Source organism: Manacus vitellinus, unplaced genomic scaffold (genome assembly GCF_001715985.3).
Source record: "Manacus vitellinus isolate BGI_N305 unplaced genomic scaffold, ASM171598v3 scaffold_9_pilon, whole genome shotgun sequence".
In the NCBI taxonomy this organism is placed as follows: domain Eukaryota; kingdom Metazoa; phylum Chordata; class Aves; order Passeriformes; family Pipridae; genus Manacus; species Manacus vitellinus.
The window spans coordinates 21,503,354-21,639,292 of NW_021940917.1; the positions used below are offsets into that span (position 1 = coordinate 21,503,354).

A 135,939-nucleotide genomic window follows, 5' to 3' on the forward strand; every position below is an offset into this window, starting at 1 on the left:
ATTGGTTCTGCTTTCCTCCACGAACATGTTCACCTGTTTTCAGGCTGGACTGATGAAAATCAGCCACGATAAGAGTGAAGGCATGGATGAGCCCCATCACTAGCTGTGTCCTGCAAATGCAGGGCGATAAGCTGAATGTTTCTGTAGGATGCATAGTAAAACTGGCTTCTAGAAGTGCTCGCAAATGTCATGAAGCACGAGTTAGTCAGAGAGATGCGGTGAACATTCACTGATTTCCCTACTCTCTCAGTACAATTGTCCATAAATAATCTAAAATAGACACTTTTCACGGTTATCAGCACCTTTCAATCAGACAGGTTGCAGGGCAACAGGGCTAAGCCCACAAGCTGAAATTTGTGGAGAGAGACAGCAGTGAGCACAGACAGGTTACTGGAAATCCACCCAAACCCCAGGCCCCAGCAACTCACACTGTGTTTCATCACACTGCTTCCATCTCCTGCTCCCAAAAGCACCAAGACTCAAAACTGAGAGGCAGATTCCTACAACTGAGTTTCTCCTGATTCAGCAGTGTTTGCCACCACACGAGCTCTACCGGTTTGCATCCGAAACCGATACAAAAAGCAAAAAAACCCCCACCCCCCAAACTCCAACCCTTAAAAGTAAGGCTCGTTTCTATCCTCCCATTCAACTTCTTTGTTTTTGCACAGCCCTCAACAGGAGGTCTTGTCACCAAGGAGGTGGTTTTCACTTCTACAAATAGGCAACATAAAAGAAAACTGGTCTAATGCCAAACTTGGGGCATACTGTGAGTAAGCACAAAAACTGACAGCAGAATCTTAAGTGCATGATACCAGCATATTTAGCAGCTCCTGGGGGCCTGCTTCCACCTTTGCAAAATCCTGGCTGTGTGTTTTATTTGGAGACCAAAGAACATCCTGTATTTGACAAAGATTTCAACAAATTTTAGGCAAGCTTTGAAATCATAGGAAGGAATATTCTATTGCTTTCACAGAAAAATAAAGGGGTTTCACAGGCTCGTGTTTCTTTGCTGTTAAAGTTGGGGACGGCCAATGCGACACAGAATCTTCTTCCAAAGCAGGGGCAGGATTACAAGAAGGCTGCAATCACTTTATTGTGACAGGTTGCAAACATTTATACTTTTTACGTATTACACATGTCAGCTTTCTATTGGTGTCTCCATATAAACATATATCAGGCTATACACATGTCATCCTGCTATTGGTACACATAGATCAGGTCATACTTGTCAGCTTAATTATTGGTATTTTTATGTACACACACATCAGGCCATATTCATGTCGATCTACTATTGGTGTCTTGATGTATAAATAAATCGGGATTGGCTGAAATATAGTAAACACAGTTTTTGTCCAGTGATCTTGACTTGCAGAAATTACAGGAAGTCCATTTCTGTCTTCCATCTTCTTCCTGTCTGAAAGTTGTCCACACTCCTCTGCATGTTGTGTTCTCCTTTCAGGGGTGTACTGTACTCCGGTTTATGTCCACTGCTTCATCGATAAATGACAGGCTTGCTGTCAACCCTGACACAGGACAATGGCTCTGGAGCCTTTCTGACCTGCTATGTGAGCCCTGGCTTTTGCTGGGAACACTTCAGAGCAGTCTCAGTCCCATGACGCTGTATATCCCTCCTCCCAGCCCAATCAGACACAAATGGCACTATAACAAATGCAGCATAGACTATCTAAATGTCATCTTTCTGCTGGAGAAACATATTTATTTTTGTTCATTATTTCTTTTTCATTGAGTATATGAGTTTGGTTTTTTTCATCAGGTTCAGCTTTGCTTTGGAAAAACAACTTTAAAATGGAAATGTGTTTATTGTGTGTCTCACAGATTGAAGTCAAACGTGCTGTGTAGATCCACTGGCCATGAAAGCACACACTGGTCACAAAGGACAAGGCAGAAGGTCTGTGCTGTGTGTATGTCACTGAACTGACTTGATACACATTGATTCAGAAACACACAGACTAGTAAATTCTGTGTTCTCACAGGCACTCTATAGGAGAGAGCTGCAATTGAAGTCTGTAGTGGTGATGCTGAATACTAATGAGATAACGTAATTTAATCACAGTTGCAAATTGGAGCTGTTATTCATAAGAATCATACATTTTAAATTAGCTAAACCTCAAGTGTGACTGGCAGTGTAACTATCCTATTTTCTTCCTTGTACAATTTCTGGTGAAAAATCAAAGCCAAAGTGTGGTTACTATGAGAACTATAATAATATTCTGGACTGTGATTTATCTTTTTGTGATTTGTTCCATGCATGCAGAGAAGGCTGGAAAGTTAAGTAACTGTGCTTAAATTGTCACAAGCATGCACAAAAGGAATGTCTCTCCTCTTTTCCTCCTGTCCTTGAAATAAGGTTTTACAGAAAAACAAACTAGCACAGAAACTATGCCTGTGAATCCATTTCAGCTTAATTAACACTATGCTAGTTACAAATGCAAACAGGTTCCCAAGCACACAGTTTGGCTGCCCCTCCACTCTGTGAATTCAAGTTTGACTCCTTGCTTTGTTCTAACAGAACAAAGAGAGCAAAGAATAATGTGACCCTGACCCTCCTTTACCCCTTCACACACAAACGATCCCTTTTAATATTCAGACGAGCTGTGACATGAAGAGGTCCCACGAGAACAAACACCTGCCACTTCTGGACAGCACTTTGACCAGACATTGCCTATCTGGTTTTTGAACGACTTTTACATTCCTAGAGCTGTTTTGTAAAGAAGATGGCAACACTTGTGTTCTCAGGACACAGCCCGTGTTTCTGCACAGCAGCACACAGTGCAGGGTCCCTTCCCACTGCACAGCATGAGCACACTCCACCTGCAACCCTTCAGCAATTTTCTTTCCTGGGGGACCACTAGGATAGTCTTGAAGACAGGGATGCTCCAACAGTCCAGCTGCAAAACTTCCTTTGAATGTGTGTGTGTACATGTGCTTGGACTGAGACAGGAACCCCCAGTCTCTCCACAAGCTCTCCCTCTTCCTCAGAACCATCAACTGAGGAGGGTGTTAGGAAGTTGTGGGCACTATCTAGACTGAAGATACATTTTTGTGCCTTAAATGCACAAAATCTGTGTATTAGTGATGGGACAGGGGGCACTGCTCTGGTACTGCAGACACATGTGGGCAGTGCAGAAGGCAGATCCCCGGGTTCTGTGCACAAACTGCAGCAGTCTGGCTTCTGTGTCTGCTCCAGCAGCACTGGGAGCTGGGCTCTGATGATGCTGGAAGGTGGCATGAGGCTAACAGGGTTTGTTTTCTGGTGATTACAGGATATTCATCCTGCCCCAGAGGTCCCCAGGGTTCTTTCCTGCATAGCTATACAGAGTGCTTGGCTTATTCTGAAAAGCTCAGTAACAGGCAGAGAAGTCTGGTAAGACACAAATAACTCACAAAATTATGTTATTCCTGACTGACATTTGACAAACTCATTCTTAGAACCCTTCAGTGCTGGCAATTCCTTCATCCCCTTCCCCCCTGACAGTCCATGCCAGTGCATCACCAACCCCATCATAGCAAAAACTTTCTTAAAATCAGGTACAAACCTCTCTTGTGATGATTTGGACCCACTTGTGTCCTATCTGTCACATGGACACTGACAGAAGATTTATTTAGAAGAAAAATGTCACGCAGGATGGAAACTTTGCCCTGCTAAATGCAGTGGTGCTGAGTCTGCTAAAAAACTGCTGCATCCAGTGATCACCAAGATGTTTTTTTCACCAGTGTGGAGTTCAGAGTAAGAGCTGGTTTTACATTCAGACTTTCTTCCAAGAAAGGAGCTGTGCTGCTATAATTTTTAATGACAGAAGGCATGCAAGACAGGATCAAAGACAAAGGGAAGAAAGGAAAGCCTAAATCAGACAGTGCTGGGCTTTGAGCTTGATGTGGTCTGAACAAGATGGTTTCCCCCACAGTTCTCATCCATCTGATGGACAGCAACACTCCAGGTTGAGCAGAACAAGTCAATAGAGGCGTGTGGACTGCTGTTTGCTCTGCAAAGCAATGGGAACTAGGCTCTGACATATCATTGAGACCTGTCAGGCAGTTTGTGCTTTTGATTTTGACTGAAGTTGCAGGAACACTCCCAGTCCTTTCTGGTAGGCAGCAGCTAAAGAAGCCAAACCAAAGTGTTTAGGTAAAAACAGTCTTTGATGTCTCATATTCTGCCAAAGGCTCAGGCTACAGGAAAGATAGGCCAGCTCTTGAAAAAAAAATCGAGCCTAATTCCCACAGGAAGCAGTCATGCCACTGAAGTCAATGGAAGTTTGGTACCAAGCACTTGGAAGTAGCTGAGCACCACCAGTTAGTATTCTTCCCAGCCACTATCTGTGAGAAAGCTTTCACTTTGTTTGCCTACTGGAAACAATAAATTTTTGACATTTTTCCCATTGCCTTGTTTCCCAGCCAGAAATGTAGACTTTTCCAGGTTGGGTGATGTGACAACCAAACATTTATCACGTTGCATGAGCCAAGCCAGAGCTTTTCTTTTCAAGTAAACAAAAGCATTTTCAGAATATTTAGATGCAGCTCACTGATTGTCCTCACATTCAAAATGAGCTCTTGCCCATGGTCTAACACTGACAGAGATTGCTGCTGTGGCTTAAAGTAACAGCCCCATCGTTTTTCCTTGGCTCAGGAGCAAGTCCCTGGCACCCCACAGACCAGCTGGGGCTGCATTTCATCCTGAGGTGTCCAGCCACACCTGTAAGTGAAGGTGTCAGGGGAGGTTTAGGTTGGATATTAGGAAGAAATTATTTCCAGAGAGGGTGCTCAGCCATTGGAATGGGCTGCCCAGGGAAGTGGTGGATTCTCCGTCCCTGGAGGTGTTTAAGATGAGACTGGATGTGGCATCAGTGCCATGGTCTGGGAACCACAGTGGGGTTGGATCAAGGGTTGGACTTGATGATCTGGGAAGTCCCTTCCAACCCAGTTGATTCTGTGATTCTGTAATTCTATGATTCATCCAAGTGCTAAACTGCAACCTAGTGTGGGCAAGGCTGTTTGCTTGGGGGTGGAGGTGACTGCCCTCACCAACCTCCTTCCATGCAGGCACCTGGAGCCGAATACTTTGTGATATCTGATGTGCACGTTGCATGTGGCATATTGGTACATCCCCTCTGACAAGGGGATTCCCTTTTTTTTTACAAAAAACCCAAAACTGTGTTATCTGTCTATACTTTCTGCTTCAATCAGTTTTTTGCTAACAAACGTGTTCTCCAGAATATTTGCTGCAGGTCATTAAAAACGTGCCACCAGTTGTTTACACATTCAAAATGAGTGTGGTGGCTCTTCTAGTCTTCACTCCATTTCTGTTTGTGCTTATTGTTTTCTGATCCCAGGGAAAGCTGAAAGGACACAGAAGAATGCTTTTGCTTTAACCAAGCTCCCCAAGCTTTGATCAGAGACCTGAGAGGAGGAAAAACGGGTGGCCCTGCTGGTTGTGTCTTTAGGGGTAGAGCTTCTCAGACTGAGGAGATCTCCAGCTACTCAGAGAAGTGCAAAACCACGATGTACAAAAATACAGCTCCCTAGCTGTACCATCAAATGCTTGACCATCAAATGTCACAAAGTGAAGCAGAGTGCAGCTGTGAGAGAGGTTAAGTTAGAATCAAGAGTCCCTGGTTTTCATTCTTCATCATTCAACAAATTTGGATTAAGACTTTTCCAAAGCTTTGAACAGAGTTTGAGACCTGGCAACTGTCCTCTCTTTGGAGAGAGGTGGTGCTCTGAGCAGACATTAAAGGAGCTTGGGAATTAAAAGACACCAAAGACACTCCTGGCCTGTGTTCTTAAATGTACACTAATATATGGCTTAATGACATTTTGTGTTCCTGGGGATAACAGACCCTGAGTGGTGGGAAGAGCAATGTATATATTCCATCAGAAACCTGAAACATGTAAATAGTCAGACAGAAATTGTCAGAGGGATGTGAGAAACTTGTAAATTAACAACAAATGCAGGAAGAGGAACTCCAGAACAAATACACTGATGTTTTTCACAACCATGGAGGAGAGTAATCCACTGGTTTAAGAAACATTTGGTACACTAAACATTAGTGGGGTAACAGGATGAGAGATACTTGGCACTGGCCCATGGAAATATAAACACAAGGCATTTCTTTCATTGTGTTTCTTTTTCTTTAAATATTTACTTTCTGTGTTTTTCCAGGATGTAGTTTTTCATCCCACATGCATAACAAGCTACCTTTCCAAGAGCTGACTTGGGAGGCACTCTGAGGGTCACTGGTTTGATTCCAGTAGCTCTTCGTTGGGATTAAGCCTGTTCCATGAGGGAAAAATAGCCATAGCTAACTTTCCTCCCCAGTTCCCAAGCTCCCCATGCCCCACCACTGTATTTGATAGCCTTTTTGGTGAAGATTGTCAAGGATAAGGACTGGATGAGTTTGGAAAACAGCAGGGGCTTGCTCTTCCTCTTTTTCATGGGCTGCAGCATCTAGAAACCAGGTAGGGTTAAGTTCTGTGGCTGCATGGAGTGGGAAGGTGGGTACATATCCCTTTCTCACTTCATTGTAATACAGTTCCTTAGGCTTTGGAGGCAGCTTGGGTGGGGTTCAGCCCTGTGAAATTTCGTGGTGTGGAATAAAACCCAGAAACCGGGAAAGGTGCCTTTGCCAGTGTGTTCATTTTCAGTGTTGGCACACACTGGAGCTTGTAATCCATGCTCTGTGGGTTTTCAGTGCCTTGCAGGAAGACCAGATTGGTGTCTGCACCTTTGCAAAGGTGTCATTCTTGATTTTGGGTGTGTCAAGAATCATTTTGATGATTTTGATTTGAAGGTCAGGTGAGGGAAGTGTAAGAGGTGGAATTGCCACCTGTAAGATCAGGAATCCGCGCAAGGTTGTCCTTTGTAGTCCTGAGGCTCCACAGCTCCTGAAATGCTCCGTGCTGGGAGAAATGCACCACTGGGTGCTCGAGGACCCCCCCTCCTTCTTCCCTCCCATCCCCTCCAAAAGGGGAGGTTGAGAGGTGTTGTGGACAGGTCGGTTTTTTGTCAAAATTTTTTGTCAAATCTGGTGCAAGAGTGGGTGTTGAGAGCGGTGAAAGGGGTACATTCATTCTGATTGTAAAGTGATTCCCTACATATTGACAAATCTTTGATGAGAGCATTGTTCCACAGGGCTAGTTGATATTTTTCACAGCAAAAATGTTCTTTGTATATACACATTTTTTATATTTTGTATATGTATATTTTTATATTTTTGTATTTTTATATTTTGTATATAATTTTTTTTCACTTTTAGGGAGATTCAAACCTGACTTAACAAATGTAGATACTACTGATTTAGTTGACCAATAAAACACTGTTTGTGCTAAGACTGGAAAATAAGTGAAAGACAAATAAACACATGAGAAGTACATTAATTAATACTAATTCCAGCATTCTTTATCCATCTCATATCTCATAGAGGGCAAAAAGGTGGATAAAAGAAAGGACTGTAAATGTATTTTAACTCTGCAGGGGGATTTCTTCTTTTCTGTTTTCCATTTCATATGCATCCCATAAAAGTTGCAAGATAATCAAGTCCTTTCTTCTTCTAGGTTTATGGACAATTCCAAAAGGAATAGCAGCAGTGGTTTAGCTGATTGAAAGCTGAACACTGTGGTGTTCAGAGCAGGTGAAAATGTGCCCTGGGAACAACCATGAACATTCATTTACCAGCACTCAGTAACTCTAATTTCTGACTCATCCCCCTTTTGGATCCTTTCTTTACTTGCAAAGCATGTCTTCCTTCATAAAAATGTCTGTGGCAGGAGGAACAGAATGATTTTGGATTTAAAATTGCATTTGAGATAATAAAATATTCCGAAATTATTTAAAACACTTTTAGCACAAACAATGGAAAAGGAAAAGCAAGTACGTCTTTATTATTTATATGTAGCTATTATCTTGCTTCTCACCAGGATATCTACTGAGTTATAAATTTGAGGCATGACTTCAGAATACTCCTGTTCTGTGCCAGCCCTTGTGCCCCTGTGATTTCTAGCTGGCAGGATCTGCTGCCACCCCAGGTGGACACCCCAATCTACAAAGTGGAAAACACAAAGGAGAAAACTATATTGCTGAAAGAAAAATTACAATATAGGTTAGAACTTGACTGTCACTTGGGAAGGACATAAGGAAATAAACAATTCTAAATTCTGTTTTCTTAAAAAGTGTGAATTCTATTCCCAGCTTATTTTGAGCTACATGCTGAGCACACGTTAGAACATCTCTACAGGACTGATTGAATCATTATTTCATACATCTATGGAAGTTGGAACTCTAAATCCAAACCAAAACTCCATTTTATTTTGTGTGCAAATGATGCAACTTTTAGCGTAAATTGAATGCTATTTTTTGTCTTTGTTGTTGGGCTCTATTCGGACCATATGTAGAGAACCTACAGCATCCTAAATATAAACCCTACAGACACTGACAGGAGGAAGGATTGAAGAATGTGCCAATAAGCACGAGAAGACTAATCACTGTCAGGAGGAGCAGGAAAAGTTTACAGAACCAGATTCCTCGACTTTTTCCCATAATAAATTGAGTCAGTCTCCCAGGCTGCCATCCACTTATCCCCTTTTCCTCCATGGGAAATTGTCTCTGGGAAAAAAGGATCTCTCTTAATGCAAATTATAAAAGCCATCAAGAAAATAATCTCACTCTTAGCCATCATCGACAGGCACTGCTTTTCCGCAGTATTTTTTGATGTTGTTTGCATGCTGGTGTTGCCAAACCATCTGCATTCTGATACAGGCAGCTTGTGAATGTCAAGCTAATTAGCCAAGGCTAATGTCTGGTTTCCTGTAGAGAGCTTTTGTGGAGTAATTACCTTCCTCGAGGTCAAACTGCTGTAATTACAGGTCTTTAATTAATCGAGATAAACAGTCTTTGAATCCTTGCAGTGAGACAACCAATCACTCTAATGGACTTTTATCTTAACCTACAACAATAGAGTATTTTGATAGGTGATAGCAATGCTTTGTATGAGATCTAAAGAGTATGAGCTTTCACTAAAGCCATAAAAATTATTAACGTTCTATTAAAGTCTCTGCCCAGGCTTATGAGCAAAGTCATTGTTACCTGTTTCTCACTGTAGACATTCATATTTAAATAAAGCAGCAAGTAGGTCTTCCAACAGAATTATATGCACATGAGTAAGAGGAGCAAGAAGGAAGTATTCTCACCCTAATTTCTCATTCTCTGTCTGGTTTTATTCCTTTCTTTTTAAAGTAAGATCAAATTGTTCTTTGAAGCCACTTAGAAATAACCTTCCAAAGAGCCAGTTTCTCTTGCTTATGTGTTTTCCTTCCTCTGTGTCCCCTTTGCTCCTCACACCTCTTCCTGAGGCTGATATTTTGGTCTACAATGAGAAATCTGGCAAATGTTTCTTCACCTAACTGCATTATTTCTGAGGCTGATTCTCAGTAGGATTTCCTCCTCAGAAACTGTTATTTGCTTTATCCCCTTTCCTCCTGCACTTTGGTGAATAAAATGTCCAAAATAACATCCCATTTTATGAGAAATAACCACCCTACTTCCAGTATACTGAGGACCTACTCTGATGAATAAAATGAAATGGAGTATGAAAGGAAATTAATGGAGGTTTGACCCCCATTATCATCTTCTTAAGACTTCAGCTTAGCTTTGGAGTGCATAACAAGTTTAGGTAACATATTTCCCTGACTTAAGAAGTAGTATATATTACTAGAATACTAGTAGTATTACATTACTGCTAGTAGTAATATATTACTAGAAACACATGTAAGTTTTGTTTGAGTTTCTGCAACAGATCAAAACCAATATTCGGGAACAACTTTCAGAGCAACAACTTCCCAACACAGAAGAAAAGAATATCCATAGTTCAGCTTTCACTTAATTGATTTTTTTATATCTAAGCAATTGAATTTGCATACTCCTGCTTGCTTGGGGCTTTTGGGGGGAGAGGGTGTGGGGTGATTTTTTCTGTTTTTTGGGAGTTTTTTTGTGTGTGTGTGTTTTGTTTTGATTGGAGTTTTTTGTTTGCTTGGGGTTTTTTGAAGGGTTTTTTGTGACTTGTTTTGTTTTTTGCCTTTTTTTCAAATAAACCAGGACTGTAACAGTTAGAGCTTTAAAGTAAATTAACTACTGCTTAAAACACAGCACGGTGAACTCCAGAAAGGTAACTCATGACCAAACCTTATTCAGCATCAGAAAGAATTATACTTTGCATAAGGAAATAGTTTGGCAGGAATTTGGTAGTCATGTATATAAAGTGACAAGAACAGCTCTTCAGTTTTATTAATTTTACATACATGGCACACACTGTGAATCTACTCTTCTTGCTTTTTATGAGCCCTGACTCCCACCGGGCCCATGTGTTATCATGCAGTGCTAACACTGCACCACGTCACCAAGGTAGTGACACCAGTAAGGACTAATAAGGGTTAAATGAACTCTTATTAACCAAGCGCCAACACATTTATATCCCTTTTTCCAAACTCTGAACAAAAACCTGACTTTTCATCTACATATCTGCACACATACATTTGTGATTGAGAAATATCAAAAACTTCTCTCATTTGATCTCTGCCACTGGAGTATCTGTTCATGAAGACCAGTGGAAAGGCCATGCCCATCTCTAAGACATCAAGCAACACAAATACTATTTGCCATGCTGGCACCAAGGGTTCTCTCTGTGACAAGACTCAGAAAGGTCAGGGTGTACATGAAGCAATGCTGGAAGATGTTCCTGAAGTGCTGAGTTGTTTTGGGTGGTACTGTGTCTGTGACTACAGTCAGGCAAAGTTCATAATGCAGATAACTTCCAACGAGGTAGTCACCCCACTCTTTTTACAGCCAATATGTATCAAGTCCATATTCACTGAGTAGTGGAGAATGAATTAGTCCTTTTTAAAGTAGCTTCTCAAGTAGTATTACCTGCAGAGGGCTCATTTATCTCTGTTGTGAGTAAAAGAACCATAGAGACAACACTGTCAGCATGGATGGAGACAGAGATGGTGGAAGCCCTACCCCTCCTCTACCAGCAACAACAAAGCATCTTCTGTGACTGCTTTTCGTAGCTTCAGCGTTCTGTGGGATACCGGGAACTTTTCTGCATTTACCCTTTGGCAGTGCTTCTCCATTCTAGTGCTCTGGCAGAGTTATGCAGCCTCATGCTGGGGACATATTACATCCACATTACTTTAAAGCTCCCCAAAGTTGCCAGCACAGGCTCTGTGCCTTTCTAAATGTGCATTGTTCTACAGCAGCTGTCCTGTTCCAGCCTTTCACAAGCTTTGTAATGTGGTGACTCTTCTGCACTCCTTCTCCTTCCCACCCTCTAAAAGCTTTCAGTCACTGACAATATATTCAAAACAAAAGTATTCGAGAAATTAAAAACAGAATTATATCCTTGAGACCAGGATCCAGAACCCAGTTGTCAATGAAATATCTAGTTGCCTTTATAGCATTAAAGTGATATAACGGTAAATAAGATTTCTTGTTTAAAGGGTGATTCATGTGCCAGGGCAGACTGGAAGGCACATGCACAGTGACCCGATTTGGGTAGGAAGCAAAGTGCTGAAATGTTTCAGTCTCAGACACATGCAGAAGTTTGGCCCCTGAGACAAGTTACTGGGACTTTTAAAGGGGCAGGGATCTGAGGCAGGTGGCAAAGAGAGGAAACCACACAGCAGCACCCATGATAAGGAGAAATGGGCTTCATTATGAAGACCTGCCAAGATAAGGATATTTTGCACATGACAAATCTGATCTATCCATGGCAGAAAACTTCTCTTGTCCTTCAGTGACAGGGCATGAAGCACTGACCACAGTTAGTGCTATTGCAGAATTAATTCCAGCATTTTCCATTTTAAAGGCAAATTCCCAGAGTATTTCATCCAGAAGCAGCTGCAAAGCTCATACAGTGATGAAATAGAATCTGTAATTTCTATCCATCTGCCTGCTGGCAAAAGCAAGAACCCCACTAATTGTACAGACCCATTAATATTTTACAGTATTTGAGGTTACTTCTTTTAACCCAAATATGCCAATCCAAAGAAAACCTGTGACTCTGTGGCTCTCTAGAAAACCCTGGGAAAACACAGAAAAAGTAGACCCACAAGCTGCCCAGGTAACTCCAATGACTTACTGTTATTAATATGAGAAGGGTTATGTTTAATAGTTACAGCAACAATTTACTGAGGGGTGAACTGGAACTGACTCCTTACACCTGCTCCAGCTTTCCCTGCATCACTGGGACACTAACACATTCTCTCATCCTCACTTTGCACTTACCAATCTCCCAAAGGAAGACTTTTTCCACTTCTGGAAGTTTGGTGGAAGGTGTTCTACATGCAATGTATCACTTTACAAAAGAAAAACGTGGTGATTCACTTTTTGGAAGCAAAGTCCTTTTGTTTGACATTAAAACAGTGTCAGGATAAGGCATTTTTAAGCTGATAGACACTTTTAGTCATAATTCACAGTTGAAGAAAACACTAGAAAAACACATCTTTCTAGTATATGGATGTGAAAACTCAGAGTTCTATTTGAAAGCTGTGCATGCTTCTTTGAGCTTCCCCTTTAGACAGTTCACTTGAAATCATCCAATTGAGTCACATTTGTTTAGCTTTGTATTGTATTAAATACTTGTCCTGTATCAACAATACCTATAAGGACATCAGGATAAGGACATCAACATAAAGATATCAACAATACATATAAGGACATAAGGCTGCCTCCCTTCAAGTCTCAGATTCTTTTAGAGTCATTTGAAGGTAGGGTTTTTTACTTCTCCATGAAAAGATAGCTCTATCACAAGCTTCTTCCTGCTGATAAGCTAGTCCTTGAAGATGCTTTGAATAAACAGGACACTTTCATGGATACCAGATTAATATTTTACTTAAAATATATGGTGAGGGTTGGGAGGGTGGTTTGGGGTTTTTGGTTTTGTTTTTGTTTTTTCAGGGGTGGTGGTGGGTTTGTCTATTTGTTTGTTTAGTTGTTGTTCATTGGGGTTTTTTTAAAAGCCACAGGAAAAAAACCCACACTTTCACAGTTTTGGTTGTGTAACAAATATTTCCTGGCAGAAGTATTAAATTATTAAACTTGATGTTCACTGCCTAGTGAATTGTAATGTTCTCAGTGTTTTTCCTGAATATCCCAAAGTTCTAAGAAAATTTGCTTCGTTCAAAAAAGAAGTGAGTTGTGAAAATTGTTATCTTCCCGAAGTCAGTATTTATTTGGGGAGCTAAAACTTAATTTGTGTTTAGTCACACCTGCCAGAATGACCCTCTGAAGCTCACACCACCCCAGAAGAGTGTGTTTGAAAACCTTCCAGGGTTTGGCCGAGGATTCCATCAATCATGGGAATTACAGCGTGTTTGGATAAGAAAGCTGACAGGCTTGCTTGGCCCTTCTGGTATTCCCTTCCCCTCTCTCATCTTGAAGCAAGGTCTTTAAAAATGCACTAGCTGTTTTTGGGGGAGAGAAACCTGAAAAGCATTTTCAAACTGTTGTTTTGAGAGTGGGTTAGAGGTTGGAAAGGCACTATCACTAACAAAACACATGGAACATGGCCCTGTTTCATAATCAAAAAAGAGGAAAAGAGGCCAGCTATTGAGAATGCTGCAATTAAAAACAAAAGCTGAAACAATAGCTTTGGGCAAATGTGATGTTGTCAGTGAACATCCTGCTTTGCCAGCAATCCACATGGAGTGGGACAGCAATGAAAGGTCCCAAATCAGAAACAACGCTGAGCAAAAGGTGCTGCTCTAGCTGGGATAGTCCTGGTCTGCCTCCAGTGGGCAGGCTGGAGCCAGGAGGTGAGGGAGAAGCCGCGTTGACAGAGACCCTACCAGAGTGTTTTCCCAGTAGCCTGCCATGGGGAAGTGCCAGACAGCTTCCAAGAAACATCTCTCTCTCTGGGCGGGCCACCCCAGCACCACACAGCAGTTTATTGCACAGGGCTGCAAAGTTCAAAGGAATCTCTGGGAAAGGGGAACTGTGGCTAACAGTGCTGAGCCCAATCTGCTCCACCACACATGGCTAAAGTACACACTATCAGTAATCACGGGGAGGACCTCCCTGAAGCACAAATGGCAGCAGGGGTACTACCCTTCTATAAATATCCTGAGAAATAGCAGAGTTTCCCTTTCCAGTTGCCTGAGTGACTCCACCTCCTTTGATAGCTTGCAAATGTTCCCTAGGCTTTGGTAGTTACCACCGTGGAGTGTGCCCGGAGATCAAAAACAAGTGCATGAGAAAAGGCAGCTAAACACAATAAGCATGGGTTGAATTGCACGCAGTAGGAACTGTTTTAGGGTTGTGGTTCTGTCCCTTCCCTTTTTTTCCATCATCCTATTCCCTTTCCTGTTTCAGTTATGTTCTGATTTCCTATACTCAGAGCAACCTAATGCCAGCTACAGCTCTCAGCCCTGAGGAATTAAAACCATACCCACAAACTGGTAAAGGACAGATCCCGCCTGGCCCTTTCTTCCTGCTGCAGACAGCAGTGAAGTAAAATCCAAGAAAAGCCTCCAAGCCAACCCAACACCACCCCAAAACCTCGAGGGCATCCAAGCAATCTTTGTAGGTCTGCATATTCAGTTCTGAGCTCTGGGTTTGGTTGATGATGGTCACAGTCCATATAAGAATTTGCCCTGCTACCTTTCCACTAACCATTGGAAAATCTGGTCTAGACTTCATAAAATTCTGTGAACCCAGACCTCTTCAAAATTATGCAAAGTACAAATAAAGCATGAAAAATACATATAAGGGCCCTTGAGAAGTAGAAACTGCAAGAATTTCCCCTGGAAAATAGGATCTTTGTACCATAATGTAAAGAGAGGTAGGAAAATTCAGTAACTACGTTGCATCTACATTATAAAATTTAAATCAGGCAACTCATGTGTTAAAAATCAGGAGGAAAAAAAAGAAAAATTCCTTCTTCTTGTTCATGTGCCTGGAAATGGTTCAGCTGATGGATAAAACTTACAAATAGGTATAAGAACTGGCCTGCTAAGGATACACCATGAATACTGGCATTCCCTTACCAGTGTGACTGCCTGAAATTTAACATGGAAAAATCACTGCTAGAAGTAGTGTTCAAGTCTTACAGTATCCTAAGAGATGACATTCACCTGAATTAAAAAGCAACCCACTTCCTACTGAAAGTGGCATTAGCCTCCTTAGACAGGGATTTAAACTACTTAAAGGCCCTGTGATGGCCATGAAAAAAGCTTGTATTTGGGGAAATGGATGGCTGCTGCCTCCTGCTCTAGGTCAAGTTTGACTGAATGTACCTCTACAGGTCATGCAGCTCATCATTTTTAATAGTTTGAGGGATGGAATAAATTTGTAGTCACACTGTATTTCTGCAGGGGAAAGGAGGAAAGAGAACACACCTTCATCAAAAGCTCTGGTAAAATGTAACAGAGGCCTTTCTGAATTAACCTTGAGCAATAGGGGATTATGTTCTTCTTACAGAATAGGAAAATTCAGGAGTCTTATGAAAGGATATTATCCCTTTCCATAAAATCATATCACATTACTACAAAACCGAGGTCATGCTCAGCACAACAAATCGTTTCTGTCACGGGGATTAAGTAAAAGGGTTGGGTGATTTTTCAGATCAGAAACTCCTCCAGAGTTTTGGACAACATTTGAAATCTGAAAGTATTCCTTTTTCTGCCTGGGGCAAAAAGGCAAGCAGAATTTCCCGGAGGTACCTTTACTTCTGGAATTCTGGGGACAAGCAGCATACAGTCACCAGGACAACAGTTAACAAGGGAAATCTCCAGTATTAGTGGCAAGAACAGCCCTCTCAAGCCTTTTGCCTGTCATGCCAATGTGAAATCTTTCAAGAGCAGAAAAGGTGATTTCATGCTGACCTTGAACCTATCTCTGAATCCAAGCTCCAGTTTTGCCTAAAATATAGTACTGAACGTACTCCAAGTTTGCCTATCAGACCCCAATGCCTTCCACATGGTATGCAGGTGTGGTAGATCATTAGGGAGAGGCAGTGACAAAAATAGGCTTGCTAAATATCCCTTTCATTTGGTACATCCTACTGAACAATCACAGAGACACACTAAAGTTATCACAGAAGTTATTATATACTTGCACAATAAACATCGCTTACACAAAGTGTAAGTGGAACACATCTTATTATCAGTCTTTGAGCAATCTTTCTAACACAGCCAAACCTTTTTATCATATCCACATATCACATCATATTTAGCAGAAAAAAAAAAAAGGTGGCAGATGCCAGAGGTCACTTCCTGGGAAAACAGTTCTTTTTGGCTCTATTTTTACCCTCAAGCTATATAACTTAGAAGCACATTTAAAACTCTACCCACTACCATACTTTATCTACGCCAGAATTATCTATGCTAATGATGTAATTTAATCATTGTTGCCAAAAAGTAGTTTTTCAAACACGTTCAGAAAACAGCTTTGCTAATATGAACACTGGCTGCCCAAACATCTCCTCTACCTAGTTCACAAAAACTGCAGGCTGACAGGGAAATTCGTTATGAGACCTTTATTCCTCCAGTACAAGACTATGATTCTCCTCCTATTAGAGGATACCTTAAGATGCACATTTCATTCATATGTCCAAGGTATAAATTCTTTATTCTCCATTACAAAAATCAAGAAAATTTTTAGGCAGGCTTCTCAAAGGATGACAAACTTCAATGTATATACACAAAACATGATCTGCTGAACAGAGCTGAAGTAAAGTACATTTAAAGACTCAGCAATGCTTACAATTATGCAGTCTATAAGGCTTAATTAGGCTTGTTGAAGTCTTAAAATCAGATGGTGCATAAATGTTTGTTGGATAAGAAACTTACACTTCATATTTAAAATAAGATGTCTCCAAAGCTTCCCAGGCTTTGGTTGCACTTGTACTTTTTCAAGTAAATTTGACCAGTGTTGTTTTGGTTGTTATTTCTGCTTGACTCATGGTCTTTGAAATAAATACTGTAAAGGAACTGAAATTCTATAATCATTTCCCCCTTCTTTTATATCGCTTCAGTACTTAAAAAAGATAGAGTTGATAAAAACATCGAGGCCTTCTAAGGTTTCCTGCAGACATACTTTACAGGTTTGATCATGATGTATTTTTCAGGTACAGTTACTTTTTCCCTCAGTGACTCTGATGTTATCTTGATTCCTGTTGGGAACTCTTATCTCTGAGGGATGAAATATCAGTTGATCACCTTGCAAGAATTACATGCTCTGTCTTTCCATTAAGTGAACCCAGTTATGACTTCTACCTTGTGAATGACCTTCTAACACAGAAACAGCATATGGGAAGTGAATGGAATTAAAAGCTTTATCTTCAATTAATGCTAGTAAAAGAAAATAAATTAGATGCACCAACAGCTGTAGTTTACCTGCCTTAATTCTAACTTTACCATCTAGCATGCCTTTTTTTGAAGGAGTCATTGCAGTCAGAAAAATCTATTTTATCTTTGAATGAAAGTATACACTTACAGAGAAGATGCTAACTGAGCCAGAAAATCTAGACCAAGGAGAATCAAGCTGTAGAAAACCTGCTAGCTGGGTGTTTGGGTACAGGCATCCTGTTGTGATGGCACTGCTCTGACCTCAGAGTGGATTTCACCAGCATGAGAAAAAAAAATTACCTACAGAGCAAACCTACTGTTTTTAAATTTCTTTTCACTACTGCAATTTATAGCATGTTTAGAAATTCAGTAAAAAATTATCCCATTACATTTTGCCTGTGAATCTTTTCTCTGTTAAAACCAAGTGTCCTTTTCCTCATACTCTGACAAGAGCACTTTGGAGCAGCAGTGAACACCCTGGCCAAAGTGTATTAACATCAGTATTTCATGTGAACAGTACAGAAGAGAGTAAGGGAGGATGTGAGTTTGATTTGTGGCAGAACACAGGAGTCCTATGTGGAGCCCAGATATCCCTGGGACAGATGCAGAGGGACTAGCACAGGTTCATTTTGCCATTTTGGGGCCAGATGACTCCCTTTTGCCCATATGCCATCTCAGGCCGCTCAGTCCTCTTTCAGCTCTTCCCTTATGCTTTCTGTTTATGTTGTTCACTGGGTGAAAGTGCTTTGACACCATTTTGTTTTAGGAAAATGAAGAATAATATTATTAAGGAAAGAGGTGCACGCTCCTTTGCTTCCCGTGGTCAACAAAAGAAATGCCACTTTCTGGAGCAAGTCCCAGCACCAGGCTCAGCAAAGGGAGCAAGTCCTGGGAATTGCCTGGTCTGTGATAACCTGGAGACAGCACATGTCCTATACCAGACTATTCTGACTTTTAAAAAATGTGATTTTTTTTTATTAAAAGATGAATGGTGGCTTTTTATTGCTTTAGTGTGAGTAACAGCCTTTTCTGTCTCCCTGCAGTCCCTCAGGGCCATTAGGAGACCCCCGGATGAGGATTGTTAAATAAGCAGTAATTATTCTTCCTATGATGGCCATACAGCTGCAGCCTCAGCAGCTGTTAATGCCTTCTGTGAAACTCTTACTCAGCAGGCTGCTCATTTAAAATCTTTACTCCTGATGCAGTGTTCTAAATGCATATGGATTTCTCCCTTGGCACATCATCCAAAACTGGGTAAGATGCACAAGATAACTCCAAACTAGTAGTGATTCTTCTGTACTTTTCATGTACATGTTACCAAGTACACAACTTGCCCTAGCAGAGCTTAGTAATCCTGAGTCATCAAAAAGAAATCTCTTTGCAAACTAACAAAACCAGCCTCAAGCACGTTCACATGAACTTGGTTTTACTCGTATCATCAATGCTAGACTGGGTTTTATTATCATTACTGTCATTATTATTATCATTATTATATTTATTTTTATGGTTATTGTTAGTACATTCTGACAATGATGAGGCAGATCTGACAATGATTTCTGTGCCATCTGGGGCATTGTTGCAGCCGTACCCCCCTGGGCTATAATTTCCTGAGACTTGAAAAACAAAGCAGCCCGAGATTGCTCAGCACTTAGTCCTTCATGAAACAATGCTACACAGTTCTGCTTGGGAGCTGATTATTCACTTGGTTCTTTTCTTCCTTTCTACATAACTTCAGGATAATTTCCTGCCAGAGGTCCTGGTTTTCTTTAGGATAAGTCACACGCTGCTAGTTTGACTGCATGCTAAAATTAAATGCCTCTTTGCACTCGGGGCAAGACCTGGGTATGCTCTCTAGGTCAAATTACAGTTTGAAAAATTACATCCTACCTTCTGAAATGCCAGCCGTACATTCAGCTGGATACACTGCTTATCACTTTTCAGCTTAAAATGTAACAGGGTTGGGCGTGTTCAAGCAGCTGCTGCTCTCCACTCTCCCTCCCCTCCAGGTGGCTGCACTTCACTGATGGGTGAAGTGATTTCTGTTTAGAGAAAAAGCAGCTTTTATAGTTTGTAAATGGTTTTAGGGTCCTTTGGGAGGAAAGCCATGGTGCAGGAATGCAAGCTATTCTGATTCTTTTTAAGAGAGGGGGACAAAACCCCACGGGAATTAGACCAAAACTAAACTCCTGTAAAAATCTCCAGGTGTGCAATCTCTCAGAGCAGGAACGCTGGGCCAACAAAATGATCAGCTGTGGTTTTAACTGAAATGTTTGAGGGGGAAAAAAAGAAAAAGGAAAAAAGGAAAAAAATTGTTAGCAGTGTTCACATCACTGGGTGGGAAACGGGGGGAGGTTGGTTGATAAATAAAAGGTCCCTCTCTCAAATGTGTTTACAAAAGCAGGAAACTTCTCTGGAGTGCTGGTGATATGACCAGAAACAATCCCACTTCGCAGTCGGAATCCAGTTTTCTGCAAGCTCACGTGGGCTGAACTACGCCTCGTTTTCTTTGTAGGATCCAGAGCAGACCCATTAAATTGTGATCCACAGGGATTTGTTGTGCTAAAGATGTTAATCGATGTCTGATTAACTATGCATGCAAACGCAGACAGGCCCCACGGCTGCTGGCTTTAAAGCCCAAGCTTTAAACTCAGCCCAGCACTACTGGGGAGCTTTAAATCCTGTCAGCAGCACTCTGAATTCAGAGTCACTCTGAGACAAAGCCAAGCGCGTTGGGAACATTACCATATGGGAACTAGACTCTCCTTTCGGTACAAAATGTTTTCTTCAACTAAAAAACAAACAAACAAAAAACAAACCAAACAAAACAACAACAACAACAACAAATGAAAACCAACCAACCAACCAAAAAAAAAAAAAAAAACACGGAAAAAAAGTGATCTGAAATTTGAATAAACTCGTTAGGTTTTGATCTGTGAGCTTATGTCATTTTTTCCGTGCTTTCCCTCAGAGAAATGGGTTCTAAAATATAAAAAAAAAAAAAAAGTTCCGTTTTTCTGAAGAAATATTAACATTGACAGGACAAGCCAGAATCCCCCCCACATGCCCCTGCTGGTGGAGGATGGGACCAGCACAGTGCGGAGCCCTTTCCCTTTCCTTGCCGCCCCAAGGAATCGCACTTCGCGTGTCTCCAGCAGGGTCACAACGGGGAGATGCTGAGTGGGTCAGGTTTACCAGGGAAACAAACTTGCCGGTGGGTTCTGAAAAGGGTTTAAATTACTGGTGTGCAGGTACCAGGGCGTTTTCAGGACTGAAGGCACACACAGGTTTTCTTCTGAAACATTTGTCTTGGTCTGCTTGAAATGTATTTGCACACTGTCCCTTAAGGGATCAGACTCAAGCTGATGTGGGAACCAACTCCAGTTACTGCTCCGAGTTGCAGGTTTTATTTATTGCTGCCCTTGCAGCCCAGCTGGGTGTGATGATCCAACCTGCGGCTCAGCTGCCATCGTTGGTAGTCATAGAATCATAAATCATAGAATCAGCTGGGTTGGAGGGAACCTCCAAGATCATCAATTCCAACCCTTGATCCAACCCCACTGTGGTTCCCAGCCTATGGCACTGATGCCACATCCAGTCTCACCTTAAAAACCTCCAGGGATGGAGAATCCACCACTTCCCTGGGCAGCCCATTCCAATGGCTGAGCACCCTCTCTGCAAAGAAATTCTTTCAATATCCAACCTAAACCTCCCCTGGCACAGCTGAAGACCCAGCCCTCTTGTCTTGCTGAGAGTTGCCTGGGAAAAGAGACCAACCCCCCCTGGCTCCCCCCTCCTGTCAGGGAGTTGCAGAGAGTGAGGAGGTCTCCCCTGAGCCTCCTCTTCTCCAGGCTGAGCCCCCCCAGCTCCCTCAGCCTCTCCTCACAGCACTTGTGCTCCAGTCCCTTCCCCAGCCTCGTTGCTCTCCTCTGGACCTGCTCCAGCCCCTCCATGTCCTTCCTGAGCTGAGGGCCCAGAACTGGACACAGCACTCCAGGGGTGGCCTCACCAGTGCTGAGTCCAGGGCAAGAATCACTTCCCTGGCCCTGTTGGCCACCCTGTTCCTGAGCCAGGCCAGGATCCATTGGCCTTCTTGTCCCCCTGGGCACACTCTGGCTCCTGTTCAGCTCCCTGTCCATCCCCACTCCCAGCTCCCTTCCTGCCTGGCTGCTCTCCAGCCACTCTGTCCCAGCCCGTGGGGCTGCCGGGGGTTGTTGTGGCCAAAGGGCAGGACCCGGCCCTTGGCCTGCTTGAACCTCATCCCCTTGGAATCAGCCCATGGATCCAGCCTGTCCAGGTCCCTCTGCAGAGCCCTCCTGCCTTCCAGCTGATCCACACTCCCCCCAGCTTGGTGTCATCTGCAAATTTGCTGATGTCCAGGTATTCCTGTTCACTGCAATAAGTTCATTAACTGGGTTGGCAGGAGCACAGTGGGATGTGAGCCACAGTGGTTCCCACAGTGGATCCCTCTGATCCTTCCCAGCAGGAATGGCAGCAGGCAGGTGAGGCACAGGGGTGTCAGCCAAGCCACACCCTGCCACTGCAACAGCAGCATCCACCAGAGCACAGCACGGGCTGGCAGGGCAGAGCTTCCCTCACAGACTGTCGCTGCTCAGTGCAATAATGCTCCTGAGCCACTCAAACCAGAGATGAAATCTTAGAAAAGAGAACTGAGGAGATCAGTGCCACTCTAACGATAGGTTTTCACGTGTGTGACTGGACCTGGCTTCAAGGCAATATTTTGGTAGCTCAATGCCATCCTGGAGTAAGAGAACCTGAAAGCAATCATTGGAAAGCAGTTCAGAGGGCAAGTGCAGCTAGGAAGAAATCTGGAAAGTTTGCAAGGAGATGTGCAATTGCCTGGTTAGAAGAGCAAATGCTGCTTCTCAGGATGCTTAGTAGTATTATTTATTAACTGCACAGGGCCAGGTTAAGCCTGAAAAAAAAGAGCTAATTAGGTGATTCAACCTATCCCTAGCAGAGCTTGCAGCAGCCTGCAGACTTTCTGTTTTGTTCCTGATCCCTGTAGCCTGCTGGGTTCCAATGCTATCCAGGTATTACTGGTGTGGAAATAATATTGACCCAACCCCTAAGGGTCTCTTGTCCCAGGGGATGCATGAAAGAAGGAAGTGAAACTTAATAAGCAACCTTCATGTCTGCAGTGGATTTCCACACTCTCCAGGTTCCTGCGAAATTTCTTGGAAAAGACTGCCACTGTCTGAGCAGTGCAGCAGAATCCTGACCTTGTGCTGGGTGGATGTTTACAGATTCTGGGTTTTCACAAAAGTCCTAATTGTAACAGTGCTGTTCCTTATGTCCTCAATGGAGAGTAGGTCTGATTTGTTTCGAGGAGACAAAGCTAACCAGGATCAGGTTAGCCAGGAACTAAGCCTAGGTGGAATTATTTCAGAGGAGACTTCTTCTTCCTACAGATAGATCAGCTTTGGGTTGACAATTGATTATCCCAAGCTGAATGTGTTAAACAGTGCAACAGTAGAAGATAATATTGAGAAATTTTACACACACACAGAAGCAGTGTTCCTGAAAGCAATTTTTTATTTTTTTTTTTAAGAGGCATTTTATCACAAAATACATCTAGTTTTAAAGGAAGTAAAGATGTTGTGAAAGTACTTGTGCTGCAGTGGTAGCACAGTGCTCCTCTCCATGCCTAGGCATTAAATTACTTTTAATGCCTAGGCATTAAAAGAGCCCAACTCTTTTAATGCTCAGAGCCTCTTGCAGCATCCTGAGTTCCCTCTGGCATGTGGGGCATCACTTGGAGAGGAACCCCTATGCTGTGCTGGGACAGGGACAGAGCAGGTTTGATGGCAAAGGGCTGGGCCATGGAACCTGTCCTGGTGCTTGTGGTCAAACCCCAGCCGGTGCACAGCTTTGCCCCTCCCTGCCCGAAATGCTCCCATGTCAAACTGGGACAGCAAGTGTTTCCCTATCACACAGAAGCCTTGCAGGTGTAAGTAAACAAATTCTTCAGAGGGAGCCATGAGGGTCCTTAGGAAAACACTGCCAGTGCTGTGAAATGTCCCGTGCCCTTGCAGGCAGAGCAGAGCTGCAGGAAGAAGCCAGGAGGCTGCAGCCCTCCCACCAGGCACTGCTTTGTCTGGTTGTGGTAGCCATGTCCTCGCTGTTTATGGCGCTGTATAAACAACGAATAGTAGCACAGGTAGGTTGGTGATAAAGTAAGCGAACTGTATTAAAATTGATTTTGCATCATGAGGAGAAAAGGAAATTACGAGGTGTTACAATTGCAAATGTTTCGGTTTATATGCTATTTCCAAGAAGAAAAATATTATGCTAAATGAAAAAGAGGTGTCAACCAACCGGCTCTCCTGATGTCTGTCCCTTCCTCCAGTGGTAACAGTCCCATCGTGCTGTTTTACAAGGCACTAAGCCAGTCACCAAGTGGAGAAACTGCCAGACTGAAGTTCTGCTGGTTTATGCCAGGGAGGGAACCAAGTTATGGCCTTGTAAAACAGTGTGATAGTGGTATTATTGTGTGGGTGCTGCAGACTGCTTAAAATAGCCTTTCAAATAAGTTTTTCAAAATATCCTCGGGAGCTGCTCATGAGGGAGGGTCTGCGGTGCCGAGTCATGTGAGCAGAGCAGGAGAGCACAGAGTGGGGTGTGTCTGCTCAGGAAAGGTCCTCAGGACCCAGTGCAGTGCTGCATCCACCACTGCAGGCTGCACTAGCATCAGGCTGGAGCTTGCCAACCTTTCTTGTGGGACTTTCAGCCCTTTCTCATCTTCTGGCACAACAGAAAACAAACATTTTGTAAGAATAACTGTTATCTCAATTTTACAAGGATGAACTACAGTATAAAGAGCAAGGACCATTTAACTAACCAGTTTTGAGCACTGATGCAAAATGTCCCACCTTGCCTTTTTTTAGGCTGCCCAGGCCTCCCTACAACACTAATGCTGAGGGCAGACACTTTCCTGAAGCATACTAAGATGTTAATAATGATAACAGCAGATATGAGCTCCCTAGCCCAGAGATAAAAATGGTAGTTTAGCACAAACCTCAAGAGCAGCATCTAAAACTAAAGGTGAGGGAGCAGAGCAGTGATAGTGTAGAGAACTTCTACTCAGAGCCTCCTTGGGGGAAAAATGGAGTCTCAAACAAAAAATGTCTGCTTCCAGCAGCAAATGTTGAATTTCCATTAGAAAGAATGCAAATGTCTGTCTGACAAACCAAACAGGTGGGTCAACAGGAAGTATTTCCATTCTGGAAATGACAAGACAGACTGGATCTGTTCAGTTTTAAGTTAGCAGTGACTTGTTTCTTTCATCTTTGAAAGATTTGGCTCGCAGAGAAACTAAAAAAAAATAAAAAATCTTAGTCCTCATCTGTGGAATGTACACTTGCATTCACTACTTGTGCCCTTGTAGGCAAGCAAAACCAGGCTGGGAGCAGGATGGCACTGAAGCAGAAGAGAAGGCAGATTTAACTCGTCTAATATTTGTAAATACACCAGAGAGGAAATCTCATTTTATTTCATTCTCGTCTGGGTTTGTTTGTTGCTTTAAGTAAATTAAATTTCCAGATAAAATCACCAGTGGGCATAACTGAGACTTTTTAAAATTACATCAGCACATAAGGAATCTGGCAGACCTTAAAATAAAACAAACAATACACAAGGAGACCTATTCATTTTAATAGCATCCACGGATGATGATAGGGAAAGGAAAGCTGTGATGCTTAGAAGCTGAGCAATACTGTTCAAAAAGAAGGCACAAACAAGGACTACTCACATTGTCCAAAAAAACCCATAAGAATAAAATAAAAAGCTAGATTTTGTTCAAGACTTCAGTGTAATTATATTACTTTACATCTCTTTCAACACAACACTTTGTTTAAGCATGGGAATATTCTAGCAGACTTACAACAATATTTCCATACTGTACATTTATTGTAGCTGCTCATTAAGTCAAATTGCTAGCACATGAAGTCATGTGGAAAAAGGGGGATTTAAGACATAACATTTGCAGGATGCAAACGTGAGAAGTGAAGACTTTTTCATCAAACTCTGGTTCACAGTCAAAGCAAAATTCCAACGAGCATGCAGAGGCAAGCTAAAGGGAGGGGGATTGCTATCAATTTGAACATGATTTTACATTCAATTAGCAAATTACAGCTCCTACCAGGCTGGTTGTGGCATATTTACGTGGTGCTACTCACACGAAGACAAATAAAAGCATATTAGGCGGCAAAGCCCTAAAACTTTAAAAAGGAGCAAGCAAAAGAAGCATTACTGCAACCAATCAATAATTAATAAAGTGCTGTTATTCTCACTCTAACAATAATCCACACAGAGATTCCATATTAAAGTTCTCTGCAGAAAATTATAAAATATTTTTTTGCATATTATTTGTTATTCAGTCCAGCAGCAGGGGGAGGCAATAACAGCTGCAGGAGCAATGGCTACTTGTGAAAGTGAAACAGTTTCTGAGTGGCAAGTCCCTGTCTCTGAGTACACTATATTGGCCCAACATGGACAAATGTAGGAATAAAAGACCAGGGGAAAACAGAGGTTAAGTATACAAAGAAGGCCATGTTACCAAGGCAGGAGTTAGAGAGAAACTGGAGACTCCCCATCACTTCCACATTCCTGCTCTGGTGGGACAGCAGCTACTGAGGCCCCTGAGCCACAACATCTGGAAATTTCAAACGAGGCACACAAAAAATAAAGAAGAAATAAAGGACCACCTGCCTTCCTCCAATCCAAGCAGCATCACACAAATTGTCACCTGCCCACTCTGGCCAGCCCAGCAGGGAGTACACTGGCATTGCTCCAGAACCACTGCTGTTGTCAGGTCTTTATTTCAGGAGGTGTACTTGGTGTCCTACCTTCCTCTGTCTCAGTGTGCCCCTTCCTCTTTCCTCCCCAGCCTGTCAAAATTCGCCTACCATTGCAGCAAGAGTTTCACACTAAAAGGTCATGCTTTATGTCCAAAGATCAATCACATTTTCCTTGTAAAGTAAAAAAATGTGTTCTCTTTTCCACTACACAGTCTGTGGATTTACTGGCTGAGAATAGGGGTGCAGATTATATGCTGATGGTCACGACAGGCTCAAAAGGTTTGGGTTTAATCCTGTATTTTTCATTAGCCCAGGACTGTCTGTCTTAGAAAGCCCAGTTAGATGCTCAGGTGTTGCTCCATGGTCATCTCCCCCCCCTCTACCTGTGCAAGAAATCAGACTTGCACACCTAAACCAGCCTGCTGAGTGCACAGGGGGCACACTGCCTTGCTATTCACTCCTGAAAGCAGGTTTGTGCTGGCTAAACTTCACCAGCCACCGCCCTGGACTATGCTGCAAATGCCCCACCTCCATAATGACTTCTTTGTGAACCACCTCAGTGCCTACTGTATCACATCAGGGTATTTGTAACATCACAGATTACTTGTTTTCAGATGGAATGACTCCATGTTAGACAGCTTTTCTTCAGAGCATTGGTGTATTTTTCCGTTTTATCCCTGGAATGTATAAGCACAGCGAATTGCAAATTTGTAAAATCCCAAAGAGTAATTTTATTAGCTGCTGAAATACACTAGTGTTCCTGGACTTCGAACTAGGAATAACAATAATAGCCTTTCCTGAGAGTGGAATTTTTTTCCTGACAGATTTTTTTTTTCTGATGTTAGATTAAATTATCTTTGTACTACTTTAGCTTCAGTGGTACATAAACAGCTCTTTCTTAGTCTGCCTCTATATTTGCAGTCAGCAAACACCAAAGATTCACAGGCATCAAGAATTAAATTCAGTTGGGATCTGATCAAACAGCAACAGAGAAAAATAACTCAGTTAGTTGCACAGATCTAACTCTTACAGAGATTTTTAAAGACCCAAATAGAAATCATTCTGCTTTTCTTCCAATGATTCCAGCAGGTGCTGGAACACACATAAAGACTGGTAAGAACAGAGACTTTAAAAAAAAATAATTATGCAGAGATTGCATAATTGTTATCAAATCAGTTGGATCACTGACACATTTTCAGGTATTTCAAGGCTTGCTTTTATCTTTTCAGAATTGCTTTTCAGAATTGAATAAAATAATTGCACTGTTTTATCCAGATCCTTGGGATATATGGAACCTTTTTCTTAAAGCCTTGAGAAGCTAAATTGCTGAATCAAGCTTTTATGTGGCTGGTGTCTGGACTCCCTAACTAAAACTCTGAAAACTGAGGTGCAGCCATAAGCCTGAAAGAAAGAAACAGAAAAAGAATATGACTTTCATTATCACATATTTTTAAACTGTTGATTTAAGGCAGTTCCACAAATTTTCAAGGTTTGATCCATTATCATATAGGTTTTGGAACTGGTGAAACCCATAATTTGTTTTCTACACTTCTGTTGTCTCAGTAATGCCAGTAACAAGTGTTCCCTAACTGTTCATTCTAAATAACATCATGCTCAGTGTCTTTTTTGGCTAATATTAAGCATTTGTTTCTCTTCACATCCTCTCAAGGTGGCTTTCAAACTGGGTACTAAATGCTAAATCCTGGCTCTGTCATGAGAGCAGTAGAATCTATAGGCATTAAGATGCAGAATTAACCAGTGTTTACCAATGCAGGGAACAGCTGCAAAAGAAAAAATATATGAGGAAATAATAATTTGCAGTAGCTGCCTGACCACAAGCCATTTTATATTGCAGTTCAGTAAAGGAGAAATGTTATCATGAGACTCCACATGCCAACATCTCCCAAGGTCATGCATGGAATGCAAAGGTTAGAAGCAGGGAATAGTGGCAGGTTACAGATGTATTATTTTGAGTTTACTGAACTGCCACAGACAATCCATACAGGACATTCAGAGTACAGTAAAATCCACTGTCAGTTTTCAGAATATGTGCACTGTTTGCACATCAGAAATTGACCAACTCAAATTATATTTTAATTTATCAGTCATGTATCATAGACATTTCAGCATTTCCCAGTAACATCAAGGGCTCTGTTCTTATTTCCCTTATAAAAATTCACCACAGGAGAAGATGTAGAGAGAGAATGTGTCTTTATGGCTCAGCCAGTAATAGATCACATATGGGAAGACAAACTGCTCTTATTTTCATGACTTTCATTAAAATAATGTGATGCTCAAGAGAGGCATTCCTGAAAGGCATTTGATAAACAACAAGTCTTCTAGTCTATTGCCTTGACAGTGGATCCTCATAAGCAGAATAAAATATCCCTTTTCTGGCATTGGCCCCTCAATATTGCCTGAAGAAGGAGAAAGTGGTGACTATGTTCTGCCCACATAATTTCAATATTTATCCATCCTTGAATTAAACATTCAAGTATAACATGTTAAAAATAAAATGTTCGGGATTTTGCTCATAAATACTTTATTTATGGCTTTGAAAATATAAGTTGGAATGTCAAACTGAAATACGACTTGCACTTACAATCATAAATTATACAGCACCATAAATTTACTGGACATTCTACAAATACAGATATTTCCCCTGTCCCAGAGAATTAAAATCTAAATCAGGCATCACAAACAGAAAGTATGGCAGAGGACAGCAGTTCAAGACTGGAATGATGAGGAAAGAGTAAACATTGTCTGAAGGGATGGGTTTAAAGGAAATAGAGAGAGAAGATAAGGTAAAGGTCTCCTTTCAGGTGCAGGAGAGTTTTAACTCCTAAAGGAGGATAAAATGTAGCTCTGGAGGTCTTCATTTACATGCTTACTGATAAATTAATTTGCTGAGTTTTGAAGGTTTGGTTGAAATTTGTTTATGTTTTGATTGGTAATAGATTATTATTCTAAGTATACTTACAGAAGAACACTGAATTTACAGTTTGCAGTGGGATTAAGTATCTTGGTCCTCAAAAAGCTGGGCAGTAAATACTTGGAGCTCAAGTATCTGAACAAACTCTATGTGAAGTCCTTTAAAGTAATTCCTTCCTCAAATATCGGCTAAAAGCACATAAAGGAAACTATCCAACTTATTTTTGTTTGTCTTTTCATCCTTGCAATAATACATCGGTTTTCTCATCTTAATAAATGCTTGGGAGCGGTAAAAAGCCAGAGCTACCCCTCCACACCCAGCAGTGGTGTGATAACTAAGGTACCTCATGGGAGGCATCAACCAACTGCAGCTGCACTGACACACGAGGCTGCTGTGGTTTGAGACACACCAGACACCTGAAACCCTTGTAAAGGGCTGCTGGGAGCTCTGCAGTCACCCAGGACCACAGGTGGTGGTAAGATGTGATTCACCATAGCACCTAAAACGAGTCTAGACACCCACATTGGATCAGCTGAATTTCTTATACAGCATCAAACAAAAGCAAAAGAGCATTAAACTAAAAAAAACACTGTAACACATGGAACTGGAGTGATGCTTCACCTCAGTCGTTGTTTCCCCACTGCAACGAGGCAGTGACTAATCTAGACGGATGCTCAAGCTATAAAATGCCCTGTTTACTGCTGAACCTTTCCAAAAGATCTCTTGTGCCATCACACCCACCTCAGTTTTAGGCCTGTTTTGCTGGTTGTTGGCAATAAGTAAAGGGGTTGGGTGATGAGAGAGATTACAGAGCCACCAATGGATTGGGTGTGCTCCTGGTACAGGGACACTCACCCCTCCTGATGGTAAAGCACAGCCACTGCTGCTGCCTTGATTAAATATCTGAGGTGAAAAATGCATGCAAAGGGCTCTACTCATGCTGATGGGTACAAACAAATGCAAATGGTTTACTTCTACCAGTAGAGAGATGTTGGACAATTTTTTTAGATGCCCAGATTTCACTGATACCTTGTGACTTCCAGTGAATGACCACAGCCATTTTTAGCACATGCCTCTTTTAAAAATGGCATCAAGGATGCAAAACAGCACAAACATGAGCTCCATTTGCAGCTTCAGGCTACCCTTCCTTTCCTTCACCAACGCCTGGTTGATGAAATCACTGTTGCCCTGAGGTACTATCTTATTTCAGTGCAGGGACTATGCTTAAAGCTGTTTTAATGGTTTATCCCCATATCTATCCTTTCTGCTTAGTTCTTATCAAAGATTAGGACAGGTGAATTAATCTCTCACTACTGCCTGCTGGGAATGCAAACCAGCGAATCTGCCAGAAGTCAGGAGGCCAAAGCATCATGGCCCCACAAATATGTGTTTGCACAGAACTATGGTTATCATTTTCTGAGTGCTGGATCCAGCTGCTGGTTTCCAAAGAGATGTACCAAGATGCTCCTGAGCAAATCCAGGAAAAACTGTGCCTTACAGGAAATTCTCATCAGGAATTGTACAACAAGGTTTAAAAATCTACCAGGGACAACTAAATTGCTATTCCATAGATTTTTCAAACATTAAAAGTTACAATGACTTCTTTTTGCCTGTGACAGTGTTGGTGCCTCCCACAACAAGTCTAATACTGGTTGTACCTACAAACACACAGATCAGAGAAGGCGACTGCTCCTTGATGTGATGGAGTGTCTGGTCAGGCAGCAGCACCACAGAAACTGCCCAGAACTCAACACTTGGATTTCACAAACTGAAGTGAAGAAGGAAATTGATACAAAACCTGCTAACGTGTTAAATCCTGATCTATAAACTGGAATATCTGAGCTTAGCACAGTAGTGCTGGATGGGGCTATCAGAACAGCTCTTGATCTCCTACAGATGGTGGTGAAGGAACTGCTTCCACCAGGTGACAACTGTAACACAACAGGTGCTGATGGTCCCACTTACACGAGCTAAAAATATCCTGTTTGTCAGTATGAGAAAGCTTTATGGGAATGGGTTGGCTTTCACAAATTCATCAGGAAGTGTTTGGAAAATGCAACTTTTATTTCTCCAATTTGGTTAACCTTTAGTTGCTCAAACTGTGACAAATAACAAGTTTATATAACACTGTAATCTATATACAGACAATGCTAAATAGTTACATACTATGGACATTATGTATAACATAGGCTATTTTAATTTAATTTTCAAAGTTCCATAGAACTGCAACATTAATATTGAAACAATTTTTTTTTTCTTTTATTACTACAACAGTAATCAAACCCTGTCAGACTTTTGTTAAATGCATATTAGCATTTTTTTCTGTTTTGGAACAAGCTTTGTTTGAAACAATTGGAATTTTCTTTTAGAACAGAAATCCCAGTTCCCAACCATTTTTGTCCCCATTGTTCCTGCATCCCAGATCCGAGCACCCAGAGGCTAAACTCCTTTTCCAGTGCATGTCCTCCTTCCACCTCCCCGTGCCCACAAGTCCTGCTGTGTGGGGACTCACGAGGTCTCCTGTTGAGAAACAGCTTCTGCAGGCAGCACAGGCACAAAGCCCATTCTTTGGAGAGCAATTGTATTGTGTTGGGTTCCTGTGCCTAGGGCTCTTTGCAGAATAATCTCTTGCAGCCCAAACATGAACCATCCAGCGCTGTTTACCCCAAGGAGCCTCCCCTGTGGACTACATTACCCAGAACCCTAGACAGGGGAGTTGAGGGAGCAGTTAATGATCAAAGAATTAATCGTGCTCAGTCCCTGTGTTCTCAAAGGCAGGATCTTTTTCTTGCATAAAAATTACTGGCCAGGTGCACACAATGTGTGACAGTGACAGAATTGAATCTGCAATTTCATTGTGTATTTTTAGTTCTACGTGTGTGCACCACGCATGCAAAATACTGCATCCCTGATAGCTTTTCTTTCCGTGATCCTTATAGTCCTTACCCTAATTCAGGTTTCCTAAAATATTACTTATATTTCTAGGCTTCTCTATCACTAGAAAACTACTAGTGGGTTTTCTACATCATGTCATCTTTTATGTCGAAACCAGAGAAATAAGTTCCCCTTATTTTTATAAAAAATGTAAACCAGAAATAGTTGCACTCAAATTCATCTCAGCAACAAGTGAAAAATTCAGACCTAGCCTTTCTGCTCACACCCACGTCCCCAGCCACAATGTGAAAAAACTTACTTTTGCTCTGTCCTGACAGAAACATCAAAAAATTGCAAACATTGTAAAATTAGGAGACTAAATTATATAAACACAACACCCAGTGAGATTCACCAAAGTTAGTCCGACTAGGACAATGGGAGGCAGTGTTAATGACCCTACAGGTGCTGTAGCAAGGCACTCATGCTGGTTACATTACAGGCACAGCTGGAGGGATGCTGATGTCCTCACTGCAGTTGGAGTAGGTGACAGTACATAGAATCACAGAATCATAGAATCATGGAATCAGTTGGGTTGGAAGGGACCTCTGGGGTCATCAAGTCCAACCCTTGATCCAACCCCACTGTGGTTCCCAGACCATGGCACTGATGCCACATCCAGTCTGTCCTTAAAAACCTCCAGGGATGGAGAATCCACCACTTCCCTGGGCAGCCCATTCCAATGGCTGATCACTCTCCCTGTAAAAAAATTCTTCCTAATATCCAACCTAAACCTTCCCCTAGGCCACAGCTGCACGACCCAGCCCTGCTTGTTCTTGCTGCATGGTTGCCTGGAAAAGAGACCAAACCCCCCCTGGCTCCCCCCTCCTTCAGGGAGTTGCAGAGAGCTGAGGAGTGTCTCCCCTGAGCCTCCTCTTCTCCAGGCTGAGCCCCCCCAGCTCCCTCAGCCTCTCCTCACAGCACTTGTGCTCCAGTCCCTTCCCCAGCCTTGTTGCTCTCCTCTGGACCTGCTCCGCCCCTCCATGTCCTCCTTGAGTGAGGGCCCAGAACTGGACACAGCACTCCAGGGGTGGCCTCACCAGTGCTGAGTCCAGGGCAAGAATCATTCCTTGGACCTGTTGGCCACACTGTTCCTGATCCAGGCCAGGATCCATTGGCCTTCTTGTCCCCCTGGGCACACTCTGGCTCCTGTTCAGCTCCCTGTCCATCCCCACTCCCAGCTCCCTTCCTGCCTGGCTGCTCTCCAGCCACTCTGGCCCAGCCCGTGTGGCTGCCGGGGGTTGTTGTGGCCAAAGGGCAGGACCCGGCCCTTGGCCTGCTTGAACCTCATCCCCTTGGAATCAGCCCATGGATCCAGCCTGTCCAGGTCCCTCTGCAGAGCCCTCCTGCCTTCCAGCTGATCCACACTCCCCCCCAGCTTGGTGTCATCTGCAAATTTGCATCTCTGGCTCTTCCCTAGGTAGCCACAGCACTGACAGACAGCCTGGCATCTGCACCCTCTGCTCCCAGCTCTCAGCTCAAAGTGCTCCTCCTTGCAGTGCAGGCAACAGGCATCCAGCCTCAGAGATGGATCACTGTGCTTTAAAAAAAAGCATCCTTAAAGTTTATGATGGTGGAGATGCAATAGAATAGTTGGCTTTTGATGTGAAGCAGTGGAAATGCTGCAATTGTGTTTACAAGACATGATTGATAACATGCTGTGCATGATCTCCTTCCTTTAAACTTCCCCATAAAATACATTCATCTACCATTTCCCAATATCAGCTACCAAAGGACCCAAGTGAAAAAAAAGAAAAATGAAATAGGTTCAAGCAGGGCAAATAGGCCCCGAAAGACTCTTTAGGAGCAGGAGATGAAAGTTCAGCTCCAAATTTGAGTTTGCTGAATTATTATACTCTTATTTGAAAAGTCTGTGCAAAATCTGGGGGTTGCAGGGGGGGTTTTGTTTGTTTCACTGAAGAAACCAGATTCACATCCCATGTTAAGATTAATGTGAGATCCCAGAGAATGCCAAGAGCAAAAGCCTTCACCTGATCACCAGTTCAATTAATCTTTTTAGCTCTGTGATCTCACTGATGCAGGAAAGGCACTAAACTCTTGTAACTGAAGTGTGATGGGACAACTAAACTAACAGTAAAAATGCAAATTTGTCATAGTGAAGGAAGAACATGGTAAATAAGCCCAGGCGGAATGGAAGACCTTAATATACACATTTGTTTTGCATTAGAATTTCACAGGATTCTGAGATTAAGGCCACCAAGCAGCATATATTAGAAAACTCTATATGCAAATGAAACTAAATAAATTCTTGTGTCATAGAGAAATGCATCATTTTGCTAGAGCATGTTTGAATCTATAGCTAGGAATGTCCAAAATACACTGCAAACCTTTGGGCAAATGGAGATAAGGTTAAAGGTGAAACAAAACCATCCTCCCAAAGTCTGGCACGTGGTAAAGTTGTGCTGTACTCATTTAAGATTATCCTGTGTAGCAGGGAGACACACTGAATAGCAGAAGGACATCCCATCCTGCAGATGTTCAGATAACAAATGTTTTCAAGGCACTTTGAAGATGAAGCACATAAATACAAGGTTTCATTATTAGATATTAGGAAGAGTAATAAAAATAAATACAGTTTATACTAAAGAACATCTGAGGGCTCTTTTATGGAGGAGTCTTTCCAAAGCAGCGATATACTTTTTCATATTACTTCTTTTCATTAGCAGAGTTCAGAAATTAATTGAAAATTTCTGTTTCATTCAATCCAGCAGTGTCAAACATTTTTGCCAAAGAAAGACACAACTACTCAGACAGTGTAAAGGAGCTTGTAAAAAGTTAGTAGACAGAGAAGTTCATACAATGATTTACAGCACTGATTGGATCCAGAGCCACAATAAAAATGGATAGCCAATATATGCCCTTACCTTAAACTATCTCAAATACCACACAAAGGAAAGGGGACAAGGGAGCAAAAGAGCATACTGTAGGGAAAAAAAAAAATGAAAGCCATACATGCAACATCTCAATTTCGAGCAGTTGTGTAAAAACATCTGGAAATTGCAAACCCTGAAAAATCCAACAGTCCCCTGGGCTAATGTTTCACCCAAGGACACCATATTTGGTTTCTATGAACCAGACAGAGAACAGGTACAAAAAGAAGCACAGAACATCAAATGTGGCACATGCACAGCTTTGAGAATTGTTGGATTCATCCCATTTTCTCTGTAATCAGTGAGAATTGTCCCAGTGACTTGGGCTGTGAGAGCAGTACACTGTAAAATTCCTTTGTTACATGGATAGGCATTGGAAGGGGCTCTTACACCCTGGGCTTACATCCATAAGTGTGATCTTTCAGCCATGTCCCTACAGTTGCTGTAAATGTGTTCTGTATCTAGTCAGCCTTCTATTTTTTTCCAGTGATGATTGTCTGTAATGGCAATTTTGACAGATATATCTTCAAGAAGGGAAATTCCAGTCAGGTCATAGTGGTGCCTTTGAAGTCAGGAATATACTGAATGATATCCATTAAAAATTTATGAGGTTTCCTTTACTGGTAGAAGACGAAGCCCTGTGGTATTTGATAGACCTGAAGTGAGACACTCTGCAAATTTAAGTACCACTTACAAGAAAAGATGAGAATACAGCTCATACTGTGTTGGGAAAAGATGTACTGCCTCATGCATAGTGAGAGACAATTTTTGTGCATGCTAATATCAGAAATCTTTTTGTTGAAATACCAGCAACACATTCTCAGAAAGAAAGACAGACAGGGAGCAAGGAGGTAGAAACAAAGCAGATGCCAAACAGTTGTCCACTAGATCATAGAATCAGACAATACGCTGAGTTGGAAGGGACCATCAGGATCATAGAGTCCAACTCTTGGCCCTGGCAGGACACCCCAAGAGTCACACCATGTGCCTGAGAGCGTTTTTCAAAGGCTTCTTGACTCCAGACAGCTTTGGTGCTGTGACCACTTCCCTGGGAAGCCTGTTCCAGTGCTGAAAATGAGACCCCTTGCAAACAGGGAGCAATTACCTACTAAATTCTTGATGCTGTGATGCACACCAAAGGTGTTAAAAGGGAGAATTCAGTTGTCCGTGACAGTATTTCACCACTTGAGCTCTGCCTGATTCATTAAATACCTTCCAGTTTCCTCAGCAATGAGGACTAAAAAAAAAACCCCACACAACAAAGTCTTTCGTTAATGACTCCCATCTCTTGTGCTACTGTTCTCAGTGTGCTGAACTGGCCCACTCAGATGGTTTCCAGAAATTGTCCCACACAAACTGAAAGTAGCAGTTTTCTCCTAATATTCCAATGAGTTTGTTCCCTTTCTTGGAAAAGTTCTAAAATCTCACTGAGATAAAGGCATAATGTAATGAAACACGAACTCAACAGTAGAGTTTCCACTGGAAATGCTATTCAGCAATTTCAAATCCAAGCAAGGCAGTGGGAGGGAGTCTGGAAAACACAAAGCCATCCTGGATCCCTGTATTCCTGTTTTCAAAAAAAAAATTAAAAATTAACCAGTTTACTGGAAATCAGTTTTGTTGGGTTTAACATTATAGGTCAATGGGTAAGAATGGATGATAGGATGCCTCTACACATAATTTGTGTTCTTGATACAGCACAGTAACGTGGAAAAATTGGTTGGTTTTCAGATATGAAGATTTGCTAATTATAATGAACATCTGAAGGCTATTTATACATATATTGCTGTGGCCTATCTTTATACAGAGCATCTATTGCTGTATAACACATAGTAAAAGCTGCTTAACATTCCTGTACTGTAAGTATGCTTAATGACCTAACACAAACCAAATGAAATTCAATGGCTGTGAAAGAATCTAATGGTCCCTTATGGTTTTAAACTCTGGTGAATCTATAAAAAGATACTAAAAAGTTACAGGGGCACTATCTCTTTGTGTATACAAATATCTGGTTACATCTTTCAAAGTCTTCTGATTCAGTGTCTTCCCTTCAAGAACCTGAAGTTGCCTGAAGCCCAGAAGACCCACAGCCTATGGGAAAAAGCACCTGAAAACACAAATTGGCTACTCTAGCTTGTTTTCAATGTGAGATCACATCAGATCAGAATGTGACACAAAATTACCATCTCCAGGTCCTTGTCACTATTGCTGCTTCCTTCTTCCAGCACTCCTAGGGCAAGATTTAGAAATTGGTTATTTGCAATATGAGAAAATAATTTCCCACCCAGCAGCCCTCAGTAGCTGCTGAGCTCCTCTGCCGAGCACTGGGACATTCTGCTGACGTGGAGGGGGACTGAAATGCAAGAAGAGGAAAGAACTTCCTGCATGTGGTATGAATTTACTCCACGTGGGAAAACCTACCATGGGCTTCTTGGACTTCCCAGAAGCTTTGATCCAACACTGACAATACCTGAAACTGAAGCTCCATTTTTATTTAGGCAGGAATTCTTTTTTTTCCCTGTTTCCTCCCAGGCCCTCAGGCTCTTGGGCCATATTCACTGGCACTGCATGCCTGTTCCAGCCTCCAAATTCAAGAGCATAAGGAGTGATTCAAATCAAAGCTTGAGCGAGGGAAAGTGGTGAGATTCAGCACATAATACAGGTTCTGTAGTAAGCCTCCTGGATATTCTGTACTTCTGCAGATCAGATGAACACCCTTTTCCCACTCTCTGCCAAAGAATGCAGCACTCTTGCACTTCACAACACAGAGTTTTAGTGTCAGCTTTTTACAACTACACGAGAACTTTTCTGTTATAACACCCAAGAGAAAGAGATGGATTTCCTCTGTTTTAGTTGCTCATATCACATAGCTTTTCTGCACATTTGTCCCTCTACATCATCTGTGGTAGTCTAGTGTGAAGTCAGAGGAAGCATGAAAGTTATATCAAGTTCTGGTTTACCTCTCATTTAACAACGTGTTGATTACTGTTGTGTCACACAGCAGCTGCAGAACTGCAACCTTTTCAGCCAGTTCTGTGCTGTCACCTGCAACCAGATGAACCCAAAACAACCTGGTATTTTCTTCCTGAAAGGCTTGCACTGACCCACGTATTTCTGAATACGTTTCAATTTCCAGCAGTTGAACTTCAAAGTTTGTTCAAACAAATAAGCTTTTGCATTTAAAGAGGCTGTTTCCCATGACAAAAGGACACAATTTCTGGATGTGGTCTCTGTGCTGTCTCTGACTCTTGTTATTTGCTGCTCAGGTGACTTGTTGCTGTTGCAGTTCCCTGCCATTTGTAGTTACCACTGCCACCAATCCAGTAATTTCTAGTGTACATTTTAGGACCCTGCCAGCCAGTCTAGCTTTTTGATTGCCTCCTGTCACACATCCCACACTAACCAAGGCTTCAAAACAACACTGAAACTCTGCAGCTCTACACAGGCCCATTAACATTCTTACCTGGATCAAGGCACTAAAATGTCCCACATTTTATTTGCTCTCCATTTGCAGACATGATTTTTACTAACAGTGCACATGAACCACGTAGATTCACCACGATCTTTAACAGCTGTACTTAGGAAAAACATACCTTCATGAAGATCAGTTTTATATGGGCTAGCCTGTCTGGCTTCACAGAGCAAGCATCAGCATTCATTCAGATTTTTAAAAGTTCTCACCAAATGTTTACATGTCACTCCAGTACATCACATTTTTTTGACCTGATAGCTTCCTGTATGTGCTGAAGAATACATGCAAATTTTGATAAATAACTCAGTTGGTTGCACTTTGATGACACATCTGCAGAACAACAGCACAGAGAAGGAATGAGAGGAGATCTTTCCACAGAAGACAGGTGTAGAATCTACACACTGCTATAGGATCTTTTGTTTTTTCCACATAAGACCGGAATCCTAGCCTTCCTGAGGCAAAAAATGAGTGTTGTTGTAGATTACAGACACAGATCTTGATTATTACAGCCTTTTTGCTTCCTTCAGTGTTTTATTTTGCTTCCTTCAATGCTTTACTAGAATAAGGTTCAACAGAAGCAAATTCCATGACAGATGTGCATCCTACTACCAAGGCCTAACTTGACATTTTGCTGCACCCAATAATATTTGCCACACATGTTTAAATGGCACAAAGGACTTTGTGGGAGAAACTGGTCCACACCTATATCAACCTAAACATTAAAACAGCATTTGGCAACCAGGTGATCTCTAGACAAGGTTCTTTCCACATTGACACTTCCTGATGGTCACCTCAAAGCAAAAAGGAGAAGTTCATATAAACATATTCTACAATTATCATGTGATTGCACACAGAGGAATTAAAAATGACTTTGGGTAGGGGTCCATCAAGCCAACCTCACTGCCAACACGCTGGAAATAGGAATATCCTGAAGAGACGAGACATTTCAGCTGGGAGAGACTGGTCATAGTGGATGGGGGCAAAGTGCCACAGCAGAGCTGAGGACCTGAAGGATGTTTGCCACTGGATAAAAGGTATAGATGACTTTGGAATAATAACACAGGCCTTCACATACATGTACCAAGATGCCTGCCATGCTCTGAAGTTACAGAGAGGTACACTTGAAGCATTAAGAATATATATACTTAATACTAACACAGCCACAGTATTTCCTGAAAGCAGTTACTGCTTACAGACCATCATCTGCTCTCTGAAGAAAATTTTCACCCTTTCTGTTCAAAGTCTTTCTCTGATTTGATACATGTATCCTGAAAAAATAAAGGTGGAGTCTGGGAATGAAGCTGAGAATACAGCAAATCCTTGCAGTGAGTAGAGAAGAAGAAAACAGGAAAACCCAAGGAAGATGTGCTGCCTATTGCAAATTTCAGAGCCATGATTTTAATTTCCTTTTTCACGATGCAGTTATTATTTTCAGTGAACATGATAGAATTCATGAGAAGAATGCTCAGCATTTAAGAGTTTTTAAATTGTGCATAAATGTTATACTCAAAATGCTGGTTTTTCTTTTCTGCATTTCTGTCTCTCGCTCACCCCTTTGGTACATTTCCCTCAGAGTTTCTGAGTCTGTTGAGAGGTGTTTATTGTCAGGATCTTCTATCCTTCCTTATGCAAACAGAAGAAATATACTCAAGCAGAAGAAATATATCTTACACCTATTGCCTACAGAGAAGGAAAATCATGGAAGCTAAAAAAAAAAAAAAAAAGAAAAAGTGTTTCCAAAGAGCTACAAAGCTTCATTACTTAAAAGCTTTGCAAAAGAGAAAAGGAAGAAAGGAGTACCTGGCAGGAAGATTGAAGAGCAGGTGGTATTGCTTAAAATCCCTTGGTTACTGCTTCAGCCTGAGTATAAATTATCCCTCTAGAGGCCAGCAGAGTATCAAAAAACAATTACCATGAACTAGACCATAATACTACTGTAGACCGAAGTCTTGCCCAAATTATTAACATTTAAAACTTTTTCCAGCTGTTCAAAGGCTGCCTTTTGCATTGAGGCTGAACTGTCCTGCAATTACCAGTAGGAATGTAAAAAGCACGCCCTGGTATTGCCTTCACCATGAATCTAGATTCTTGTGTGAGGTCAGGGATGTTAGAGAGTGCTCACCAAAACAGCCCCACTGCCCTCATTCACACAGGGAAGAGCTGCTCATTTAAACAGTGTGTTTGGGGTTAGTGCACACTTAGGAGAAGCAGTGTTTGTTGTGGTCAGGGATGGGAATGGGACTCCAACACACTCCAGCACTGATCTGCTGCTTCTGAACTTTGTGTCTTGGTTTTACCATCTGCAAAACAGATATTGTAATACTTCCACTGCACAGCTGACCTGGGAGAAACACCTCCTGCCCCACAGAAGGAAGAGATTGAAACATTAATTACTGCAGTCAATTACATGGAAAAGCTCCAATTTCAAGTGCAACGAGAACACAAAAGAGTGAGAGATTTGCCAAATGAAACAGGTATATGCATGCCTTAGCATTTTTTTCTCATGAGTGCATTGATTTAATGCTTTCACTTTGAGTGGGTCTTACTCTTCAGGCTTGTTCCTGCAGCCCTCACACAGTCACATTCCCACAGAAGTTTGTTTGAGGAAAAAACTGAGATTCACTTTTGTGTGTTTTCTCTTGGTGCCAGGAAATATTATCCTTTTAATTAGCAGGTCCATTTCTTTGATAACTGCTTAAGTGGCCTCACTGCAATTTCATCTCTTTACTTGTCATCCAGCACCTGGGAGGTAAGGAAAAAGGAAGCAAGCACTGAATTTTTCCACCACTTCTGCAGAGGGATATTTCTGAGACACTGTACTTTTGTGGGTGGGCGGATGGATGAATAGACAGACGGAAAAGGGAGTTTCCTTTATGGGATTCCAATAATTGGTATGTGGTTTACATTCCATTCATCTGAAGGACTCTTATTTTAATCAGAAACAGGCCTGGGCTACTAAACTACCTCTAGTGTTCAAAACATGTCCATGCTTTCAGCCGGTGACTTTTCTCATATGCATCTTTTCTCTGACACCCACAGGCCCCAAGGAGAAATGTGGTCATTTACCACCAAGAACTCAGAGTCAAGTCCTATAACAGGAGTTGGTCCAGAGCCCTCTTCCAGGCAGGGGTTTTCTGATTGCTGGCTTACAAGCAGAAGCACTTTAAAGTGTGGTATTTGAAGTTGGCATTGATTTCTCTGAGTGGGTTTTGGTGAGGTTTTTTGTTCTTGGGCTCATCCAGCTCTGGGAAAGCCTTGTCTGGACAGTGTTGGGGAGGTCTGGCAACACAGCCTGGCCTCAGTAAGGAGACACTAATGCAGACAACTGCTGAGAAAAGCCCCATATTCAGCAGCTGGACTTGCAGATGTGCTTTAAGCACAAAGGAATTAGAGGCTAACACCTTGTCCAGAACCAGTCAGACTAAATAAACAACAACACAGCTTTGGAGCTGGTGAAAATTCAGAGATCTTCAACATCAACTGCTGTCATCCAGGGGCAGGGAGAACATATAATGACTTCTAGTGTATTGGTATCCTGAACTCTCTGGACCCTTTGTGATAGGTCCCTAGTAAACCTTAAAAATTTCTTCAAATCCCACCTTTCCCACCTTTTCAGCTAAGTTGCTTCACCGTCCGATTTTGTCTACCCTTACCTTTTAGTTATGGATGCCCAACAAATTTATCTTTTCTGTGTTTTCTGTGTGGCCTGACCTGCCCAGACAGTAACTGCACACACCTGAGGGATTTCCATACCACTCATCCTTGACTGCACTAAGTGCTCCCTGTCACAAGCCCCTCCAGTGCAGGTCTGTCCAGCAGAACAGCAGGAGATGTGCTGCAGGCGGATCACTTGTGGCAGGAGCAAACACCTCAATCACACACCATACAACCTAAGAAAGGTGGAACAGTTTCACTGACACAGCTCTGTGTCAGTCTAGGTCCATCACACTTGCATGTGCACTTTCCCTGTGGGGAGAGGGTGACCAGGGACAGATTTGCTGTCAGAGGGAAGGCTAAGCCTGCCCCCTCCTTCCCACACAGATCTGTGGCAGTGGCCTGTGGACACGGACAAGAACTGCACAGTCACCTGTTCTTTCCAGCTCCACACACCTTGAAAAGACAACATGCCACTTGGCTTGGCAATTCATCGGTCTTTGGCCTGCACTAGGCAAGTAAGAATTGCTGACGTTGTGAAGGAAACAAAACAATCAAATGCCTCTTCTTTCTCCCTTGTGATTCAACAGCCTCTTGGCAACGTTCATTTCTCCACTATTTATTCCAAGTGTGAGACCCTTGGGACCTAACTTAACACTGGCACCAGGAGGTGAGAAGTATCTGAAGCTGCATTCTGGATTGTAAAGACCTCAGTAAAACCCCCTGTCTGCAACAGGACGATTTCTTCTCTCATGCCAGAACAAAGCAGGAACCTCACACCTCAGGTAGAGCCTTTAGCCTGCATTCTGCCAGACCTCTGAGAGGTGCAGGCCCACCCTGTGCCACCCAGGGCAAGGAGATCATTGTTCATACCTGTCACAGAATGCCTCCACCAAATTACATTACCCCACTTTGCCCTGCCTGGGCTTCCACAGATCCTGATCCCTCAGGATCCAACATCCCTCTCCAAGATTCACTTTGAAAGAGATTCTTTCATCCTGATTGAGTTCAGAGCTGTAAAGAAGTTAATCTTGTAAATATACCAGTCGTGCACAGAATCACAGAATGTGCTGAGTTGGAAGGACCCCCAAGGTTCACCGAGTCCAACCCTCAGCCCTGCACAGGCCCATCCCCAGAGTCACCCCCTGTGCCCCAGAGGATCATCCAAACCCTCCTGGAGCTCTGGCAGCCTTGGGGCTGTGCCCACTGCCCTGGGGAGCCTGGGAAGTGCCCAACCAGCCTCTGGGGGAAGAACCTTTGCCTGAGATCCAACCTGAGCCTGCCCTGACACAGCTCCAGCCATTCCCTGGCTGCTGTCCCTGGTCCCCCCAGAGCAGAGCTCAGTCCCTGCCCCTCCTCTGCCCCTGCCCAGGAATTGGAACTGCACTGAGCTCTCCCCTCAGTCTCCTCTGCTCCAGCTGAACACACCAAGTGCCCTCAGTGTCCTCACATGGCTTCAGATCAAGGCCCTTCCCCATCCTCCTTCCCTCCTTTGGACGCTCTTAAGCTTAATATCCTCTTCATATTTTGGTGACCAACCTGACACAACATTCAAGGTGAGGCCACACTAGTGCAGGGCAGTTGCAGAGCTGGCTACACTACTAATTTGGAGTAAATCTATCAAGATCAGAGACATTCTGATCACTGAATACTGGACTGAAACCAGGATTTGGAGTACTCAACCCTGTTCTAGCCAAACAATTTCCAGTTAAATGAACAGTAAAGTTTTGTTTGGTTGTTTTGTTTTCTTTCTGCCATGAAATAAACCATTATTTATTTTGAATGCTGAGATTTATCACAGAGCTAGAATTTGCTACAATAATGCTTTGCTGATGACATTCATGGTGTTCCAGGGTAGAGCCATTTACTTATTCTGGATACCAAAACAGCTTGACACAAGGAGTCTTTCGATTAATCTTTTGGGGGTTTACTATAATAATTTTGCACCAGTTTTGATTAAAGGAAGGTGAAATGCTGAATAAACTGTGACCAGCACACCACAGGGGACTCCTGGTAGCACAGTCAGTTCATTTAATCATTCCCCAGTGCCATCCCTGGGCTGCTCAGACAGCACCACCACACACCAGGAGCTATAACACAGCCTTTAATGTTCATTAAAGTATGACTGCTTAAACTTCTGCGTTTGCCCCCCCTCTTCTCTTCCCTTGGCTGGCCACAACTGTTCCAAGTGTTGCTGAAGGTTATTCTGCTGAAGTATTAAAAAATGCTTAGCTAAATAGGTTAGCTTATTTGCTTTAGCTGATAGTAGCAGTCCACCCACGGAGCCCTTTCAAATCTCTTCAGTGTTTTGGAAACTGGATAAGGGACTTATTCAGTGACGTGCAAGTTTGTCTGAGCCAGGAATGAAGCGTGCATTTCATGAAATGAGAAATAACCCCAGACCACACACAGAGTGTAATTTCTGAACTCCGGTTCGGGCGCTCTCTTTCCCTTGTCCTCGCACACACACACACACACACCCCTGCTAAAACAACCAGATGATGACTGACATCCCTAAATCCTTTAAGTATTCTTTTACAGCTAGAGCAGAGGGAGGTTTTCAGAGCTTAGGTGGCTCATTATGAGCAACAAGCTGATGAAAAAATGGATTAGTACAGTATGTGCATACCATGCCAAAGAGAAATAGCAAAAAGCCTATGCCATCTAAACACAGCTTTCAAGAGGAGAAACTGCTGATGCAAACATATTAAAGCTATTTTTACTGCACAGGGAGATGAGGAAAAGTCCTCCCCACAATTTTCCTAAAGACTAATGTTGGTTCTGTCACTCCCTGTTTAGTCAGGCTAAAATCACCGAGTGTTTCAAATATTATTTTCCATTATAATCTAGAGAAGTAAAACTGGCAGGTATGCTTATTGCATATTTAAAAAATCACATAGGAACTATACTGCATGGCTGGTGAGAACAAACTACACACAGAAGAGGCAAAGGGCAAACTTTTCCATAGCTGTTACTCCATTGCTTCAATATACTCTCCCAGGCTTAATTCTGCATGGCCTTACACCAAGTGAGGGCACTGCAACAGTGAGACAGCAGCCAAACCCCTGCCCAGCTCTCCTTAAATATTTCCTTTATGCTGGACCAAAAAAAAGCAGCTTTACTGCATCCAACAGGCAAGGAGCTCTCCTGCATCACAACTGTAGCACCACTGCTAAGCTGCCCCTGAAGAGGTTAAAAGGAACAAGCAAAGGTGCTCACAGGCTGACTCCTGGGAGCACCCCTTTCACTGCCTTGTACCTGGTCAGTGATACCATCACACAACTGTGCCACTGATACTATCTGCTCATGCCTACAAATGCACATCTACACTCCTATTATATGCACTGCAGGTACTTCCACCAATAGTTAAGGTTGCTTAACACTTTCTGTTATAGGACCCTGCATTCAGTTGTTTATAAGTTTGTCAAACTCTCAGTGCTCAAGCTGAAATTCTCCACACTGAGTGTCCGTGGCAGGCTGAGTTTTTCTGCTGAGTTTCAACTGAAGCAGAACAGCTGTCCTGCAAAGGGGGCTAAAGGGGAGAAATCTCCCTTTCCCCCACGTTTTTTCTCATTTCAGTGAGAATCTGTTTTGCTTGCATGTTTTGGGAGAAATACTAGGGGTGGGAAAAGGGGTTACCTTACTGTAAGGAGCCAGACTGTCAGGGTCATGCCCAGTACTAGCCTTCTGAAAACCTGCCAAATTTTGGCCACGTTAAGCTCTAAACACTGTGGTTTACCCATGTTCCATATATATCTCCTAGAGAGAAGCACCATTATTTTCTGAACACTCTACAGAAAGAAAAGACTACCTTGAGCTCACACACCTCCTCCACCACCAGACTATGTGTGCGTCTTCCCACAGATGAACCCAGCGTCCTGGCAATTACAAAAGCATTTATAGAGCAGTTTGGGTCTTTGCATGCAATTTATGGTCCTGGCCCCCAGAAGCTGCTGAGAGTGAAGTTCTGCCCGTTATTCCATCAACATCCATGGATGGTGCCCATGCAGCACCCCTGAGGAAGCTGGTTATCTTGGAAACGAGCCCAAGAGCTTGGGTTCACAAAAAACACAAAAGCAGAGCGGGCTCCAAGGGACAGAAGCAACATAGCCAGGGCACAATGATCCATTGTGTTAAGTACACAAACACTGTCTCCAGACTGCAGAAGAGAACCAAGATTTCACAAATGCCTGCACTCTTGTATTCAACCAGTTTCCGTGACATCTACTAACAACTACGTCCTTTCTTCCCCTGACTGGCTGGTCCACAAAAGAGACTGTGACCTACTGCTATTAGCCACTCCGACTGGTCAAGTAATTCAAATTTTGATTCTAAATGTTCATAATGATCCACGTGGGAATCAATCACTTCTGAGTAAAGGAATTTGTTTTTCTTTATGGTTTTATCCAAAAGTTTTCAAAAAGCACCTTGTCAAAACTGTGCTAGAAATAGTAAAATTATAAAAACACTCAGAGTTTAGAAAATGACAGCATTACAAATGCTCATGCATTCTGGCACAGTCTTCCACTGTATGCTTACCAAGACTAACTTTTCCCAAGGACATCACCTCCTTTCCCTTTTGAAATGTGGTGTCCTCTGCAGAGATCCCTTCATTTCTTTCCCTTTCTCATCTGCAGTTTTTCCCTGTGACTGTCTCAGCACAAGGCCAAGAATGAGGAGGCCCAGGCTGCACCACAGACGAGCTGCAGGCTCTGCTACTGTGAAGCACAACTGCCCAGTGGACTCCCCTTTCAACGCACTCAAACCAAGCTATTGGGCAGCTACAATCTTCTCCCATTAATTCCCAGTTCCCTGCCTAACAAAAACAAAAGGTACAGCCAGACACACATCCCAGACTTCATATCTGTTATGCTGCTGTTATCTGTTATCCTGCAAGGCTGAGAATGGGAGTTCTCTGCTACCAGGAAGAGCAGAATCACTGCAGCTTCCCGGAGGTTCTGAACACCGACTTCTCATCTCTGAAGGAAGGAAACAACAAAAGATAAACCAGTGACATGCTTAAAGTATAGTAACTCAGTTACAGAGGGGTTTATTGCTTGCTCTGAGTCTTTAACATGAAGTCTTCTAAGATGACTCTTGGGATTTCCACAGAGGAAAGTAAAATAAAAGTGTCTTGTTCTATTTTTTAAACTCCCTTAAAATTTCTAAAATTATTTTCTTACCATGAGTGCCTGAATCAAAGGGTAAATGAAAACATTAAAAAAATACCCACCATTTTAAGCAGCTTTCCTCATTATTGAAAAGGATTATTATTATTATTATTAAAGTTTAAATTACTATTACTTTAACTTCTCCATTACATAAGCAATAGCAAGTCCAACTTTCACCTTAAGTGTCTTCCTACTGCTTCTATTTCTTTCAATGAAGTGGAATTTATAAAAAGAATCCCTTAATATGTATCCAGAAGTGTTTCAAGAGAAACACGACAGTTTATTCCAAGCACATTTTCCTATTGAGTTTCTTCTCAAACTAAATAGAGGAGTGCACAGCCTAAGAACAAAATAAGAGACTGCACAGCCTCTTCTGTGCAGCTTACAAAGAATCAGAGAGATGAATCCCACTGAACGTAGGTATTTGCGATGGATGCAAATTACAATTTTTTAGTGGTTTCTCAGCTGCCTATGGTTTCAGAGTTTGAAACAAAGGACCACCAGATGGTAAATTATCCAATTACAACAATTTGATAGAACCACAAAATTCTAAATGACAAAATTATTCTATGTTCCCAAGATTCAAACAACAGTATATCAAGTATGAAGGTAATTGCCACAGGCCTAAAATACATTTTTTTCATGCAATCATAATTTCCCTTACTGTATGTTAGAAGTTGATCATGTTATATAATCTAATCAATAATTCTAATTTATACATACATACATATGTATAATATGTGTCAGACAGTATATATACAATACATATATAAAATATATATTATCTACCTGCAATGATTAGAGCATTCAGTAATGAAAAGTAATAATGCCCCTTACAAGGAACTTAGACTCCGTTAATCCTAAATACTGCAGTGAAGCATCAGAAGCAGAACTGAACCTCAACATTTGACTAATGAGAAGATACTCCTTGATACTGCCCTCAAGTATAAGACTCTTAAATTAGAATTATCACATTGTAGTTACAGAAATATGTATATAACCACAACTATGACACAGTGGGGGGCTGAGAGAGAAGCAAAAGGAGCCCAAAATCCTGTAGCTATGCTATTACAGCATCTGCATTTAGAAGGACCAGGACAAGTTAAATCTCTGAGTTCGCTGTGATGAGACCAAAGCACCAAAGTGAACTTTTAAGATAACAGCTTTCTTAGGGGCACTTAAATTACAGTCCCAATTAGACCCCAGTATGAATTTGTTTTCTTTGTCATAGAATTATGAACCAGAACAACCAGAAACTGTGATGGGACTTCCACCACAGCCTCAACCAAGAGGCAAGTGCTGGCAATAGCTGTGAGCAGTTACCTCAAATATAAAGAGACATCTGGTATTTGTTTTGGAAGTAACTGGCACAGAATGATTTTCAGGGTGATACGGGAGATCATGTTTACATAAGCAGTCACTTGATGGAAACAACTTAATATCAAACTAAAGTGGAATAAAATCCTTCCAGTACAAACAGTTCTGCTGAAGAAAATACAGATTCAGTCTGAGTTGAGCAGGTATTCGTTCAGCACCCCAGGTATCCCCACTGCTTTCCCACTTCAATGGGTGCAGCAATTAGGGATCGAGAATGTTGCTATCAAACACACGTCCAGCCATTGCAACAGGCCAAAACAGACCAATACAAACCACACTGTGTGCATTTTCAGAGAACAGTGCTTTAGTGCAGCGGGCCTGTTTATGCTCCAGTTAGTTGAAGTGATGTGTGCAGTCTCAATTTGGTCGCACTACATGTGGACACAGACACAAGGTCAGGTTCTGACCACTCAGTTCCATCCTCTCAGCTCAAGCAAACTGAGAGAACTGAGACAATCTGTCCTCAAGTATCATGCATACACCTCATGCTTACATTCAATTATGCCTTTTATTTTAGAGCACAATCTTCACTTGGTCTTTGAAAAAGGAAATTCAGCTTTTTGGATGCTGACCAAACCAGAAATAACTCTGAAGCCCTCCAATCATCTTGTTTGGATGTACTTTCTTCCTCTTTCAGAATTAGCTGGCAGAATCATGTATAAGATACAGACTCATTCAGGCAATTAGGACACTGCTATGATATGCATAGGATCTACAGGGTGAGAGGAATACCTCTGAAATGCTTTGAATCACTGCCTACCTCTCTCATCTGGGAACTAGACACCCAATTTCAATAGCAGAAATTGCATTTCCTTAGTTACCTCAAGCCAGTTCCCTAATCTTCAGGTGCCTCTATTATCAGGAAGGCAGACTGGCATGAAGTCTACTTAGGCAGTCATCACTCTTTTTCTATAGAATGCACCAACTCAAGATGTACTGAATTGGGGAACATGCAAGGAGAGAGAGTTTTTGTAATATTACCTCACTTGTTGCATGAACTGGAATGTATGCAGTGAATAAGATATGCAGGGCACTGCATGAACAGGAAAATATGTAGCAGTAAAGGCAGTTAAATGGTTCCTTGGAAGAAAAGAATCCTCTCTTCCTTCCGCAGTTGAGATTCCTAAGGAATTTAACTTAAATCATCTTCTTATGTAGTAACAATAATTATCACCTTCAAAACACCCTGTGATACTTTGATAATGGTATTACCAACTACCCTTTCCTCCTGTTAATGCTGTTTTCACTCACTGGGCTGAAGCCATGGCACAGGCACCACTCTGCCTTCCAGTGCCTGAACTCACCACCTGCTGAAGCTGAGCCAATACATCCTTTCAAACTGCCTTAATGTGTACACAAGATGTTTGCACCCTGACTTTCTGAGACCTAATCATTACCTGAAATGATTCAGTCTCCTGCCCCCAGATCAAATGTGAAATCTGGGTACTACACAGCTACCCCCACAATGCAGTTCTAAGCATAGCCCCAATTTGCAAATCACACTTCAGACTACTCCAAACTACACCGTAAATCAGACTCAAAACACTCCTGTTTTTAACTAGGTCTGGTGACAGTTTTGCAAACTGGTTGCTGAGATAGGTGCATTTGTTAGCACAGGCAGGGCAAGATTTCTTGCTACTTCTCTAGCAACCTATTTTCTTTCCAGTCAAAGAATTTTCATTACAGGCAACAGGAACTATTGGTACCAGCTGCTACATCAGGGACCCAGTGCCAGACCCACACGAACTCCACTGAGTGAAAGAACAAGGGCACTGCAACAGGGAACAGCAAAAACCTTGCATGCCATTTCCACCTGAAAGCAATGACACCCTTCTCCTCCTGAATGATTAATATCCAGATCAGGTGACAACTACCACAAAGCTATTTCCTTGTGCTAGGAGGCTGTTAAGAGTTTTCCTGTAGCCCATACCTCCCTGCAAGAACCTGCACATGGGAGCTGTATGAACTCCACACCACCATAACCCTCAAGACAACATCCCCCAAAGCCTCTTTCGTTTTCAAAGCCAAACAAAATCATAATCACAGATTTCTAAGAAGACAGAATGGATCTCTTCAGTTTTAGTATTTGAAGGATCTGTCTTCAAATGTAGGTAAATTCTTTTTTTAATTTGTTCAGCTTCTTTTTTTTAAATTATACAGACATCTCCACATCAAGAATATTTTACAGACAGATCCCCAGGGCACTAAATTGCAGTATTTATACTTAGGTGGTATCCCCTTGTAAAATACATTACATTACACAGGAAGCTATGGAGTGTCATACATCTTACTTCAAGACATCTTTCCATAGTTCAATTCAACTGTACACAGCAAATAGATTTTCACAAATACATCATCAGTATTTGGCATACACGTGAATAAAACGAGTACACCTATGGAAGTTTTGATTTGTGCATATCATCACCTGAACCTGCAGATCAGCCTTCTACCCATAAAGTTCCACTGCTCTAAGGTTCTTCTAAAATGGGTAAAAAGAACTCGATCAGATTTTGCCCTCACTGGTGTCCACTGATTCAGACCGTGACTGACCAACCTGCTCAGGTAAAGACTCTCCTGAGTGCACTGATATCAGCTGAAATCAAAAAGGTTATTTAGCCCCTTCTGGCCCTCAGATTGAGAAGTCATCGGTCTCTTCTTGTGGCCTAAAAAAAGGACAGTTTTATCTATGCAACTTTTAAGGGTATTCTCTCCTATTTTTGATTATAACCAATACTGGCATTACACAACCTACTAATATTTACCCTTACAGAGTTTCTTTGACAGTCTTTCTCAGACAGTCAACTATCTAACCTCAGTTATCTTTAGTGCAGTTTAAGCCACTTAACTCCTCTTTTTGCTGTAGACACAAACAGACTATTCCCTTCCTTTATGCAGCAGTTTTTTTACGTATTTCATGACCATCTCCTTTATTCCATCAAATCTTCTCTTCCTTACCTAAGCAGAGTTTGCCCCTCTAAGCATAAGAACAATAACCTGTAATGAAAATCAATACTGATGCCACCATCAAAAGGCCTTAATTTATGTCCTATTTATTAACATCAACAAGAAGAGTATACCTATTCCCTGCCTTCAGCTGACTTCCTTCAGCTGTACATAACTCAAATGCACCCGTGCCAAACAGTTTACAGCTTCTTTTGTTTTCTTAGTTCAAACTTTTTTAAAAAGCTACTCCAACTATCCTAAATTTCAGATTTATCTTAAATAAAGTGGCAACAGCATAGATTCAGGGTGAAAAAAAGTTACACATTAATCCTACTTATGCTGGTTACCTGTAAAGACCAAGGCTTTTATTACTTTAACATTTATGTTAAATACTCAGCTCTTTGTTCCAGGTAGTTAAGTCAGATTTCCTAATTAGGATTCTAGATGGCTTCCACCTAAAAAACGTGCACAATGTTTGAAACAGAGACAGAGTGTAGCCTACAACAGCTCCCAGGACCTAAAGCAGAAGCTGCTCCAGATCAAATTTAAGCTTATTTTTCAGTGGACAGTCATCTACGCCACAAAAACTACCACCATTCACAGTGTTGCTGTGCAAGTTCAGTGTCCAAGGTTTTAAAACTGCACAACATTTACCCTTCACATAAAACGCTTTATACAGTATACACAGTGTAAACCTGATACCACATTACATCTGCAACTCACCAAAACAAAGGATTAGAGTTAAGATTTCCAGAGCAACATGAAGCCCTGGCCTCTTTTCATCATGTGTTACAAGGTACTCCTCACATGATCCCACAGCATTGGAAAATGTGACTGACCATTTGGCAAATGAGATACAACACTGTGTATCTTATAATCACTCCTCCAATCTGTGAAGAACGGTTTTCATTGAGAAGCTTTATTATATCCAGCATTCCAGGAGATAATATCTTAGTCCATACATACTGTACTGCATATTCCCAACAACTGACAAAGACATAATTATGCCTATAAAAATAAAAAGGGAGATGAAATCCTACACCTAGCATCACTTAATGAAAAGCACCAAGGAAACAAAAACTGGCGGTTCTTCACATCGACCAAGCTGAGTCGGACAGGACACTGAGGACCTACAAGTTCCACAGCTTCAGAGACAAAGCAAAATCATGGAGGGTGGGAACCCATCAAAAACTACTGGACACAAAGACACCATCCCTGTCTCAGGACGTGCCTCAGTCTCTAGTACCTCAGAAAACATATGAAATATCAATCCTGTTATCCTTGGATTATTGAGATGACTGAGGGTGTCCAAACGTAAGTAAAGGGAAAATAATTACAAAGCACACCTTTCGAGCCCAGAAATAGAATTAAAGAAAGCAAAGTGCACTCAGAAAATTCTAAAAAAAGTTTAATTTAAAATCAATATATCATAGCTAACAATATATAGTCTATATGCATTACTATGCCCATATGTATACACTGATTATGTAATTACATACATATTTGCATGTTGTTACATACATATTCACACCTGTAAAACGTAATTCTCTCTCACTGTAGATATGAATTCATCATTTTGCCTTTAATTTCATGGAGTTACAATGTTTTATTCCATACTGCTGAAGTTCTTCAATGTTCAACTAAAATAATTAAAGTGCAAACTTTCATTTTACAGCATTACAAGATTTAGCACTGGACGGTTCATCTGAATCACCTGCACCATATTTTTTCCATAGAAAATTTTCATTTTTTTTCCAAAGAGAACCTTCACACACTTCTGTCTCTTCTGCCACTGTGGAACGAGGTGCTCTTTCACACAGCTTCTGTATGACTGCTATGTCCGTGAGCTTGCTGAGCTTCTCCTCATTCTGCTCATTCAGCATATCCCAGAAATCTTTTGGTTTCCCCTTTGATTTTTCTACTTGCCCTGAAGAGAATCTCCTCCGTGATCCTGCAGGTCCATTTCCATCACTTCTGAAGAGGTCATTGAGAACAGAGGTATCTCCAAGTAAGTCCGTAAAAGACTTTTTCTTATAAATCTGAGCTTTTCTCTCTCCGTTTTCTGACTGAGACAGGGATCTTTTTTTTGGCAGCTGTGTTCCCTCTGAGTCCTGCTGTCCTTCACAACTTTTGACAGGCAGCACCTCTGATTTACTGTTTAATGAGCCAGATGCCATAAAATCCTTGAATGCCTGACTGTTTCTCCTTTCGATATGTTGAGTAGCAACAGTGGGCGACTGTTTACCTTTTGCATCAACAAACACATCTTGTGAGCAGCAGTCATTGGGAAGCTTCTCTGCTCCTCCCTTACATGTCTCCTGGGCCTGTGTCTCTGTAGTCCTGCTCAGAAGTGCTTCAGTCAATGAAGGCCTAGACTTTGATCTTCCAAAATTAACAATGGATTTTCTTTTTCTAGACTGTGCTGTACCCAGTTCTCCTCCCTCACAGTCACATAAATCTGGTACTGGTATTTCAACTGAGAAGAAAGATTCCACCTCTGGATGCTTGGAAACATAGAATTCCTTCAACATGTTCTGCCTTGTTTCTGAGGTAGCTTTTGCAATATGTTCTGCAAGGTCTTTCACTGATCCCATATTGAAGTGGGATACCATTTCCTCAAACTGTGTCCTGTAATTATCAAAAAGGAAAAATGTGTTATTCTGACACCTTTAACTAGAAACAAAAGCAGCTTTCAAGCGATTAATTCAATTCACTTACTTCACATAACCCAGAAGGTAATCAGCAGAAGTAACTCCCTTATTAGAAGCACTGTTGGTTTTTATTAGCAAAGAGAAGAAAGAATAATAACTTCAGAAAAACTGAAATGACTGTGATTTCCTCAGCTTGCGATTCAAAGACTTACTGACTGTCACTGTAGGTAAGATACCATAAGAAAGGGTCAGATTTCAGAAGGCATTTACCTACTAAAAAAGTGTAGATGGACAGATGGTTGAATGTTGGGGGTTTTTTGTTTGTTTTGTTGTTTGGGTATTTTAGGGAGGGAAGGCAGGGGGAGAAAACAGTTGCTCAGATTTCTTTTGAAGAAGACTTGCTAAACAAGAGTTGGTTAAAAGCTTTCACAGGAGACAAGGACTGTCCCCATCATCCTACCCAGTGAGTTATGGAATATATTTCTGCTAAAAGGCCAAGATCTAATTCAAAGAGATCACCCTAATTGAGTTAGCCCTAGTCTGGGGTCAGGTAACCTTACTGGAAGGCTGGAGAGGTGGCTTTACCCTCCCATGTCAGAGAAAGGATATCAAACATGTTGCCTTTCCTGAATGGGGGCTCCAAAAGGCAGCAAGATGTAACACTGTTTGCCTTAAACAGGTGACTGCAGACAGCTTCCCACTCTGCCCTACAACTAGAAGGGACTGAGACACAATCATCCTCACTCACTGCATGGCATATCCACATGTACACCAAGCCTAACTGCATGCCAGGTGCCAACAGATGACCTGCTTCATGATTAAGAGTGAATGGTTTAAGCTTTTTGCCAGATATGGCTTTAGGATCTTGGCATTAACAGCCTCAGTCACTTCGTTACCTTAGAAAATTTTACCTCAACAAATCATTGAGAACTATGATTACAGTCCTGAATATTTTCAGAATGAAAGGCTCTTCTTTACCTGCCTGGCAAATATTTAGAATTGTCAGTGTCTATTCTGGTAAACAAATCCAGCAACTCTACAGTAACAGTTTGGACAGCTGAGGCCAGAGAGCTGATATGACAGATCCTGAACACTTACAGGCACTACCTACCTGTCAGTTCTCATATAGCAATTTAATTGTCTCAAGACAAAATTGAAAACACATAGGCAAGCCAAAGGAAATACGAAAATTCAATAATGTGTATGAAGAGCATGGAAAAACAGAAGAAAAACCCATATAAAAAAGCAACAGTACCTTTTCCTTTTAGTTTTTCCAAATATCTATTCTATAGGTATTTATTTACATTTTTGTGTAAATATTTGCTTAGTCAGCTCAGCTACAGATTTCCACTTTCTATTTCCACATACCACCTGGCTCTTTTTATTGAACTTCTATCTATGTAACAATGGAATTCAAATTTCATTTTAATAATAACAATTGCTTGGGGGAAAAGGGAAAGTAAGGGAACAGAAAAATTATTATCACTCCAAAAATGAGGGGGGAAACAAAACATTAAAAAAAATACTAAAAAATATTGAGCCTCACATTACAAAAGAAACACGAAGTCCAATTTTTTTTAAAATTAGTCTTTCAAAGAAAGTGATGAGATCTGGGCAAAACCAGTAGGCAGTCAGAAGCTCACACTACAAAATGTCTTGTTTTATACAGTTTAATCACTGTTTTGTAGTTGTGCATGAAGAACATACCCCGAACACTCGTCATGATGACATCTGCACAGTTATGTGTTATATGACCATTGAACCAACCAAAATTTTACCTCAACAAATTATTGAGAACTATGATTACAGTTCTGAATATTTTTAGAATGAAGGGTTCTTCATTCTAATTTGTGTGTTCAATTAATCAGCTGCAGTACTCGTAATGCGGTGGCAGTGGAAGTTTCCCACTAGTTCCACTCTTGTCAGAGAAAACAATCAGTATTCCCTGAGTAGGGCTGAAATAAAGACAAAAGCAACAACCACCCAGAGGGAAGTTTGTTTTAACCTTAGAATTTTACTTCCAACTCACCAAAACAGCCTCACCTGCGTATTCCTTTGGGTGTCTTTCCAATCAAGAAGGTGGTTGAACCTACTCTGCATACTTTTTTCTTTCTCTGGGTCACAGGATGCCTGACATACAGATGATGTTGCTTACTGTTCATCAGCATTTCTTGCCCTCCCTTAATAATGCTCTTCTCTGCAGTGTTGTCCTCTGGGTTTTCATCATTTTCCTAGTAAAATGAGACATTGAAATCATTAAGACAGCTCTGTCTCTGACAGAATGATGAATTCTACTGCACCCAGTTCTCTCACTCCTAGCTAGCATTCAGACTGGGATTCACAGCTGCAAATCAGAGTCCCTGCACAGTCATAAACTTCCAGGGATGTGGAAGGGAAGTCTTGGTTCTCTGATATCTAGAACAAAAATACAATCCTATTTACACCTAAATTATTTTTCGGAAATTCTCACAAATTTTCATCAAAATTTCCCCTTTGCCAAAAAGTAAGCCAAAGGAAATAAGAAAAATCAATAATGTGTATGAAGAGTGTGGAAAAACAGAAGAAAAACCCACATAAAAAAACGATAGTACCTTTTCCATTTAGTTTTTTCAAATAAAATCACAGGAAAGAATAGCTGCTTAGTGATGCCCTCAGTCTCCCTACTAACACTACTTTAGAGATGAAAACACAAACTGTGTTCACACCTTGTCATCTGCAGTTCAAAATTCGCTTTCAGATTTACAGTGTTTCTTCTCAATGTGTTTCTATTTGATCCGTCCATTTCCCTCATTTCCATGGGCCGTTCACAAGGTTTCTGAGCTTTAGGATCTCACATCTGTTCTCAACTTTACTTTGGTGAGAAACCTCAAGCTAGCATACAGAGAGAGATGTTAATATTTGGGACCTACAGACATAAATTTTCACTTTAAGACAAATGCACAACTCCAAAGCTTAAAATTCTACTGTACTATTTTAAGTTACACTATACAAAACTGAAGCCAAGTACCCAGTCGAGATAAAACCCCTATCCTCCCAATAATAGTATAATGCTAGTAACAAAATTAAGATTGAATTAGTAGTCATTACCTACAGCATAAATATTTTACAATTCTCTTGCTGGTTCTGTATACATTTCTTAACATTTTATTTTTTTTTTAACCAATGTATGGATAATACAGAACTTTGAAAGAAGAAAGCAATGATAGTTTTAAAATATATTTATTTTGATGGAAATTTTGCATGAAAAATATAGTATTCAGATCTCACTATGCTAAGACTTGGCATATTTTCACTCTGTCAGTAAATTAGGGCTGTATAGTTTAATTCAAGAAAGAGTAACTCCCATATAATACAAGACTAGCCATGTCAGTGCCTGTCTTAAAGGTATTTTAAAGTCCCATAAATGTGCATCCATCTACCTCTTTTTAAACAAGACCAAAGTATATGAGGCAGTAATACTTTGGTTTACACATCTGTTCAAACACAGAAGATTTTTAGTACCTTTGGGAAAAAAACCAAATGTTGTAAACACACTGAAAGTCATAAAATTGCTGGTCTTTGCAGAGGAACAGAATTAATGTTAGAAGTATTGCTAATTGCAAATAAACGCACAAATGGCATATTTAGTTCAGGAAGGACAAAATTTTAAGTACAGTGACCCACAGTGCCACACCCAAAAAATCAACATCCAAATACCACCATATACACACAAAGAGCTCCTCTTCTACCTAAATAAGCTGCTTAAAGATTTTTTTTTTCCTTAAGGTAGAAAAAGTGACTATAAAAAAGTTAGCACATGAGCTGAAGGAGCTAATGCCAGTGAAAGCCTGTGGTCACTGTGAGATACTCATGAAAAGCTTGTCTCAGTTTTCTGGAGCAAAGGCAATTGGTTAAATGGTACCCAATTGGGCTGAAACACAATGGTTGGCTCTGCTGAATTGGTGAATGTTTCAGAAATTCCACCCCCCAACTCCCAAATCCAATAACTTCTTTTTGAAAAACAATGAACACTTCTTCAGCAAATCCAAATCACTTTTTTCAGTTTTTTTAAAGATGTTTCCATGCTTGTTAAAGGTCAAATTTGAAGTTTGTTACTGTGAGTGACATACGGGTAACAGGTTTTATGCAGAGGTAAGCTCTGCACACTGGGATGAAAATACTCCCTCTACTCTTCTCTTAGAATTATCATGAAAAAAGCAAAAACTTCAGTCATGTTCCAGCATTGTCAACATTTCACACTACTTTGCTTTCTTTTGAATTTGACTGGATGGATTACCCTCCTTAATTTATTGTTCTCATGGCCAATATCTTTCCAATTATCTTTTAATGTTTGCCCTCTAACTCACTGATTTCATGATGAAAACTTCCTTTCAACAGCTTTTTATATTTTCTGTTCCTTGAGCACCTTCCCTAACAAACCAGTGTGTCCCCATTATTTGTTTCTACATGAAATCCCACCATGACTGTACAGCACTGGTCACCTTCACCTGAATTATCATGTATATCACATGTGAAAGACAGTCTCCTAATGTAAGACTGAAATTAAGAGAATTTGACTCAACTAGGAGCATCAGACTCTTGTTCTGACACTACTGATACCAGCACATTTAAACTATTTATATTATTGTCACACCCTTTATGAATCAATAAATGCTAGGACCAAGAGAATGAAATAATAAAGGAAATAAAACCCCTTCACTGTATGCTATAGCATACATATATCACACACTGTCTGCTAAATATTTTAAAAGAATTTTGACAGGGAGAATGACAGCAATCATGAAAGCAGTTAGTCTTCACTAAATATTTAAATACATTAAAGACAGTAAGCTTTTGCAGTGCACTTTAAGAAATTTCAGCTGTTCAAAGGGGAAAAGTTTCACTTTAACTGGAAAACATACTTACTGGTCATCTGATAAATTAAGTGTGCCTATACTGAATTATCTGTAAAACCATTACACATTTCTGTATCCACATTTTCTCCTCTCCGTAAAAACCTTTGGGGGCAGCAGAGGAAGGTGCAGTGAAATAATTACGTTGACATCAAAGATAAAAATCTGTCTCCTGCTGCCTAAGTATGAAGTTTTAAAACTAGTATGCACCTACCGAAACCAATTCTTGTCTATCTTTGACAGTACAAAACTTCAGTATCTGTTCTTCCTATAAACAGGCATAAAGAAGCAGCTCAATATTCTGGAGCAATGAATGCTAATTCATGTATAAGCATCTTTAGACATGACTGAGATGACTGGCCACCTTGAGCCAGCAAATTCACTCCTTTTCTTTACTCCCTTCTACCAAAGCAAATACACCAAGATTAAAAGGTGTGGGAGTTAGATGAGAAGACAAAAAAGAGAAGAGAGAGAAAAGAGAGAGAAAAGAGAGAGAAAAGAGAGAGAAAAGAGAGAGAAAAGAGAGAGAAAAGAGAGAGAAAAGAGAGAGAAAAGAGAGAGAAAAGAGAGAGAAAAGAGAGAGAAAAGAGAGAGAAAAGAGAGAGAAAAGAGAGAGAAAAGAGAGAGAAAAGAGAGAGAAAAGAGAGAGAAAAGAGAGAGAAAAGAGAGAGAAAAGAGAGAGAAAAGAGAGAAAGGAGAGGCTCAGGGATACTTTTTTTTTCAAGCTGCCTCATATCTGTGGCAATTCACTGCGTCACCAGACTTGGAGGATGATGAACGTTCTTCAACAGCCTGAATCTGAAGTTGAAAATATGTTTGTATAATTATTCTTCAGCCATAGCTGCACCGTGTCTGACCATCTTCCTCTCTTTTACTGCCTAACTACCCAAAGTATCCCTGTAGTATCTTGCCAGATACTGACTTCCAGTCAGCAATAACCCCCTGATTTCCCAACTCACAGCTGAAACAATGTTATGAGGTTTTTCTCTTCAGGTATGTGTGAGACCATTGCTGTCAGATACCCAGGACACACACTTACACAGCACAGTTCCACTGTTTGTTTTCATTTCTCAAACAAACAAGAATGGCCTTCTCAAATGGCTTGTTGCCTTGCAGTCCCCCAAAATAATACAAAAGCATGAAACACAATGAATTCAGGGTGACTGAACTCTTAAAACACATCTTACAAGCAAATAAACACTTATGCCATATCCTACTTTGTATTTTCCCACTCTCCTCAAAATGTGAGGCAATACATGACTTCGCATATACATTTGTGATTTGCAGTTGGTTTTGGATGATTATTGATAATTTGATCATTTGATACTGCATTCCAGTCTCATTATCTACCCAAATTACAATTCTATATAGTTTTTCTTTTTTTTTCTTCCTTTTCTTCCCCCTCCCGGGAAGTTTTTGTGACATTATGTGTGAGTTATTATGACCTTTTCATATGCTTTTCTTGAATATATGCTGAATTATGCTTCAAGTTACAATAAGGGTTAAGATTTATTATGGCTCTAAATTACTCCTCCAAAATATTTTGCCAAACCAAGAGACCAGTAAAATTAAAGTTAATAAAACTAAAGAAATTTTAGAGTAATATGTACTAACTTTCCCCTGCTTGTTCCAAACAGCTTTTCTGCACAAATAAACTGAGATGGAGGACATTCCACAAACTGTTCTTTTGCATGGTAGTGGAGAATTGACTACTAAAGTCAACTGTGAACAAACTGCTCTCTCTACTTCACATTTGTTTCCAAGTCTGTTTCTTCTACAATCAGGTAACAGAGCAAGAATTTTTCATTAGGAGTAGTTTTATTTAAGTTGTTGAGCCTTTAGCAAAGATAATTGCTATATGACAGATCACTGTCTTGCAACAAAAACATGATTTTAAATCAACATATTATCAATAAATCAACATTTATTATTGTTGAGAATGAGAGGAGATAGTCAGCCTATCTCAGAATTCAAAGTTTAAACTAACTGCTTACTCCAGCAGAAGTCTGTGGACTTACTCCTATCTTCTTTCACCTTCTCAGCCTTCCATCAAACAGGAGGGAAACCAAAGGCCACGCACATCTGTCATAATGAAAATGCCACGCAACGAATGCCACATATGAACTGACTACATTTAAAAAACACGACCAAAAGCCATACTGGAATGTTTAAACTGAAAAAGTAAATTCGAAAAAGCAGCATTACAGGCCAATCATGTGGGAACAATTCTTTTAAAGCTGAAGAGTTCACCATCCTAGAAGAGCAAAGATAAAGGCATGTTATCTCCCAAAAGCCTACTCTTTGTAAACAACCATCTAAACTTGTTGAATCTGATAGCTGTGCAAACACACTGCAATCAGAGTTCCTACAACTGATAGAAAGTCTTTGTTTAAATAATCTACAAAATGTCAATGTAATACAAATAAGATAAAGAGGAGTTCTTAATGACACAACTTTTGTATTTACAGTATTCTCAACAGTACTTAAATCTGCAGTGGAGATACAAAGGGCACCGTTTTTTCTAGGCTGACAGCATGCTTAGTTTTTTCATTTACACCACATTGCAATAACATAAAGAGGGGTTTACCATTAATCCAGGTTTTACTACAAAGCATCTCGTTATTTCTCTGTCAAACACTGGCAATAGTGCCAAATGTCTGTCATCCAATTTAGAGGATTAAGTCTTCCTTTATAGTGCAATTCTTGTACGAATTTATAAAAATACAGATAAAGTTTCTTAGAGTTGGTCACAGTCTATATTTTGGCCTGAATTCCTGCCGCAAAGGTTGAATATGACAGCTGGCAGGAAGCTGAGGGAAGAATATATCCTCCCCCTTTTCAGTCACCACATTTCTGTTGCCATAGTGATTAATCCTCAATTGAATGGCTGTCTTTGTACATTTCTTTTCAGTAAAACTTAAAGTAAACTTAAGTTGAAAACATGCAGTTGACTAAAAAAGAGACTCTACATATTCAACAGGTACAGTACATGGTCTCCCGACTAACACTTTTCCACATACCAAAAAGTGAAAATTAGCTCTCATGTGGGACATCATCAGTTTTCCAAATTATTTAGTGTGTCCTGTTCCCATTTTCTGTATTTTTTTGTGAAACATCCAAGCCTTCTCCAAAGATTTCCCCAGGCTCACTCAACTCCCCCATCACCCTGGATTCCAACTGAAGAAGTACTACACAAATTCAGCTTTACAGGAATTAGAGAAAGCCTATCCCAGACTTCCATACTGGTGTCAAACATTTCATATAGGCTGTTTTTGCCAATTAACACAGAAATTAATTAGGAAATTCATTAAGGAATGCAGTCATTTAATTGAGAATAGCCTAGAAACACTAGAAAGAAGATATTTAATCTCGCCTCCAGGAAGTTTCTCCTTCTTATGGGAGGTAAGAAAAAGTTTCACAGATAACAGTGCAAGTTATCAAAAAACTGAAGTAAGTAAAAAACTTCTGCACAGAAAATCAGCCAAGTTGTTTTGGAACTTGGAGCTCACCAGAAACAAAAAATAAATCAAAAATATCAATACTTACTAAATGACTAAGATCTTAGTGAAGCTCTTAACACTTTCAATTCCCCCTCCAGCAAATTAGTAAAGTCAGAATAATTTTGAGCAATATATCTCATGAATTCTCAAGACTATTTTTTTATCTCTGGAAGGCTGAAATAACTGTATGTCTCCTCTGAAAATTATGGTCTGGTTTTGTAAGTCCACCATGTCCAGTCTACAGGTTCATTTCACACGTTTGCTTTTAGAAGCTTTTGTTTTCCATATGCTTCTGTGGTTACACAAGATAGTCCTTTTTTTGTTTTCAGCTATGTCCTTAGCAGACAGTGATGTGGTAATAGAGACAGTAATCTTCTATTTTTTTAATGAAACCACAATGAATATTTAATTAAGTCTCTTTGTTCAGAGAAAAGGTAGCTGGGGTATACAAATACTGGGCACAGGTAAAATTAAGGGCAGACTGGGTACTTACTACTGAATAAAAAATAAACTTGACTGAAGCCTGTAATTCAAAAGGTTAAGAGAGACTTGACTGTGAATTACACCAGTGCAACCATGTAGATCTAACACAGACCTTCTAAACTCTAATTAGGGAAAGAAACTATCACCAAGATGAACTTTGGGCTAAGTAAAAGTGTTCAAGTCTTACATTTTTGTACAACTAATTTAAATCCAAGTTCATTAGTTACTCATGTTCTTAAACAAGGTGCTCTACATACCTTCAAATTTCTCTCCTGAAGAATAAGACTTGCTGCCCCACCACCCTTTATACCTTGGCTCTCAAGGATCTTCTTCTCATGCAACCTCTCTCACTTTCAAAGCAGAGTCCTCACAGGTTTTGCAGTCTGCTCCAGCTTTAAGCAGTTTCTACAGCTCAAGCAACTACATTAGTCTCCATGCTTCAGTGGTAAAGAAAGTACTAATAAACCTAATTTATACTCCTTTTAGCTACTACAGGTAGAAAAACAGGAAGCATACATTGTTTTCTACTGCTTTCCAGCAATTTATTTTTAGTTTACTCGCTCACCTACTTTCCATAAATTAGCCATTGAAACTAAAGAACTTAACAGAGGCTATAAAAGTTTACATATATTTAGTGAAGTAAAAATGTGATTCGATGACTTGTCAATAGCAAGAAATCAGCATGTCAATGTTCTCACAGGAGGTTATTGATTATTTTTCCTTATTATAACCACTTACTATCACTGTCATTCCAGATTAATATGGAAACATGAAACAAAAATATTTCACTCAAGTGCTCAACCAAGATTTGGAGGAATTTGTATCTCCCAACTTGCAATTCATCCACTTCAATGGAATAATTCTAGTTTTTAAGAATTCTGGAACCCCTTTCACAGAGATATTAGTGATTACTTGAAAAACGTATTTGAAATACATTAAATCAGAAATGCATTATCACAGACAGCCTGCTGAGTGAAATTGTAAAGCAGGAAGACAGAGTTGGCATAGGCAAAATGAACACCACAAAGGACATTTTACTTTTTGGTCCTAAGCAGACTTATCTATGAAATGAAAGGAAAATAACTTTTCCACTTCTGCTTAGAAATAAGAGAGTTTGATTATGTGTGCTTAGGAAGGGACATAAATATTATCAGGGAAAAAATATTATTCAGGAGCCTTCATGACACTATCAAATAAAGCTTCCATATAAATACACTGTAAAAATAGCTTCTAATTATGATCATTGATACCCAGAGCAATCAAACAGCTACACAAGAGTTTCTGAGAAACTCCATTAGACCAGTGATGCCAGAAAATGACATGTGAGGAATTTTGTCTGATAGAACTCTGCTCTCCTCTCAATAACTATCAGTTTCCAATTAACATTCCAGCATTCAAAACTGTAATTTTATTTACTTAAAATAATGACGGAAATTCAAATGATTCACCTGTATTTTTAGTATTGCATACAATGCTACTTTAGTCTGTCGAAAAAGCTTTTCATTAAACTTTATATAAAAACAGCATTCCTTTGATAATGCAAGTAGTTGCTCTGACAGTGAATGTCCTGACTTAAACTGATGGGAAATAAGTAAAAATGACCAGCAAAGACTGATGGCCAGAAGCACAACAATAGCCATGTTTTTTCCCAAAATGCCTTCTAAAGTAAAACAAAGTAATAAAGAATCTTTTAAAGTTGTCTGTGAAGCTCTGGCAGCTCTTTTTTTAAGCAGAGTAGAAAAAAAAATTCAGAGTGCCACATCTAAGAATAGGCCATCATCTAGGGATTATTTCTGGATTGGTGCCTCTAGAGTAAAAGAAATAACAGGAAGTGAAGGAAGAGGCAGACTTCTCTATAATTTTTGATATTTTTCTTCCTACTTAGTTCTCCAAGAGATACTACTGTTGCTTCTGAGCAACAAATTTATATCTTATAAAAAATGACAAGTTAATCAAAAGAAGTTGATTTCTAATACTTCCACTCACATAAAATAAGCTCTAAGTTCCAGGAACAAAACGAACTTTTTGAACAGAGGTGGATCAACAGACTTTTAGACAATATACTCCCTTTAAAAGTTTTCTTTCATTTATATTTGAGTTTAATAATGTTGTCAGCCAGTGCCAATTAATAAGTACCTTTCTACAGTACTCTTGAGTATTTTTGACCAACTTTTCTGTTAATGAGGGACATTCTAATGCAAATATGTTAGAATTAAAAAGGTCTCACTTTTACTGGTTCTCCTGGTTTGATCTTCCCAGTCTAAAAATTCTTTGGCAACTGTGCTAATGGTTTAATTAAATACAGTACAAGAACAACAACAACAACAACACTGGAAGAAACTCTTCCAGCCACTGTGGATGTTCAACACCCCAGAACAACACAGATGTATGTCTACAATTTCTATAATGATTGCTAACAAGTCTGTGAAGACTAAGCTGCACATTCACCAATTACTTGTTCTGTGCTTGTGGTTTATCTTAAGCATCAGCCTCGGAAGCTACAAATGTTTATTACAAGAGAAACAACAAAGTACCCAGATAATCAGAGTAGATTAAAACCACTAAGTAAAGGGAACAAAAATCTGGAAGCTCTACCTGAATTTATTCCAGATTTGTATGTATTCCCAATGCAATCAAACAACATGCATGACCAACAAAAAGCATTAAATGTATCTGTCCCTGCAAATAAGCACTCCCAGGAAACTAGTGGTATGTTTCAGACATTAGACAACCTGACTCACTACAGCAATTGCACACACTCACCTCCCCAAAAAGCTTGCAAACTGATTTATGTTTGACTTTCTATGCTACAGAGTTTTCCAGAATGTACTGTGGCAACTGGATTTTTTTAAATCGGATCCAGGACAAGCCAAAGAATTTTCAAGGCTCAAATGAGAAAAACATGGCACAGAATTTGATTTCAAACACCCAATCTTTAATCTTACCATTTCTCTCACAGAAAAATCCCACAGAGGGTGCTGTGCTGCTTAAAAGCCACTCCAAAAACCAACAGTCATTTATTAGACTTCCAACTGAGCTTTCTCCTCCTCCCATCCTCAATGGCTTTGATCATTCATGGTGGCCATTAACAGAAAAACAAGTCTTTTGGAGTTTTTTAAGATGAAAAATGAGGGTAAAAAAAAAAAGAGTTAAACCAACATTTCCAAACATTTCTCTTTACCTTGGCACTACAGACAGCAACATTAGCAGGAAGCTGGGAAAACTGCTTCAACTCAAACACGTCTCGCACTGCCCACCGGCTCAGGTGATTTTCAGCCTTGCTGGATCCCACCACGTTCTGATTGGAATGAATATATGCCACCTCTTGAACACCATCTGAGACATCAGGAGAAAGACAGAATCAAAAGTGTTGGTTATTCCAAAACTTCGAAAGTACACGGTTCCACCGAAGGATACTGTAATTAAGAAAAAAAAATTACATCGAAGTCATAAAATTTGTTCTGATTTTACTCAGCACCAATTTTCTCAGCCCTATGAAACTAACAACAATCATTAGACTTACTTGGATTTATCTGGACAGTTTAAAACTACTTCAATTTCCATGTGTGCTTTTTTTAGATGGACAAGGAAGTTTCAAAGCATCTATGGTTTAATGGCTGCAATATTAATGTTTAAAATTAAGTCTTTTACAGAATCAAGTCTTGTACGTGGTATTTCAAACTCCCAGATCGCTTTTTTTTTCCATGTACGTTAAGTTTCTATTTAACAGCTCTGTAAAGACTTTTAAGGTTCTGCAGTTCAAATATTTCATTCGTGAATTCTTAATACATCTTTGATCTTAGCATTGTTCAAGAGACAGTCAGTCTTTAACACAGTACTACAAAGCAGTCTGTCACTCCAGAGGACAGGAAAGTAAGACTAATAGGTAAAAAGAAAGACACAAAAAGATATTACTAACTAATTTAGCAGAGCATTTACCAGCATCCTGTAACAAACAGCATGTATAGCAAGAAGAACTTAGAGCCTGCAGACAATGGTAAATTAAACCTACGTTATTACTTATTTGAAATAAAACCAAAGAAATTAAATTACTAGTTACCTAAATATCTGTCCATTGATTCCATTTTTTGCTCTTGATGCTCAAATTCAGTTTTTCTTGCAGAAGTTCTATGCACAGCATAACTGCCAGACTCTATCTGTGCAACAGAGGTATCTTGAATAGTATGCAGTGTTTTAGACCCAAACTGAACTCTGCCTCTCTGCCTTTTACACTTCTGGCTGTGCTTTCTGGCCTCAGTTTTCTCAGCTGGAAAATCATCTTCAGAGGATGAAAATTCATCTATATTCTGTGAATCACTTTCTTTTTCTTTTCTACTGGGCTTCTTTGCTTGTAGCAGAGATTTGGAGACATTATCTAGTTCATGTTTAAGGGCACATCTTTCCTTGTGTTTTGGAAAGCTGAAAGATTCTAGCTCTCTTGATTTAGAATCCTGGGAAAGTTCAATATCATCAGATTCATCACTTATGTCACTTGCTCCTTTCAAAGCTGGGTCATCCTTGATGTCTTCAAAAGATGTCTCAACACTGTGGAACCCAAACTGCCTACTGGCTCCCTTAAACACAAACCCAGCTTTTTCTTTCGCTACCTCTTTGCAATTTCCAGATGTTGACCTGCATATTTCAACTTTTTTAGTAAGCACTGCTTGAACTTGAGTAGGAAAGATGACATCATCACCCTCTTCAGAACTACTTCCAGTCTCCAAGACTGTATCAGGTTGCTTGGAAAGGCCTTGATCCTCATTTTCTCTGTCCCCTTCCTCCTCAGAGCCTGAGAAATCAAGCCAGTCTGTACCATGCATATCTTTTTTATCAGTTCCATCTGCTGCCAGAACAGCTTTCCCATGCTCCAAAACAGGCACACTGCTTTGGCATTTCTGAAAATCACTGTGCTTGCTATTTATGTTTTTTCTTACAGTCTGATCATCAGAAGGCCACTGATGAGAATTATAATTATCATCCCCTTCTGAGGTAGCTTCAATTTCTCTCTGCAACAACTTAGAGAATCCACACTGCATTAAAGAAAGTTGACCCTTTGCTACCATTAAATTATTTGCATTGCAAGGCTTCCTTCTGTCACATTTTTTCACAGAAGTTTCCAGAACATCATCATCACTGAAGTCATCCCAAAAATCTATTTCTTCTCTGTTTAATTGTGCCTGAGCGCTTTGGGGATCTCCATCTTCTTTACAGTCTGCTTGTTCATACTAAAAAAAAACAAAATTACATCAGAGCTATTTAACATTAACAGTATATGGAACACACCTAATTTCAAAGCAGTGTAAAAAAAAAGTGGATTTTCACTATGTTACTCAAGCAAAAAATACACAAAGTGGTATTACAAAACGCAAATAGAAAGCAAATACAAAATAAATCATAATGAGAAATTATTAAAGTCTCTGGCAGCTGAAAATTTTTAGCAGAAAAATAATGAAAATAACCAATAATTTTGGTTAAAAATCAAATATTAGATAAATACTTAATATTACATATTAGAGACAATATATGCTGCACACTGCTAAAACAAGCTATATCTTCACAATCTACATCCATATTTTTCAAGTTTATACTAATTTCATTGCTACTTTTCATCTTTCAAAGGTAGTTTGAAAGGTTACTTCATGATTCAAACCTTAATATTGTGTAATAACAGTCATTAAAAAAAAAAAATCTCACTGCAATGGTTAACCACCTTGTATATGGGGGCCAACATTAGAATAGTCATGAGCACACAACAGTCCACTCTAAAATTAGTTGAGGTCTACTGTAATCAAACAAAATTACACCCAGGCAACTTCTAAACATTTTGAAGATACCAAAGTCCAGAACACAGCTACAAAACTCTGTACTACTGAGACAAGAATTATGACAACCTGTAAATGGAAAGTCAGAAGGGTAAACACTAAAATTTGGTACATGAAGAGATGTTTTAAAATTAATATATAAATCCTGGTATCATCCTGCTCATCAAAAAGTATTCAACATAAGCTTAGAAAGCTACTGTTTATCACCAAGTCCAACGTGAGATCACAACCATACAGAGATGTATTATCAATGAGCTATGATCAATAAGTTATGATCAATGTGAAGGCATATATTAAATTAATACTGACATTTACTCATAGAAATCTCCAACAGGCATAAGAGATGGCAGCTAATTCTTAACACCATTCAGTGTGATCTAATCTAATACTATCTTTACTCTTGCAGGTCATATTACAGACCTAACTGCTTGCTTCCCTGAGTACCTGAACACAGTGTTCAGCCAAAAACATTCCTATAAATACAATACTCCTATTAAAATCAACCTTTTCAGGAAAAAAAAAAAGTGTTCCAGAAGAAGACCATTATGTAATTACATACATTAAAAAAAAGACAGTATTGACCAGACCACTGACTTGATGGGAACCACTGTCTCATTGTCTGACTACAACTAAACAGCCTGAAGCTTTCAACAGTCTAAACCAATTGCAGTCCTTTCCACAATTCCCTAAACAAAATCTTCTAAACAACAGGGTAAAAGTATTATCAGCCTAACAACTGCAGTACCAGAAACCAGAGGGACTGTCATTCTCTGGCCCACAGCCCACAAGGACATCTCACCTTTTCTGAGCTGCACGGAGCACTCTCTTCCTTCAGCCAGGTAGTTGCTGTCATGACTCCTGCTTCCACCTGCCCTTCCCTCTAAAACAATCAAATATTTAATTAACATCAACAGATACTGGTTCTGCTACATATAAAAGGCAAGCCCAGGAAAAAAATACCCAAAGGCTTTTTCTTTCCTTCTACAGAGGTGTAGAAGCACAATTAGCAAAGTCCAGACTAAATCCTAGCACATGCAAAATAACAAAATAATGGGAAGGATGGAAAGAAACCTGGAATAAAGCTACAATAAACTTCAAGATGCAAGCTAGCTGCAGCAAACATGCTTTACACAAAAAGGTATAATACTGCATATACTTGAAATCAGTTTAAACTATGGAATTGGGCCAACAGGTTTTTCAGAGTAACTAAGAAATTAATTTTAAAATATGAAGCCTCATAAGTTATTTACTTACTTCCACCCTATAACATTCTAAAATACGGTATTATAAAATACATTTTATTAAACAGTTTTTGACATCTCAAAATGTACTATGAAAAGGTTACTATGATCACAAAAAATATTTTTATGACCAGAATTCCGGCTTAAAAGGTCAGCCTGAGCTATTGATGAATAAAAGATATCTGCGCGCAAAGCTGACAACATGTGAAAGTATCAAAATATAAGTTAAATAATTTTTATTAAGAAATATATTAGCAAATTTATGAGAATTATAATCCAAGCTTTTTCCATTCTTTGATTTAAAACAATTTATCTGCTCTACATCAGAGTGAGAAATTAGCATGTCTATTTCATTTAAGTCACTGCATAGAAAAGCACTGTTCCAGTTTCACCATTCTGTTATATAGTTTTTCCATTCAAAACGACAACAAAAGAATCTCCTGAGGAAAGAAAAAATGTAAAACTAATATCCAAAAGTAAAAGAATAGCACTTCACACCTCCAGGATGTCTTTGGTAAGACAGGACCCATGAATCCTAAGTTTGAAAAGGTTATGGATCCCAAAAAGCTCTCCCTGGTGTTCCTTTGATCCTTGCACTGCCTCGAAATATCTCTTGGCATTTTCACTTCCAACGACCGCACAGTGAAGTTGCTAAAACAGAATAACACGAGAGATTTGAGAAGAGTTTGCTGCAACAACACATCAGAATTTCCTGGCTCCCACATTATATACACAGCTTTAGCTGGAGCAGGGAGAAATTCCTAAGAGAGGATGTTTTAATTTCCCTAGCAGATGCTGGTACAATAGACTGTGGTACAATATACACCTGCTTGGTTTTACTGAATTTTCAAAAATTTAAATATTTGAAGCCTTTTACTGTATCGTTGGCTAATATCAGACACCAACTATACACACTAGAGGCACTCCTCTATATCTTGATTGCTTAGCTTTCCTCAGTACTAAATTGTAACTATTCTTTTACTGTCTTGTATGTTTACTTAGTAAGGGAATGCAATCCAAGCGTAGCCAAAAATAAAGAATCTCGGATTTACTACTCCTCCCTTTATTGCTTCTTATTAAACTTGAGAAACACAAGTCAATTTGAAAGGAAAAAAAAAAAAGGCACAGAAGCTTTCAAGAATTTTTGGAAATCCAAACAGACAATATCCAGGTCTTCTTTTCCTACAAGTTCACCAACTCCCAAAGCCTCTGTGAAGCAGGTTTCCATCCTTCAGGATTTTAGTGAACGGAGCTGGCTGTAATCTGCTACTGCTCATTTTGTCAGCCTTTCTGAGACTTCTCCTACTGATTCCTGCTGTTGAAACGACTCCTCAAAAGTATTTTGCACATCAAAACTTTGGAAGAGGATCCTCTCTACGTTTTCCCATGAATGTGGATGTGAAGAATACATATAAGTAAGGTGTTTTTTTTTGCAAGGAACGCTCTTTCAAACCTTGCTAAAGTAACAGTCATACAGCAGTACAATTCATACTCCTGATATGTTAAAAATGTAAATTATTAGCTTTTATATTTTTGGACCACTGTCCCTCAAAAACAGATTTTGGACTTACCATGCATTATATTTAACTTGCCTTGTTAGTATATGATTTCAACTACTAATGCATCTTCTTAATTCTGAGCTTCTGATACAGAATCTCTGCAAATTGCCCAATTACCTGTTACCACCTCAGCCCATCACCTACTTCTTTTGACTTCTCCTTAACAAGTTTTGTCTTTTTTATTTACATAATTTTGTCAGAATTAAACAGAACTCTAATGGCTGCTTGGCTTCTACAAAACACTGAATTTGAGTGAGATGAAAGTCACCATTATACTTTGAAAGTAGGATTTTAAAGCAAGCCATACACATTACTGGGAGCAGTTCAAGATTGGATCTGTCAGGTTTTTGACTATCTGCTCTGTGAAATCAGAGGATCTTAGAACTTTATTCTTACTTGTCACTTACTTAAATCCAAGGAGAATAATGACAATCTGTTTACAACTGCATTTCCCACTCATTCAGCCTCCAGCTTCCTCCTTGTAAATAACCTAAGTACAACTGCTTGTCACTGAGGACTCATTACCAACTTTTTATTATTTATGGTCAAAAATTCAAGTTACCAGGTTAATTCCTCAAATCTAGTAAGGTTTTCTTCAATATGTTGTATCACTCTCCTACTGAGGTGACCTAATTTTATCTTTTCTATGTAGTGTATTCTTCAGGACAACTGTATCCCACTGGTTTTCTACCTTTGTCCCAGTTTACATGCCTGTAATGTCAGAACCTTAAATTCAATCATCTTATTTCTTAATTTGCGACTTTTGACAATTGCTAAATGATGTATCTTTGCTTTGTAAGTTAAGTTAATAGCATATATCATCAACCCAAAGTAAATTACAATTTTGCTATAGGCTAGATTAGCTTTCAGTCACCAAGACTGCTAAAAAGAGCCCCAAATTTAAACAGCTTGTGAACTTTACCTGTTTATAAACTTGTCGCAAATACATCATCTCTTCCACAGTTCCCAAGGAGATCAATCTAAACACTTTAACAGGTCTGTACTGGCCAATTCTGTAAGCTCTGCAAGGACAGTGGCACATCAAAAAACATTTTTAAGAGATAAGAGAGCTCTTGCAGTAGTAAATAAACACAAAAATAAGTAAAAGCATTCTAATAAAATAGGACTATTCTAAATTATGCTTGCGTTGGTTGGGTTGTTTTTCTTTTCCGCATTTTCCTCAGTAATTAATTTCCTTTTCCTTTACCCTTAGTATTCCATGTTTCTCCAGAGGCCTAGGAAGTTAAAAAGCTTTCTCCTCATTTTGTATCACAAGAACTGCATCCCATCTCTTCTGAAAACACGTCTTCCACTCTGTTTATCTCAGGTTTGTTTCATTTTTCTTTTCTCCTCTCTGTCTACACCTGCTCTTGCTCAAGGTATTCTCTTATTTGTATTATATAGAGGAATTAGTTCATGGATTACATGGAACAGTCTGTTCTTTCTTAACTTTCTAAAGCACTTTGCAGGTTACAATATCATAAAAACAGGTAATGAACTGGCAGTGTTCTATCCAAATGGTAAATTCCAAGACATCTAATAAACTATATTCCACAAAATTCACAAGAGGCTGAACCAATTCATAGAAATGTGATCTTGCAAAGATTCTTTAAAGACAGTACCCAATACATGTTTCTGACACACATATTTCACTCGAACAGGTGAACATAAATATGTATTAGAAGTGAGAAAGACCCTTAAAATGGAATTATATAATTGCAGGAGATAACAGAAACAATTTATTTCTGCTCATAAAAATATATAGAGCTACTGAATTTTGAAAGCTTTCAATGTTCTTTACTTCAGCCAGCCAGAAGTCTGTCTTGAATTCCTAGGGAAACATCCCACAGCCAAAAAGCCTTGAAAGAAATATCTGTATTACTAGAAATACTCCAACAGCATAATATAAGAGCTAGAACTGAGTGCTGAAAATACTCTCATCTCCACAAGGGTGAAGCAGAAAGGTTGTCTTTAGGGGTTCTGGAATTCAAAACATCACTTTAACTGGGGTCAACTACAATGTATTCTGTCATGAAAAACACAAGAAAAATGATAGCTACACACACACCCATTCTATAGAGATCACAAAAAGTTATAGTAAAAAATTTCTTCCTCAAGGAAAGTTTTAGTTGGAGAATCAGATTATGGAATGAAAGCGAAAGAAGAGTACAATATGGATCAAGTTCTGTATTTTGAGAGTGTACCTGTCAATTGCTTGAAGATCATTTGCTGGATTCCATGTAGGATCAAACAGTATAACAACATTGGCACCCACAAAATTAAGACCCAGTCCACCAGCCCTAAAAGAATAAAAATGAGAAAAATAGAATTATATGACAATAAAAACAACCCTGAAAAAAAATTTTCTGTATTAGATCCATATTGTCACACCCTTCCCAACATAAAAAAGAACACAATAAAGATACTGAAAACAGTGCAGTATAGCTTTGTGCTACTGTTGTATTAATAACCACCAAGTACTCAAATAACCATTGCTATAAAATGCAGTCTTCTCACCTCAGTATCATGCTTGTTACAAACTGAATAGCTGAGTCATAACCAACTACAATCAGCTTTCTTAGTAGAAGTCTTGGTTGCTACTTCATTCCCCCTAAGTCCTGTCCAGGCCAACTCCTCCAGTGATTATACTGAAATTCATAACCACTTTTATGCCAGTTAACTTCATGGAAGCAGGAAAATTTAGCGTGAAATTTTACTTCCTCTAATCCCAGCACACAGTTTCAACAATAATGCTATGCAGCTTCCACTGAAATGGTCACACTCTAGGGTAAGTCACACCTGGAAGAATTAACAGCTCTCACAAGTGTATTTGTACAGTATGTCACTCAGTTGTTAAAAACACAGTTGCCCACACAGCTGCATATGAGCAATATTCATACCAGTCATTACAAGGAAAAAAGTCCCTGTCAGAAAATTGTCTGCTCTGGGGGTTGGGAGTCACAGTTACATCATCTTAAAACACTTAACAGTTGGACTATTCTTTCAGGTAAAGCCTGCAAGCCAGGAAAGAATTTGAGCACATGCCTAACCTGAGGCAGCTAACTGCAGAATCCAATAAACTGCTCAGTTCCTTGGAGTCTGGCATGTGCACAGCCAAATGATTTGACAGGAACAAAAGTGAGGAAAACACCACTTCTCATCAGGTGCAAAACAAGCAAATACTGAATATTCTTTTCAACTGGCTCAACCAACCATCGCACAAAAAGGGACAAGTTACTATACAAGCACGTGTTAAACACTATTATTAGTTAAACTATTAAAACAAATGTTCACATTGACATAGGCATGGCTAAGTTCAAGTGTATTATTTGCCTGAAAGAGCTACAGCAAAACTGAAAAAGTCAATCCCATTTAATTTACCAAGTTTAACAGATTACTTTAGATTCTGCTTGTTTAAAGCAGACAGGAAAGGGAAAGTTTCCGGTAAAAGACTGAACCAAAAACTTAGGGAGCCCCACCACGTTTTGGTTTTCATGGAATCCATCTCAATGTAAACGCAGTTCTGGCCTTGTCCTTCCAGGTGTGATGTGGTGTTGGGTCAGTTAAATCTAACAGATGTTTCCGGCGGATGCACATTCTCAAAGTTTGAAATGCTGAATAAAAATATTTGCATTTTTTTCAGGATATGCTGCGGTATTTTGGAAATTTAGTGTACTTCTTTGCAGTGAAAACAGAATTCAGCCTCTTGTCTTCCCAAACTAATCCTGCAGTTGGACTGAAACGTAAGTCAATGTGTAAAACAGACTATCTACAAAAACTAAACAGGATACTTAGCTTTATAATAATTTCACCTTCCAGTATTTTTAAGTATGACACAAAAACTCAGGTGCTCTAAAGCAGAAAAAGAATGGCTCCTATGTCCTTCATGGACAGAACAAATGCAGTCATTTGTGCACTGTAAAGCATATCTTCCATTTTAACTATCTGTTTAATTAGCTGTTAGTCATTACTGCAATTTTAATCCATGCAAACCACTATAATATGGCTCAAATAAAGAGTTTTGTTACAATGAACAGTTGTCAAAAGATCATCTTATTTAAAACTGCACAACCTTTTACCTCAACATTCAGAAGTTACAGAACAATACTGCATTAGGAAAGTTTCTATGAAAGCTTTGACGATGTAATTCTGTTTACCAAGATAAGTTTTTCATAGTTCCTACATTCTTTCAGTGAGATCTTGCGGTTTAAAGTTCTTTGAACATTATCATATATGCATTAAAAGTTATTTGCAACAGAGGTGAGAAGAGTTCAAGTTAAATGAAGCCTTGTAAAAGTAGAAAGTAATGATCAGGAGTCCAGCAATGGACAGTCATTGAGAATGCTGCAGGTAGAAGGGAAGTGCATATGTAACCTTTCATGAAAAAAACTACCTACAAATTTCTCTAAGCACTTCTCTTTTCATAACAAAGATAACCAAGATGCAGAAATGGATTTTCAGTAACAATTACTCTGAAGGAATTAATCTAGAGAAATACTGGCATAGAAACTCCAGAAATAGTGATTTAAAAACGGGAACACTTGCTGCTCTCATTTCTTCACAACACTCCAATGGAACAGAGATGTGTTGACTTTGGTACTGTACACAGCTTCCTTTCTCCAGGCTAAGCAGCACCATTGGAGTTGCAAGCTCTGACATTCTCCTATCAAGTTACAGCAACTCCAGCAACTATTTTAATGTTTCCAAGCATGCCCAAAAATCCCCTTCTCCGAAATAATCACACATTTTTTTAGCAACACTAGCACAGGATTGAAGTATTCACAAACAGATATTACTTCATGAGACTTAGAAGTTCCAACAGATGCATACTTATTTTTCCCTGGTGCTCAAGTCTGAAATCCATGATCTGTATCTAATGGTTTGATCTAATTCAATAGAATTTACAAGCTCCAAAGAAATCAACTATATTTTCTCTGAACACCTATAAAATATATTTATCTATAAAGTTACCTTAGCCATAGCTATCGATAAAAGCATTAGGGATAGCCATATGACTATGCTTGGTACCAATACTAACTGTAAGATTTGAGGTCAAGCTGATTTAAAAGATTGGTGCTTTCTGTTTTAAAGGTTGCACGTTAATTGTGCTAGTGAATATAATGGGAGACTCAAAATTACTACTCAGGGAATTCATCCTTTGCAGAATGCCCTTCTACATGCAAGACTGTGAAAGTATTGTCAGTGAAAATCAGCATTTGGCTTTCTGAGGAATGGGACTTACAAAAAACACACAAGTTGACTACCCAGAACAATGAGCCAAAAACTTTGCAAGAGAGTACAGACAGAGGAGTATGACTTAATTCTGTCAACATACTGTGTATTGAAAAATACAGAACATACTGTAAAGTATATTAACATTGTATATATACTTGAAATCTGAGTAAGTGTAAAAAGTAATCTCTTGCAGAGTAGAACTACGATAAATCACTTTCTAATTTCCAAAGGATTACAAATGTAAAGCTGCTTCCATTCCTCTGTATCAAACATGCAAAAAGATCACTTCCTGTTATCTGTGATAAACTAGACAAGGAATTGCACCTCCTGTTTTGCTTAGTACACACTGGTCATATTGACTGCAATTTCATTACAGGTTTGTTCCTTTCATTTGCTTTGTAAGATGAGTAACACCAAAACCAACAGAATCAAGACTCTTGTCTCCAGCACCATCAGCAGGCAGGGAAAGCTTTCAGTAAAGAACTGACTTGACTGTAGAGTCAAGAATGATTCAAGTTTCACTAAGTTTTCACTTCTGAGCAGGACAACAAAAGCTTCTATTTGTTCCCTTTCTGTCCTTGTCCAGTAAAAAACTTCACCCAAGATGAAGTATGGAAGTAACCAGAATAAAACAAACAAAGAGTCATTGTTTGTTAATCTATTTCAAAAGAATTCACTATCCACCATAAATTGACAAGCAAACTTTGACAGGTAGATACATTTTTAGAAGACAGTCAAGGATTTGCTGAAGTATTTTAAACAGACATGTTAATTAGTATGGTTAATAAATTACAGGGAGAGATAATTTTTCAGTTCAATATAGCATTTCCTATTCACTTGCTAGTTCTACCAGTATACAAGAAATTGAGTCTGCCTACAATAAAATGAGAAGTCTTGTGGAAAATGACATAATAATAATAATGTTGTAGTAATAGTGTTTAAAACAGTTTCTTCCATCCTATAAGAACTGGAAATTTAAAACTAGGATTCAGATCTTTCAGATCTTAGAAATCCTCATAAAAGAGAGGAGAGGGAGGAAGTCTGTATATATTTTAAGAAGCTTCACACCACAGCACTAAGTCTGTACTCACTAACAGACAAGAGAACAATTCACTTGCTCAAAAAAGTAATCCCTCACAAGGCCATCAAGAAAAATGCAGAGTAACCCATTTGTTAAACACTAGAAAGACAGATTAAAACAACCCACAACTTAAATTTTCTTACATTGTAGATACAAGACAGATGTTAATTTCTTGAATGTTGTTGAACTCTCTTACAATTCTCATCCTATCTTCTGATTTTGTATTTCCATCAAGTCTTCGATAATCCAACCCAGATGCCATGCAGTACTGTTCCAGCACATCCAGCAACTGAGCGGAAAAATGAAGGGGAAAAAAATTATTTACTTAATACTACCTTTTTAATTAAACATGATCACAGAGGCCATGATTATCAAATATATTTTCAATGGACCAAACACTGCAAATGAGACTAAATCTTCACCATTTTGGTAACAACATCCATGACTCTCTTTAGCCATGATTCTACAGCACTCAAGGTGATTAATACTCGTCTGCTGCAGCCTCGCTCCACCCTCCAGCCCTGTTTCACCTCTGTCACTCAATTAGTTCAACCCAAGAAGCAGGCAGGGAACAGCTTCCTCTCATCTCAGCAAGTTGGAATTACTTGAAATACAGTAAAGGAGCACTGGAGCCAGAACAGAGTACAGAGTCAGGGTCCAGGGGCACGGAGAGAAAGAGACTGTAGTAACCAGGAGCCAGTCTGGTAGCAAACATGATAAAGCACAGTCTGAGACATACGAGTTCTTTACTGGTGCATCTAAACATTAAACTTGCTTTCCATCTTAAAGCCCAAAAACATTAAATATTTAAGACTTTGAACTATCATTCAAACTGCTATTTCTTAAAAAATACTTTTTAGTGCTATCATTACAAATATTTAAATAAAGAAAATGATACAATAGAGTGTAGGGTTTCAGGAAACATATTACTCCCTAACAAGAAAATCAAGGAGTAAGTCCCTTAAAAGAGAAATGTACATATACCTCTTGCTCCAATTAAACACTGTTTTAAATTCAAATCAACTGGTGCTGCAGGTTTCAGGATTGAAGTTTCATTGCTGCTGATGGTCAAAAGTCAGCAGAATGGGGGAAATTTAACAACCTTCAATGCTAGTACAAACATTTTATGATATTGCAGTCATACTGTGCTGTGACACCACTCTAACTCAAGACACAGAAACAAAACTCAGCTTTCTACAGCCAAAGGAACACAACAATTTTTAAAAGCTCTAAGAAGACAGAAGGGTGTTATATTTGCTTTGCCATCACCATTTTTATCAAGAGATAACATAAGGTTTCAATACACTTCCGGAGTACAGCACACTGTCCTCAGAACTCCTTCCCAACCAAATATGGTTGACAGGTGTCACTTCAGTGCTTCACACTTCAGAACTCACTGCTGCAGTTAATTGAGGTAAATCATATGGAACTCACCTTTGTGGAAAAGGAGAAAAGAAGAACTTTATCCTTATTTTTTCGGAAGTGATTTAAAAGCTGCTGCAGGACCTGTAAATGACCCAGAGCACACAAATGAAGAGATTTTTATCCACAAGTCATCTCATGAACACTTACTGATGGTTTCAACCTCTAAATAGGGCACACTGTAATTATTAGCAAAGCCAAACAGAGGCATAACAAAAATCATTACCAACATAATAAAATGTGCCAAAGGTAATGGAGATGCTGGACCTTTTCATTTTTCAGTGATCTTTCTTGCCATGAAAAGGTCATCAGACCACTAAGAGGTAAATTCAGAGCCTATTCATGACAGCGCACAGATTGCAACAAAAAGTTCCTTATGTCACACGTGGATCAGACTGTGAGTTCTTGTATTTAAAAAATGCACACGTTTATCCTGAAAAGTCGAAGGTCTGTTTAAATTTTCTGTCCTACATCTGAGTTTAGAACTTCTTACAACTTGTCTTCTTAAAATAATCAGTGAGCTGTGTGCCCCTCCCCACTCCCACTCTCATCTGTTGCTCTGTTTACAGTAGGATCCAGCTTCCCAGACTCTGCACAGCCCTTGACACGCCAATAATCCGCCCACACACGACGTTCTGCTGGGGGGGGAAGCAAAAAATCCAGAGCCTTGTGTATAATAGTGATACTGTTATTTTCAAAAGAAGTATGTCCACATCTGGCAATGGCAGCTCCAGAGCACTGTGTAGAAGTCATACACAATAGGGAAAAGAGGAATTTTCTCTACCATGACTGCAGCTTTCTCCCACTAGGCAATAAATGTTTAAAAAATTATATTTATTTACAGATAAATACATAAACTTTTAATCAACACTGATTTCACTAAAACCCTAACAAATCTTTTGACAACCAAATAGCAATGAATGTTTATACTAACTTTGCAATTCTGGATAATATCTAGAACAAAACCCAGAAATTATTCGTCACTTAGTATATGTTATCCAGCTGTTAGAAGTGAAAACAAGGTAAAAATTAGAGATTTTTTTTTGGTCTGGTTTCATTGTACATGAACATATAAACTAGGACTTCTTTTACTTGAGAAAAAAAAATCCACAAAGGACAGCTTAACAAGAGCTATGCTACTTAAATTTGCATTTTATTTAGCCACATTGAGAAAAGAAAACAGAACAAAAACAGTAACATTCTTTTAAAGGAGAAGGCATTGGCTACTGTGTTTTTGTTATTATAAAAGTACAGGTCAAATCTTGACTTTCCTATACAAGAAGACAAAAACAAATCCACACAGTTTGCTTAAATAAAGTGGATCCATTTCATCCCCATTGGGAATTTAGGTATCCTGGAGTCAAGAACAACTCTTAACAGGGAAAAGTAATGAATGTTTTTGCACCAAAGAGAAATAAATTCTACACTTGTGCACCAGAGTATTATCCTGTATGGTGTTAGTCTAAACCAGAAATATTTGGTCATACTCAAGCAAAAGGAAGAATTCTTTATAAGAGTTCACATGGATTTAAACATGTCTCCCCATTGCTACACATTGTTAGTTGTCTGTGTGTGATGAAATGTTACCTCTGGTTTTTAAGAATATCTTTTTTGTATACAGCTGTTCAAGTTAGCCTACAGTATTTTAAAGGCTTCAAAGCCATGCCTGCCTGGGTGGGAATTATGTTTAATGGAGGAAGCTATCATTATTTGCAAAGTGCTCCAATAGACTTTTATTTTCCTACTGAAATAATGATAATATGCCAAGCAAAAATTATTAAATCAACTCAGCAGTTATTCCTGAGAGATTTGTATTAATTAAGAACAGTAGTCCATAACCCCAAAAATGATGTGTGTGCAAACATTATACGTGCAGTTTAAATAAAAAAAAAGTTATTTTAAGTGCCTAGGCATTTAATAGCCCTTTACACTTAAAATGCTAGTAGAGCCTCTCTGAGCCAGAATTTTAACAAAACCATAGAAATAATCAGACAAAGTAGTAATGAGAAATACTGCAGGCTTGTAAAGCTATGCTCACTCATCTTCTTTTCCAAGCAGTCCCTAATACTTCTGTGTGAACAACCTGCAAAGAAAAAGCTATGTTTCCTATGTGTTCTATCTCTGCTGGCTTCGAGAATAACAGATACTTTAAGCAGATAGATTAACCTGTTCAACTCTTCAAAACAGTTGCAGCAGCTTAGCTAATAAACTTCATTAAAAATCCAAACCTTTCCCTGAATAAATTTTAAAAAAATGTCAAAAACCTTGCAACTATGCTCATTTACAAAAGAGTAATCGTCTGTACCAAAATTTCTGTGTAGTTTGTACTAAATTTTAATTTAAAAGCCTAAGTAATATCTATTCAGTCTACACTACTAGATGAAAGTTACAAAAGAATTTCAAGTAGTTTCTAGAATTTATTTATGAAACAGAAAATATAAAGTACTACAGTGTGACAAGGTTATTAAAAACATTTTACTATCATTTGTCTCAGTTATTTCCAAACAAACATGTTACAAATTGACAAAGTAGTTTTCAAGCTCTAGTGTCTATTGACTCTCCTGTGATTACCTTCTCATGGTAAGAGGACTTTCTAAATTAAATACTTCCTGAATGACTTTGCTTCCACAGCATAAAACCCGAAATCATCACCAACAGCCTCCTTTTTAAAATTTAGAATAGTAAACAAAACAGCAAGTCAGACATTTATGATCTAGTTTTTGGCATCATCATTATTCTGAAGTCAAAATTAATGGACTAAAACCCAGCTGATTTTTCAATATGGCTACAGAGCCCATTACATAAAACTCCTCCTTCCAGGTACAAAGATCACGGAGTCATAGAATGCTGTGGGTTGGGAAGGACCTTAAAGATCATCCAGTTTCAAACCACACCACCATGGATGGGCAGGGATGCCACCTATTAGACTCAGGGTCCCATCCAGCCTGGCCTTGCACATTTCCAGGGATGGGGCATCCACAACTTCTCTGGGAAACCTGTTCCAGCGCCGCACTACTCTGAGAATAACGAATTTCCTTCTACTATCTAACGTAAACCTACTCTCTCTTCCAGTTTGAAGCCATTACCCCCTTCCCTATTACTGCAGAAGATCTGCCTCCAGCTTTCTTTAGGTTCCCTTCAGGTACTCAAAGGTGGCAGTAAGGTCACCCTAACAGCCTTCTCTTCTCCAGGCTGAGCACCCTCAATTCTCTCAGCCTTTCCTTGTAGGAGTGTTGCTTCATCCCCCTAATTATCTTCATGGCCCTCCTCTGGATTCGCTCCAACAGGTCCATGTACTTTTTGTGCTGTGAAGCTGGACACAAGAATGGAGTAAAGGGGGAGAATCATCTCCCCTGACCTGCTGGACACATCTCTTTTGATGCAGCCCAGGACATGTTCAGCTTTCCATGCCAGCTCACATCCAGGCTCTCACCTCCCAGCACCCCCAGGTCCTGCTCGGCAGGGCTGCTCCGACCCAGGTGCCACAAACTTGCTGAGGGTGCACTCAATCCCCTCATGGAGATCCTTAGCCCACGACTGGGCTGAACACTGATTCCTGGGGGACCACCAGTGACCAGACACCAATTGGATGTAACTCCATTCACCACCAGTATCTGGGCCAGCCAGCCAGCCAGTCTTTAACCCAGCAAAGAATGTGCCTCTCCAAGCCACAGGCTGCCAGCTTTTCCAGGAGAAAGCCATGCAAGATTAAAAAAAAATAAAATATATATATATATAAAAAATAATAACATGAGCAATACCATGGGAGAATAACCAGTAACAGAATTGCTTCATAAGAACTACTGAAGATCATGGACTTTGTTTTTAGACCTATGTATTAAATATTTGCATTGTTAAAAATTTAACAACTATGTTCATTTTCATGAGATAATAAGTGTATACAACAAAGTTAGCGTGCGGGTATCTCACACATATGTAATAATAGTAAAGAAAGGTGTTGCTTGCATAATAACAAATCAATGAAGTGGTAATAGCCATTACTGTTACAACAATGTGGTCTTCCCAACTGCCACCAGTCCCAAACAAAAACTGTGAATAACCAGGCTTATAGAGAGCAAAAATCCTGCACAGCTTCTAATTTCTCAGTTACTCTCAGCCCAGGAACACTCCTAAAACTAGTATGGGTTTCTTTTTAGTAGGGTACCTCAGACTTCTTTTTAACTTGCATTAGACATCATTAAACATCTTTTGTTCCTCTCTGAAACCAGAGCAAGACAGTTTCTGAGGTAAGGTGTTTTACAGATTCATACTTGACACATTTATTTTAGTCAACTTTAGCAGGACTTCTATTATTTTCATTTAATGTCCATAATGTCCAAGAGTTCAAAAAGTCAGTAAGCATTCAGTACACCTTTACCAGATTCATACTACTTATGATTGTGTAGGTCCCTGTAATAGAGAGAGATCCAGCTACAACAACTCCAGCTACGACTGCTGCATTGAAGAGGAGAGACACTGCTGCCCTGAACACAGAAAGGATCCTTCCTTCTTCCCTTCTGGACTTTTATTGGAGGGAAAAGAGATTTAATCCAATGTAAATATTGCTTTACCATAGGAGAGATAGTTAGGATTATGTATATAATGTATTACAACATTTATTTGTGTAATAATTGTAATATAATTCCCTTCCCCCCATATTGAGTCTTGTGTCTGGAAAACCCCTCTCACACTGGGGTGAGTTGTGGGAGGGGGGCTTGGACTTGGAAATTGGATTTTTGGGGGTCTCAAACCACCACAGTCCCGCTCACATTCATCCTTAAGACATTATTTTCAGGCTGGAGAGTCTCAGCCTACTTGGCTGCTTCTGACCCACAGTTACTAATCACCTTTGTGGCCCTTCTCTGAACCTTCTTCTGAACATTTTCAAGGTCTAACACATGCTTTTTGAGAGGAGGGACTGGAAGTACACACAATACTGAAGGTATGCACTAATTATTAAGTCCATAATGATTTTGTTTTGCTCTCTTTTCTTTCCCAAGTATCCCCAACTGCCACTGGAATCCATGGTTTCATGAACCAACAATTCTGTTGACTGCAAGAGTAGTTTCCATGACCACCATTAAACATGAAGCTAACATCTCCAAATATCTTATCCAGTCTTTGCCCAGATGTATCCTGATCCATGACAGCAGATACCTGCTGTGGTATGACCAACCACAAATAGAATGATTAAAACCCCCACAACTATTAGGTGCACATTTTCTTACATCCATACACTATAGCACACACGTATTACTATTAATAATACTTATTTTTCTTCTAAGGAATGGGTTTACCTTCATTTTTCCACTGTATTTTGGATCCGAAATGGTTTCAAAGGCTGCATCTTTGCTTAACTGCACAAAATCTGGAAAACTGGAAAATACCTGGCTGCAAACTCGTTTGATATGTGCTTCCTGGAAGAAAAGCAGAAAGACTGAATAGATCTTAAAAATTAGAGCTATATTGGGATACCAGTAAGCCATACAAGGAGTTAAACAGGTTGAAATGTGATCTCCAAACTATCTCAAGAAGAGTTATGTGTGCTTTTATTCAGTTCACTACAAAACTACTGCATAAACTACCCCCTGTGTGCTTTGCTTTACTTCATTTAAAAACAAAAGAGATTGCTAATCTGAAACCATGGATTGTAGCTACTAGAGTAAAAGATGCTCAAAGTTTCTTCTCCTGGCCAAAAACTGCAATAGGACTGGCCAGAACTGTCAGTCTCAAAAAATTCTGTTGCCTTCAGTTTTGCATTACCCAACAGTTTTGTACCAGCATTTCTCTTGACCCACTGGCACAATAAGCCAACATGGGAATTACATATTGTTCCACTGATACAACAAAAAACTGCATGGGAAGTGCATTTAAACTGTAAGAGCCACATAAAGCTCCACTGCTAGAATTTAGGTCTGAACTTGAACATAACCTCACACGTATTTATGTCCACCTTTCCAGAGAGAAAGAAAAGATCACATATCTCACCTAAAATATGAAACTTGGACTTTAATACTAAAAGTAATACAAAAACATGGACTTTAATACTAAAAGTAAGAAATACTACAAAGTATCGGTTTCTTCAATGGATTTTGGTAGTTAATAATTATGAATGGTGTGATAGATTAAATCAAAAATACTTGTGTTATTTCAGAGGTTATTTAAACCCCAAATGTTATTACAATAAAAAACTACATATGGAATACAGAAAAGAAGCCCACTGAAAACACTTGGGTACATACCGTATATAAAGCCCTGGACAGTCAGAGTGACATTTCCTAAAAAGTAAAACTGCTTCAATGGAACAAATTTGCAAAATAAGTTGGGATACTTGATTTCTCTTCCTCAGTGGCTTCTGAGAGAAAGTGGTAACATTCCTAAATCCCAGTGTCCATTCCTGGATCTTAGGGATCACATCCAAGCATTTCTAAAAACTCTACTGGTTTGTGGGTCTTGTAGGTGACTTGCCACAGTAACAAGATAAACTGATAGTGATGTCTCATTGAGTATTTTCTTCTAAAGCATGTTTCTCATCATTTAAACAAAATCAGTTCTTAATATAAAGTACTAGAGAAAAAAAGTGCACCCTAATTGCCTATTATTTATTTATTTGCACAAAGTCATTCCTCTTATCAGCACTCATCATAAATGTAAAAGAAATGGCACTATTAGAAATCACTAAAAATTACTCTCCCTCCTAATCTCTCTGATGTTTCTATAACCCTTATTTTCAGATATGCATCAACTAAATGAATATGCTGTTTTGTATGATGCCTTTAAAAGGTTTGCATTCTGAACTGCTGAATGGAAAAGGAATTTTGCAAAATATCTTAACTGCAGTTAGTTAAGACTTCAGAAGGTCAGAAAAAATTTTCATTCGAGAGTTTTCATTCCATTTTTCACAAGATACTTCTGAGACTAACCTGTTGCTTGCTCGTGTTGTCTGTCTGCAGCAGTGCAGCATGATTGGCAACCTTCTGCAGGATCGTCAGGTAACTGAAGCGCAGAGACTTAATTGTTTCACCATGTGCATTTACCTACAAATAAAAAAGTTTACGTGAACAAATACTCCTGAAAATAAGTAATGATCTAAAATAAATACTATTCTTACCAGGTTTAACGCATTAACAGTTCTAAGTAGAACTATAATTGAACCCAAAGAGCTGTGTACTATATTTTTAATAAAAAAGAAGCAAGTTCGGGGTGTTCTTCCCATCAGCTTTGTGATCCTACTTATAGAAACACCTTCTCAAACAGAAAAAACCCTACAGCTACGTGCATAGTTTGCTAAACATTTCAGATAGTAATTTCTGTCGATATCACACTAAGATAGTCAAGAACTGCTCAGTAGACAAAAAGATGGTAACTTTACACCTGACTTAAATGTAAATCAAACCAGAGCTGTTTCAATGACTTCTTACTCTACAGCTCCTAACTTCACTTTTCTCTACAGCAAAAATATAAGTTTTTGAACATAATTCAAGCTTCAAACATTCATTTACAACACAGCAGCAGCTACTGCATCAGCTATTTTTCTGGCTACGACTGGCTGATTTCGATCAATATTTGTTCTCCTTTCCCTTCTCAAGTTACTAAATTTCATGGTTAACTTCGGAAGAAGACAGTCCATAACATCACTTAACTATCTGCAGGCCTGCCTACTGCCCTTTGTGAATCAAGTTCAACAGCATTTTGATTTTTCTACAAAACATACAAGAAAGAGAAGCCTGCAAAAGAAGATTGGTATCCACAGAATATTAAACAGACTGATAGGGGGATTGTGCATAAAGAAAGATTTGGAAGACTGAACAAGCTACATCCTTTGGAAAAAAACCCAAAACACTGACCAAGAATCAGAACAAGTCAGAAAGAAAACAGGGAGGAGCAAGTATGAGACATGTGTTTCTAAATGTTTAAAAGAGGTGCTTTATCTGAGCCTTCTGAGTGATGTGGGTAAAGCAGATACACAGCCAGACTAATGCAGTATTGAAGAAGTCCAGAGAAGATTGAAGAAATCTTCAAAGCTGTTACTAGTGGACAAAGTTGAGATTGCGCTCTCTGGTTGCTGTTACAGTTCTCCCTTCAATGAAGCAAAACCAAGTGCATTTTTAATGGCACAGAAAGACACAATCCAGCTGAAGTTAGAAAACAAGCAAAGCCCAGACAACCTGCTGTGTTCAGGATGTCTCCCATTTTCAGTTCTGCACAGACCACCTGAGGCACAGGGGAGCAGCATGTCTGACACATATTGAACATCCTAAGGAAGTACCCTTGTGTCAGAGACTGAAATGGTTAATGAATTATGCATTCTAGGAGACTTTTGCAGGCTTTTGACTTGCATGATACCTCTGATGAGCAATCAGGCCCCTCCCTCCCTCCAGTGCTGAAGGTGTGAAGCCCTGAAAAGGCAAGAAGCCGAGTAAGCTTTTGACTGTTGATACATCTGCTGAGCAATCAGGCCCCTCCCTCCCTCTGCTAATCTTGAAAGGCAGGAACCAGGCGAGATACAAAAAACTCAGCACAGACCCAGGAGACGTTGGAGGCTCAAGGCATGGCCCATGACACTAATCATGGCTATAACTCATAATTTCTTGGAGTGTGGGGGCTTCCCTCCTTCACCCCCGGCAGATCAAGGCCACCACTTCAACTGACAGACATGGAAGCATCGCTGGACCCCGTGGGCGGTGACTATATACATCTGTCCGCTCTCAGCTTTTCTTTCCCTTACTCTCCCTTGCTCTTATCCTGCCTTTCTCTCCCCTATGCATTTTCTTTCCCCCCCCAAAGGTTATCTCTGTGTCACACTGTTGTATGACAGCACCCAAACTGCTAGCATGCCTGTTGATACAGAATTGTTAAAATAAACCTTGCCAGTATATGTTTTCAGACACCGATTATTCAGTGTTGTTTCACTCTAACCCACCCCAAGGGAATTATTGATAAAAACCTGGGTTACCCCCCTCCCTTTTTCTGGGGCGGGTCGTAACACCTTGCCAATACCAACTGTATCACAGGGGCACTTATTAATACAACAGATCCAGAATGCACTGCATAAATAACAGCCACCTGCTCAAGGCACACCAAGAAGCTTCGCAGTATCCCAAAGTGCCTAACTCCACCACATTTGTGATGCCACCCATGTTTCCCAGTTGGGATTTCCCAAACAGATGGCCTACAACCAGGCAGACATTTCAATGAGCTCTTCATCAGCAGAGTCCCTCAAAAATTCCAGAAGGCTCTGCTCTAAAATCCAAACAGTGCAAATTCTTACTCTGTAACAACAGTTCTTCCTTTTCCGGCCACTGTTGCAGCTACAGGGCTCTCCTGCTCGTAACACCAAGGTTACATCATCTGTCTCCAGCACAGCCTGGTAGACAGCTTTCTGGAATTCAGTCAGGGAACAATACACCATCTGCCAAAGAGAAAACCCGAGAAACACTATTATGTGCAATGAAAAGCAAAAAAAGCATTGCATCAAAGAACAAAAATCACAGATCACTGAAAATAGAAATAAATACTACAGTTGCTCAAATAGTTACAGGAAATTATCATACCACCAAAAGAAAAATACGTGGATCTTGACAACAAAAGAGCATGGAATTGTAACCAAAGTGTATGTATGCTTATCTTATTCCCTCCCAAAAGTCTACAAAGAGTATCAGTGTCAAGCTACAAGAACCTGCTGTTAAGTTTCTCAAAACCTTTCAGTACAGCTTTTGTGAAGGAAAAGGAAGGACGGAAAAGTGAAATACATGCATAACTTTAATTACAGATTCCCCTCTGCTTTGCAAGGTGCATAATTTGCCCTTTCTTTCCCTTTTTTAGGCACTAGCTATTGTGGGGCACTACCACAAGCAGGACAAATGGAATAAGCACTGACAAGGGAAGGATCTACACAGTGCTGTGGCCAAAACTCTGATCCCTCTTCTTAGAGACCATGGGTGGCATCTCCGTGACGTCTTTAGTCTTAAGCAGCAGGAGATAGAAATCCCAAGATCATTCCTTAACCTGTGCTACCCACACAGCAGCAGCACCATGCTGAGCTGTAATAATACAGCAGTAACTTAAACATATACTCACATTAACAAGATAATGAAAAGAATAAAACCTGCTAGATTCAGAAAAGCAACTGACTGATGTTTGTGTTAATCTTTCCTTCAGAAGACAGCTTAGATGACATTATTATAAACTATGGATGAAGACTAAATACCAAATTTTGAAAACAAAACCACCTGCAAATTTATATATTTCTCTACTTAGAAGGAAAGGTTTATCAGAACTCTTAGCTATATTAATAAAGTATTATCACTTCATATAATATTTACAATTGCACTAGATGAACAGGATTACATATTTATCATAGAATCAGCTTTATGTCTGAGGTTTTTCTCTTATTTAGGGATTGAAAATGAGGGAGCTAAAAGCTCACTATTCCACACACAAAGTGTCAAGCTGCAAATTCCGAAGTTCAACATAGAATTTCAGAGATTTACATACATTGCTTTGGGTTTGCACAGATAAGTACAAAAACACACTTAGAACAAATGTATAAATCACTAGTCAGAAGACTAGTTGAGCATTTTCAGCTTAACTAACTCCTTTTCAACATGCAATCATATAATTCCATGAACAAAGCACACTATGGCAAGTGCATCTCTTCCAAGGCTATGGATTCTTCTGAAGTTCATAAGACAAAAGGAAACCATAAACTACTACAGACACGATTAAAGAGAGAAAATACAACAGGAAAACAAAAAAGAAGAGATACATTCATTAGCACTGCATTTGAAGTGTGAAGGCACTCTTACTCTGTCTTCCTTTTTTGGTAGCTGGTCACTGATGAGTGCTTTGGTGCGTCTCAGGAACCAGCCAGACATTTTTCTTGCCAGTTTCACCATGGCTTTCCGGCCTGTTGCCAGCTCTCTTTTAGTTGCAGTGTGCCTCTGGCCATGCTCCACTGGGTCAGAAAACGTCTTCTTGAAATCTGCTCTGCTACCTAGAAGTCCTGGTACAGCCCTATTAAAAAACAAAAGGGGGGACTGAAACAGGAGGCCAGGACCAAAAGAGTTAACTGAGAAATTTGGGCCTGCTAACAAACCCAATACCTGTGTTGCTGGAAGAACATTTTAGGAGCACTGGTTAATCTCATGTTCTCTTCTGATCACTGGACCAAAGGCCTTATTATAGAAAGAATAGGAGTAGTACACACACAGTAATAAATTAGGTAAACCAGACCTTTGAATAAGATCTAGAAGGCCCAGAGCCAGGATTATGCAAGCTTGAAGAATTCAGGTCACCTCACTGAAGAGGTCAAACTGAGGAAGACGTCCATGGTGACCACCAGAGGGATGAAGGCTTGAGGAGAAGACCCCACAGTAGAAGACTGGGCATGTCTGGAAAGACTCTGCCCAGAGACCAGCCTGCTTATTAATATGTATAATAAATGGTGTAACCATGGATCTAAAGTGTATAAAATGGCTTAGTTTTGCTCTTTCAAGTCGAGCAAGTTTGTCCAGCACGAGCTGGCTTGCTCCCAACATTGAATAAACAAATACCTTGCTGTTTAAAGATAAAAAAATGTCTCTGAGCAGTTTCTTGGACTGATTTTTCAGATCCATGGGGTTGATTTACTGATTGAAAGCATATAGTAATTTTTTTTTCTGGCTAACAGCAAGAGATCTTAAATTAACAATCACTAGAGAAAATACTAAAAATTGTATGTGCAAATAGAAACATATACTACTTTCAGACATGCCACTTCTCATTTGTTTTCTGTGACTCTCATGTGCTGAGAATACCCCTTAGAAAAAGGTTTGCAATTTCCAGAAAAGCAAAAGCTTAGCAGACCAACAGAACCTCTAAACTACAAGGCTGCTACCATCCAGAGCCTAAACTGGAAGCTAAACAGTCATGTTTTCAAATTTTACCATTTTTATTAAATCAGATTATGCAGATATTACAGTCTACTAAATAAAATCCTGAGAAACCCAACAGTAAAAAGAATTTAGTAATCCTTGGCAGCACTACATATTGGAACAATCTATTAACAACACAAGCATAGCTTCAGTGGACCAGATGCAATACTTAAGTTTAAAGTATTTTTCCTGCTATTTCTGCTCTGTATATCCTTATATTTAAAGTATGTCTGCTTTGTTCCTCCTCTATAAAGCACTGCCAGTAAGTCTTCTCTGTTTAGGTTTTTATTTACAGTTAGTTGCACTTCTCCTTCTCCATTAAAAGTTTTTCTGGATAAGACCATTGCTTTGTAAATAAGTGCATTTGTGCACTTTGAAAAACATCAAAACAGTTTTGTATTCATCCTCCAAGCAGGTCAGAATGACCTGCACATATTGGACAGAGCAAAGGCACAATGTTGGTTAAGGTTCTGTAATGATTTCCTCTCTACTGGGCAAAGGACAGAAGACATAAAAAGCGTCCATAAGAAAAAAAAAAAGGTAAATGTGGTGGGTGGGGGAAGAATCTTTTTAACTGCTTCCCACATTTCCCAAAGAAGCCAGTTGTGAGGAGCTCCAAATGTATTAAATAACTGGAAAATTCATACTGAGGGCTCACCTTCACAGTTGCATTAAAAAAAACACAGTTACATTCTCACAAAACATCCGGGGGTTTGAGGCGGATGTTGTGGTTTGTTTTTGTTTGTTTTATGACACAGATGGGACCATATCATCCAGTTCTACCCCATTCCCACTGCACAGTTAGCATATAGAGGTGTTTAACCATTAAAAAAAAATAAATTACTTACCAGTCCATGACACACCAAAGTTCTTTCATATTGTTCTGAAGAATGGTTCCAGTAAGACCTATACGAACACTGCATTTTAATGACTTCATGGTTTGAGTTATTTGAGCCTTTGGATTCTTGATTCTGTGTGCTTCATCCACTATCACAGCAGACCATTTTACACTGCAGATCAAAAAAACCATTTTATTAAGTGACATTTCTTATCCTGTCATCCCACATACATAACAAAAGTGAAGGCAGACGCACAAGAGGCCGCGATCATTATAACACATTATTACTTTTTTATTTCCCTGTTTCATATTGTACTATATTATTCAGTTTCTTTATATTCTGTTTGTTTAGTAAAATTGATTGCCATAGTTGAATATAGCAGAATATAACAGCTGAACTACACAGCCAAATAAATGAAGTATTGTTAACTGTATCGAATGCTTTCTGTGAAGAAAACAGATTTCAATCTCTGGAGCAATGAAGGTAGCACATCTCCCCAATATTAGCTCTGCTCATAATTATGATTTACAAAAAATAAATAAGTCCCTGAACATGAACTACTGAAACATGCTTCATCTTCCCAACAAAAACTATCCAGCATAACTAGCAGTTGGCTGAAAACATTTCTATGTGTGTGGTTTTCTACAAGAAAGCAACCCAGTCAAGAATATCTACATGCTACCAATATGGCAGAGGAATTTCAATATTTTGTGACTGTGACTAGAAGGAACATATCTAGAGGCAGTCACCAACAGATATTTTGCAGCCAGTTCAAGCACAAAACTTAAGGGTAGAATGAGCTGTACAGAATTATACTAATTTAAGCCATCAAGTCCCTATGAGGGAATTTATTATGAGTTCACTTTACATATATGAGTGAATATTTCAGAACACAATATTCAGTTTGATGATCCTTCAAGGCTATAAAAAACTGAAACAGACATGTTTAGTAGAAAGCCTCTATCCTGAGCAGGCTGCATTTAGCTAATCTCAAGGCTCTTGTGAAATTTTTGATACCCACTAAATACATTCATTCATATCAGAGTTCCTAAAACATACTAAAAATTGGACTTTCTGAAAGGAGCTTAACAGAAATCCATAGGTTAGCTCCTTCCACCTAATCTCTCATTATGCTGATTTACAGGCATAACTGAGCATATGTATTCTTATCAGTGATAGCTAATTTTTTAAGAGCAGTTTTTGAGGCCAATCCATCACTGTAGCTAAGCAAGACATGGCTTCACAGACCAGAAACAGTTTGGTAAACCAGCGAGCTGAAGCAAAGGATTTGCAGGCAGTCACACATCAGGTCTGCTCTGCACGTGCACCTATTTCCTGACCAAGCTTGAAGAGACTCTCGAAGACAACACAAAGATTCAGGGTACTACTGACAAAATTAATTTGCTCTTCTATCTGCACTTCTCAGACCTTAGCACAGAGATGAAGATCTGATTGTTTTGGTGATGGCTGTCCAGACAACTGGGGCACTCTCTGGGGCCTGAACCTTTCCCAACACCTGAAACAAGATTGCCAGATCCACTGACAACTTCAGCTGCTGAGAGCAGGCTGCTACTATAAATTGTACTCTACTTCCAAGACAAAATAAGGGAAAAGGACTTCTAGGATCAGATAAGAAATGTGTGGGTTTAAATCTCAAAGTTTTTAGGACTCAAGAATTTCATCAAGTTGGTGAAAAGTGCAAATAACAAGGAAAATACCTTTTTGGACATTTGCTAAAAATTCCAGGGTTTTGGTATCCTTACACTGTATTGAAAGGTAGAAATATTTTCTATGTGTCTTTTAGTTGTCACCAGTTTTCAGGCAGGCAATTCCTGCATCTTTTAGAGAACATGTCATAAGTGTGCTAAAAGCAAAGACTAGCTTCATGGAAACTATTCAAATGCTTACTGCCACCAAGTATCCCACCACAAAGATATTACAGGCTACAGTCACCGAACAGAGTTAAATGGGATTCTTCTCTTCAGCACAGTGAGTTACTGGATTTAACAGTGTAATGTAAATACATTACACAGAAAAAGTACTTGCAAAGAACAAGGCACGATTAGTTAAAATTCTATGTGTAGAAAAACACATTAAAACTATTACCTGTTAAATTCATCCAAATACAGGCGAAGTATCTCGTATGTTGTAAGAGCAACTTCATATTTCCCTTGCTTGATGCGACTCATGTCATCATCTTTTTTACTGCCATGTAAGACAGAGACCTTAAAGTATCCCCATGTGTCTAACTCATCCTTCCAGTTGTACAGCACTGAAAGAGGGGCCACTATGAGGAAAGTCTGAAAACAAATATGTATTACAGTATTACTTGAAAAACCACAACATAGCACTTTCTAAACAAGGAAAGTCAAAATCTCAAGATTTATTTTACTGCTTTGAACAGTTTCAACTGTTTAATTCTGTCACTTCAAACATAGCATGGAAAATATTTGAACAGTTAATACAAATTTAAAAGTAATCAGTTTATTCTGAGTACATAAATAGTACAGAAGAAAATACCGTAACACTAAAATGAAATACCAAACAGCACTACTTACTCAAATTATACTTTAACAACTGCAGTAAGATGTGAAACACTATCACTTTGCTTTGTTATACCATCTGTATACCATAAACTGTTTTACAGATGAGAAAACAAAAAGATGAAGTCTAGCCATCCACAACTCTAGCGATTATATGACTTCAAAACAAAAAGATCTGAAAAGGGTTTAAAAACTTAAGACAGCTCATACAATTCACTTCATATCATAGAATAATAAAATCAATGAGGAAGGAAGTAAAGGTTTTAGTCCACCTTTACAGTCAAAGCAGGGGCAACACTGAATTCAAACCAGAGCTTTCCCAACTCAGGTCTTCAAAACCCCACAAGGATGGGTGGGGTCCATCCTATGACCTGTTTCAACATTACATGTTCTCAAAATGACATTCTTCTCTTACTCCCAGACAGCAGCATTCCTGTTTCTCTGCACATGAAGTGCTATCCCTTCACCTCTTCCTCTTTGCCTGTATTTCCTGAGGAACATGTATCCATTATTCAGCTTAGTCGTATGACTCATTATGCCAGTCAAATTCTCTAATTATTCCAATAAAATAAAAACAGAAAAAAGAAATCACATGGTTTCCATGATGGGTAAAATTAAAATGATCTTCGGATTACTTTATTCACACAGAACTTTTAGAAGTTTCTTTTATTTGCTGTTGCTGTATTGGATTACTCAGATTATCAGTAAAACTTACTTCTGACATTATGACAGCCAATCAAGAAAAGATGGGAGGTCACAAGTCTATTAGCAATAGATTTTCCAACTATATGCACTTGTCTTAAATAAATATCCTGTTATTATGGCTATATATGCTTTTTTTTACTTTAAAAATACAATCACACGACACTGATTTTCTACTCACTAACACAGGCTTTTTCAAAGTACTCCAGCCACAAGTCTAACCCAGATATTTCAAAATGTTTTGTTTTAGTGCAGATCAACAGTAGTAACATATTAGACAATAACAGCTAGATAGTCTGGAAAACTGAAGGCTTCCCTAACCCTACCAGGAAAGGCATGAACCACTAATCTACTTCAGTACCTGAATTTTAAAAATTAATGTATATAAACTCCTACAGCAAACAAACAAACAAAAAAAATCCAAGTATTGCATTTTACCAAAATCCGTAAGATTATATCACTAAAAGTTGTACCTTCTTCGGGTTACAATTTGAGCCCTTTTTCATTGTCCTCAGTAAAAATTCTGGCATATTATTTTCAATATCCTCACGTGTTCCCTTTTTGTGCAACACTGCAGCCAAAAATGAGATGACCTTGAGAAAGAAAACAATTCTCAGTGATTATGTACAACAAGAAATTGAATGAGTTCCACTGAAAATAAACATTTAGGACAAAATCCTGGATGTGACTTAGTAAGATGGTTTCACGGAGGGGGGTGATTGATTTAAAACCAACAAACAAAAACCCTAAACAAAAAAAAAAACAGTCTCACTTTTTAAAATGGGACCCTCTTCCCTTGGATTTCCATGAATTCCCTGAATTTATGATAACAGCAATTAGTTGCTCTATTTCACTCTTTCATCCTCTAAGTGAAAAAGCCCCGATGAGGTACAAATAAGCCAGGAAAAAATAAGAGATGAAGCATGCCCTGCAACTCTCCTCCTTTTGAGGGCACTTGAATCTCAGATGAGAATTCAGAAGGAACATACACTTGCCAACTATACTCTCAACACTATTTTTGCAATAGGAAGAAGATGCTTAACCTAGAGTTTTGTTTCTTACTAGTGTCTTCTTCTGTATGTTCCATTCCTTCAAATTGCTGTTGTTAACATCAAAACCATTTCTTTCTGCTGTGCCATATTCTCCCACCTGCCTCAGACCAGTCAAGGTGATTGTGAGAAGACGTTTCTTATAATACACCACTGCAAGGACAAACAGCACAGGCTATTCCAAACTGCTCCCATGGCAAACCAAAACAGGAATAAAGCAGAAAGATATCTGGCCAGAACATGCAAATCCGTAAAATCCACTTGGGATAAATGGTATGTGTGGGACTAAGCAGCAGCAAGGACCAGATGCATCATCAGAGAGGTGCCCTTCTTTTGAAAACTCAACAGGCCCCTTCTCCTCAGAGCAGTCAGCTCCAGACACTTCCTTCTGCAGCTGCTGCACAGCTGCTCATAGCAGGGCAGAGGTAAAGCTATCAACTGTTGATTTCCAAAAAAAGAGCTGTTTCCCTCTAATGACAGGGAGAAAGAGCCAGTCAGGAGGTCAAAAGTGCAGAAAAAATACCTGCCTGAGAAAAGTCAGATGGACAGAAGAGAGAGGAAATCCATCATTAATGTGGCTGCAGGGTGGGAGAGGTACGTTGAATAAAAGTAACCCAAACATTTTTATACATAGTATTTCACATAAGCTGAGGTTAAGAGGAACTGCAAGTCTGCATATGTTGTTTAATTAACGACTTTTAATTATTTTTTTAACTCCTTTTGAGAATAAGAATTAAATTCAACTGAACAATAAAACTCATTGTCTCTTCCAGATCCTTCATTTTTGGAAGCATTTGTATCACAAATTTCTAACAATAGCAAACACCATAACATGGCAACTCACTCTGAGATATCTTCAGCTCTTCCAGACAAAGCAAGAAGCAACCTAGAGGCATTAACAGGAAAACAACTTACTGTATTCACATTAAGAAACAACATTATCCTACTCGCCTCGCCTCCATCTCAACCTCAGCTTGAATTGAAAGAGCTCTACAGTCAAGCCAATTTAAGCAAAAATCAGTTCAGAAGTACAAAGAACATAAAGGTTTCCAGAAAAGTATTTGTCTCATAAATCATAATTGAGAAACAATAAGGTTCAGGCAACTGACAAGCATAAGTTTTCTATAAGACTCATTCAGTTACTCGATGAAGTTTAACTAGTATTTATTTTTTAATATGTATTAACTTTTTCTAAACAAGTGAATTCTTCCCTTTACTTCAAATCCACTGAACTGCCTTTTTCATACTGAACTGGAACATAAACACTGTGTTTTATAAAAAATCACAAGATCCCAGAATCATAAAATGGTTAGGGTTGGAAGGGACCTAAAAGATCATCTAGTTCCAATCCCTGCAACTGGCAAGGGTGCCATTCATTAGATCAGGCCTTCATCCAACCTGCCCTTTAACATAAAGGGTACTGGAAGGTCTCCCTAGAGCCTTCTCTTCTCCAGGCTGAACTGCCCCAACTCTCTCGGCCTGTCTTTGAAGGACATCCCTGGGATCACCTTTGTGGCCCTCCATCTTTCTGGTGCTGAGCTGGACACTCCAGGTGGCGTCTCAAAGGGCAGAGGGACAGAGTCACCTCCCTTGACCTGCAGTCCAGGGCTAAAAGGACACACTGTTGGCTCATGCCCAGCTCTTCACCCACAAGAAGCCCCAAGTCCTTCTCCACAGCACTGCCCTCAATAACCTCTTCTCCCAGCCTGTGCTCATGTCTGGGATTGCCCTGACCAAGGTGCAGCACCTTACACTTGGACTTGTTGAACCTCACGCGGTTCTCATGGGCCCACTTCTCAAGTTTATCCAGGTCCCTTTGGATGGCATCCCATCCTTCGGTTGTGTCAACTGCAGTGCTCAGCTTTGTGTCATCTCCAGACTTTCTGAGGCTTCACCACTCTCAATGTCTGTCACTGATGAAGACATTGTAGAACAGTCCTGAGGGACTTCACTTATCACCAGCCTCCGCCTCAACATAGAGCCATTGACCACAACTCTCTGCACCCGTCAAACTGCCCATCCATCAGATCCATGTCTCTCCAGTTTGGAGATAAGGATGTCATATCACAGGCCTTATAGAAGTCTAGGTAGATGGCATCTGTTGGTCTCCCCAGATCGACCATTGCCATCACTCCACCACAGAAGGCCACCAGACTGGTCAGGCACAATCTGCCCCTACTAAAGCCATGCTTCCTGCCTCAGATTACTCTCCTTGGCCTTTCTTTTCTGACCTGTGTACTTACAGAATCCCTCCTTGTTATTCCTCACAAAAGATGTTTTTTGAAACCTCTACCTTTCTTCTGCAAATTTGACACAGATTAAAAGAAATAACCATCATATGTGAATTCCACGTAGGAACACACTATCAGCTCTGAGATCCAAAAAATGAAAGCGATGCAAGCAAAACCACACAATTCCTGCCCCCTCTCCCTCCCAGTTTACTATTATCTTCTATATATACTTCTTACCACATGAAATCAGATTATTCGCAGTTCTGAGTAGAAACAGCCTTCCCTAACTACTGAGTTCTTAAACTGCTATGGCCATGCTTCAAATGGATGCAGTTTATTTTTAACAAGCATCTGTTAACAGACCATCATCAGCGAGTTTTGTCAGTTTAGCTTACTCACTCCTCTTGTCAAGTTTGCTACAGAACAATACTTCTTTGCCCTGAAAAGCTTCTGTCAACATTCTCCTAAACAACAGGGGAAGGGCAACAGATACCACAGCCAATACTTGTCACTGAAGGAATGAGCTTGCATTTGACACATGGACAGAGAAAAAGGAGAGGGGGACAAAGACTAGATACCACCAGACTCAAGCTGCTAACTTTAAACTAGACAGATTACAGTGAATTTCCACACATAGAAACACCCTAATTATAGCAAAATAAATAAACAATTTGGGCCACACAGAATCCAAGCATAACAAAAAAATCCAGCTATACTTTGTCCTCTCATCAACCCAGCTGCACTTCCAAAAGAGTGACAGAAGCAGGATGGTCCAGAGATGGGAATAAATGTGCCTGCTCCTTCCCATTCTCAGAACAGGGAAACTATTTATTTTCAGGAAAAAAAGAAAAGAGACATTTTAAAAGCTACAGTCAGGTAAGGGCCCCAAGTTGGTTTAGTGCACTGCAGTGCAAATTCCTTTCAGGATAGACAGGTAGCAATCCTCAAAGTAAATTCAACACAGTAAACCAAAGGGGTCACATCCCAGTTTTATGGCTGCCAGGAGTGAATCTTATATCAGCAACGGCTCCTGGCTCTGAGTGCTGTCCTGGATGGTCATGTCCTGGCTCATCTGACTCCACAACAACAAGGAGAGGTTAAGCTTCATAAATACAGACTTACAGTTCACACAAAACATGCTGTTCTCCCACTGTAACAATCAAAAAGAATACCTGTATTGTTTTTCCGAGGCCCATATCATCTCCAAGAATACATCCCCTTTTATTAGCATAGTGTCTGTAAAGAAACTGGGCTCCTTCCCTTTGATAATCACGCAGGTATCTGTTAATTGTATATGGGATAAAACACCCACTGTCCGATAATTTAAAAGCAACTGCAGGAGATGGAAGATTTTGGTCAGGAAAATATGGCTTTTCCAGATCAACATCATCAAATACTAAGCTTTTCCAGGGTCCTCTACTGTCTTTGACTCTGCAAAGTTTAGTTACTAATATTTTCCTTTCTTCAGACTCCAAGAATAATACAACAGCAAATGATTTTCCACTCTTGTCCTTTTCAAGTGAGGTTATTACTCCTTCCTGAAGTTTTCCATCTTCAAGACAAGGGGCAAGGCATTTCTCCCCAATACGCCAACAATCTATAAAAAAACCAAACACAGTGATAAACTGGTCTGACATACAAAGTGTTTAATTTCTTCACATTATTAAAACATTGGATGTAAATTTATTTGACAAAATGCATACACCTTAAGATAAAACACTTTACTGAAGGAAGCACTAAAATAAAGAAACCAATTACTGTTTACAACTAAACATAAAATTATAGTTTGCTCCAACACTGCTATTTTATAAATACCAGAAGGTGTATACGAAAAAAAAAGTAAAAGCCAGATTGTGATGTATTAAGTTGTTACACAGTGGCTTCACACAGGCAAACACAGCAGTGCATATCAGCATCAAAAGAACCTACGTCATACTGACAACAAAAACTAGAAGAAAAAAAACTATCAGAAAACACAAGGCCTTCACTCTTCACAGTAAAAAGACCTTGTAAATAATAAAGGCATGGAGTTTTCCAAATCTGAACTGAGAAAGGGGTGTCCTTCTGAGTTTGTAGAAAAAATTTCCAACTTTCCCCTGCTGAGCCACCACAAAACAAAGAGATACATGATTAATTTCAGGACTTTTATTGCTTCTTATCTATTTGCTTATTTGCTAAGAAAGTCATTATCAATGACAATGAGAGGCCCCTAAAGTTTTTCCAGGAAAGAGCAAGCCAGAGAGACTCTTGTCCAAGAGCAAGTATTCACACTTCATGCTTATGACCAGCGGTAGTACACGCTTCTGGGCACATTAACACAGACACTTTTCAGAGGTAAGGAAAAGAGGGAGTCCTGAAGGCAAGAAACCACCCATTTTTATGTTTCTGTGTGAAAACCCCATGGAGATTCTCCTCAGCAGGTCCTGGAAGTGTATGCTCACAGGACTATTCTCCACAATGTATCAGTTAAATTGGTGATAACTACAACCCATTTTTTAAATGGATTGAATAATATACTCTAAAACAAAAACATCCATGTAGCCCACTATTCTGCAACCAGCACTGGCCATAACCTGACATGAGGTAACAATAAAAACAGTACAAACATACAGAGTACTCCTCTTCTAAAACACTTGGGCCTTAAAGTAGTCTTTTAGCTACAGAGATTCCACAGGCCATGTGTGATTTGTCTGTTTAGTAAACCCCAGCTGACTGCTCTCTTCTCAGTAGCTCCATTTCCCTTTCAACATACGCAGATTTCTTGCATTCAGTGCCTTCTGACCACAGATATTGCAGGTCTGCTCTTCACACCTGTCACGCTTTTGCTCGATATGAACTTCAGTCCCAAGACCCGAACTGATAGCCCACTAGATCTTACACTAACAAGGACATAAGCCATGACCTCTCCACAAGACTCACCACTTTGCAGATCTCTTTAATAATGCCCCTTTAGGAGTTCAGCCCTGCACCTTGGGACCTGCACATAAGCTGTTCCTACCTTCGGCCATTCCCTCGGATCTTCTCCAAGACTTGAAGCTCAAACGTATCTTCTTGAGGCAAAGGGTGAAGTACAGGTTCAACAAATCACAAACAACTAGTCCCTAAAGCTCTCAGTATCTGTACCAGTGTCTCACACACGGTAAAATAGACGCAAAAAGGTGTGTACATTAACTTCTCCCAGTAGCATCTAAGTCTTCCAACAATTTCATAAAAACAGGAACTAAAACTGAAAACCTGAGACAAGCTGTGTACAGTACATTGATAAATATGCAAACCAAAGTCTAAAACAGGAGAGCATTTCTGTAATTACTTCCTTTTACAGTAATATCTGCAGTGACACGCAACATTAGTTTAGAGACTTTCAAGTTAAATCCACGATTTAAGACAACAGCATGATTGTTTTTAACTAAGCATTTATGTGAGGTTAAGGAGTTGCATAGGACTCATCACAACTGGAGTTCCAGGTGTAAAGTGGAATAAACCACACTGGGCAATAGTACTAGTGTTACCAAGCTCCAAATCTAGTGAGAAACAAAGAACAAAATGAGAAAAATGCGCACACACACAAAAAGTGGTATTAAGAACACCATGGCTACAAAAGCCTATCAGGTCAAAGCAAGAATTGCTAGTTTAACTAGCCTGACTCACTAAATTCGTGGGGTTTGAACTAGAACCATAATTCATGTGGAGTACTGTCTTTAAAAACAAAGAAAATTACCTGGCATGGCCTCCTGGCATGGGTTCAGTACACCTGCCACCATGAAGAAAGCTGGTATTTCAGATGCTTGCCTACACTACAGTTCGAAAAAATGTGCCATTGTCTATTTTAAGCTAAATCATTGTGATAATGGCCTCCCGTCACACCCTAGCTCCTTTCAACCACTACTCCTCCAAAAAAAAAAAAAAAAGGCGAAATTATCATGAATGCTTCTAACTACTGAAAGCTGACCACTTAATGTAGAGCGTCAGGGTTTCTGGGGTTTTTTACACTTCAATAAACGACTGTAAAAGCAAAATTCAAGGATACTGTAAAGTAAGACACACGGAAGACGCTTACCTGGGGCACCATCATCACACATTTTAACTTTGGGCCGTGCAAAGCCCAACGCAGCCTTGTGGGCGGAGGCACCGGGGGCGGGCGGGCACCGCCGCGCTTGGGGACCCACGCGCCGCCCTCACGGCGTGGGAGGGGGCTCTGAGGGAGGCCACGGGGGCGGCCTTCGGGGTAGTGCCCCGCGCCGCTCCTCGGCCCTGCTGCGGCCCCGCTCGGCCACGGACGGCCCCTGCCCGGCCCGGCCCGGCCTTGCCGGCGGGCGTTGAGGGGCCGCGCGCTATCGCGAGAACTTAAAAGAGGGCCGGCGGAAGCGCGGGGAGTAATCGCGAAGGTGTGTGGCGGAGCGGGGGCGGCACAGAGCGACGCCAGGGGGTGGCCCGGCACGGCCGGGCGGGCAGTGCGGGAGCGGGCGGCTGTGGGTGGTGAGGGGGGCGGGCTGTGGGGTGGGGAACGGCCCGGGCCGGGCTGTGGGTGGGGAGCGGGGCGGGCTGTGGGTGAGTGCGTGTGGGCGGGCTGTGGTGGCGGGGCGAGGTGTGAGGTGCGGGACGGGCCGGGTGTGTGTGGGGAACGGCGGTGTGGGTGGAGCGGGGCCGGCTGTGGGTGGGAGCGGGCGGGCGTGGAGCGGACGGGCTGTGTGTGGGGAGCTGCCGGGCTGGTGGTGCGGGAACTGGCCGGGCCGGGCTGTGGTGGGGGCGCGGCCGGGCTAGTTGTGTGGGAGGGCCGGGCTGTGTTTGTGGGAACGGGCCGGGCTGGGTGTGGGGAGCGGGCCGGGCACGGCCGGGCTGCGCCCAGTGCTGAGCTCCTCAGGACCAGAGAGACAGGGAGCTCCTGTAGCGAGTCCAGCACAGAGTGATCAGGGCATTGAGAAGGGACGACTGAGAGGGGACCTCGTCGATGTGTGTGAGCATCTGAAGGGAGGGAGGACGGAGCCAGGCTCTGCCCGTGGAGCCCAATAACAGCACAAGGGGAACGGGCAGAAATGATGCCCAGGAAGTTCCACCTGAACATGAGGAAGAACTTCCTTACCGTGTGGGTGACCACACACTGAACAGATTGTCCAGAGAGGGGTGGGGTCTCTCTCACTGGGGATATTCCAGAACCCTCTAGACACAATCCTGTGCCATGTGCTGTGGGATGGCCCTGCCGGAGCAGGGAGGTTGGACCAGGTGACCCGCTGTGGCCCCTTCCAGCCTGCCCCATTCCGTGATTCTGCACGGGAGGGGGGAAAGAGATCTAAACTTATTCTCTGTGAAAAAACTGGGTGGGTAAGGAAGTGGGGAGAAGATGTGGTGCAGTGGAAGGCACAGCTGGCGTGGCAGAGAGCAGCCAGCTGTGCGGAGCTGGGAGCTGCTGAGGGCCGAAGGTCCAGCATTTGGGAAAATTAAAAAATCAAGAGAGGCCTGCTCGCCTACAGCTGTTCCTCCTCCACCCCTGAAAACCTCTCCATTCTCAGGAGAGCTTAGCTGGACGCAGTAACATTTCACAGATTACAAACACGATCAGTAGAAACCACGTGGTTCTTGCCAAAAAAAATTAAGCCCCATTAAAAAATCTATCCAGATGGACTCATACTTCAGTAGCAATGCCATAGAATGTTACATGAGGGGTTTGGCTTCCCAGATCCCTGCTATTGCTTTGAAAAAACACTTTAATAGAGCCATACTAAGTAGTTTCGCTTTTGAAAGGTGAGTGCATATATGTAAGTAGCATGCAAGACCTATTTTTAAAGTGGCTTTGGTTTTTAATGCAGAAGACAAGAAATTTGGGATTATTTTCCCATTGTTCTTAATTATCTTTTTAACTTCAATCGTTTTTTTGGTGAATTTTAAGGTGGGAGTAATCACTGGCAGTAAAAAAACCAGGATTCTTTTGTCATATGCCATGAACGTGTGTACAATGAAGATGGATAGTCAGACTGGCTAATTAAAATTGTACATCCTGCAGTATTTTCAGAAGCAAGGCAATAAATTTTCCAGTATGTGGATCTCTGTGCCTTTTGTGCATGCAGCCAACATGCAGACAGTGACCTGTCTGCCCTGAGAGTAATGAAGACTTGTGTGGCCTGGAGCAGCATTAAGTTGCTTCCTTAAGTTGTCTGCAATTAGAATTTTGTTCTAAAAGAAGTCAATGAAAGGTGGGTGGTGTTTGCTCAGCCAATTATGTTAGACTGATGGGAAAATAGCAAACATGAAAGCAGCAGAACCAAAAAAGTAGCAAGCATGAAATTACCAGTTGCTGTAACAATAAACGTACATGAATATCGAGCACCACATATGTTCGAGGAGGCTGTTCAACAATAAAACATAACATAGTACTAATAAATTGTATTATTTTAAAATATACATGTAGTCATGCATTCATTCCAAAGAAACATGGTAAGAACGGTCCCATGACCTCAGGTACCTAATACACCCTCAGAGCATCTTAGGAAGAGGAGCAAGGATATAGGTTCTGATTCTAAGGATGCTTTTAAAGTGGATCATGTTTGAAGATGTGTGTGTTTATACTACAGGGTGTTTATTTAATCAGTACTGTGCTGCATTTATTTCTTATCAATTGTACTTAAGGACTCTGATGCAGAGTAAAGTTGCTATTTTACAGTCACAAATTCAGTATTATGCATTCACAATAGAAGAAAATAAGAAACAGATTAAACTCAAACACTTCAATTTCTCTAATAAACAGGCGGTAAAATTCTGCCTACCCTCCAGGATCCAATTGTGCTTTTATGTCAGTGATAAAATCTCACTAGCATAGCTGGAAACAGAATTGCACCTGAAAATGCCAGGATGAGTTTCCATTACAGTTAGGTACACTCTTGAAGCTCTTCCCTTCAGGAGGGAGAACAAAGGGAAGAAAGCACCCTTAACAGGAACAATTGGTTGGCTGCATGTCAGCACGTGGTTTTCTTTTACCATTAAAATTTCTCTTGCAAATTACAAGCAGTTTCTGTATTTTTACTCCACTTGGGAAAAAAAAAAGCTAGAAAACAAGCTGTCCCTCTGAGATTAGGATATCTTTCATGTAATACCCTTGTAAGACTGGGCTCATAATGAAAATGTTTCCCAAGACCAGAGAATTCTTTAGCTCTGTCATGTATTGTTAAAATATGAATAAGTATATGAAAGTCCTTTCAGGAATCTTTCTAACACAAGTTATTTTCGGGGATATCAAAAGTGCCTCACACCATGTTTCTTCAGGGAAAGATTTGTAAAAGGATTTCATTTTGAAAAGCTGTTACCATTACTGAAAAGTTGAATGTATCCAAACTCCATATTAAAATTTGAACTATGCTCATATGTGACTTAGTTTAGGTTTCCTAAGAGAAGTGTTAGGCTCAGATAACAACCAAAATGAATACCATAATGGGGCTAAGCACTTTTTAAATATGTGCTATATCCCTGAAAGCATTTCACATGTAACAGTGTGGCCTTCCTGTTCACTCTTCTTTGACAGAGAGAGGAGATAAATTAACTGATGTGCATCTAAAAAGAGCAGCTTGGTTACATTTACATGTCAGTATGTCTGAAAACAAAGCAAGCCAGTGATTTTCAGATGCACTCAGCATTGGAAAGCCTAACTGGCACCCACAGAAAGTACAGGCATCTAGAATTTTTTTAAATGTCAGTTGTTTACTGCTATATTAGAAGAAAGGGGTGGTTCAGTTAATTGATATTAATTAAGCATGGCAGCATCAGAAGTGCTACAGAGAGGAACTCTGTAATATGAAACTCATCAAATTAACATTTTGGAAGACCTTTAGTCTCCCCAGCATTTCATTTGCCACAGTGTTTTACATGTTACCCGTTTACAGTATTGAAGAAGCTCTCAGATTTCTTCCTGGAAATGAGCATGACTGGGTTCTCCAAAGTGTCTGTAAACTGATGCATTTCCATAAGGAGCAAAGAAAAGGCATTAGAGCCCTGGCTTTGATGGGCATCACGTCCCAGAGATGTGGAAGGATGGCTCACCTGCCTGACTGCTGCAGTGGGCAGATCTGGGCAGGATTTAGGAAGGGTAGACCAGGACAGCAGGGAGCAGGTCTGGCCTTTTCCATCAGACAACAACAGGGATACCTGGAGCTCTGCCTGGTCTGCAGTGACCATGAGAAGATGGGGTTCGAGACCTTGAAAGAAGGGAACAAGGCAAATCAAATAGCAGGATCACAACCCTGGACTTCAGTTCACTGGCTTGGTGGATTAGGGGAAAGCAGTCTATGTTGTTTATCTTGATTTCAGCAATGATTTCACTGCTTTCTCCCATAACATCCTGGATATACAGGCTGATGAAGCATGGAGTAGATAAGTAGATAAGATGGACTGAAAACTGGCTGAACTTCTGGGCTTAAATGATTGTTATCAGCAGCACAAAGTCCAGCTGCAGTCTCATTACTAGTGGAGTATTCTGGAGTCTGATACTGAGGCCAGTACTGGCCATTCATCAATTGAATGGTGGGACAGAGTGAATCCTTAGCAAGTTTACATATAATACATGGTTGGGAGGAGTGGTTTGCAGACCAGGTACTTATGTTGCCATCCAGGAAGGCTGTGACAGGCTGGAAAAAAAGGCAGGTAGCAATCTCATGAAGTTCAACAAAGTCCCACAGCAAGGGTCAAATAACCCTGTGCAGCAATATAGACTGGAGGTCAACTAGTTGGAAAGCAACTTTGCAGAAAGGGACGACAACAACAGCAGGTTGGCCAAGAACCAGTAGTGTACCCTGGCAGCACAGAAGGCCCACAGTGCCTGGGCTGTGCCAGGAGGAACACTGCCCAGTAGACCAAGGGATGCGAGCCTTCCCTTCTGCTCAGCCCAGGGGAGAACACATCTGAAGTGCTGTGTCCAGTTCATGGCTCCCCACGAGAAAGACGGGGACATCCTGGAGAAAAACCAAGGCCGTGAAGCTTAAGAAACTGGAGCTGGGATTGTGTAACCTCAAGAATATAAGTCTCAGGGGAGATCTTGTCTGTGCACAAACACCTGATGGGAGGGTATAAAGAGGGTAGATCCGTACTTTTCTCGGTGCCCAAGGCAAAAGGCAACGGGTGCAAATTGAAACAGGAAATTCCATTTAAGGATAAGGAAAAGCTCTTCAGCTGCGAGGGTGGCCAAACACTGTTACAGTTTGCTGAGAGAGGTTGTGGAATCCACATCCTTGGAGAGAGTCAAAGCTCAGCTGGACACAGGCCTGAGCAACCCTGGACACAGGCTTGAGGTAACCCTACTTTGAGTAGGGAAGGTTGGACTGAATGTTTTCTAGACCCTTCCAGCCTCAGTAATTCTGAGATTGTTTGAAGAATTCTGTGGGTCAAACTGAGTTCTGGCTAACTGCTTATGCTATTATTTAAAAATTAAGAGCTGTAGATGCCAGCCAGATTGCTTATCCAGAATCCAGTTTGCCTTGTAGCCCAGTGCCAAAAGACATGGCACCAAATCTTGCCTACCTGTATGCTTATTTCTCAACTCATCTTCTGGTTATTCTCAATGACTTAAAGGTATTCAAGTCATTCTCTTTGTATCCTCAATTGTAAAATAAAAGCTTGAAAATGCTCACTGAGGATGTCTGGAAATGCTGCACAACACTTAAATGTGTGCACAACACATAAAATAATAGATAACACCTTGAGAGTTTAACTCAGTGAGTCAGATATTCCTTTCATTGTTAACTCATTCTCTCTCAAAAATATTCTGGCTAGTCCTAAATCTTACTAACTCTGAGAAGCCAGGGTAGTATAATTCTTATAACCTGCTGCAAAATTGTCCTTTAAAGTTTGTCTGCCAGATGATGTGTTACTCAGCTTGAATAAACCAGAGAGACTGCTTCCACAAGTGTTACCAAGTATTGATTCATTTCCTTTGAGTGTCTGGCTAAAGGGTGATTTGAGGAAAATGTAAAGTTTTGTTCTTAAATAAATATTGTATATAAATGGATCATGTCAGCAACACTCAGATTTCTTGATTGCCTGGAGTGGGAACTGTATAATGAGACTTGTCAACTCCACTGGATTTGTAGCAGGTATTTGTGCAGAGCAGTTTTGAATGTTTCAGAAAAATCTGGGAATATTTGAAAGGCTTGTGGACCAGTCTCAGTTATGCTCTGGGTCTGGTTAAACCAAATCAGCCTAGTTGTTCTTCAGAGGATCTTTTATTATGTGTTACACATTTCACTTTACAAATAAAAAATTATTTTAGAAATGGAACACTGCTTTCCATGAGGAGTAGTAGTCATAGAAATGGTTTATGGAGATTACACTTGAGTTTGATTCCCGTAATCCCTTTTTTCCTTGAGGAAAAAATAAAAAGTATTTGCTTCCTCAGGTTTGATTTCACTTTTTTTTTTTTTTCGAGTTTTGATTGACAGCAAAGCATGAAGGGAAAAGGCCTAGAAGCAGTGCACACAGAAAAAAAGCAAAAAAGACTAAAACTGGACAGATTATTTCCTTTTTTGGGGGCGGATAACATGGCAAGCTATCCTTAAGGGTTAAAAAAAATCATCATTTAAAGCCTCCTAAGCAGATGAGATGAAAATGTAATCTGTGGGAGGCTAGAACATGCACCTTCCATAACCAAAATCACAAAACCCGGAATACACAACCCTTGTAAACAGATATATGACTTAACCAGATCAAAACTAGCCAAAACATCTCTTTACCAAATGAAAATGTAGTGTTTTCTTGGAAATGGGATGCCATCTGTGACCTGCTAGGCTGCTATGATGATGCAAAAAGAAAAACTATTCTCTTAAGTATAAAATTTGTTTTTCTTTCTGACCTGTTTTAAGCAATTTACCTCATTACTTGTGTGAACCATAACCTGATGTGTTATACTTTTGAGGAGACACACACACATATACACAAAAAAAGCATATTAGGAAGCAACTCTGAAGCTTCATTAAATGACTCCCGTTTAAACACAAAAAAATCCTATTCCAATACTGTGAGTAGAATCCAGTGCTTTATACAAGTTATTTCCTGTGTTTCTTCTTTGTGCTGTCCATGCAGCACATCAAGCAGTGGGGTAGCTTGATGAAGTGGCAGTTTTTAGGGGAGTAATATAGCTGTGTACAAATATGCTGGAGATGTAAACTGGAGACAGGCTAAACTGAGGGCTTGTCAAACAATTCACCAGTCAGCTCCCCTAAAGCATGTGAGAGTGCTGCCTGCTCATGTGGAAGGCAGGGATATTTTTGCTATATCCCTGGGGGTATTTTTCCCTAACTCTGAAGTAATTTAACATCTTTTACTGGGGGAATCAAGCTACTCTTTGTGCCAAAAACCACAAACGTCTGGGACCAGCATGTCAGAGATTATTTCTGCTGAATCAGTTCTCAATGTAACAAATGTATTAAGCCAATAAGCCAAGCACAGAGAATTTCATAGCATAAGGGTAACTGCACTGCAAAATAAATCTTTGATTTCAACAAGTTCTCAGCCCCTGTCCAATGTTCACTTTTATGTTAAAAAAATATGAAACTTTTGTGACACTGGCAAGAGTAAAACTACTGGTAGATTTTTCAAGTATTTGCTTATAAATAAAACAGAAGATAAAATTAAAATAGGAGAAATATCATGGTATGATTTCTAAGGCATCAAAGGATTTGTCAAACCAGTTATCTTAAAAGTTGCTTTAATTTAAATGAATCATCAGGAATACTTTCTATATTAAAAAGTAAGTTGCCATGCATAGCTTTTATTGTATAAAAGTAACAAAATTGTTGCTAGATATCTGATGAATGTGATAGATAATATCTCTAGTTGGTTTATTAAAAGCAATCTGTTGGTTTGTACCCATACCTGTGCATGCATATGCTGTGTCACTGGCTCAAAACCAGACTGAAAATCATTCATAGTTTGTAATTAAGGCTGTTTAAATGCAAGTATCAGTAATTAAATCATAATTAAAACACAAAATAGCAAACTTTACTCGTATGCCATAATAGCTAAGTCTTAATGTCCAAATCAAACATCTGTATCTTCCTCACCTGTGAGCAAATTCTCAATTGCTTTGGAGCACACTGTTATCTTCTGATTCACTTCACCCAGAAAAATCTGAGTTGAGACCACTTTTTTTTCGAGATTTAACACTTAGAATAAGTTACTTAAAAACCATAGAAAGAAAGAATATATCTTAGAAAAAGAGTGACTGTTAAAGACGTGGGGTTTGTAGCCTTAATTTATCTCACAGACTTATAAAGAAGTAGGCTTCTTTACAAAAAACACTTGAAACTGGAAAACCTCGAGTATTCAGCCTTACTCTGAGATTGGTTCCCAACCTTAATTTTTTAATTTATTTTAAACAGATTTCTTCACAATCAGGTATGATTTCTTCATGATCTACAGAATATGTTAATTTACACCACAGTATTTGTATAGATTTACAGAAGAAAAAGAAGTACTAAACTTTTGTTTAGTCCAAATTTTTGCATCATTAGCACTGTTTCACAACAAAGACAAATTCTTTTAGCAGAGTGAACTTAAGTCTTAGCTCAAAAGATTTTCTAAAATAGAATGAGATTAGTACTTCAGTGTAGGACAAATGAGAGCCTAGGTTATGATGTCGCCTCAGAAAGAAAACAGAATCCAGAAAGAATTTAACCTTGTTTCTAAAAAGCCTCATAATCTTGATTCCTTGAAGGAAAAAAAATTAAAAAATATTAAAAAAAAGTATAGCTGCTTTTAATTCTTGTGGGGTAATAGGTTGTTTTGACAATGATGTCATTGTCCAGATTTATGGATGTATCTTTCAACTTCACTCAAGATCTAATTTGCCTTAATAACTCCAAAGGCTTTGAGGACTAGGGATTGCTGGAATCCTTCATGGATTGCCCCTGATCCTCAAGGACACGAAAGGAATTGCACATTAACTTCCAAATACATTTATGTAAACTGTGTATCCCACCATGGAAAGAATAATCTACTACATTTACATATAAACAGAATCTTTAAATATGCAACAGATGTTTCATTCCTTGAAAAGCTCTTGAATTCATTGACAAACCTTTGACTCAACTGATGAATTAATTTGTTCGCAGCAGATTTCATAAATCCTCTAATAATTCATATCCTTACACATCTTGACTTGATTTCTGAGATCTACAGCATGTGTTTTAAATGCTTTAACCTTTACTGCTTTAATCAGGTAATATTTATTTCAAGGATGAATGATGATCAGTCATTGAAAGATATCGTTGACTAGGAAATAAAAATTCAATTTGTCAGTTAAACAAATGCCCGTGTCTGAAATAAGAAGAAATCAGTCTGTGTTACTGGATCTCTGAAATACTCAGTGGTTTTGATGTCACTCTCCCTTTCAAGAATACACACTGCAAGATTACTAAGTACTGTTGGATGCAGTGCTGATATGCAGAAACCACAATTGCCCTGGTTATGTATAACCCATTTCATGGAGTGGTTTAAATGTAAACCTTTACCTCTAAATTGAGATTTATTTCTATCCTTTTAAGCTATTTTTCTTTCATATTAGAGGCTAGCTACCAATTTGAACAACAGTGAAGTCAGTCTGAAAAACAAATTTGGCCTAATCTGTTTCCTTTGGAGAGGTCTTCAGCTTTGTTACTGCCTCTGATGTAATGTACTAAATTATACAAAATAATTTAAGGAGTTTTTTTTTAATTGATGTGTCTGATCAAGTGCAATAAAATGTTCAGTTAAAACTGCATAAAAGAGACTTTTGTCTTCTATTGCTAGACAACTGGTATGACAGCCATGACAGCTGGTATGACTCAATAAAACCTGTATTTTCTTACCGTATTAGGACATTCAGAGGTCAAGAAGTCTAAAATCACTAAGATATGATAAGAATATATTATATTTATAAAGTTTTCATTTCTGGTGAAAGCCATAAACAGTGCAAGTGACCATTTTTTGAGATTTGTCTTCCATGAGATTTGCTCATAAATCAAGGTTTAGTCAAATACAGGACTCTGAGAGCATCAGTGCTGACTGTACATTACCATCTGTATGAATCTACAGAATTATGAGTGTTACATCTGAGACACTGATATCCATTCTGTAGTCTCTGATACTCTCTTACTCTTCTGGGTTTCTAAAGGAACTCTGTTACAGGAAGTAAAATCCTGGATTTGTTGAAAGAATTTCAGGATTAGACAGTACATAACAGACCTGCCCATCTGAATTCAGCCTTCCAAAATAGATTAAATTCTGCTTAAAATGCATCTAGGTGGTTTACATTTATTTGAAAGGTGTCTGCAAATGAGAGTTCATAATCTGGGACAGTTGTATGTATACTCTTTTTAAATCTCTAAGTGCAAATGCTGTTCATGGTGTGAAAAATGGGTGAAAAAATAGTTGAAAAACGAAAATTCTGCTTGCAATCTTGTGGTTATTAATTTCCCCAAGATATTCTGGAAACAGGAGACTTAGCAAAACATTTTTTTATCCTTGATGTGTTCACTAGCTTCCTTCTTTACAGTTTCTCTTTATGCCATAAAAACCTCAGCTATGAGCTGAACAGCTAACTAGAGGAAGCCAAGCAAAATGTGTGTCAACTGCCTTCCATGTGCCTTTCCTTTGACTGTGACACTTCTGTTGACCTCTCTATTAAATTTTGACCTCTTTATTAAATTTTAGAGAAGTAATTATAACAAGAGGTTGTTTAGGAAATGTGTAATCTCTTTTTTAGATATTTTTTTAGAACTTGACTGGAAAAAATGCTGAGCTTCTAACTCAAAATTAGGTTTCTAGCTTGAAATTAGGTTTTGAACTTGAAATTCTTCAAGCTTCTATGTTGACCTTCTAACTGGAAATTAGTCATGCTTTTAGCTGGAAGTTGGATGTATGATCGCCCAGAACTTCTTCTGGCTAGACTGGTCAAAGATTTTCCTCCTTTTAGTTGAAATTGGCCCAAAGATTTGGGAATTACTAGAGGAGACTAGTGGATAATGTAATGACACCTGCTCTGCAAAATCACTGAAAGATTATAATGTGTATGGTGCCATATCCAAGGAAAGATCCAGAGGGCACACAGCTGAATGACAGTTCATCCTGGGAACAACCATGCAGCTCTCACTGGATATTCCAGAATTCATTGTTATTAGAAGTCTTTAAAGATTATGATCTGTCGAATTCTGTCACAATGTCCTGCTGAACAATTTTTTTTCATATTTGGCATTCTGATCCAAATCTTCATAGATTGCAAGGGATTATTACCTCTGAGACATGAAGTGCTTCCATCTTATTCACTAGATGGGGTTTCCTGCAGGATAAATCTAATTACAGTGTTCTCAGGGATCGAGATTGATGGTAACGTGCTGCTCAGTTTGCAATATGAAAAAAAGCAGAAACAAACCCAGAGACTGGGGAAAATGCTAGAGGAATTTTCAAAGTGTTGTTGACACTGTAGCTTGCACATCCAAAACAAACTAAACTCCAGTATGTCATAGAAGCAACTGTGTGTTTGCTCAATTCTCTTCTTCGCTGTATTATCAACTTGGAACATACCAGTGCAAAATAGGTGACAGGATAAACATATATCCGAAAAACAAATATACCATAAACTGTATGAAGTTGTTGCTAATCAGTTTTCTTCAAATATTTTACTTAATAGTAACAACACCTTCTGTCACAGCATTTCTGCCACCTGATCAATAACATATTACAGCAAAGTATTTCCCAGCTAAGCAATCAAATATTAGGAGGTTGAATGAAAGACTTGCCTGAGAGAAAAATAATTCTTACAGTAGTCAGGAATACAGTGTCTTTTGATTTTTAGTTTCTCATTTCTGAACTCCAAATTTGCACTGCTAAACAGAAATTCTAAGATCATCTTTTACTAGTAGTATGTTGTTTTCTACTAAAAAATTAGTTTCATAGAGAAGTCAAAGGGCACTAAACTGAACTGCAAGCTTAGCTGCAGAAATGCAAAATATACAAATTTGCAGTGAAACAGCATTGTTCAGGTCAAGAACACAATCTTATATAAACACAGAAGTCATTCTTGTACATTGACTACAGTGGGTGTGGCTGTTTCCATAGGATAACCAGAAAATACTATATTGCTCCATGCTTGACTTCACACTCTTTGGTTTTGGAATTAATGTGCCTCAAGGATAAGAAAGTGGAGTACTGTTTTACCAAGTTTACACGTAATTTTAGATCTAATATCCAGTCTAAAACTCCCCTGCTTCAACTTGAGGTCATTTCCTCTTGCCCTGTCACTTGTTACCTGGGACAAAAGCCCAGAAAGTTGGCTTCATGACCTTCCCCAGCACCAAGGCTGACATGCCTGTAATTCCCCAAATCCTTCTTCCCACCCTTCTTGGAGATGGGCTGACTAACTTCAAAGAACATTCAAATGCTTAAGGAGCAGGAAGTAAACTTTGCAAAGTGTTCCAACCACGCTGCAAGCCTTATATCTTACAGAAATGCTTTTTGTAACTTTTGAGTGATACAAACCAGTTCAGTGAACTGGAATGAAGACAGAGGGTTTTTTTTTTTTTCCTTCACCTTCCCTTTCCCTTGACCCGTTTTCCTCCTGATTTCAGGAAAGACTCTTAGGACCAGGGGATGGCAAGGATTAGAGACATGATTTGTAGACTACAAAAACAGGTACAAGCAATCCCCAAACTGAAAGAAGTATCCATATGTATATCTGCTGACTTACAAAATTATTTATGTCCCAACTTCCTACAGATGGAGCTATAATGCAGTTTGTAAGGGCCTGATTTCTTTTACGGCAAATAAAGGGATGGCATCTTCACAACTGGGCTTCTTGTTTAGATGCCTTATGTTGTGTTTCCAATTTACTTGTCCTTTCCTGGGGGAAGTATTTTGCAGAAAAGGCTGGTTTAAAAGGTACAGCTTCTGCTAGGGTGAGTTTTATGCAAAAAACCTCCAAACTTCTGAGATTACTAAGCTTCATTTTCCAACCATTTAGTGCTTATGCATTTATCTTATTCCTTTTTTCAATCCTTTCTTCAACATGCAGTTAGCACAGAGGGAGAAAATAATAAAGAACATATTTGAAGAAAACAGACAAAGACATGGGCTCAGTGTCATTGCTGTATCATTCTACTCTTGTTGCATGCTCTTCACTATTTTGCCTTTTCTGTTATATGCCATATTGCAGACTTTTGGGACCAAAGCCATTTTCTCCATACATGGGGTGACATGAATAACACACTTAAGCCTTTGGTTTAGAAACAGGACAAATGGCTGCAATTTGATTTTTCATGGGGTCCTCTGGAGAGTTAAAGAGCCATCTTAAATTGTGTCTTACAGACCCCTCAGATACTTTTTCCCAAAGTACTCACACTTTCTGCTCTTGTATTGTGCCATTTACCTAGCAGACAGTAAATAAGAAAGTGCCTGGTCTGGCACCATGGACAGAGGCCCCTTGGGAAGTGGCTGGAGTTTTGGACAGTGTACTCCAGACAAGTCTTAGTCGTGTGTAACTAAAAGATTTAAATTATTTAATCAGTTCAACAGAATTAGCTACACTGGTAGATTTTGAGTGTGGATAATTCTTCACTCAAAACTGGACAAAACCAACAGTTCCTTTTCTGTGAAACATCTCTAGTTTGGGGGGATTTGGGAACTGACAACTGGAGGTGGAAAGATTTGGCAGTTGTGTTCTAGTCCACATTGTCTGAGAATCGTGGCAAAGACCACAATGAGTCGATGGTCTAATCCTGCAGCATGACACTGCCAGGCTGCTCTTTAGGAGTGACCCTCTGCCCTCCAAAATACATTTTGTTCTTCCTCAATGTTCTCCATTGCTACATCTAATAGACACATAAAGTTCTGGCCCTAGGAGAATGCAATCCAGACACAACTCCCATGGCTTGGGGGGACTTCCATTCCTGTTTTCCTCATGAGGAATTGCTTTGAGCTGGAGGATATTTTCTGCCCACAAAGACTTTATATTTCAAACACAGCTTTTGGAGGTTCAGGACTGCATTTTTATCAGCCATTCTGACTGACTTGAAAAAAAAGAGAACAAGGGGGTTGTGTGGTGTGTGTGTCTTAAAATTGTTGTTATCATCCATTTCATGTTCAACAGAAGTCCATTTTTGGAGAATACTAATTTTACCTAAAACATAAGGGCTGAGGACAGATAGAGGAATGGAGAAGAGATTCTTTTTGGTCAAGTATATAGGCAAGGGGCCTCCAGAGTAGCAGGGGGAATAATTTCTATCTGTTTGTGATCTGCAGTGGTGGTAATGTTAGACTGCAGTCCCTGAATTGTGTTTTATGGTAAATGTTTGTCTTACTGCAGAAGAAGATCTATTTGTGGACAATATCTATTTATATGGCTGCCTTCAGAGGGTGGAAATGCCCCTTGTCTGGTGAGGTGGGACTCCAGAGTGCTCCTGGTGACTAAAAGTAACAAATTCTCAGTGGACCACATAAGAACCAACTGGGTGTATGGACCTATTAGTTTTGTGCTCATGGAGCTAAATAGAATAACACTTGGAAATATTATGCAACATGGAAATTATTTACTTTTCAAAGCAAGCTCTTCAAGAAGTAAATCATAAAAGATATGAATCCCAAGTGGTCATTGAGAAATTCAGATGATAATTATAACTTTGGAAAACTTCAAGTTCTGAGAAGAAAAAGCTTGTTTCATACCTTCCATTCCATATATCAGGACTTAAGCCAGTTTTTCTTCTGACCATACACTTATAGCCAACACCAGTGAGCCTTCTGTGACAGATATTATCAAGATTAAGAACCAAAGACAATTTGATAGCAAAAGAAATTCTGAATTTTGCTTCTTGAGGGGTAGATTGTGTTGATAATGGGTCCTTTTCTATGTAAATGATACTAACATTTTATCCTCCAGTGACATGCTCCTAATGTAGAACTGAGTGCACTCTCAAAACAAACAAGCAAACAAACAAACAAAAACAAACAAACAAACAAACAAAAAAAAACAAAAAAAAACCAAAAAAAACCAAAAAACAAAACAAAACAAAAAAAAAAAACCACCAAAACCAAACCAAACAAAAAAAATTGATCTCACAGTTAAGCTGAAAGCTGCCCTGAAAAAAAGGTTTATGAGGCCACTGAGATGTGCAATCACTGAAGAATGTGTTCACTCTTTAGCTAGACAGATCTGAACTGGTTTCTACAGTCATTTGTCCAATTTACCACAATCTGACTATTACCTTATTCAATTCTAGCCACTGGAGTCTTTTGTTTCTCAACTTGCACTTTGTTCCCTATACTATTTTGGTATAACACCTCATCTCTATGCATACAAGCCCAAGTACAGAGGGCTTGAAGTTGCTCTGTGATATTAAAATACAAAATTAGAAGCAACCTGGGAAGATTTGGTAATTGATAACATTTGTTATCCAGTTCTTCATGGCTTCCTCAGTAAGTGAGGATGATTCTTATCTGAAGTTTATTGGAAGTTCTAAGGCCATGTCCTACTCATCTCAGCCAGGCATATTTCTTTATCAGGCCTTAGACTAAAAGTTATACAGAGTTACTGCCTTGGCTATATAAGTTTATAAAGATGTGCATTCAAGTGTTACAAGTAAAGATTTGGTTTTGAGATTCGAAGTTCAGCCATATAGATTATTTCTGAATCCAAAAACCCATCTTTCATGTTCTGGGCCACATGGCCTCTACAAGAATTCAACACAACAGCCAGAAGAAATCACTCTACACTAACTGGATATTTAACACCAATCTCTGGGTGTTGAGGGAGAGGAAATGGCAACACCCCATTTAGCTGGAGTGCACCAGCTGATCATCTGTCTCTTTTCTACTTCTTGTCAAACAAGTTCTCAGTTTTGGTTTGAAAAGCCTGCTCCTTTTCCTTAATAAATAACTCCCACTTGTGAGGTGGAGTGCTGAAGCACAAGAGCAGGTTCAAGAAGAAAAGCCTTGCTCTTCTCAGTGAGTTAACATGGAGAGCATCCAAGCACAGAAAGACAAGGAGGAAGGGTTTGAAAGCAATCTGTCAATGGATCCATACCACATTAGTCCTGGGAAAGATACTGGATGATAAACAAAACATGAAAATGAGCAGAAAGGAAAAGTGGGAGCTAAAACCAAAAGCTTTATTTGGAGCAACAGGTACATGAAATGAAAGATGTAGGGTTTGCCTAGGCATGAATGATCCTTCAATTTTACTTTACTTTTAGAACTAAAAGGAAGATCTTTGGCCACCAATAGGAACAAGCATGTGAGGCATTCAACTGCATTTGAGAATCAACAGTGACATAATCCTGTGATCTGCAATGGAGCTGGCACAGCCAATATACATTAAGTCTTTCAGTAAGCAGCAAAATAAACCAAAAAAAGATCTATACAATGGAGTGGAGCTTTTTTCTTTTTTTTTTTCCAACATGCATATAAAGTTGAATGTGGAACACCAACAACCTGAAGCGCTTCTTTACATACTAAACATTGATAGTAAAACTTGAGCTGTTAGGGCAAACTAGCACAGTGGTGCCAACAAATGCCAGCAAATGGACCTTACTGTGCAGTAGAACTGATATATAGGAAGTTTACTTTTTTTGGTTATATAGATACAGCTTCCCGGACCACTTTTATGTGATAGTTCTAATTTATGACGGGATTGGAAGAGATTGTTACCTTTGTACATACCCTGTGAATCCATACTCTCACCTGTTGGAGCATTCCTGTCTGTATTTCAGCTAACAGGATGACAGCTGTGAGGTTTAATTACTGCCACATGTCTATCTTTGTAGTTTCCTTGGTGCAACCAAATATTTGGAATGCCTCTTCCTCCACCCCTTCTTTCACATTCCCCCAGTATATTTATGTATATTATACAGATGCAATCAAGACACTTTAAGGCACTTATAGAATTTATTTGCCTCAAAATGTGTGGAGCAGACAGGGTATGATTATGTGGTCTTCCTTTTCACCTCTGGTAGAAACATCTTTTTCTTGTAGGAAAAAAAAAAGGCATCCCGTCTTTATTTCTCTTGAATTAGGCATCCCAAAAAATTCAGACAACTCCAGTGGGATTTGTCAGCCTTACATAAGAGATATGATGGAGAGCTTCAAAAACTCTTAATTAGCATTGGAGCAGCTTAGACCTGCACTGAGCTTCTCTGGGGACTCAAAGGGAGAAGCCAAGCACTGGGGGGGGGGGTATTATTGGTGGGTTTTGGGGGCTTATTTTGGTTTGGTTTGGTTTTTTTCTTTTTGCTTTGAGAATGGAAGGAAAATGTGGAGTTTTTTATCTGCTACCATGGTAGTAGAAGCACTGGCTGAGCACCAGAACCTAAGGAAGAATGCTTCCTGTGGAAAGGTAGAGCTGATAGGAAATGATTACTTATTCAGCTGCCAGAAACCAACTTAGGCTTGCCTGAACCTGGGCAGGATAAGGCATTTGGAGAGTCTATTAGCAGTGAAGACTCTAATGCAAATCTGCCTCCAAAAGTGGTGAGAGGTTTTGGGTGTTTATGCTTATTTTGGACTCAGAGTATCCAAGAAGGGACAGAGTTTTACATGAGCCTGTAAGAGATGTGGAGGCCTGATGTATAAGCTGAAAGGTCAGGAAGAAAAAAAAGAAGTTCTCACAGTGACCTGCCAAGAGTGAGAGCACAGAAAAAACTTTCATAATCTTCAGTGTCATTTTAGAGTGCTGTGCATACCTATCCCAGATGTGGGTGAGTGACATTTAATGAGAAGGATCATCAGGATGATGATTTCATTTTTCTTTTCATTACATGGATCTAAAAAACACAAAAGACATCCAGACCCCTGGGTACAGAAATATGCCATGAAAAATTTGTGTGTTTTGCATATGCTGTGTATGCATCCATCTGCTTAAATGCACATTCCCAAATTCATTATTCTTTGAAAACTGTGGATGGTATACTTATTTGATCATCCAACAAGATAAGCAAAACACTCCTCTGTGATTATTAACACTAAAATCTTTACCACCTATTAAGAACAATATATTGGCAAGTAACAAGATAGTTGTTAAAAAATTCACAGAAGTAAAATTCTCCATTGTTAACTGAGTATGCAGTGGAAATATTTATACTTTATATTGATCAAGAATGATGACTTGTCCTGAGCTTTCAAGTTTAATTTTTTTAAGTATCTAATCATTATTAAGCACAGTGTTTCAGTAATATTCCTAGTGCCTAATGCTGCAATAGATTGTGAGTGCAATCCCCACCCTCATAACAAATCTTCTGCCACTCTTAGTGGGAATCTGAACTCTCTTTTCACCTACATTGGTGAGTAATGTTACTGGATTGAATTTACCATTACCCTTATTCTTTCTCAAATTATGTTGTCAGACAAAATCCAAAAGTCATTAGAAAAGTTTTATTAGCAGTGGTGCTTTTTCCCAGGGGTGGGGAAATGGACTCTCAATTCTCAGTGCTCCAAGAAGGTTACATTGCCTAAAGACCGCTCACCTCTCCACAGCAGAAAAACAAAGGTTTTGGGAGTAAAGTGCATTTGAAACAAGGCTGTAGGTTCACAGATGTGAAGGTGATACCCTGGAAAAGGTTGCCTAAAGTGCTGTGCATGTCCCACACCTCTAAGGCCAGACTGGATGGAGCTCTGGGCTGGTCCAGTGGAAAGGCCCAAAGAGTGGTGGGGATGGAGCTGCATCCAGTTGGGATCTGGTCACCAGTGGTGTCCCCAGGGATCAGTGTTGGGCCCAGTTCTGTTTAATGTCTTTATTGATGATTTAGATGAGGGGATTGAGTCCATCAGCAGCAAATTTGCAGATGACACCAAGCTGGGGGGGAGTGCGGATCAGCTGGAAGGCAGGAGGGCTCTGCAGAGGGACCTGGACAGGCTGGATCCGTGGGCTGATTCCAAGGGGTGAGGTTTCAAGCAGGCCAAGGGCCGGGGTCCTTGCCCTTTGGCCACAACAACCCCCGGCAGCCCCACGGGCTGGGCCAGAGTGGCTGGAGAGCAGCCAGGCAGGAAGGGAGCTGGGAGTGGGGATGGACAGGGAGCTGAACAGGAGCCAGAGTGTGCCCAGGGGGACAAGAAGGCCAATGGATCCTGGCCTGGATCAGGAACAGGGTGGCCAACAGGGCCAGGGAAGTGATTCTTGCCCTGGACTCAGCACTGGTGAGGCCACCCCTGGAGTGCTGTGTCCAGTTCTGGGCCCTCAGCTCAGGAAGGACATGGAGGGGCTGGAGCAGGTCCAGAGGAGAGCAACGAGGCTGGGGAAGGGACTGGAGCACAAGTGCTGGTGAGGAGAGGCTGAGGGAGCTGGGGGGGCCAGCCTGGAGAAGAGGAGGCTCAGGGGAGACCTCCTCACTCTCTGCAACTCCCTGACAGGAGGGGGGAGCCAGGGGGGGTTGGTCTCTTTTCCCAGGCAACTCTCAGCAAGACAAGAGGGCTGGGTCTGCAGCTGTGCCAGGGGAGGGTTAGGTTGGATATTGAAAGAATTTCTTTGCAGAGAGGGTGCTCAGCCATTGGAATGGGCTGCCCAGGGAAGTGGTGGATTCTCCATCCCTGGAGGTTTTTAAGACAAGACTGGATGTGGCATCAGTGCCATGGGCTGGGAACCACGGCTGGGGTTGGATCAAGGGTTGGACTTGATGATCTCGGAGGTCCCTTCCAACCCAGCTGATTCTATGGTTCTGTGATTCTATAAGGGGAATGTTCCAACCCCCCATCTGTGACAGGGGCACTAGAACTGGGTGGTCCTTCCTTCAAGGTCCCTTCCAACTCAAACCATTCTGTGCTCTGACAGAGCTGAGATCTGCAGTTTGATTCGGTTTGTGTACAAAAATGGCAGGAAAGTCAATCTTAGCCATGTCGTTCAAGCAGGAAGTAAAGCAAAGAGCCTATCTAAAAAACGTAAATGCATGAGTAATGACATCTAAAAATAAGATACACGTTGGGTGGTAACTCAGACTCCCAGCATGGTGTCCTGTTCTTATTTTTACTGTTTATACAAAAATCAGTTGGCCATCTTAAAGAAGTTTCGGTATTGTCAGAAATATAAATCATTCCTAAGGAAAAATTTAAAAGATATGTTCCATAAAAATATTAAAACTCGGTAAGAAGCAAAGCTTATTAAGTACTTTATATAAAATCTAGTGTGCTTTTTAAACAGTAATAAAAATACAAGTCATATTGTTAAACTAAAGTTACATATCCTTTTTCTGTGAATAGCTCTTTCTTCATTTACTTTGCTTTGCTGAACAGACATGAAAGACAGAAGAAAGAATGTTATAATGGCCATGCATACATGAAGTATGTGCATTTTAAAAGGTGAACTTTTATTTTAAGAATTATGATCTAGGTTTTGAACAGGGAGAGAATAAACTGCTTTATATTTTGTTTCTCTGCTAAGTAGTGATAAGATAGTAGTGAAATGAATGTTTGTGTAAGTCCATTGGAGACAACATGAACTATCTAGTACTGCCAGGAACTTTGTAAATAATGGACTTCTCAGCCCTGGCTTCAAATTCCTGAGAAGGTAGCAGGAATAACATGAATGAAGACTAAATTATTGTCCAAGATTCAAGTTGTTTCTCTAGATAACTGATCTAAATATCAGTTAATATTTAGTTAATACTAAATGAGGCACTCAGGCCTCCCTTGGATGTCAACAAAGGGTTCTTAGTTCCAAATTTTATGCCTACAAGAAAATTATCTGAGAATGTCTCTTGGAAAATTGCATCTTTGCTTCATTCAGTTTATATCTGCCTCCATAGGCAGGCAATTGGACTGATCTGCATTAGCAATGTGAAACTAAATTACTACCAGTTGAAATTTTTTTGTGGTCTGAAGTTTTTTGACAGGAGATATTATTACCCTGCTAAAGTCATGTTCAGTCATCTTAGGTTTATGCAACCCAAATTTTTAACCTGGGAATCAATACTCAACTTGCTCTCATTGACATGAAAGGTTTTCACACTTTTCTAAACTACTGGACATGTAGTTTAATCTCTCCCTGTTGCTGACAAGGGAGAGATTATAGTTGATGACAGTTCAAATTGCAAGGATTTAAATTAAATCTGACGTTGCTTTCTGCTATGGTGAGAGGTTTTTGTATCACAGACAATGTAAAGGTCACAGCAGGCTTTGTTTATTAGCAAAATATCTCCTTTTGTCCACTACCTCCAAAAGAGGAAGTCAAGGTTAACCTTAATTTCACATAAATTTCACATGTTTAAAAATCCCTAACATTGAACATCTAATTTCTGTGATTCTATTTTGAAGAGATTTTCCACATTGCCAAGTTAGATGGGACTGGATCTATTCTATCAAATATCCAACATGGCATTAAAACATTCAGATATTATGTGAAAAATGCAAGGCTTTGGTTAACGGAGACCTGAAGATTAATATTTCAGGATGTGCTCTTATTTATAACATAGAGATATTTTTTGATCACTTAATTTTTGTATGATAGAAAACAGGAGGGGAAAGAAGGAATCCTGATAAGGACCACAAAAATATAAAATAAGGTGATTCAAGAAATACATTTGGGAATTAACTGCAATTCACAGAATCATAGAATGGTTTGATTTGGAAAGGATGTTAAAGATCATCCAGGTCCAGCCCCCTGCCAACACCTTTCATTGAATCAGGTTGCTCAGAGACCCATTCACCCTGACCTTAAATGATTCCAGGAATCCAAAAAGTATTTCTTTACCTTTTTTTCATTTGTTTTACCTAAAAAATGTTTCAACTAGGTCTAAGAATCCCGGCTTAGTAACAGCAGGAGAGCCTTTCCCTCCTACCTGCATCCAGGTATTTGTACCACACCTTGACATGCTATTTGTGTAACACAGCAGGTCAAAAGCCACGTGGTTTTGCCTATTCTCTATGGGACAATCATTTCAGAACAGTCAGTCAGATGTTCACATGGAAATCTCCCTTGAAATCTCTCTTGCAGGTTCACAGGATTTTCCTATTCTTAAAAAAAAAAAAAAAAAAAAAAGAGAGAGATAAAAATGGAAATCCAAAAGATTGGTGAATATTGTTGAGGAATACATCTAGATAAATCATTATTTAGATGTTGCAGAGCGTCCTCTGGCCTGCCAATATTACACTATAGAGGTTGCCTTTCACACCAGAATTCTTTAAATAGGAGAGCACTTTAACATGCTGGGATAAACAAGAGAACATCTACAAATTGTACCAGAGCTGATAAATGAAGTGATTGTTGTTCGTGTGTCCTTTTTATTCCATGTGTGTAACAGGAAGAGCCAGCTTTGTGCAATGCAATGGGGTTCTTTGTCACAAAAAGTGATGGTTGCCACCAAGTCAATGCTTGGCATAACACAGAATTCTAGTTCAACACACTAAGTTTGGATAAGTGACAAAGGATCAAATCTTTTATGACCAAACATTTCTGCTGATGTGTATTTTCCATCTTATCTGAACCATTCCTTCTTTTTTTTTTTTTTTTAAGCAAGTTGTTTTTATTGGACTACGAGTAGCAAATTCCTACAATTTTATAGCCATGTGACATTGTTGTCATTGCTTTTAGCACAGGAAATGGTACATCTGTTAGTAAAGAGACCAAAAGTACTCTCCCATGAGTCACGAAAAATCATCTGCCAAAACTAATTAGACCAATGCCAAATATGACAAGTCAGTTTAAGACCTGTAACAATTTATAGCACACTGATTTTGCAGGAAAAGGTGGGATATGGGGATGAATGAAGTGGGAGGTTTAGGGTGAGGATCTGAAGTATAATGTCACAGAAAACAGAAAGGTCCCTCATCCCATTTTTTTTTCAACAATTCATCTACTGACGTTGAACTAGCCCAAAAACCATTTTCAGAGCCTTTCTTTTGTAGTTTTGTTCACTTATCATTAAATTGCAGTTAATAGGAGAACTGTTTGTACTGTTTGAACTTAAATTTAATACTTCTCCAGACATGAAATTTTAATTATTATTCTAAGATGAGAACTGGTTTAAAACAAAATTTAGTATATCCTTGTATGTAAAGTTTACTAGGATTTCGTGAGACTCTCCTGAAGAGATATTTAGATTTTCTAAGGAAATTCACAATTAAATACAGAGATCTTTTAAGGATTAAGCTAAAGAATAAACTAAGAAGAGCAATGTAAGTTTTGACAATAAAGACTGCAGAACTGCTTTTTACCCATTACACATGCAAACCCAAAATATTACATGTCGAGCTGTGGCCTGTGATTTTAACTTCAGAATTGCATATATGCAATGCACCAGAAAAGCTGAAATATCAGTAATGATCAACCTGATTTCCACAAGCAGTCATATGTAATTTAAAAGGATTACTTCTTCTGAATAATTACTTACTGTATGCATACAGTTTCTGAAATTACTATTTTTCGTTTGTATAGCAAATACCAAAATACAGCTGTGAGGGTACCGTAGAATTTTTTCATCTAGAAGAACCATTAAGTTTATTTTTTTATTTCTAAACACACTCTTGTATGATTGCAGCTTTTGGTCCATACTGTAGTATGCAACGATCTTTGAAGGTAGTTTTTGACTCAAACCATTCTATGATTTTATGCTTCTAAGCAGAAGTATGGCATAACATAAGGACGTGTGTGTTAAGGCTTCAGTTAAGAATGTAATGCCTCGCTACTAATTTTACACAATATTAGGCAGGAATCAATTGGTCATCCAAAAATTGGAGTAGTATTGGATACACAGTGATTTTTAGGAGTGGGATTTTTGTTGAGGAGAAAAACAGTATCTTGTGAAATGAAGGACCACCTGGATGACTTTGTGAACATATGAAATGCCCTTTAGTAGTTTTGTCAGAATCATAGTCCTTTCAACACAGGAATTATAAAATAAGGGCTCAAATATAGATCAGGACTAAAGTCAGAGGAAAAACAAACCGTTCCTTTGAAGAGCAATACACTTCTGTTTGTAATCCTTTGATAGCCATAAACTACAATTTGCTCATTATATCTAGATAGAACTGTTTATAGGGTTTATATACATTAATGCTTTAAATGTATACTACTTGTTACAAAACACAAAGACATGTCAGTAAAGCCTAGTCTGTTTTACCTGTAAAACCAGACAAAGTTCACTGACTTCACTGGAGTTTTTTGATGCTATATCTTAGATATGAAAGCAGGATCTGTCTCAATGTGTTTTTCAGAGAAAAAAAATAAAAATAATTATATTTTAGGAATTTTGTGTGTCATCCCTTTACCTTTCTTTCAAATCAAAGCCTAATATATTAAATACCATAAAAATGCTTAGAATTAAAAGAAAAATTTAAACCGCTTGAAAAAGCGGAGACTGTTTTCTCACTATCAGCTTTAAAAAAATCCCCAAAGAGCATGTTAAAGTGAATTAAATCTCCAGTGAATGCTGTTCTTTGTCATAACAAGAAAACAAAAAAATTACAAAACAGTTACCAACTTTCAAAATAAGGTTATAATTTAGCAGAACAAAAACAAAGCTTTTGGTATTGTATTTCTTTATTTGCCTTGGCACTAGCATAATTTTTCAATTGTGCTTTAAATACTCAGTTTTGCCCAATCTATATTTCTTGCTTATTTAGTTGGGTTTGTAGAACAAGAAATCTCGTGAAAACAGGCTTTGGATGAAGCTTAATAATAAATATAACTGTCTGTGAAAATCAGCTATCAGACAGACATTAATCTGATCTATTTGCAGCTCTGTGTCATGCTTGAAAGAAATACAGAAACACAGAAGTCCAGGGCTTTTTTGCTCCAGTTACCCTGTTTTCTCTATCCCAGTGGTGTTTAAAGATTCTGAAGTCCTCTATTAGGAATCAAGCAACACTCAAAAGAAATAGAAAAGGTGTAGGGCCTCTACAACTGTGGTGTTACTGTATTCTGAAGAGAGAGGTTTAATTCTACATCTCATTCCATAAAGATATTTTTTATTCACCAAATGAAAAGACTGAAGTTCCTGAGACCCTTGTAAATAGACCTTTTGACTGAAGTTTTCCTTGAACTTTTTTCAGTTACGCTTAGAAGTTAAAACTCTCGTGCTTTCCTTGGCAGGGATAACGAAGGGGTGTAGATTCATAAGTGGAAAAGAGAAGCTTACTGGAGTTTTCTTCGCAGTAGTGTGAGATCAGAGAAATCAGCCATACATCTAACAAACTTATTAAACTCTACTGTACATCGTGAGGAATTGTCCCTATAAATCGCTGGAATCCTTAAATTTTACCTTGTCTCTGATACTGTGGCTTTGGAGAGAGAATCTTTTATACTGCAGGAGACATCCTGACTCTCAACTCCTCCCCAGGAAAAGCATTTTCAAAGCACAGTCGTGTAGGCTGTGTCACCAGCTACAGAGAAGCAAAAGCCACACACACGTTCTTTTAAAAGCTGTTTTCCCCGCACAGAATCTTTTTGTTTTTAACAATAGTCAAAGAAAATAAAATCTCAATTGGAAACAGAAGTCAGAAGCCTCCCCTGCTTTGACCAGCCAGGGGAGGGAAGGGAGAGAAAGACATCCATTCTCCAAAGCTCCCCACCTCCATTTTCTAGCACAAGCTCAGCTACAGGAGAGCCAGTTTGCAGCCTCTTCCATGCACCTTTGTGTTCTTTGATGTACTGCCAGTTGATGAGCTATTGCATAATTAGAAAAGGCTCTGGTGGGTCAGAAACCAGCAGTTCAGAAAAAGCAGAGGTGAGGAACACCTAGAGGGGATTGATTTGTGAGGAGTGAGCAGGGCTGAAGGTCTGTGAGTTGTTTACTCAAGGAATATTTTACGTTCTGCCTCATTTGGTGACACATTTTTGAGGCAGTCTCTTGTGAGAGGTTTGAAACCCTACCATTATGCCTTGGTCTAAACAGTGTATTGCAAATGCAGGTCTGTGTTTAAAGGAAGAAAAATCTAACCCATTCAAAAAAACTGTAGTCATCAGACACTAGGAATTTCCCACCAGAGACAGAAAAGGGATTTAGATCATTAAAGCCATGGGAAGATGCAGACATGTTCTGAAAGTCTGGGAAGAGAACAACTGGAAGCATGCAAAACACTCAGAACAGAGGGAGCATGATGGTTATAATGAAAGTCTGGTGTTTCTAAAACTAAATATTTTGCACAGTAACCTGGCTGTCCATATACTGCTATAAAGTACCTTGTTAATGTGCTGGTATGTTAGTGTTAGAATTTGCCAAGAAAATCTGTCTGTATGTTTCATTACTTAGGAACCCAATAGGGTATATTTTCCAAGTGCTTTATTTTAGCAATGTAGTTGCAAAGACTTATCTGATACTAGGAATGTGGCACCTGAAAATATTTTTTGCTTCTGCTGCAAGCTTAGAACACTTCCAGGAGAAAAAAAACAAACAACAGTATTACTAGGGCATGTGGAATACTTACTGTAACATTTAATCACTTGTTTCTGTACATCTACCTGTAAACTTGGGGAGAAAGTTATATACAGAGAGAACAAAGGAGAGCAAAAGCAAAACTGAGATGTGCCAGAGGGCCAGGATTATTCAAGGAAGAAAGACTGCAAAAGATTTTGAGTTAAGATTTTTTAGTGCACCAGACCTCTTCAAGCCCCATTGTGATGAAGACTTATGGAAATAAACCTGAATAATGTCAAAATAACTTTTCATTTTGCTTTGCCCGTAAGTCAAGTCACAGTGAGATGGATGTAAACATATCCAGCTGAAAATAAAACTTTGTTTATTCCAGTTCACAGCATCAATTAGATGATTCGCAGGAAGTCTTCCATAATCTTCAGCTCAGGAAAAAAATGCTTTTCTGGTTTTTGTGGTGTTTGTTAAAGCAAATCTAATTTTGGAATCCTAAAGGGTTCTCATGTTTAATCATACTGTCTGAAAATAGTATGTTAACACACCTAAAGTGTAGCATGCAGCTGTTCAAACCCTAAACTTCAACCCAGAAACTAGAAGAAACACAGTATTTTGAAGCAGTTTCAAAATCAAAACATAAAGAATGTATAGAAAACTTAAGTGAAAACACTCTGTGTTGTGAGTCTGCAGACCTGAAAGTTGACCTGGCACTGAATTATGCAGACCACTTTCAAAAACTGCCTTCTTATGGAAACACAAACCAACCTTCCTAGCCCAGTATGTCTTTTGTTGAGTGTTGCACCTCAGATTTTACATACCTGCAAGCACTCCAAGGAAGCAGATATTTGAAAACCAAAACAGTTTAATTTTGAAGGACAATCAAAACAGGATTCTTTCACATAACATTAAGTGTACAGAAATGCAACAAAACTCGAAGAAGAGGTCATCAGTTAACATTAAAGAGGGTGGTGACAGGCGTTTGACATCAAATGCCAGCATCAAATGTATCAGGAAGTCTGCTTCCCATGAAACAGTGATGCTGACACAACTGATGACAAATATTATTTTTCTCCTCACACAATGATGTTGGGAAGTGCTGACCTGAACTGGGACACCCCTCTTTGTTCTGTACTGGGACAGAAACATTGAAAATGTATTTAAAACTGAACTCATTATACAGTGACCTCACACAGAGACCTTTTGTTTAGGATCAGAGACACAGTGAGCAGGGAGTATAAACTACCTACTTCTTCTGCCTGTGTCTGAAAGGTTGTTGAATCTTCTCTGGCTGCAGGTGAGACACAGTCACATCTGAGGTGTGTGGAACCCACCCATGGCAGTGAATGTTCCATGGAAGAGCCTGCTGGGTTCACAGATGCTGTGCTCTGTTTATTCCTGAGGTCACACTAATATGAAAATGCTCATGCAACATTTATTTCAAAATGCTCCTTCCATCTTGCCCTCTCTCCTCTTTTCCCTTCTCTCATCCCAATTTTTTGGCATTGGCTGATGGGAAGCACCAGAGAGAGGAACTGCAAGGAGTATGGTACAGGGACTGTATTCATAAGCATGGGAACACTTCATAAAAGATCAGTGCTTTTCAAATCTTACTGCAGAACAGATGGTAGACCTTCTATTCCTCCAAAAGGTGATCTTTAGGGAGAGAAGTAGTTCTCATTAACAGATGCTAAATATATGACTTCACATTTTTGTGCTGTTGAGCTCATCCCATGGCTCCCATCCTCAAACTTGCCTGATTCTTGTATCATGTTCTGGTTCTCTTCTGAGTGACTGGCACCCCACCTCTCTCCCTAGGACAGGAGTAAATGCTTTTACCTGTACAACTATTAGTGATCTTGTAATCAACTAAAATAAAACATTGATTTTATCCTTAGAATGGATTTTCAGAAAGAGTGCCTTTCCACTGAATGGTTTTATTTTAGTCAAAAACGTCCCCTTTCAGTATAACTCATTGTGTTCTCCTATTTAGTTAATGTTTGCCACCTCTTCCAATTCGTATGCTAATCATATATAATTTAACTTCTGATAGAAATGTCTTCTTGAATCTGTATGAATTGAATCTACCAGCTTTTGTAGTGGAGAAATAATGCTTTTCTTATTAAGAGCTAAATATTGAGTTAGTGTGGTATGGACTAAGTCTCTTTAAGTATAAAGTAATGCTTGTTGAGCTGGACAGTTCTAAATGCAAACAACTGGGTCTGCCTGCTAGTTTTCAAAGCCTCTATATTCTGCAAGTGCTTGCATGTAGATTGAACTACAGAAGTGGTCTCACAGATGACAAGTTGCTTTTGATGAAAATTAAGTATAAATTCTTGCCACTGTCAGGACCAAACTCATGTGGGTGAAACTTCAATATTTGCCCATTGACCCTGACAAAAAAAAAATAAATAAATAAAAGTACCTGGAAAAAAAACCACTAAAATGAACAGAGATGAGTCTGTTTGTGGGGCAAGTGAGAACAGAAGAGGCCTATAGAATAATTCTAAATGTTAAAAGTGACACAGATCTAGGTTTGGCTCGGGCTTTTTAGGTTTTTAAAATACAGATTTTGGTATGTGATATGGTGAACAGGATGCTCAGGATGGCCCCTCTCCCCCTGGTTCCCCTAAAAGTTGAACCAGAATGCTCACTTCAATTAGAATTCCTACCCTATTATATGTCTCTTCTAGCTGGAAGAGTCAAGTTGTTCATTTAAATAAATGCCTTCTGTGGGGAGTTGACCCCAGCTAGCAGCTAAACTATAGTGGATGACTGTTACGCCCTCTTTGTTTGTAAATTGTCATTTTCAATGGAGAAATCAGACTGATTTCTTCTTCCTTGCTTGTGCTATCTAACTACCACTGGGTAAGCAACCAGTCAAGACTACTAGCACAAGAAAAAGCAAAATAATTTGAGAATTTGTTTCAATTAGTTTTAATAAAAATAAGCCTGGGAACAGTCAGAGGTCTACCACTCATTCCTAGCTAGGGAATTTAGAGCTACTGGTGTGCCTGCTGGTACCAGGCTCCTTGTGCTACAGTGTTGGCTCAGAAAGTGCCACTTTCATCTCAGCTGATGTCATATGAATACACAGATACACTAAAGGAGCATGAAAAGATGAGAGAAGAGGAAAAGCTTAAATATAAGAATGTTGATAGATATGATTCAGTATCAGTTCTTGCCTACAAATGTGACCCTTGTATACACTTGATGCTGTTCAAAAAATTCATAAAGTGAATTCCACAAGGAGGGAAAACTGACAGGCTGGATCACTCACTAGCAATGAAATACAGGTGTTCATATGGTGGACTAAAGCTGCTGATTAAAAGTACATGAAATGCTGCACAGCCTTTTGTCAGGGTGGGAAGAACACAGTAACAGTTTGAAAGCACAGAGGATAGGACAGACTATGATCACTCATTGAAAGCAGTAAAATGGGACTGGTGCCCCACTTCTTGCACAAAACAGTATGAACCCTTAAGTAAAGCATTTTATTATTTGTTTTTCCCTTGACAGCAAAGACCCGAGCAATATAACCTTGAGGTAGTGGTAGCTGTCACTCATTGGTTGCAAATGGAGGATTAATGATTTCTCTACCATTTCAGTTGCAGTCTGGTGATAACACAAATGGAAGCTGTGCTGTAGGGAGAAATTTGCTGCCTACACCACACTGGCAGGTGTAGCATATTGCTAGCATTAAACTGCAAAGAATATTTTTATTGTGCTGTATTTTACAGCTGCAGCTACTACTCAGCTGTAACGGAGTAGAACAGGTTATAAACCTGTAGTACATAAACACAAGCCAGTGTTACCTGTTCAGTCGCCAGCACCACTTCTATCCAATGTTTTTTGCATGGATGGATGGTAGAAAGCATCTAACATTTTTCTCCCCAGAGTGGCTGTACTTTGTCATGAGATACAGACACACCTACAGGCAAGCTCTGTGTGTAAACCACTCAGCAGGAGTGCATGAAAAGCCAAAGTTCTGTCCCTGGCTCCTCACTGTGACGTTTTCTATAAGCATAAATTATGATATCATTAATGTCTTACTTCACCCTTGTCAGTTGGGAAGCAGAACTATTTTGTGGGACGCCTACTGTAGATGTAGCAACAATATTTTCAGTAATTTTGAAAAATGGGATTAAAAAAAAATTTTAAAAATAGGCATTTTAGGGTTCTGAAGTCGTTGTGAATTGATAGCTTCATATCACATTAAGTGTTATTTTTGAACGTGGTAGTTAAGCTTGTACATGATACTATGGCAAAATATTTGAAATCAAAATTAAGCAAGTTTGATGGGGCAGTGTCCAGAGGAGACTACAGGTTAGTCTGACAGATTATTCTGTATTTTCATTTCCTTTCTATGAGATTATATTTTTCCACTCAAATACACAAATGAGGTTCCAAGGGATGTATTTACCTCTGTCTTTTAAAAATATTGAGTTACTTCTTTGGTGTACTTTCGGAAATAGAAGGATTTAGAACTGAAGCTAAGTGTAACAAAGTTTCAGATGACAACTCCACTATCTCAGCTGTATTTTCATTATTATGTTGTTTACAGCAATGGCTGGGAAGTAATTACCTAGGTGCCTTCCATCACAATTTCCCAAACAGTGAGGGATATTTAACTTGCCAAAGGCAAGATAAAAAAAATATTCTGTCCCAGCCTGCTTCTTGATATGCTGGTGTTCTCACAGGCATGCTTCCTTGATTTGTAAGTGGAAAACAATTGTCTGAAATGAAGGAGCTGAGTGTCATCAGTCTGAAGATACACAGACACAGGCCAATTTAAATATAGATGGATAAGTAAAAAAATTAAGAGAAAAGGGGAAGCTTGAGATTCATTGAGGCCAACAGTGAAAGGATCTAAGATCCTACCAAAAGGACTGGTGCAATTTTGTCATCGGATGCTGTAATCTACTGCACTTGTATCTGGAGGTGGAAGTGCTGCTCCCAGTTTCCTAGATGGCCATGCATCCTCACATTTTCCAACTCTTTTTTCCTCACTCACAGAAGTTAAAAGATTCTGTGCAGAGTTTGACATAGTAGTAAAGCACAATGAACACCCAGCTGCAGAAGGAGGAAGAACTTGTGGTTCCTGGCCATGTGCTTAATCATTTCAAAGCAGCTTTGAGGTGGGAAACATAAATACATTAAAAGAATCTGAGCAATCTGGCTTCCTAAACTGGAAGCAATACAGGCTAATGGAAAGCCATTAGACCAGCAAGATTCTCAAATCTTTGTGAAAGTAATTTATCTTCCCTCTACAACAATTCCCCTAACAGAAAAATGGGGATAAAACACTTATCATTTTTTCTCACAATGAAATTAAAAGAAAAGCAGTGTTTGATTACTAGGTATTGTGCTCTTCAACAAACAGGACTTAGCTTTTTGGACTGCTCACAATAAAGTGAATAACAATTATCTCAGATTTCAAGATAGAAAAAATTAATTTTCAGTATACTAACAGTGAGGTGGAATCATTACCTTGCCAGTGAACTTAATATGCCAGCAAAATTTGATAAAAATTTAAAACGTTAGAGCACATACCCAAGGCTTTATAGTGAGATATAAAATTGCCTGCACTGATAGTTAAATGAACCCAGCAGATCCCCAGCAGCAAGCATGCACGAGAAAGAGAGTAACTAAACAAATCACTGCCAAAGTTTTATAGCTGTCACATCAAGAGGGTGGTTCTGTGAGCTATGGGTTTGGTGTGGTTTTGTTTCGTGTCTTTCTTAGTTGTTTGGAAGGAACAGTTGAATAGCACAGATAAATATGGTGTTTTCACCTTGAAGCAGAGCTCCTGTCAGTCTCTCAGAGTGAGAGGCTCAAATCAGAGAATGGTGCTGCAAAAGCATGGCACAAGTGAGGGAGATGAAGTAAATCCTGCAGCAACAGAGTGCAGGAAGGAGGAACATGCATGGAAGGGCAGCTTTCTGTGGGCCTTGGTGCAGCAGGGGAGGAGTTTGAAGCAGTTGCTCTACAGACAAAGAACAATAATGTGCTTCCAGTGCCTTGTTCCTCCCTTCCCAGCTCCACCATATCCACGTGGTGACACGGGGTACTTCCAGCTGCTCAGAACACGCAGGAAAACTGCAGAGGAGCTTTTCATGGGGGACCAGAGTAGGTGTACATATGAAAAAGGAATGGACAAATTACTATTTTAGTTCTGCTTACTTGCAGCAGGGAGATGTTTTCCACAGAGGCAGAGAGGGTGGTTTAGGGAACCTTAAGGTTAAAGAGCGTTTGGTGTTCGCACAGGCCACACACAGGGATCGTGCACATATGTGCACAAACACTTGCAAAAACAAACCCTTTGCACAGGCTGTCTTGGCAAACATCTCAAAAACTCCACACTTCACCCACAGAGCCAGAGGAAGCTTTAGGATTAGGGCCTTTATGATTGTTTTTCAGGCAGCACCTCAGACATCAAGAAACACGTCATGGAAAACTCAGAAAGGGATTGAATAAAATGGAAAGTACGAGCCTTACATTTAGAAATAAACACACAATATGCTTGCTGCATATGCAAAACGTTCCCAGGGACATGTGGGCTTCCGAGTGTTTCAAGAGGAGGGGCAATATATCTCTGCCTATTTCAGTTTCTCCATGAAACAAGGCTGCATTCTCGCTCCTACCCTATTCACAGTCTTTTTCAGCAGGATGCTCCAAAGGGCCACAGCAGACCTCGAGGATCAGGACGGTATCTACATCTGATACCATACTGATGGAAGCCTTTTCAACCTAAGGTGACTGAAGGCCCACACCAAGACCTTAAACCATCTTGTCCAGGAGCTGCTTTATGCTGATGACGCCGCCCTTGCTGCCCACACAGAAGCAGCTCTGCAGTGTTTAACATCCTGCTTTACTGAGGCTGCTGAGCTCTTTGGGCTGGAAGTCAGCTTAAAGAAGACAGAAGTTCTCCATCAACCTGCACCTCAG

General features: G+C 39.8%; 2 protein-coding genes across 4 annotated transcripts; both read right to left on the minus strand.

Moving 5' to 3' along the window:
* Positions 1–52,924: 52,924 nt before the first annotated feature.
* LOC112841364 (DNA excision repair protein ERCC-6-like 2) lies at positions 52,925–57,008 on the minus strand. The gene is made up of 3 exons (XM_025896435.2): positions 56,899–57,008; positions 56,237–56,424; positions 52,925–54,170 (listed from the first exon to the last, which is right to left on the minus strand). Exons 2-3 carry the CDS (start codon positions 56,359–56,361, stop codon positions 53,207–53,209), a joined length of 1,089 nt encoding a protein of 362 aa, XP_025752220.2. The 5' UTR covers positions 56,362–56,424; positions 56,899–57,008; the 3' UTR covers positions 52,925–53,206.
* Positions 57,009–61,004: 3,996 nt separating this feature from the next.
* On the minus strand, positions 61,005–102,866 carry LOC103762063 (DNA excision repair protein ERCC-6-like 2). Of its 3 annotated transcripts, XM_018086023.2 has the most exons (18): positions 102,765–102,866; positions 99,880–100,304; positions 95,901–96,020; positions 94,289–94,482; positions 92,192–92,353; positions 90,237–90,444; positions 88,700–88,840; positions 86,352–86,465; positions 84,726–84,845; positions 79,441–79,512; positions 78,150–78,295; positions 73,895–73,990; positions 72,613–72,712; positions 70,630–70,782; positions 69,690–69,770; positions 67,129–68,293; positions 66,250–66,404; positions 61,005–61,339 (listed from the first exon to the last, which is right to left on the minus strand). In XM_018086023.2, exons 1-18 carry the CDS (start codon positions 102,784–102,786, stop codon positions 61,298–61,300), a joined length of 3,516 nt encoding a protein of 1,171 aa, XP_017941512.1. In that variant the 5' UTR covers positions 102,787–102,866; the 3' UTR covers positions 61,005–61,297. The 3 variants fall into 3 exon arrangements, with proteins under 3 accessions (XP_017941512.1, XP_017941516.1, XP_017941518.1); XM_018086027.2 differs by lacking the exons at positions 61,005–61,339; positions 66,250–66,404; positions 67,129–68,293; positions 69,690–69,770 and having other exon boundaries at positions 70,624–70,782; XM_018086029.2 differs by lacking the exons at positions 61,005–61,339; positions 66,250–66,404; positions 67,129–68,293; ... (2 more) ...; positions 72,613–72,712; positions 73,895–73,990 and adding an exon at positions 75,792–75,978.
* Between the last annotated feature and the right edge of the window lie 33,073 nt (positions 102,867–135,939).

What these genes read in the sequence shown, in the direction of transcription:
- LOC112841364 (XM_025896435.2), bottom strand. Translation starts at nt 56,361, where the DNA reads ATGCTGATGAACAGTAAGCAACATCATCTGTATGTCAGGCATCCTGTG. An exon ending in ACACCCAAAGGAATACGCAG is followed by an intron (nt 54,171 to 56,236) that starts GTGAGGCTGTTT and finishes TGATAATTACAG; the next exon opens with GACACAGTTTGAGGAAATGG.
- LOC103762063 (XM_018086023.2), bottom strand. Translation starts at nt 102,786, where the DNA reads ATGTGTGATGATGGTGCCCCAG. An exon ending in CAAATTGTAACCCGAAGAAG is followed by an intron (nt 94,483 to 95,900) that starts GTACAACTTTTA and finishes ATTTGTTTTCAG; the next exon opens with ACTTTCCTCATAGTGGCCCC. An exon ending in GGAAGAACTGTTGTTACAGA is followed by an intron (nt 86,466 to 88,699) that starts GTAAGAATTTGC and finishes TTTTATTTGTAG; the next exon opens with GTAAATGCACATGGTGAAAC.